Source organism: Hibiscus syriacus, unplaced genomic scaffold (genome assembly GCF_006381635.1).
Source record: "Hibiscus syriacus cultivar Baekdansim isolate YM2019G1 unplaced genomic scaffold, ASM638163v2 tig00110204_pilon, whole genome shotgun sequence".
NCBI lineage: Eukaryota > Viridiplantae > Streptophyta > Magnoliopsida > Malvales > Malvaceae > Hibiscus > Hibiscus syriacus.
In genome coordinates this window covers 878,164-1,017,482 of record NW_024062626.1, presented here as the reverse complement: position 1 = coordinate 1,017,482, position 139,319 = coordinate 878,164, and the positions used below count along the sequence as shown (strand labels likewise).

The window sequence follows — 139,319 nt, the reverse complement described above, 5'->3', positions numbered from 1 at the left end:
TTTCATATTGCTACACCAAATTATGTAATCGAATATAAAAAATAAGTTTCATTTATGGATACCAAAATTTCTGACATTGATCAAATATGTAATTAAATGCTAAAAATTACCGAATATTTGAATTGCATTAAACACAATTTTAATCTTTAAAACGAATAACTCTTGATTATCTTATTTAAATTATGTATTCCTATAATAATATTAATTAGTATTTAAATAAAAATATTGTAATAACTTTAAATAATTAATTCAGCACATCGACTATATAGTATAGTATATACCCAAACTTGTAACCATTGAATTATTAAATGCTTTGCCAATTCCTCAAAAGACCTGAACTTGTGTTGGTTCTATTCATCCTGACTAGATGGGTCGTGACAAAGCATCCTCTCTAGCTCCCGGGTTCCGGTTCCACCCCACAGACGAGGAACTCGTTCGTTACTACCTAAAACGGAAAATCTTGAAGAAGCCATCTTTTGATTTGATCTCTGTTATCGATATTTACAGATCCGAGCCTTGGGATCTCCCTGGTAATTTCCCCCTTTTGGTTTGATTCTCTTTTGTTTGGTTCTTGAATATTAGGTTAAGTTTTTATTTGTAGGCTTGGCCCGAATTTTAAGTTCTGAAGGGGAAGTTCAATTTTGTTCTTGAGGTTTGATTGTTGAAGATACTCGGTTAGAGCAATAAGCTTCTTTTAGGGCATTTTATTTTAAGTTTTTAAAATTGGGATTTTTTTAATCGCTTAATTATGCATTTAACTCCCTAATTTTGGGTTAAATTTTACGTTTTACGCATTCTCAAGGTTTTTCCTGTAATTCTTGAAATTGGTTTTGTATATATAAATTTCACCTTTATCTGGTACATATTTATGTTTGCCCTTAATATAAAACTAGATTTTTTTGCAAGTTTGTTAAGTTAAATCAAGATTTTCTTCTTAATAGATAAGTCAAAGCTGAAGAGCAGGGACTTGGAGTGGTACTTTTTCAGTGCACTGGACAAGAAACATGGAAATGGGTCAAAGACCAACAGGGCAACTGAGAGAGGCTACTGGAAGACAACTGGAAAGGACCGTGCAATTCGCTTTAGGGAAAGTGTGGTTGGCATGAAGAAAACACTTGTTTACCATAAAGGTCGGGCCCCACGAGGTGAACGGACTAACTGGGTAATGCATGAATACCGCCTTACTGATGAGGCGTTGGAGAAAGATATTCAACAGGTAAAGATTATAATCTTTGTAGTGTTTTGGCGATTTGAGATTGATGTTTATTTGGTAATTAACGTTGGGCTGTTGGGGCTGGAAGGATGCTTTTGTTTTGTGTAGGGTGTTTCAGAAGAGTGGGTCTGGGCCAAAGAATGGTGAGCAGTATGGGGCACCCTTTATTGAAGAAGAATGGGAGGATGATGAGGCAGTTATTGTGCCTGGTCAACATGATGTAGCAGTCTACGAAGAGGTTGCCAATGATGACACTTTTGTTGAAGTAAATGATATTGATCAGGTGTGTTGTGTTTTTGGCTTGTCTTGTGCTCGGAAACTTGGCGTTTGTTATATTTTATGTTGTTATGTTTTGAAGTTTGAATGAACTCTTTAGTGAATATAGGGTAAGATTTATGAAATCATTGAGACACTATAGCTTTAGTGAATATAGGGTAAGACACTCAAGCTATGGATGAGTTGGTTCACAGCTTAATGAATAATCGTAATTAGTGTTGCTTTGTTGACAGAATCTTGACATTGGCGTCTACCATGGGGAGGAATCAAGCAACCATATGGATCATTCGAGAGAATTCAGTGAAGACAATCAAAAGCCATCAGACTATATGTCTAGGAATGCATTGCTCCCTTCCGATTTCTATTATGTTGAATCAAGCAACTGTGCTGAACACTCAATTGAGTTTAAAGAAGAGCCTAATGCAACAGTGACAAATGTAAAACCAGTAAAGGATGAATATGTGCTTGAACCAATTGAAAACATCCTTTCCGCGGACTTTGTGATTGAAGAGCCATACCAGGATGCTAGTGATTTTCTTCCATCCATTGATGAACATCTCCTGGAAACTAATGATCTTTCAAACCCCATTGACCCAGACTCTGAACTTTTTGACATTGGTGAATATTTTTCATTCGATGATGCTGATGATCAATTGTTAGCCTTTGATTATGATCAAATTGTGGGAAGTGAGATTCCTGTTGCCGGCCAAGAATCTATTATTCAAATGGTATATAGTTCTCTCCTGTCTTTGGTTTTTTTGATTTGTTGTAGTACATGCAGAAAATTTGTGCAGTTTCTAATTAAATTATTTCTTGATAACAGCACACAAATGAAGGAACTGAACATGGGCTTAATGCAAGTAAACATATTGAAGAACGCGGCAATAGTGAAGGATCCTCTAAAAAGCAAGAGCTGGAGGCCACGCAAGTTGAACTTGGTAAATGATGTTTCGAATTGCCTAGCTTTTAATGCCATTGTTTACGAAACATTTGTATTCATTCGTGCTCACTTTTGGTGCCTTATTTTTGTTATAGGTACCAAGTATCCATTTATTAAACAGGCTAGTCAAATGTTGGGTAGCTTTCCTGCTCCTCCTGCATTTGCCTCTGAGTTTCCTTCAAAAGAAGCAATGCACAAGCTGAATTCTGCCTCACAAACTTCCAGTTCTGTACATGTTATGGCTGGCATGATAAGAATAACAGACATGGCTTCTTCTGGTAACCGATTGGACTGGTCGTATAACAAAAACGGGAGTGTCAACATTGTTGTTTCTTTCAACTTGCCGCAAGGTGATATCAACTCCAACAGTTTTCTGCCAGTGGCTGGCCTACTTTCCGGCAAGACAAGGGGTCGGTTCTTCTTGATGCTATTCTGTGTCCTGATTATTTCTGTAAGTTTAAAGATTGGGAGCTGCATTTGCTCAAGGTATTGGCTATGATTCACTCAACACGTCAATTGATTAAAGACTGTCGGGTAATATACCAGTTACCACTGTAGGTTGGACTAGGATGGTAGACCAGGTGATGTTTCATCATTTATTTTTTTTCTTTTTATGATGATTGCTGGATTCGAAACACATACATTTATCATCTCATTACAGTCCAAAAATTGTTCACCATATGAAGTTGCAAGGTACGTGATACAGGAAAACGATACTCTGGGTTTATAAGGTATTATGCAAAAATTGCTGGTTGCTTCATTCTCTCATCCTTTCGTTCTTATTTACTGTGTTTCGGTACAGGTAGTTGTTGGACGTAAATGTGTTCAATTTTGTCAAAGTTTTCATAAATTTGGAGTCTTTTAATGATCTTATTCTCTCTACTTGTTTGTGTGTTGGACATTGGAACTACAAGGAAAATGAAAGGTCGGACTAACATGAGGTTTTAACAATCCTCGCTACATTTTGCACTATTTTTATAGTCATTTTGCCAACATAATAATTGCATTATTAAATGCGAAAGGATTATATTTTGAAAATTAATTAAAAAAGTGTGAAAAATATAAATTAAAATGTAAGGGAATATCCGAATATGACATAATATGAAATTAATTGGCCCCATTTTTATTGAGTTGTCTTTAAATAGTTATCTCGTTTCCGTTAAAAAAATTGTGGACCAATTAAAATATACACGTCACCATTTTTTTCAGAATTTTTTCTTTAAAAATAAATGTTGACATGATGTGTTCTTATTAGTTAGTGAGATTTTTTTTAACAGAGTTAACATTTTGGGACAAATAAGATAACGATTTAAGGTTAAGCGAGTAGAATATCTCGAAAAATACTTTAAAATATAATTTGATAAAAAGGTTATAATTTAAGGGCCAATAGTGCATTTAAACCTTTTCTTTAAAAGGCGAACCTTAGTGAATGGAAGATGAATATACGACAAAACCGTCGATATTTGAATCTATGTAGGTTGATTTGATAAAAAAGTTATTATTATTTAATTTAAAAATTATTAAAGTTGAATTATTTGAGTCAGTTTAAATTAATAATTCAAATTTTAAGTTGAATTGAGTTTAAATTTCAAAAGTTTAAATAAAAAAATGAATATTAAAATTATGTCATTTATGATATTAACACAAATTGCCACAAGAAAATAAACAAACACGACATGAGTTAACAAATTGCCAGGTTATAATGTTGCAGAAAAATCAGGATGATTCAGATTTTCTCTGCAAGGCAACATAAGCCCGTTTACCGGTCAATCATCAATCGAAGATTTCTTTTTGTTTTTATTTTTATTTGACGCAATAATGTTTTTAGGAGAAAATTCTCAGGAAAAATGCATGCAAAGATACCATAGGATTTCTTGTCTTCAAAATTATACTGAGGCTATTGAAATCACAGGAACAGATGCTTTAATTTCTGGAAAAGACATCGATTTTGTAAATTTCTTATCACAGTTGGGCAAAGCAATTTGTAGTATGCAAGAGATTCCTTACATATGCATGAAAATGTCAAGATTCGGTAACGATCATAATACTAAATTGCGGTCGCAACACAATATAATAGACGCATCGTAATGTTTTTCAAAATCACTAAGATGCCGCAACTGTATCCGCAATTTAAAAACATAGTTATTTTTAAGAAATAAATCACTTCATAACATCCGTAACATCCGCAATTGCGACCGTAATTTAGTACTATGATAATAATACAATTAAATATGCTAAACAGATACGGAACCGGTGTACAGGATACGGAACAACTAGTATCCAGTAAAAAGACCTGAAAATTAATAAAAGTGCCCACACAACCAGGACGAAAAGTACAATTTGAACAAATTCAGGAATCAATCACCTCCAAAAAAAAATTAATACTCAAAATCGAAACTCGGAAGCTCACAAACACTTATCAAGAAAAGTGTCAAAACACATGTAAACAGTGTGCATGATCTAAGTGTTATTCAAATAGACCGCACCCTCTGATACCAGTTGGGTTTGGAACCTACCTAGTCATTGCTTCAGAGATACTGGAGCAACTCCAGTATGATCCTTTTGTTTCGAATGATATGCAACCTCTATGTGCCCCCGGCTATCCACTGCCAAACACCACCCGAACCTTGCCGCTGGGCAGATGAAAGCTCCATCTCCTGCTCCAGGGCAGACTTTTGTCTCCCAAGTATCTGCACTTCGTTTTCTACGGTTTGTAATGATTCCAACATCTTCTGTAGTTCTGCAATTTGAGCCTGGATATATAACCATGTGTTAGATCTCGAGTCGTCGAAATTGAAAAAATAATACTCTAAAAGCTAGAATGAAACCGAAAGATACGAAAATATGAAAATTGGCAAACCTCAAGTTTAAAGCATCTTGATCTCTCTGATATCAGCTGACCTTGGACAGATTGGAGTTCCTGCTCGACAGTGGGAAATTAAATATAGCAAAAACTTCAAATCGATTTGTTAATCATCAGAGCTATATAATTGACAATGACCTTTTTGAGTCACTTCAAGAGCATACCTTTGATAATTCAGTATGATTGCATTTTAATTCATCGATCTTCTCCCTCAGCATACAGTTTTCGGCCCTGACTTTGTCAATCGATGACTCCAATGCCGCCTTCTCTTCTTTAATTGCATCAATTTCAGTATTGATATCTTTTTGAGGAACACTCTTTTCAACTCCATTATAGTTCAGGTCTATTATTTGTGGGAATTCCAATTTTTCAGACTTCGCCAATGCATATGCAGCAGTAACAGAAGCTGCTGCTGCAGCTGCTGCCGGAGACTGGAAAATCTTCGGATGAGATAAGTCTCTTGGCTTGAGTTTCATAACAAAAACCTATCAACAAACAACCAATAAAACATCTGGGAAAAGGTAAAATGATGCATAATGAAATATAGATCAGCATGAGCACTTCAAGAAAGTGATTTCGTATATACAACAAATACCTCATTATTATATTTCCCATTGTATCCACCAAACGCAACCAAATACTTCTCCCCATCAATTACAGCCGAGCAAATACTTAGGCCCTGCGGTTTATACATAAACTTCGGTCGTATCATTTAGATTAGAAGTTGAAGCATTATAAATAACATGTAGGGTAAATTGCAAACATATGCTTCTTTGACAATGTTCACGAAAACTATAAATTAATGTTTTCTACAAAGTGTCATCCATAAACAAATTCAGGTCATTCAGATTAGAAATTGAATCACAAGACATAAAATACTGGATAAATTACAAACACGTGCCTCTTTGACAATGTTCATTAAAACGATAAATTAGATGATATTTCAGTCTGACAAAGTACCTTGAAAACAAGCCAGTTGAAGGTTATCATGAAGCTGGATTGCCAGAATTAGAAACACAATGAATTGGGTAAGATAAAAATCATAAAATTCACTTTTTAGGAGCATTGAGTGACACTAGTGGAAACACCCCATGTTAGATATGGAGATTCAACTTTTCCTCAGCTTTAAGACAGTGGCATGGACCATCACCGAAAATTATTTTAAAAGGAAAAAGAAACTAAATCCGCAGAAAAATTCAAAAAAAAATTGTCTGAGTAGAAGTTTAGAAGTCGCATATATACAGTTAAGCTAAGGCCTAGAATAGTAACCTCACTAGCAAGTGGATGCCTCTCCTTCAAAGTTGTCAAAGTGGACCAAACTAACTTAGACATATTTAAGGCAAGAGTCTCAGGGCAACCTGTATAAAAAAAGCATATTAGCACATGAAATCCCATCATAAATAAGATTGCATGAAAGAACATACGAACCATTGTTGTTATCTCCACCACCAACGATATACGACATTTCATCAATGGATATACCAGCATGACCAGCCCTAGGACTCACCAAATCACCCTGAACTTGGGGTTGGAACCACTCCAGCTGCATGGCAACACAAGTCCAATCCAATCAATTATACGATTATGTTTAATTTTTGCCAAGATTTCCATGAATTTGGAGTCCTCAAGAAATCATATACCAATACCCATGTCCAGATATGCATCAAACACAGGTATTGAACACAGATATTCCAAGAAAGATGAAGAGTCAGAGCAACACAAGGTCAAGAAATGGTAATAACACTTATATAAAAAATGTTTCAGCATTTGTCGTGCAATTTACATAGAATGTCTAGCAAGTTAGGCTGAACCCAGCTTTATGGAGAATATTGGGAGGGTCTTGGAAGAGTTCTTTGTGCCTAACAAAATACACTTCAACAAGCACACTTCAACAAGCACACATGAGAATAAACTCTCATCTATGCTATTTTTTCAGCTATGCGAAAACAACACTCTGGCGAATTCAGGAGGCCATGATAGTTATAAACTTGTTTGGTAAGCCTTTTGCACACACTATAGAATCAAGGGAAATTGAGAGCTTACAAAAGAAAGGGGGGAAATGAAAAATAATGCCATTCAACTCATACCAAAAAAAAAAAACCAAAAACAAAGAAGAATTCCAAAACTTACAGTCTGCAAGTCCAATACATGAAGATCATTGAAGAATACTGAATGCGAACAACCACCAAAAATCAAAAGGTAGCGCTCAGAGTGCACTGCAGCTGAGTGGTCAAATCTTGGAGCTGGGGGTGTCTGCCTATCAAAATACAAGGAAGTGATGCAGGCTATTTCTAAACATGAAAAGAATAAGCAGCACTTAAAGGCAGAAAAGATGTTTACGTTGACTCAACTACACTCCAAGTCATTGTCTGTAGATCAAGAACATGTACATCATTAAGCAATTTCCTGCTCCTGTCTTCTCCACCAACCACTATCAGCTTAGAACCCACCAGTGTAACAGAATGACCCCCGCGTGCTACCTGGAACATATAACACAACAAATAAATAAGTGAAATGAACTCTACCATCTCAAGGAACGCATAACTGGAAATTATAGATCAGAGGAAAGAATAAAATAAATGAGCAAGCATAGAGACAAGGAAAATTGCAAAGTATATTAAATAAAAGCTGTAAAAAGTGAGTTACCGGAATTGTTCCAAAGGTATCCATAACACCACAGACATGTGTCTCCAGATCGATGAAATGCACTACAAGAAGTGCATTAACTATGATTAGATTCCAAACAATGTACAAATTTCAACATTCACAAACCATTAAACAGAACACTAGATTCATAAACTTCTGTTGTAATTTTATCAAATGACCCTCAGAAATACAAACCTATCATTGCATCAGAAGATTTCTTTGAATGCCCGCCAAGAAGAAGAAGTTTATTTTCCCACTTAATCTGAAACAAAATAAATAAATATTTGTTTCAAGTGCTTATTTAAAATTGCATTGCATCACTGCATAAGTTCAAGGAGTTTAGTTAGGAAAAAAAAGAATTATATATATTGGGGTGGATGTAACTGAAGTCCTACCATACTGTGATCTGAAATGCCTGGAAGAACTTCCTGTAAGCCATTTTCCTCTGATTTATCATCACTAGGCTCAATCTTCAGTTTCAGACTAGACCATGTCAAACTTCTAAGATCAAATAACTGCAAAAGCAGCCAAAGAGAACATTACAAACAAATACAATAAAGTTCTTAATATGTATGAACTGAGATCAAGTAACAAAACCTGAATATCAGACAGGTATCGACCATTACGACTTCCGCCAGTGATATATAGTTTCTCATCAGCCACTACTGCAGCATGCTACAATAAAGCCAAAAATAACATGACAAGAAATCTAGCTCAATAATAATAGAAAAAATAAGAAATGGATAGCAGCCTTATTAATGATTAACAACATGATCAAACAGCCCCAATGAGAGAGAACACAAAAAATGACAATCAATAAGATCTTGTCAAAGCTTCACAATTTAAAATTTAAAATCAAAAAATACCTTGTATCGAGCTGATGGTCGTGCACCAGAAACTGGTAGTGCAACCCACTGCTCATGGGCCAAGTCTGAGGGCCAACTGTTGATATCCATGTCTGTTTTAATTTCTTCTGCTCCCATAACGGTTGTTGGTCTGTCAGTCAAGTTCTTCAACTGCAGGATATAAACAATCAAGAGATGCACAATTCATAACTCATAAGTTTTCAGAAAAAGCTAAAGTTGAATTCAGAAGCATGATAGAATTTTAAAATTCCCCATATATAAACTGGTGTGACGACAGAAAACTGCAAAGGAAGCAAAATTCTAGAGCAATTTAGAAACCCACTTCCCTTTCCCTTGCTTCAAGATCTAAACAAGACATCAATCTAAAAACTGGAAAGATACACTGTTTTTGAATGTCATACACTGTTAGTCCAGAAAAAATTAGGATATGCAAAAACTTATTAAGAACGAAACCGGTACATTTTTAAATAAAAAAGAAATGGAATTCTCAGTGAAAAAGCCAGAGGAAGCATACAACATGAACAGACAAGAGTAAGCTGCCTAAGTTAAGGGCAAGTCACTGAGAAGAGAACCAATAAATATGAACTAAAGGACATTAAAAAATACACTACCACAAAGTTACCAATTTTATATATAGCTTATACAAATAGCAAACAATATCTACTGATTAACTTACGGAAAACACTTTAGTGGGATATTATATTGGTCACACTTTACTTGATCAAAATATTCCAAAATTCTAGCTGTGAGTATCTACTACTAGGAAACACAAATATAATACACAAAACATTAAAATATGATAATTATGCTTGTCAAAGAACAATTTGACCAAAACAATTCTTAAAATTCTTCAACTGAATAGGGCTCATTGATTTAAACTTTATGAATAGGGCTCTCCTGGGGAAATGGGCATGGAAGTTTGCTATGGAAAAGGAGTCTTGGTGAAAAAATTTGGTGTGCTGCAAGTATAATATGGATAATAGATCAATTTTGATGGATAATGTGGTACCCTATAAGTCATCTTGGATTTGGAGGGGAGTTGTTAATAACTGCTGGGCGGATAATGCTTTTTGGTCACTGTTTTCAGAATCATTTTCAATTACGAGTCGAAAAGGGGAATGATTTTTTCTTTTGGTTTGAAAAGTGGATTTGCAATGTGCCACTTAGATTGAAGTTTCCGAGGCTGTTTTCTCTTTCCGTTAATAAAGAGGGAAAAATCTCCGAGTTTGGTTTTTTTAATACAGGGGTTGGTGATGGGATATTCAGTTGCGAAGGGAATTTATGGGACTGGGAATTAGAGCAGTGGGTGGTGCTTTTGTCGTTATTAAGTAATGATAGTACTCAAAATGATGCAAATGATCATTGTGTGTGAACAGGGAATGGGGAGGGCGTTTATTCGGTAAAATCATGCGTTAAATTACTGTCAGGAGGGTCTGTTGGGGATTCAATTTGGTCGAAGCTGGTTTAGATAGGTTATGCTACCCCAAGAGTGGAGGTGTTTATGTGGCAGGTTTTGCATCAAAAATTGGCTATTAAATCTGAACTTATCAAGCATGGTGTTAGTGGGATAGAGAACATTTTATGCCCTCTTTGTGGTTTGCATCAAGAGATGGTTTCTCACCTGTTTTTTTCTTGTTCTATTGCGTGGGGCTTATGGGTGAGTTTCTTAAGGTTGTGGAATCTATCCACGGACCGCGGTTCTTCCAGAGTATCCTAATGTCTTTTTATCTTCTTGGGGAAACCTAATTCCAAAGTCTATTATTTGGAATTTTATTTCAGGAGTTCTCTTGTGGTCAGTATGGAAGTGTCGAAACCAAGTGGTTTTCGAGAATGGAAGTCTTGATCTTAAACATTTGTTCTTTATGTCTAGATATAAAGTGGCTACGTGGTTTTCGGCGAAATTTCCTAATTTTTCAGTTCTCTTAGACTGCCTTGTTGGTGACCCGAAGTTGGCTGATTCAAGTAATCTGTCCATGAAGATAAATCTCTCATCGGTCTCGGGGAGTACCCCACCCCCGGGTTTCTTCAAAATTAATGTGGATGGGGCAATGAGAAGTGATTGGAAAAGCAGTGGAATCTTTAGAAATGAAGAAAACAAGCTTCTAGGTTCATTTTCGGCATCTACTGATCCAGGTCCGCCTATGTTAGTTGAGTTGAAGGCCATTCAAGCTGGATTAGCTTTGTTTGTGGAATCAGAGTGGTGTGGTAAGGGTCTGTTAATTATAGAGACTGATTCTGCAATTGCAGTGAAATGGATTAAGACTCAGGAAGTGTGTCCTACTATGTTTTCACAGTTAGTTAAGGAAATTGTCAGTGTTGTATTGGAGCATAGTGTTATGATAAGGTTTGTAAAAAGGGTTGTGAATTGGGAGGTTGACAGTTTGGCTAAGTCGGGTATAGGATAATTGTTTAGTAATTTTTGTTTGGATGATGTGTTTGTTGGGAGGGTTGAGGTTAAGTTGGTGGGTAATGTTTGTAATAGCCTATTGTTGTATGATGTGTAATTTTTTTTGAATAATATTTTAAGCACTCTTTTCCTCCTTCCAATGTCTACTGAGGTACTTTTGTATAGCGGCGTGCGGGTTTTAACGAGGCCTTGTTTGTTATAAAAAAAAAGAAATTCTTCAACTGAATTCCATCCATTAACTAACGAACTCTGCCATAGTATTTGAAATCAATCAACCTAAAGTTTCTAAGGCAAAAAAGAAAAGCATAAACTCGCTGTACTTGAACTCCAATAAAATACAAAAACAATGGCCAATTCTAAATTACGTACTCGTTTGAAATTCAGCTATAATTAGATATTTCAGTGTGGTAGCAGAGAAGAGGCAGGAAAATCAACAAATAGAAGTAATTCACATCTCTTCGCTCAAATTAATCTGATAAAACTTGTTTTACTTAAACAAGTCAACACTCTCCCATTTCCTTGGAAACAAACAAAATTCAAATTCCTTCCATTTTTCTCAGCAACCAAACAGAGTTCACCAAATTCCGCATTCTACCAAATATCTAAATCATTAATACATAAATTCAAACCAAAATCTAAAACATAAAATGCTTAAAACGAAAGAAACAAACTACAATTACCTGAATTATGCAAAATTGGAGGGAGCTGAGTTTAGAATTGTTGATTCCGGAGAACTGGATCTGAGAAGCTATTTGGGTATATGAGATCGGAGAACGGAGTGACAATGTGGGGCGAGATCAGACGATGTTGATTATTCCATAAGATGAAGAATCGAACACCAACCGTTGAGATCTAAATCTCTGAGTCCCAGGTGAAGAGTTTTCTTTTCCTACGTGTAATTTTTTGCAGACAAAAAGAAAACCGTAAACCTCGAAGTCGTCCCTTTAAAACCTTCCAATTGTTTAAAATATCTAGATATTAATTTATAGGGTAAAGTATAGTAATAGTCACTGAACGTTTTTAAAGCTTTCATTTAGGTCCTCAACTTTTAAAACTTACAATATAGTCCCGTTACACTGTTAGTACATTTGCAATATGGTCACTGAACTTTTTAAGTACTTGTATTTAGGTCCTCCAACTTTTAAAACTTGCAACACAATTATCAATTTCATTATAAACCCCAAATTCCTTTTCGATCTTGAACTTCCTTTTTTGCTCCTCTATTCTCATTTCCAGCGTAACTTTTCAGTTGGGGGTGTATGGAAAATTTTAATCTAACTTTGAATTATATAGAGGTGTTGACTTGAATAAGGCTCTATTGAGAAAAGACCCGACCAAGGGACTATCGGGACCATGAACGATTCAAGATGTAATGTTAGATACAAGTCATCTCAGGTGAAGCATAGATGTTCGATGAAATGCTTGTGAGAAAAAAAAATTGGGTTAGAAATGCAGAGTTGATAAATACTACTAAGATGAACTAAGTATCATAGTTGAAAGTCATCAACAAAACTGGAATTATTTGGTATAAATGGCATATGATAATTTCTTCGTTAAATCCTTGTGATTAAAGATTTTCCAATAGACGATCAAATATAATGAAATCTCAAACAGCGCATTCACCTCTCAGTCTCTTTCGCAACTTGAAAGGCATCATGACAGGGTCAAGTAGCTGCTCCAAATATACTACCCTGTCATGATGCCTTTCTAGTTACGTGCATGCAGAATTGTCTTCTAAAGCTATAATTCAATAAAATCCAATTCTAAAATTTCAAAAACATGTAAAAAAATCCAATTCGTTCACGATATATCAGTCCCATAATCAACATGAACTTATTAAAAAGAATACGAGCTCACATGACGCCGAAAACCATAGGTCGAATCAATACAATTCTATTAGGATCGAGTCATTCATTTCTGAACAACTTCCCAGTGAGTCACCTATCCTTAGATTTCCTTAGTCCAAGCACGCTTAACCACATAGTTCTGAAGCGAATTATAACACCCCAACCCGTATCCGACCCGGATACGAATCCGATGTGTCACATTGACCTTTTAAAACATGTACTTGTATAAAATAGTGAGTAATTTAAAACTTTTATAACATATAAATGACTAATTTACATTAAAAAAAACATTTTCATTATTACAAAACCAATCAGAGCATGTATATTTCACTTATTATTTACATATAACTATTTGAAACATTTATAAAGCTGTTCATAGCTTAAACAATAGATTCTTTTGAAAACATACCAACTAGAACTTTATATACTAAAATACATATTATTCACATCATTTCTGATCTGACCTTTAGTAAGGAGAACTGACCTGTCTTGCTCCACATTGCTCTTTACTCTTCTCGAAACCTACGTGTAAATCACTTACACGCTAAGTCAAAGACTTAGTGAGGCATATAAACATATAAGGTAAACGGTAACTAATAATCATACCTAAACAATTACTACTATCATTTCATACCACTCATAATTTTACATGTAACAAATATATGCATACATATATGTCATTATCATTCATATCTCTTATCTCATGTTCCTATGATCTCTTATGTCCATATCATATAACATATATCATAACCAATTGCATATATACATATCATGTCATGTAAACCATATATATATACTATCATAAAACACGTACACCCAAGTAACTATATTATCATCTTCATTTCTTTCTTATTTTATCACTATCATTGATTCTTTTCATCATATGGTCTTATAAGTTACCATTTGTACAATCAATATCACACATTAAATTCCACAAGGAAACAAACATATTATCATATCACGTTATTAATATTATCTATTTAATAGCCCATGATACACATGTGAGAACTAAAGATATGCGAGTACATAGAGGTTGTGCACTAATGCTGTCACCACAACTCATATAATTACACCGAAGTGCCACGTAGAATTGCACCGGAGTGCCACGTAGAATTGCACCGTAGTGCCATATAATAATGTCTATAAGGACCACATATCATTCCTTAAGAATCATATACATATACTAGGGATCAAGTATGTGTCTCACCAGACTTCACATATGTTCCAAAGAATACATATATGTCCCGAAGGACCACATATCATTCCTTAAGAATCATATACATATGCCAAGGATCAAGTATGTGTCTCACCAGACTTCACACATGTTCCAAAGAATACATATATGTCCTGAAGGACCACATAGACCCTCGACTCTTGGCATGCCAACTTCTGATCTGACATTCAGTAAGGAGAACTGACCTATCTTGTTCCTCTTTACTTCTTTTTTCGCTTTCCAAACCTACGTGTGAAACAATCACACGCTAAATCAATGACTTAGCGAGACATATAAAACATATAATATTTCATATAACATAAAGAATACATAAACATATAACATCATTATCATAATCTCTATCATTATCATTAAGAAACACATATAACATCATATGGTTCATGTAACACATTTCAAACCACTTACTTTTGATAACCATTTATAAACCCATCGTATACATATCACATTCAGTATGTTTGTTTATAAAGTTCTAGTTGGTATGTAATCAAAAGAATATATTGTATAAGCTCTGAATAGTTTTGTAAATGTTTTGAATAAGTTAAATGTTATAAAAGTTTTTAAAATTACTCACTATATTTATACGAATAAATGTTTGAAAAGTCAATGTGACACTTCGGACTCGTATCCGGGTTGGATACGGGTTGGGGGTGTTACACGAATGGTCACCATTCCTTCTTAAAACCAATTGGTGATAAGTAAATGGGTCATTTTAACCTCATATATTTGTAGTGAGTGATCATTGGGTTCCCCCAAGCCAAGGTGGATTCTTGTAGGGCACCCCCTACAGTTCACCACGGCATTGCATAGCCCCGCATCTATAGTATGTTACGGGCGGGCCTAGGGGCTTCGCAAGGCACATGTGGGCCTCGACAGGTTAGGCAGTCACGCACCGATATTGCTCCAATACACGATAGAATCCCTAAGGGTGATCGCTGGACCCCATAACCCAACAATCACCCCCAGCGACACCTGGGGGATTCGAACCTGCAACCTGCTCTGATACCAGTTGTTAGGATCGAGTCATTCATTTATGAACAACTTTCCAGTAGGTCACCCATCCTTGGATTTCCTTAGTCCAAGCACGCTTAACCACATAGTTCTGAAGCGAATGATCACATTTACTTCTTAAAACAAATTGGTGATAAGTAGGTGGGTCATTTTAACCTCATATCTTTGTAGTGGGTGATCATTGGGTTCCCCCAAGCTACTGTGGATTCTTGTGGGTCACCCCCCACAGTTCACCACGGCATTGCAGAGACCCGCATCTATAGCGTGCTGCGGGCGGGCCTAGGGGCTTCGCAAGGCACACGTGGGCCTCGACAGGTTGGGCAGTCACGCACCGAAATCGCGTCCATACACGATAGAATCCCTAAGGGTGATCGCTGGACCCCATAACCCAACAAATTCCAATAAACTAGTACCATTCGTCTCTCAGATTGAGCCTTGCGATTTCACTATGCCAATACTTACAACCAATTCCCTGATTTAAAGAAAAACCAAACAAGAATATAAAAAAAATTAACCTAGGACCCTCTTTTACTTCTATTCTGATGAACTGAATATCTTTCATAAGGAGTACTAAAAGTTTTTATTAAGAATAAAGAAAAAAAGATTAGATGGTTTTGGTTCAAAACTAACACTGAATATCTAGATCATTGACATGCAGTTTTAGAAACATAAAAATTTCAACAAAAAACACACAATGCGAGCTGAAAATGGGAAAGTGCGAAAGAGGAAAAGCTTACTTCCGGATAGCCCAAAAGATAAAATAAATACCTTCTTGCAAGTGAGGGGAGAGGCTAAGAAATAAACGCAGTCGGTGTTGTGTTCCAGCAATTCTTCCTCCATTTTTTCTTTGTAAATAAAAAGGTGAAATATAGAGCACTACTTGGGTTTTTAATTTTACATGGCAGAAAATTGAAGAACAAAAACCAAACGATAATGCATGTGAGCAAAAGAGATTGAGAGTTGAATGAGTTGTTTGAGATTTCATTATATTTGATCATAAGTTGGAAAATCTTTAACCACAAGGATCAAACGAAGAAATTATTATATGTCATTTATACAAAATAATTACAGCTTTGTTTGTGACTTTCAACAATGATACTTACTTCATATTAGTAATATTTATCAACTCTGCATTTATAACCCCATTTTTTTCTCACAAGCATTTCATCGAACATTTATGCTTCACCTGAGATTACATGTATCTAACATTACACCTTGAATCTTTGATGGTCATGATAGTCCCTTGGTCGGGTTTTCTCTCAATATACCCTTATTCAAGTCAACACCTCCACATAATTCAAAGTTGGATTAGAATTTTCAATACATCCCCAACTGAAAAATTAAGCTGGAAATGAGAAGAGAGGAGCGAAAAAGGAAATTAGATATCGAAAAAGAATTTGGGGTTTAGAATAAAATTGAGGATTGTGTTGTAAGTTTTAAAAGTTGAAGGACCTAAATGAAAATGCCTAAAAAGTTCAATGACCATATTACAAACGTACTAACTGCGGTGTAATGGCGGGGACCATATTGCAAACGGACTAAATGTTAAAGAACTGCATTGTAAGTTTTAAAAGTTGGGGGACCTAAATGAAAGCTTTAAACAAGTTCAGTGACCATTACTATACTTTAGCCTAATTTATATTCTCGCACAATATAACGATTTATTATATTTATAAATTAAAAGGTTATTATTTAAAATATATATTATATAAAATAAATTTTATATAATTAATTTATTTTAATAATAAAATTTAAAATTATTAAAATAGGATATATGACATTAACAGTATGTATATCAAATTATTTTTAAAATTAGAATATTTTTAATTTTTAAAATTTATGTTTAACTTTTTAATTATTTATTTAAAATAATTAAAATATATTTTTAAAGAACTTCAAATGTAATGTAATGTAATGTTTCAAATAGATTAAAAAATGTATAAAACAATTTGAAGGTGAACTACAGTGGTAGTCATTGTAGTTTTGGGGTGCTTTCACTTTGATCAATTAAATTTTTAGAACTTGCATTATAATCACTAAACTTTTATTGCACTTTCATTACAGTCACTAAAGTTAGCGGCCGCTAAGAAATACATACATGACACGTTAAAGTCTTCTTCCTCAATTAAAATCCTACTTTTCCACATCGACAGTCGTCTCAAAGGTCATTTTTTCGATGAACAAAACGATCGTCAATCAATTTAAATGGTGGAAAGGTTTCATCTAGCCAGAAGATTAACATAGTTTGATGTTAAGTTTATTTGACGGTCGACAATGACAAATTGAAAAAGTTTTAGATTTTAGTTTCAGTTGATATCTGAGGAGATTATAATATTTCCTGACAAGTTTGAACTGGATTAAAGAAATAGGAGAAGAAGAATAGTTTGATTATATTTTCGATTAAAGAAACCATTGAACGACACCAGAAATAATAACAAGAGGATACGATAGTCTAATCGAAACTAAAAACTACTTTTTTAAATTTCTCATCATTAAGCATTAGATTAACTAGAAATCAAATTATGTTAATATTCTAATCAAACAAAATATTCTCATTATTAGAATTGACCGCAAAAGACGACTCTTCTGTCACTGCAAAAGATGTGTGCATATTCGTAATATCGACGGTACACATTTGGTACAAAATAAATTAAGAGACTATTAATATATTTTTTTTGAAAAATTCTACAACCTATCATGTAACATTAAATCTGATAATAATAACCATTCAACCAATACTATACATGCATGTAGTGCTTACCACTAAACTAAACCGTTGTCTTCCATATTGCCTTGCACCTAATTTCTAGGCACCAAAATCATCTTCAATTCAAACTAAACTATGATTCCATATCTTATTATTGAACATTCAGTGCCTTCAAAATATGCATTAATGTCTAATCTCATCCTCAAAATTAGAGGTAGCCACGAAACCACTTGTAAGTATTGATGACAGGTGTCGCTGCATTATCAAACTACATTTTAAAAGTTTTTTTCCCTTAAAAAACTAATTAATCAAATTTTACCGTCTACAATATTAAAAAAAATCCTCGATAAAGTGGTATTTGTACATAATTTTTGTTTAGTTATTAACAATTTACATATATCTTACGGACGTAGTTATTTAAACTCAAAATCTTAAAAAAAGAACAATATTTGTTTTAACCATTGAAATCATTATCTAAGAATTATATAGAAATAAATATAGAAGTTATTTTTTTTTATAAATTTATTTTTATTACAATTTGGATGAGTGGTGAAAATCGTTTTCATTGAGCTGTAACTTCTGAAAATTAATGAAAATAAGATCAATATTAAAAAATAATATGAATATGACATCAAATACATAAATGTCAAACTGGTGTCACATTCGGATTAATAGTTCAACTGTATTAATAAATATAAATTAATTGTAAAATCTGTGATTTCGATACTAGATTAGTATCATATATGCTAATGGTATTATATATATATATATATATATATATAATATTTTAAAAGTAATTTTTATCAGTTAAAAATAATTTTAATTAAACAAACAAAAACATATTATAACAAGTTTTTCACCATTACACCACCCAATTGATTGGGGAAAATTTCACGTGCGATAATCTTAATATACGGTTAAAGAAAGATGTTACCGGTTTTGTTATTATTTTTTAATAAAACCGGTAAAAAATTACCGAAAACATTATTATTTCTATCAGTTTTGTTATTATTGGACGCTTTACCGGTTTTGTTAACATATATGGTAAAACGCTATAGGTTTTGTTATTTTTTTCTATCGGTTTTGTTATTATTAGATACTTTACCGGAAATATTAAAAAATATTAATATTTTATGTAAAAATAATAATGTTTTAGATAATTTTTTTATCAATTTTGTAAAAAAAATAATAACAAAATCGATAATATTTTTCTTTAACTATATATTAAGACTGGTACACGATAAAACTTCCCGATTGATCGACTGTTGATTAGTTTTGAATTCGAGGATGTCTATCAAACGAATGGATCAGCGGTTTCAATTGGACCGGTCCAATTGACCAATATAATTTTTTATTAGTATTTAAATATGATTTTGACAAGACAAAAATGATAATGAGACAAGTATTGATATACAGAGATATGTACCAGACGTTTGTGCAAAAATGCGTTGAAGTGCTTAGTAGCTGTAATTCATTAAACCAAAAAGAAGTATGAAATTGACTAAATTTCCGTCCCACGTTGAAGATAAAGTGCCATGATTGAAAGGTAGAGAAGTACATATTTGTAGCCAAGCAAAGTAAAAGACCACATGTCATTCTAACAAATGTATAAAGAAACAAGTAACAATCCCACTACAAGAATTTGGGTAGGTGACTTAGTGGAATTTATATATTTATTTGGATACAATATTATTTTATATTAAGATATAAACGTATAAAATCTTAAAAGAAAAGGAAAATTTTAAAATTTTAAAAATTAAATTAAATTATTAATAAAAAATATATAAAATAAATTATCAATAAAAAATACATAAAAATATATAAAATATAAAATAATTTAAATATTTCATGAAGAAATACTGACCCACCCACTCAAATCCATCCGTATCTATTGTGGCCTTTTGAGTTATAGGCATTCCAAAAGCATGACGTGTGTAAATTGCTAGCACCATGAGACATTCCTCTTTCCATATTTTTTTCCATTAAAATACTATGAGTATTTGAAGTTTTGTAAATAAGTTTAACATTTTGTAATTATGAAAAATATAATTTTTCTAATTTCTTTATAATTATGAAAATTTTAACTATTTTTATCTTATTTTCCATAATTTTAAATACTTTTACACTATCTTATTTGTAATTATTAAAAAATTATAGAGAATTAAGTTTTCTTAATCTTTGATTTTTTTGTAAATACGGCAACAATAAATTAGTTTAATGAAACGAGATATCAGACATTAGATCTTTCAAATAAGGTTAGGTTTGGATTCATACATTGTGAATTAAATAAAATAAGATTAGGAAAAACTCTCATAATAGGCATCTACAATACTTGATATAGATTAATCAATTAATAAATTATACATGTTTGATTAAATCAAAAATATTAAATTGTAGTTAAAAAATTAAGGTTAGAGCTTTATTACTATTTGTTTTTGCAATTACAAAAATTTTATATTCTCACAATTTTTTTGTAATTTTATAATATTTTTAGTACTTTTTTTAATAATTTTGTTTTGGTACTTGTGAGACCTTATATATTTGCTATTTGTTATTGACCATAGGATAAATCCAATTTGACCTTATTATTTCATCTAGGCTCTAAAAGTATTCAAAATTTTGAAAAATAAATGATTGTTTTACTTGAAATTTTATTAATTTACTTTTTATCAATATTTGTCGTTAATTTTTTTAAAAAATAGATCAGTTGGTATCACATATCACATCGCAATTTGATCAAATAATTTTTTGAAAAATTATCGAATTTAATAAATTTATATATTTTAATTTATTTTAAAATTTCAATAATTCTTTTATATTTTTTTAAATATGTAAATTTCACATAGCAAAGCAGGGTAAAAAATATTAAGAGTTCACAGATAAAATTGAGAAAGGATATAATTGATTAATTTATCAATTCAAGAATTTAATTGGTTTAATTTATTAATTTCAAATTTTAATTCGATAAAAAAAAGGAGATTTAACTGTTCCCCCCCCCCTAAAGAATCGATGGCTTTATGCACCCTTAATTCTTTCATTTATTACACTTTAAAATTGATGTCTAGAATCTAAAAATTACTTCATGAATCAATCGTGACACATTAGCATTTAATAAAATTGGACTTGAATTTAAATATTTTATATTTATTATTTATTTATAATAATCTTATCTAGAAAATAATTAAGAAATGAGGGATCAATTGCTCAAAATATATATATATATATATATATTAATGACATAATTTCCATGTGTTTATCGTTGGGATTGAGTTTTAAAAATGTTTACGCGGCCATGATAATGATTTGTTTATCAAGATTATACTTCGATCATTCATAGTAATTAGTGCATAATTGACGAGAGGTTGAAAACGATTTGAAATTACTTTATCTATTGGTTAATTATTACGTGGCACCGCCACATCCACAAGCCACAACTACGGATTTTCTGAACAAATAAAATTCACTATTTACATTACTATATTCTCTCTACGCATTTTATAAAGATAATAAATTAATTTAAAAATATTATATTATAAACTATTTAAATTTAAAATATATTTTATATTCGCAGCTCTCTGGTATGAATGCATCCCAATTGGTCCCATTACCAAATCCCAAAATCATATAAAGTTCCAAAATCCGAAGTCAAAAAGTGGGGTAGAGTAACAAGACAGTGATCCACTAACAGACACAGGATCCCACACCTCGAGCACCGCTGCGTTATTATTTTTATTATATTCTAATCTAATATTAAAATTCGGCTTTAATATTTGATAAAATATTTATTGTAATTTTTATTTTCTTAAAATATTTAAAGATTTAATATTTTATTTTTAATTAAAATTGTCATTTTTAAATTAAAATTGTTAGTTAAATTAACACGAACATTATGAGTAATTAGTTGATTTTGTGAGATGAAACATTAAATTCTTTAAGTAATATCAATAGTTCAAATATTGATCATTCCGAATAGAGAAAACTAGTTTTGGGAGAGTCACTCCTATAATGGACCATTATAAAATCCGATTTTGATTAGTCAATCAATAGTTAGATACCAATAATTAATTCAAAAAATAATAACTTACTACCCATGTTTTTTTAACGTACATCCACGCGTGTTCAAATATTAATATGATATTTTTTATATATATTTAATTATGCTAATATATCGTATCAAAATTTAAATACATGTGGATGCATATATGAACAACAAGCGTTATATCGTTAATTTATTAATGATTATTTTATAAAATTATTATTTAAATAAGAAAAAAGACGTTAAAATTTAAAATATTTAAAAAAAATAAAACTTAAAAAGTTTAAATTGACAAACGTTATACCTTGTTATTTAGTTATCAAAATTATTAATATACCAAATGAAAAATGGATGTGGGAAGATAAAATACAAAAAGATGAGCACTAAAAATGGTATCAGCGTCACCTGTGGTTGTTGTTGTAGGCAGGGAAGAAGATACTAGAATTTGAGGTAGCTTTGGGGGATTATTTAAGTGTTTTGTCCACTTTGCAGTGCCCTATAAATAGAGGACCCTGCCCTTCATCTTTTACACAATTCAATAACCAGGCTTGTTAAAGTTTTCTTCTACTGTGAGAGTGGTATTTAGTGTTGCTTTTATTTTGTTTTTGTTCATGAGCTTTAGAACAATGGGGAGTACTAGGGTTATCGGTGCTGCATTTTTGGCTTTGTTTCTAGTGGACTTGGCCTTTGCTGCTAGGTCATTTAGGGGTGTAGGAAAAGGTGGCGAAGGTGCAAATGGTTTGGGGTCCGGATATGGTTCCGGAAGGGGTTCCGGGTACGGTTCTGGTAGAGAAGGTGGTGGTGGAGGTGGCGGTGGTGGCGGTGGAGGTGGATCAGGCAATGGGTATGGGTCTGGATATGGGTCCGGATACGGGTCAGGGTATGGGTCCGGAAGCGGTGTAGGAGGTGGAGGAGGTGGTGGAAAAGGTGGCGGAGGTGGAGGTAATGGAGGCTATGGAAGCGGATATGGCTCAGGTTATGGATCTGGATACGGAAGCGGAGGAGGTAGAGGTGGTGGAGGAGGAGGTGGTGGTGGAGGGGGAGGAGGAGGTGGTGGCGGCAGCAATGGTTATGGACAAGGTTCAGGGTACGGCAGTGGGTCTGGCTATGGTTCAGGGTACGGCGGCGGAGACGATGATTACTCACCATAAACTAATTAAGAGATGAAGATTGGATTTAGGTAGAAGTAAAGATATTATAGTTAATCATTGTGATTTATAATTTTAAAATAAGTTACAAATGTAATAGCTTTTGCATGGATTTGCATGGGGGGGATTGCGTATATATAATAGCGAAAGAATTCCACGACTTGTGTAAGGCATATTATAGTATAGTCCATGTTTCATTGTGATGTACCGATGCTAATAACAATAAAGGAGACTTGTTATTCTACTCTTCTTCTTCTTCACATCAAAATAACATGTAATTCTACTGGGAATAATATACATCAAAGTTAAAAGTCGAAGGGGTCATTTTGGTCAGTATTGAGCAACAGATGCTGTTTAATGATTATTGGTTCGACTACACCCCACAGAGTGATCATCCAGGGGCAGTTTTAGGTTTATTTCAAAGCAATTAGGCTTGGGGATCCTAATCTATTGGGAAACAGACTTCCACTCTTATTGCTTACACTTCTTATTTCACCCAAAAATGGATCTCTTTCATGTACTATAAAATCTGTCGGAAAAGGAATTGCTCCCTCATGACAAGTTGGCTCTTACACTCCTCCATACAGGGCCGCACGTGAGCGTTTCCCATACAAGAAGTTGTTCTATGTACTTCTAAATCAGACTACTCTGTGCGTTCAATATATGGATCCCATTAGTCGAATATCTATATATTTTAAATATTTAAATTTAAAAAATAATAATTACCTTAAAATTTATATCTATTTATTGTTTATTATAATGGTTAGAGTTGGATCAGACCAATAGATTAAATTGAAAATAATAATATAATCTCTATTTATTGTTTATTATAATTATTAGAATCGGATCAAACCGACAGAATAAAGTAAAAAAATAATAATCTAATCAAGTAAAATTGTAGAAATGGGATCAGGGTTCAACCGGTTGAGATTTTAAAGTTTTTCTAATTATTTTTTAGTATAATTAAACCAATCAAACCGACTAAATAAAAATTATATATATATTAAATTAATCATTAATATATGATCTATTAACTAATTAGTCTATATCTAATATTATCAAAATTCATTATAATATAATATTCCCAACTCAGCTTACTCTATTAGCAAACTCCAACTGATTGTTCCTTAAAAATCTATAATTTAATCAATTTTATCACCTGTCCAATTTTTAAAACATTCTTACTTACGTTAAATTCACCCTGTAAATCAAACTTTTTTATACAAATTCTTGCATTCTCTAAAGGAACATCCAATCAATATAGGTTCAGTAAAGCGAATTGAATCCAAATAAGTTGAATGCATAATTATTATAAGATTTAGATCATGAGTATTCGATAATTAATACATAAAAATGCTGCAAAATTTGAATATAAAAATAGGTATCATCTGAAAGTTATAATTCAGCTATTCAATAAAAGTAAACAATTGCTAGCTGTTACAATTGATAGTCTATTCTAACATCATTTTTCTTTCTGTTTTTTTTAATCAAGAAAATTAGTTTGTATGTTTCGAAAAATACCTAATAAGAGCTCTGCTCGATAAAAAAAATTCCCCTTCCTGCTGCTACCTTCACGATCTTATAGCTTTGTCAACAACTCATTGCATGCCAATGAATGCAAATATGTTCAGTCAAACTATGCGAGGAAATCGTAAGCCTCGACAATAATGGTTTTGAATCTTTTGATAGCCGGAAGACTAATCCATCACCCTCTCAGTGGCGTTTGCCACCTTCTGCATTATCATCGACTCGGCTTGACGAATTGCTCTTTGTGATCCCATGATTGTGACTTTCCTGTTGCACAAGGTAAAGGGGAAAACATTACCTAGGAACTCGGTGCTTAATGGCAGATTGATAAAATTGGGATTGCTGTACCTGTCGGTTGTTCCAGACATGAAATCGCCTCTATCTGATATTTTTATCCTGGCACCGCTTACCTGCAATAAAAAAGTGCTCAAATTCAGAACATAAGCAGAATACTATGGAACCAAATGTATACATTTCTCATTTATAAACCTGACTAATTTCCATGATATTCCTTCCACCACGACCTAGAACCAGTCCTATATGCTCATCGGAAACACCAATTGTGATGGAGTTGCTATGATCCTCCTGGATATTCATGTAAAAGAATGCTGTCAAGCAAAGATCGATTAACGACAATATACACATATAGCATGAGTTGTTGATTTCAGAATATGAGTCACATCACTTGGAAAGTAAATAATAAGGGTTTAGAGAGGCATTAAAAATTGAAATGACACAAGAAATATAACTATATTGCTACTACTCTTCATTTAGCTTAAAGCACCCATGTCTGACATATTCGAACATAAATAAGGTGTGGGGATATGACACCCCCTAAGGACCCAACAAAAAACATGAAAAATATTAGAAAAAATTAACAACCCTATGTCGACTCATACTCATATCCAACACTCATACCCAAGTCCAAGAAACATATACTACAAGACAACAGTTATAGAAGTATCATAAAATTTGGCAGAAAAGAGTTAACAAATCAACTATTGTATGAGTCTGCTAAAAAACAAATGAAAGGAGCATGTTATCGTCCTCCATGAAAATGCAAAAGCAAAAAGTAATAAATTAATATACTTTGCCTAGCACAGAACAAAGCAAATTAGCATCAGTCACCAGGCAGAACATAGAAAGCAAACAGAAAGAGATGAACCTTGCGGTCCCGAAACTTCACTCCAGCCCCATTTGGTGCATAGCTCATTGAATTGTAAGTCGCTGTAGCAACAGAAGGAAGCACATATGCATATGGTATACCATGAAAACCAGAGAAGAAAACAGCAAAAATTTCAAGTTAAAAAATGCTTACCAGGACCAAGTTAAAGAAATCTTACCAGTAATAGATATAGTAAGAACTCTACAAAGGACATTTAAACACATAAGGAACTTCCATTATATTTCATTCTCATGTACAAAGTTGAAAGAGGCATCATGATTTTTTTTTTGATAGGAATAGGAGGTCTCATTAAAAACCTCCCTCATAGTTGACTCTTGATAAGTGGCAACTAATTGAAGGAGGAAAAGAGTACCTCAATTTATTAATAGACCAGAATTACATAATATACACAATACATTCTAACCCTGAATAACATAAGATAAACATAACACTCTAACCCTCGATAATAAAACATAACATTAATACAAATAGCGATGGGAAACAAAGACCCCTCAGCCTAACCCATCCTCAGCTAGTTCATCAGACTCAACAGAACGCCTACAACACTCAACCGATCCCCTGCTTAGCTAACCTGTCAGCCTCAATATTGCAACTCCTAGGAACCCATCTAAGAACGACGCCCTTAGCAGTAACAAGAACTCCAATTTCCTCCACCAAATCACTGAAAAAAGTAGGAGCAGGTTGTAGCTTTAAAATCCATTCCACTGCACATTTGCTATCACTTTCCAAAATAAGTCTACCCTTGTTAGCCCAATTGGAAGAAAAGAAAAAGACCAATCCATTCTTAATAGATTTTAGTTCAGTCACTAAAGGGAGACCCGACCCTACTGCAGAAGAAAAATTAGCTAAAGAGCAACTAAAGGAGTCTCTCAAAACACCACCAATACCACCCTGCATCCCATCTCCAGTCACTGCCCCATCAACATTAAGTTTGAACATATCCGATGGTGGAGGAGTCCAGCCAATAACCTTCTTAGTATTCGAACTAGGGAGGAGTTTATCAGCCCGCGTAGGATCCCCTACTAGAAGGTCAGTCTGAATCCGAACCCAGGGTATTTAGCTAAGAACCATTTCGCCAATCTAAATCTAGTGATAAAGAACAGAACATTAGAGTCACACTTGCCGTTTTCAAAAACAACCAAATTTCTTGCCTTCCAAATAGACCAGAAGATGACATCCGGAATAAACCTCCAAATAAGTGAATTATGCCTTAGGTTCGACCACGAGCACAGAATAGCAGAAGGGTCTTGAGGCAACACCGAAGAGATATTCCGTAACCTTAGGAATTTGCTCCACAAATCCGAGGCAACAGTGCACGATAGGAATAGGTGTGCAATAGACTCATCCTTAAAAAGACATAATGGACACAAAACCTCCGAAATCTGAATCCCTCTTTTCTTCAATTCCACTCTAACTGCTAATTTCTGATTACAGATCTGCCATAAAAAAGTTTGTACTCTAGGAGGGGCCAATCCATCCCAAACCCACTTCTTCCGCTCATAACTCTCTTCCGACCCACCTTGTAACGTCTGTCTACAAGATTTGACCGAAAACATGCCATTCCCCTTTCCTGACCATCCCATGAAGTCATCCACAGATCGTTCCAACGAAATTTTGTCGATCAATGACATTAAAGCGATCCACTGGTCCAATTCCCAATCACACAAATTTCTTCTAAGTTGAATGTTCCAAACCCAGACATCATCTTCATACTCCCCAAACTCAAAAACCATCCCCCATTTATTCGTCGACAGCATAGTTACTGAGGATACCTCTCCATATCCAGGAGTCTAAAGGTGAAGCCGTATTTGAAATTGAAAGAGATACTGCTAACGTTGTTTTTGCAGCAAATCATATTCTTCCACACACTATATTTTTCATTAGCAAATTTCCAAACCCATTTCCCAAGTAGGACCCTATTAATCAACCTTAAGTCAAGAATTCCCAGACCACCCTCTTCGATTGGTTTACTAACCGATTTCCAATTCACCCAGTTAATTCGTTTTTTATCAAGATCTTCACCCCAAAGGAAGTTATCCATCAACGAGTTCAACTTCTGAGTCACTTTTAGAGGGATCTTGAAAATAGATAGAAAAAAGATTGGCAAGGATGATAATACGGATTTAACCAAAACAAGTCTGCCCGCCAGCGACAACGATTTAGCTTTCCACCCAGCTAATCTCTTATTAAAATTCTGGACAACCGGTTCCCACATACCCTCTGAATTTTTCCTAGTTCCAATCGGTAAACCAAGATAAGACATTGGAAAAGACCCCACTCCACAGCTCGCTTTCATAGCCCAATCTTTAACCCTGTCAGCTTCCATATTAACCCCAAATAATGAACACTTAGACAAGTTTAAGTGTAACCCAGACATAACACCGAAAACCCTCAATACTCTCCTAATATTTAGAATTTGCATTGAAGAATCTCTGCAAAAAAGGATTAAATCATCTGCAAACTGTAGGTGTGACAACTGAAAGGAATTACCAACCCTTGAAACAGACCTATATCAACAGCCTTAATCAACATAAGATTTAATAATTCCCCCACTAAATTGAACATGAGAGGGGAAAGATTGCACCCTTGTCTCAACCCTTTGCTAATATTGAATTCCTCCGTAGGTGAACCGTTAACTAACACCGAAATAAAGGCAGAAGAAACACAGCATTTAATCCATGAGATCCATTTTTCCCCAAAACCCATAACCTTCATAATTCTGAATAAGATAGGCCACTCAACCGAATCATAATCCCTACGGAAATCAGCTTTAAAGACAACTCCTTTTCTCCCTAGTTTTCTCCAATATTCAATGCCTTCATTTGCCAACAGAGCACAATCTAACAATTGTCTACCCGGAATAAATGCGAACTGTGAAGGGCTTACTAAACCATTAATAACAGAGACAAGCCTTTTGGAGAGTACTTTAGAAATAATCTTGTAAAGACTGCCAACAAGACTAATAGGTCTGAAATCCTCAATTCCTTGAGGATTCACCTTCTTGGGAATTAAAGTAATAAAGGAATGATTCACTCCTTTTTCCCATTTTTTCCCTCTCTGAAAATCTTGAACAAACTGCATGATCTGGTCCTTCAATATAGTCCAGAATTTTTTAAAAAAACCCATTATAAACCCATCTGGACCAGGTGCCTTAGCACTGTCCGACTTAAAGACAGCATCCCACACTTCCTGTTCACACTTCTTGTTCAAAAAAATCAGCCTGTAACCCAGTCTTTTGTTCCTCTGTCAATTTTGCGAAATTCAGATTACATTCTTCCACCTCCAGAAATGTTTTCTCATTGTAATTGACTTTAAAAAAATCAAAGATAGCTGATCTAATCAGAGAAGGATCAGAGATATCTATCCCAGCCACTTTTAAAGACGAAATAGCATTCGTTCTATTCCTATTAAGAGCACATATGTGATAGAATCTGGTATTTCTATCCCCTTCCTTAATCCATTTAAGAAGTGATTTTTGGAACTAAATACTCTCCTCCTTCCTATGCAAACTCCACAAATCATTCCTCCAAGATAATAGTTGACCCCATTCTTGTGCAGAAATTCCCCTACCCTGAGACTTTAATTCCAAGTCATTTATCCTGTTTTCCAGCTCTGATATCTGTTCTGAAATTCCCATATTGTTACTGTTTGGCCACATTTTAATCGCTTTCTTTGTTCCCTGAAGAATACTCAGCATACCCCTTCGGGCATTCTCCCTCTTTAGATCATACACGGCATTTTGAACCACCCCATTAAACCCATCCTCCTCTAGTAAGTAGTTAAAAAACCGGAAAGGTTTGGGGCCCCAATTTTTGAGATCTTCTTCAAGTAGTATAGGATTATGATCAGATAAGGATTTTGGCAACACTTTCTGGATAACTTTTGGAAATACCTGAAAAAACGCACCACTTAATAGAAACCGATCTAATCTAATCCACGTGGGAGCTTCTCTATTATTGCACCAAGTAAATCTCCCTCCAACTAAAGGTAGATCCATAAGGTTTAAATTTAGGACAAAGTTGGAGAATAACTCCACTGAATGCCAATTCTGAGCAACTCCAATCTTCTCCTCGAGATCTAGATAAGCGTTGAAATCCCCCCCTAGGCATACAGGCAAATCAAGCTGTTGTATAAAACACATCAGCTCTCTTAAAAATTCCTCTTTATCAGCCTCAACCGACGGTCCAAACACATTAATAACAACACAATCAAAGTTGAGACTCTTAACCCTTCCTGATAACGCAATGAATCTATTGTGTTTAAAATCCCTGCTTACTTCAAACATATTTTCATTCCACAGACATATTAAGCCCCTTGCAGAACCAATAGCCGGCTGAAAACTAAAACCTTTCATGATTTTTTGAAGACTGATTATTTCCAATCATTTGACCACCGTCAGTAGAAATTTGCAATTACTTGGCAATTAGGATAAATTACATAGGTGCGACACTTCCAATTTTTGTGTTTGTTATGCCCCTTTGCTTTAAAGTTTCTGTGATCATTCTAAATGACCCAGGTCCAACAGAAAACAACGTAACAGTTGTCTTTATGTATTTATTTTATACATGTGAAGGCAAAAAGAGCATTAAAATATCAGAAAATGAGATGGAAGACTTGTGTCAGACGTGGTCTTAGTGGAAGGTGAAATCCTGAAAAAGTGATTATTACAGACAAATGCAGTGTGTTCTTTATCCCAAAAAGAAGTTTGAAGAACATCATGCTGGCAGCTAAGTTTAATGTTTAAATTCATAGCACAACCAGAAAGCTCTACTGAGATAGATGACTGCTGTCAGGATTGGGCTTAGTGCTAGATGGAAATTGTAAAAAGGATAATAACAGATGAACGGGAATAGACCTAGTTTTAATTGTTTAAAGTCACTCCACATATAAAAGCTTCTCTTTGTCACATATTAAATGGTATATAACTGTTTATGTTATCACCTTGAAAGAAGTGGGAGATAAAATAGCAATGTACTGCTCATAAGGCAGGATAATTGATGCAAATATAGAAACAATAGCCAAATAAAAAGAGAACACACCTGGATATGAAAATGGGGCATGAATAGCTTGTGAATAATGAGGGTCTTCACAGAGCTTCAAAAGAATCAAATCAATTGCTCGCAACTGCTCATCTAGAGTTCCAGTCACTGTTACTAGCCTATCATTCAAGCCATAAAAGTTATTATCCTGTGGAGATATCTTAATGCCAGCTTGGGAACCATCAATAAATGACCTACAAAGAGGGATAAACAACAATTATGATATTTCCAAGGCAGACATAATGAAAAAGGACAAATAATACTTCAATGGCAACTAACAGCAGGCCACAGACCACAGACATAAAACATGAGCCTACTTTAAACAATTATTTTGAGTATATGTTTAGTTTCTCATTTCATCCAATGCATTCAGAAAAGATTATGTTCACAACAATAATTTTCTTACAAGGAGGGGAGCATGATAAGGATATATGAGCTTTCAGCAACCAATTATAACTTCATGCGAGACTTAAGCCACAAGTAGCAGCTATAGTCCACTTGGGCAGCAATCATACTTTATAAATCAGAATAACTTCCGAGTCAAATCATGCTCACTTAGGTGGAAGTAGTGGATAAATGTAGAAAAGCACAGGTTAACACTAATTGTCCTTGCATGTGATAGTTACATTCAAGAGACTGGTCCATCTTGAAGAACATGTCTCAGCCCACACAATACCCGAGCACCAAGGTACAATGATAATATTAGATTGGTTCTTTTCCATGATCCTAATTGATATACAATCATAAACAAAGCCCAATGTACTTCAATTGTAAAAAGAAAGCAAAATATCATGCAGTTCAGATATTGATGCAAGCTAGACCTTCGTGTAAGAAAGCATTGTTCTCAAAAACCTAAAGTCCGCATCTTTAGATGTTATAACGAAACGGAAAGCCATCCCCATCTACTTAGAGAATAAGCATGTTATGAATATGCAATTCTAGAAGTAGCTTACTAAGCTGCATCAAAATTATAGCGATGGTAATCTTTACTAAACTTATTCCTATCACCAAAATTTCTCCTTTTCAATTCCAGAAGTTGTCAAATCATCCCTAACTTAGTTGGCCACGTATAACTTCCATTGTAGACATTCTCACACATGATTCAATTCCAAAATAAGCAGTTCAAACACCAGTCATGCATATTTGAGCATACTACAAATCAACTGTAATTTAAATTTTTTATGAAGTTTATCCCCACAAATAACACAGCATTATGGAAGAATGAACACATATTCTTTATAAAAACAAGCCACCTTAGTATGCTACAATTCTATGAGCATTACAAAAAACTATACTAAAAATTCCTTAGATTTCAAGCCTGCAAAAACATCATACCAGGTTAATTGCCAAAAACAAAGCAACAAAAATATGTGCAATAATCAGAGTGTCAAAGTAGAATTCTTACTTTATGGTAGCCCCTCCTTTCCCAATTATGCTGCCACAAGAGCTATTGGAAACAATTAGCCTCACTTTTGTTCTAGGTTCAGCATCATCATTATCTTTGATATTAAACTAACCAGAAAAACAAACTTCATTAATATAAAAAAGGTCAGAAAATTTAAAGAGTTAAAACTTAAAAGTCATCAAAAGAAAAATCACCTCATTCAATAATTTTGCAAGGATAAGTTCCATGGCTTTGAGTATATCATCAATTGCTCCAGATACCATAATGATCCTGTCAGATGTTCCTGGAAAAATTTCATGACTGCGTGACAACTGAATTCGAGCTCCTGATTTGGACTGAAATTCGGTAATTGTTGAACCACCCTTTCCAATTACAGAACCAGCAGAAGCATTGGATACAAGAAACCTGATATATGTAGGCTTCTCTGCATTATCTGCCGGAAGAAATATGTCAAAAAAAAAAAACATCACCGACGCATTTGTAGTTGATGAGGAACTTTGGAAGCAAACATGACATTTTCATCAATTAAAACAATCTCCTCCCTTTCAGTGCAGAAAACAAATAAGGGGATTAAAAAATCAACTGCGTATGACGTAAAACAACATGTAATTGCTAATTAAAACAATGATTGAAGTAAATGCATTAAAAACAGAATCTGTGGTAACCTGAGCGCAACAAGTACTGCTTATTAAGACATGCCACCTTGATTTCTGATAGTAATAATGTCATATCACACATGTAAAAAGTGAAAAATCTGATCTTAAGGTAATATAAAACTTCATTTTCAATATCCATTATCCACACAAGCCTTGTCAACATTTGATATACATTTGATTAGTTAATAGCAAGCAACACAGATCGGTAAAAAATCTCCTATTAGCATCATCAAAGTAACTTAAATCCCTATCATCTGTCACTTTACATTTAAAAACCAAGGGATGATCACTGAAGTATATGGTAGCTGTAAAAGGCCAGGTCTTAAACCTGGAGAATATAAGTCGGAGAAATCTACAGGTAAATGGAAGATAAGAATGCAAGCTGTGGATAACATGATATATACTAGAAGTTCTACATTTTAGTATTGGAAAGAAAAAAAAACTTGAAGGATTAGTTTGCTAAATATAGCATCTAGGAAGTCGAATCAATTACTTCAATGATATCTTCAAATATATAAGAAACAAAACATTTGATATATATGCCTTTCCATCAATGACTTCAATTCAAAAGACATATCTTCTTGGGTTTCACACCTAATCTTTAATTTTACTTTAAAAATGAAAACCAACATCATGACCAAAACAACCCTTACTTGCAGCTCCTCACACCTCGCAACACTGTTGAACTCATAGTTGGTTCAACTTTCACAGTTACTGTACAAATAAAAAGCAGATAAAAGATAATGCCAGCGGAACTCCAGTATTTCTCATCCTTCTACTCCCTTACTTTGGGCAGCATTTAACCATACTGAGAACACATTCTTTCCTCACAATACAATTCGCATTTCTCCTCAGCGCACAATGCTAGGGTTAGAGTTTAAAATTCTAATCGAATCTAATCTTTACATTAGGAAAAGAAAAAAAAAAGAAAAAAAATACATAACAAACTTTTACGCCATTACTCGAAAAACAGAAAACAAACAAACTGAAAATCTTAAACGAAGATAAAAGGAAGATCAGATCAGAAACTTACCAGAGGTTGGCGATTTAGGCGGCGGAGCAGATCTATTCATCGCCGCCTCTGGTGATGACATGTAAGACGACTCCGTCGACTCCATTTCTCTCTTCTCCTTTTCTAAACCAAAAATCAATAAAATAAAAACAAAAACAATAAAACAAGGACACCAAACTACATAAATAAGTAGGACAAGAGAAAGCAAAGCTTAAGCAAACTAATCAAAATCGTCATCTAAATTAAGGTAATTTTAAACAAAAAGATTTATATACTTCTTTTCAAAATTTGCTTTCTATTCTAGCTTTTTTTCTTAGAGTTCGCAGCTTTCGTGTTCTTCGGTCTGAGCTCAAGATTTCTCTGATATTTTCGTTATCTGTATATCGCTCGCTGGTTTAGGTTCATGGCTCGTCCGAGAGTTTTATTTAAAGTACGATTAACCAAAAAATAAGTGATTACATTATATCTCTTTTTTTATTTTGGATTAAAGTTTTTAATCAAAATAAATAATTAATATTTTATTTCATTATTATTTTTAAGAATAAATTGTTAATATCTGTTAATAAATATGTGACCCTTGAAAAAATATATTAAAAATAAAAAATCAAATAATTTTAATTAAAATAATTAGCTTTAATTAAAACAAAAAGTATTATAAAAAAACTCCTCTAACTTCTTCTCCCATTTCTTTTTCACGTTGTCGTTTCATCATCGATGAGACAATAATTATTAGTTTATTTTTTGTTTTTTTTGTCATCGTTTATTTTTCATTTCTTTTTCATGTATGAAAAAATACACACACATTCATTATTAGATTTATCATGATTAATGATGTTTCGTCTAATAATTTTAACAAAACTTCGTCTTTTAAATTTTTATATTCAAATAGTTGTGTTTATAGATTCATCTTCTATGATGTTAGTTACTCTTGCGACTTTGGTAACAACCTTTTATGTTCCATAACTAAGGTTACAACTGATGATTGTGATGGCGATATTTGAGGGAACATATCGTAGTTATCATTTAGATTCTTACCTTCGATGGTAGATATTAGATGGCTCATCAACAGTGAAGAACGATTAGGTGAAATAATTTGATGAGACAAATAAAGTACGATAATAAAAAAAAGGATTTTAGAGATTTTATGGGTAAAATAAGAGAATTTATATTTTTTTTTATAAATTAAAGATTTTGGATTCATAAAATAAAGGGATTTTATAATCAAATTATGTGTTATGCAGTCATTAGGCGATAGGTTTTTTTAACGAACTTTAATGGTTCGACCTTAAAAATGATTATAGAATAAAATATTAAGTGTCTATTTCGATAAAAAGAACTTTAAATACTTAAAATAACAGAAGTATTTTGAACACTTATTTTTTTTTATTTGAACCTTTTAAGTAAAAGGAAAATTACACAAATTGTCATTCAACTTTAGGTTAAGTATTGCTTTAACTATTGAAATTCAAATTGCTTTTATTTTAATATAGAACTTTTGTTTTAGATTCAATGTAAGCATTGAACCGTCAAAACCTTGACCAACTAAATGATGTGATAGTTTGATATTGATATGTGTTGACCTGAAACTTTAATTTGTGCATCAATATTATTACTAAACTTTAGAATGATTTAATTTTAGACACTTAACTTTGATTTTAGTATCAGCAATCATTGTCAGTCTATTATTATCTTTGTTAGATAATCACCTCTTTTATGAGTAGTTATTCGTTATAAGATTGATATCAAAATATTATGATTCCACTTTTTTATCTACTATTCATATTGTTTTTCTACAAAATACATTTAGAATCAATTAAAAATTATCTAAATGCTCTATGTCATATTGCTCCAGTTTAAGTTTTTTTTTTCAGATTTAAGGGGTTTGAGTGTTTGTTAAAAAAATTTAAATGCTAGATGTATTTTGTCGAGAAGACAAACAACATACTGAATTAGTCTCATTGGACAATCATCGAAGGAAATCAAAATATTCAAACGTCGAATCTTGATGTAACACCCCAATTTAGGGGATAAATTTAAGAAAATATAAATTGGTGGATTTAATTTGGTATTTTGAAAGAAATAAGGGATTAAATTGTAAGATTTCAAAGTTGACAGACCGTTTTAAGAAGTGCAGGAAGTTCAGTGGCTAAACTCTTGGTTTAGCCATTTTTAATTATGAGATGTTATAAACCCCCAGACTCCCGTATATTTATGGGAAATTTTCCAGTTTTCCTCTCCCGTTCTCCCTACTTCGAACTCCGATCTACTCGTCGTCCGACCTCCAAACGACGAGCCAAAACCACCATCGTGTTCGTTGTCAACCGAGGAACAAAACCCCTCAAACCTTTCGTCGTGAATCATCGCCGTTCGTCGTGAATTTCAGTCGGAAGTATCGTCGGTAATAACTCGGTTTTAGTTGGTTTTTCATCGATTCACGACGATCGGGTCATTCGTTTACGACACCTCCTGCACCATCGTGTTCCTTGTGCCATTCCGAGTCCACCGATGTTCTCCTTTTTCTCCGGCGGCGGCAGCGCGTGTGGAGGTGAAGCGGTCAAAGTTTCCGACATTTCAAAATCGAGCTCTCCGCCGTTCAAAATTGTGAACCGAGCTTTGTAAGTATCTCGAAATCGCTCAAAATAATTTTTAGAAATTTTTCTGTGAATTTTACACTGCCGGAACACTGCCCACGCGCTCCCACGCGCCGCCACTGCGCGTGGGGAAGACAAAAGTGACCGGTTTGACCGGTTTTAGTGGATAGTTGACCGGTTTGACCGGTCATAACCCGACCCGACCCGACCCGTTTACCCGACCCGTTTACCCGACCAGTTGACCCGACCCGACCCGTTGACCCGACCCGTTGACCGTTGACCCACGTTGACCACTGTTGACCAAAACTTTGACCGGCTTTGATCGAGCATTAAACGACCTTTGACTTCGACCGAGTATACCTATCCTGACATTTTTCGACGTTCCAAATCCGATTCCGCTGTCCGTTTTTCGAAATTCGAACCCGAAGACCTCGAAATTGCCGGTCAAACCCGTTGACTTTGATTTTGACCGAATATTCCAAATTTCCGAAAAGTCATATTTTATGCTTTCGACGTTCTGAATCCGAATCCGAAGTCCGTTTCGCCAAATTCGAACCCGGTAAGCCGTCTTTCACTGATTTATCACCCAATTCGATCCGTTTATCGTAATTAAGCTTCGTTTCTGATATAATTTATGTTGATATGTATCTGAGGAATTATTGGAAGTTGAATTGAAGATCAAAGGCGTTCGAATGGAATTTTTATGGTCGATCAGTATTGCACGGAAATCGAGGTAATACTTTACTACCTCTTTATGCTTTATGGAACATGTTGGTATTGATAAATGCATGAATGGAAATGTTTAGTCTCATATGTGTAATTAATGAAGATCTACACTAGGTACGAATACGGTAGAAAGTAGATAACTGAATATGGCTCAGATGACTATTATAAGAAATTGGAGGACGGTTTGAATTAAATTACAAGTTCTGGAATTAAGTAATAAAAGAATTAACCATGGATTGTAGATTATAATTTATCTCATTAAAGGTACTTATATGATAAATTAAGAGAATATTTCGATTAGGGAAAATTACGAAATTACCCTTATGTTGGAAAATGATAAGAATTGTCTCTGGAAGTGGATTAATAAATCTGAAAAGAATTATTGATCTGCTAAAACTATTGATGTGCATAAGAAATGTTAGTTTTACTTAGAAATTATGGAGAACCAGTTTTTAACCCCAAGAAGGTTTATGCAAGATACTAGAAGTGTGTTAAGGGAATTATTTCAAGATCAGAGATTGTTCAAGAAAGCAATTAATCATAGGATCTCTAAATTAGATTATTTTCGTTAAGAGCTAATATCGAACTTATCTGGCTAAGAAATTACGGAAATGCCTTAAGAGGTAGAATAGTCTGAGATGACTCTGAATGAGAAAATACTTAGAGGATTCGTACTTAACTCGAATAAGTACGGATTTAATTGTTAAGATCCCGACTTAGTGCAGGAAAATTTATGATATTCCGTTTGTAAAGTCTGAGAAGACACTTGACCTGAAAATATTCGAATAATGAGTAAATACTGGAAGAGTAATTTATCGGGGGTATTTTGCTGTCAGAATTGTTCGAAAGGACTGAAGTAAATGATAAGATTGAATTAAATAATAAGATCGGATGGAAGGAAAAGATTGAAATACCGTAGATCTATAAAATGACCAAAATACCCCTGTAATGGAAATGACCCAAGAATATCACCAAGCTCAGGAATGATTGAATATCCTCGAGTTCTGAAATGAATGGAATAAAACTGAACATCAAAATTACCAAAATAACCTTATGGCCTAAATTAAGTAAATGTCTTGGATTAATTAAGGAATCCAAGTAAGCATAGGTATTGGACTACCTTTAAAGGTAATGGAAAATAATTTAAGTGAGTAGATCAACCCTAAAGCTATGTCAATACCTGAATGGCATAGATATTACTGGAACATATGTTCGTCTTCTCAAGTTTGGCTCGATGATGAATCTTGGGAGTATTCAGTTCAGCTCAGATCTAGATCGTATTCAGTACTAAGAATTGGACGTTTGTTCAACAATCAACCACGAAGACCAAATTGAATGGGATAGAAGTACAACATGTATCTGAAATTCAGGAACGTTTGAATTACTCTGGAAAATTCCGAAGTAACTGGAATGGAGATGACTGCTAAATGAAATAGGTAACCTCAATGACTGAGGATTTAGTAAGTGATTTGGATAAGTCTGGAAACTCTGATGAGTTTACGTAGTGTACAATTACAATGGGTTATAAACAAATTAATCAAGTACGTCATCATTTTATGATATTGTGGAAGCGTGGAAATGAAATAAAGACATTGGAAGATTTATTCAGCGATGATTCTGAAATGGTCTACGGACAGGAATTTGTGGTATTAAAGAGTAAATACCCTAGAAGGAAAATGAATTGATCAGTCGACATAGATTGTTAAGGTTCTGAATCTTCGTTCTCAAGTTGTTCAATTATCCGATCAATTGACATGGATATAAAGGATTCTGAATACCCTTATGATTACATACAACTTCTGAAAACTGTCCAAATAAGATATGATCCTGATAATTCACATTCTGAATAACTGATGATTCTGTCAGTTATTGAACTTTTCCAATAGTATTTCTAACGTCCGGTATTTTATCGGTATACTGAAAATCCGTGTTTCTCTGCCTGCTAAGATTATTTAGCATCTCTGAATAATATCTGTAAACTCTGGTGTGTTCCCTAATCATATAAATATTTTATCTGATTTCCGACTTGAATTCTGTTCTGATAAATGACCTGAATTCTGTTATGATTTCTGATCTGGATTCTGTTCTGATATCTGTTCTGAATTCTGTTTTGATTTCTGATATCTTCGTTTAATGACGGAAAAATGTTTTAATTGGGGGGTATTGTTGAAGAAAGAATTTCCGCAGGTACCTCGGCTTTGTGCTCAGGGCCTTATATGTTGTGTTGGGTTGGGTGTATGGTTCTGGGGAACCTACACATTATGTTGTGATGGGATGGGGGTATATATATATATATGTTTTAAAAAGATCTGAAAAGTTACATGGTTTTTGGGAACACACTAGAAAACCTGTTCTGATCTCCTGAACCTAGACATCCGAAATATTTCCATCTGAAATGAATACTATTTGTTACTACATGCGATATCAATGGACCTCAGCTCAACATAAAGATCTGTAAATATCTGAACCAATAAGGAAAATATGTTTATCTGTATCTGCACGTTTTTCAGCATCATCTGATAGTTCTTTATTACTGAGCTTTTCGAAGCTCACTCTATTACTCACCTTTTCAGGTTAAAAGAATTGTACCAGTGCATCTATCGACTTCAGTAAGGGAGTTCTTCCGGCGTTGTTGCAGAGTATGGTACATGTGATTAGGGGGCATGTAATTGTATTTTGATTTATATACGAGTCTGGAAATATGTTTTATTTTTAAATAGTGACAAATGATTTTATAAGTTTACATGTTCTGATAAAAAGATTTAAATTTTCCGCTATTTTTACAATGGGCCGCTCCGGTGGCCCTAATGTGACTTCCCGGATCGGATCGGGTTACCCGCATCGGTCTGGGGGGTTACACTTGAGATGATTTTTTTGTCTATTTTAAGTAAGTTTCATATAAAATCAATCTAAGAAGAAGAAAAACGAACAAAGTACAAACATTTTGATATTAGTATTGTCATGAATGCGATCATTGACAAGTGACGAACAACTAGTAGAAGGGAATTTTTTATTACAGTGGTCAAATTGATATACAAACTAAAGTTTAATGATAAATTTAAAAAGTAAATTAAGATTTTACAAAAAAAATCATATCATCGTATTATTAACTATTTAATGACTCAATACATATAATAAATATTAAATAATTAAAATTTTAATAATAAAATAGATACAAAATCTGATGATATTTTATGTAATTTACTTTAAAGTAAAGTAAATTAAATTTATTTAAATATTGAAATTCGTCTATTTTTGTAAAAAAAACAAATAAGGTAAAATACATAAGTGGTCCTCGATTATTGAGCATTGTTTTGTTGAGTTCCGACTATTAAAAAGTTATAAAATTGTCCATCGATTATAGGATGTTGTTTTGTTGAGTACTTCAACTATTAAAAGTTATAAAATAGTCACCCGACTATTCATATGTTAAAAACTTGTCATTTTTCCGTTGAAAATTTGGTTGTCTTATGAGTTGAACAATAACTTGTTTATTGGGATATGATCCCATACTAGTTTGAGCTGTATTTTATGGATTGTCTATCCATTTATATTATAATGTTGAGTCAATACTTGAAAGATTATACCATCGAACTAGTGCTTGAAAGTAACGATGGTGCCAATAAACATTATTAGAATATAACTTTATCATATCTCAATCAACATGTAAACGTTCAACTCAGACGATCATCATTTTTTAACGGGAAATGATGTGTTTGAAACATATGAATAGTCGGGTGACCATTATATAACTTTTAATAGTTAGGGGACTGAATGAAACAACGTCTTATAATTGAGAGATTTTATAACTTTTAATAGTTGAGGGACTCAACAAAATATCATCCTACAATTAGAGGACCACTTGTGTACTTTACCCAAAAACAGTAATATATATTATTGACGTATGAGTCGGTGAACATGAAGAGAAAGGGCGGCCCACAAGGTTGCAACCACGTTACCCGTTTCATCTAACATGTCAATCGTCATCGATAATAACATCGTTGAGACATTAAATTCATGGCAGATTATTTTTTTAACTTTTAATTTTATCAGTTTGATAATTTTTGTTTTTAGTTATTATTATTATTATTTTTCTTTAAATCAATATAATAATATTATTTGATTCTTATTTAAATAATAATAATAATAATATTATTTTTACTTTTTATAGTGTCATCCAAATTTTAAAATTATTAAAGTTAAAATTCATATTAATATTTTAGTATGGAATCTAATAAGAATTTAAAATTTAAAATAATAAAAATGAAAAGGTTCGGAAGTCAAAATAATTAAAATAACTTAAAATGATTACGTGTTCATGTGTGCTTGTGTGAGAGAGACAGTTGATATAAGTTGACACATTATACTATTTACATATTATAAAAAATTTAAGTACTCCGTTTTCGAATCGGTAAATGAGTGAAACAGATAATTGAGACTAATAGTATCAAATAAAAGATTTTCACAAAGAAATAATTAATTATCTTCGCATCTAAAAACTTGTATCTATCTTAGGTATTATATTTAACTAATCGATCGATTAAAAAGCAAAAACTTGTAAATTTTATATTGCGTAAGTAAATATTAATTCAACCAATGAAATGATAAAAAATGCATTACTCAATCAAATACTCACTTAAGAAATGAATTAAAAACAGGTATCAATTAAAGATTTAGAACAAACTTAATGTTATTCTACACGCGATTCAATAGTTATTATACGCGGTATATGTTTTGAGTGACACTTGACCTAATATTACGCCCTTTGTCCTTTGACAAATCTTATACGTATCCTGTGATTTACTACTCCTATATACTTCAAAGTATACACGAATACATACAAGTTTTAATATAGAATAGATTTCTCTTTGTTACCTTAAGTCAATTTACAAATTCCAATGATAAATTTATATAAAAAATTATTTTGATCATGTTCGTTTGAAGTTATTTAACTTGTTAATAAAATATATCGATGAATGTGTTGAAATAGACGTAAAAAGAAAAAAAATTATTTATATTCAGAAGTGGAGGATTAGATGAAGGATGGAAGGAGACGTAAATTAAATTATAAAAGTTTGGGTAAACTCAATGGTGGTTAAGTTATTTTTATTTTGGTCATTTAAATAAAACAAATTTTCATAAAAGTCACTATAGTTAAGAAAAAATGTATTTCGATAAAAGTCCTTAACCGGCTAACGATAGTTGATATTACTTTTAGAAAGATGGTGATATGTGTAAGTACTAATATCTTATTGGTGAAAAATTCAGAGGAAAAAAAGGACTTATGGTGGTGATTGAAGATAAAGACCTTCCAAAAAGATTTTTAATATCCAACTATTAGATTAAGTGAGATATTTTATTATTATTTTGATGATATATGTATAAGTGGTTAAAGAATTAATTTTATTTTTAAGATTTTAGATTCGAAGACCACATATGCACGAGTGTATAAGGATTCAATATCAAATGATTAAGAGCCTTTTAATTATAGTACATTGTATAAATAAAACTTGTGCTATGAAATTAAAAATAAAAAAATTACAAAAGACTTAATTATTGACCGGATCTAAATCTATATTGGGTTGAAAAACATCTAACCACCGTACTAAATACAAATTTTATTATGCTTTAACAAAAAAAAAGTAAGTATACAAATGGTTGCTAGATTATAGGACAATGTTTTGTTGAGTTCTTTCATTATTTAAAAATTACAAAATGATTCTTAGACTATAGAATGATATTTTGTTGAGTTCCTCGACTATTAAAAGTTACAAAATGGTCACTCGACTATTCATAGGTTTTAAATTCGTCCTTTTCCGTTAAAAAATTGATAGTCGTCCGAGCTGTACGTTAACATGTTGACTGAGATATAATAAAATTATATTTTAATAATATTTACTAGCACCGTCATTGCTTTTAAGCACTAGCTCGACGACAAGCATTGACTCAATGACATAATGTAAATGGAGAGTCAATCCACAAAGTACAACTCAAACCATTTTGAGATCATATTTTATCATATCATAGTCAATAGTTTAACGTCCAACTCAGATAGTCGCTAACTTTTTTAACAGAGAAGGATGGGTTTAGAATATCTAAATGGTCGGGGGACTCAACGAAGCGTCGTCCTATAGCCAGTGGATCATTTTGTAACTTCTAATAGTCGGAGACTCAATAAAGCAATAACTTATAGTTGGGAGATCATTTTCGTACTTTACCCAAAAATAATATTTAAGTTAAAATTTGACAAACTATTTTTTTGTTGTTTTATGATATGAAATCATCAAATCTCGCATTTCTTCTCGGAAATACTATTTCATCCAACCAAAAGTTTTTCCTCGATATATTCAGATATGTGTGGCAAAAACCAAATCAATCATGTAATTTTATTGAAAAAATTATATGGTCCAACATCAAAATAAATAAATCCATGGGTGCCCTCTGCCTCCTAGACATTAGACAATACCATTTGCTAATATTTTGCGTTATACGCCATGGGTGCTCTGTCCCCCTAAACAATAGCATCATTGAAAAAGGCAGCCCAACATACAAGAATAATGCAAAATACTATATTTTCGCAGTGTACATAGGCCTGTAAACGGATCGGACGAACACGAACGAGGTATGTTTATGTTCGTTCGTTTAATTTTAACCGAACAAATGAACGAAAACGAACATACAAACAAAAAAATTTGTTCATGTTCGTTCGCTAAGGAATGTAGCTTGTTCGTGTTCGTTCATGTTCGTTCATTTAAATGATAAACAAACACAAATGAACAAACATAAACGAACGGATGTAAACAAACATAAATAAACAAAATAAATGAACATAAATGAAAATATAATTTTTTTCTTTCCTAACAATTTTTGGATTATATTTTATTTAATTGTTTTGAGCTTTTTTATTTGTATTTAAAATTAATTGAATTTTAAAATATTTATGGGTATTATATTAAAATTTATTAGGCTTTAATATTTTAAATGGGTCTAGAAAGATTGGGTTAAACATAAATGAAAGCACATAAATAAACATAAATGAACGAACATAAACGAACAAACATATTACCGAACGTTCACGAACGTAAATGAACAAACGAGCCCTCTATTCATGTTCGTTCGTTTAATAAATAAACGAACTTCCCGCCGAACAGTTCACTAACAGTTTAGTTCGTTTATAGGCCTAAGTGTACATGTGAGAATAAAATAATATATAATAAAATATTCATATAATGTAGAAACATTATATTTACATGGATTTTTTCCAAGAAAAAATATTTTTCTTTATTTTTGTAAGAAAATCATTGTTTGGTAAAGAACTTAAAACGTTGAAATTATATAGAGAAGGCATTGATAAATCCCAATGAATACGAAAGAAGTTGTTAATCCTTGTCTTGTCGGATAATATACAAACATAATCATTTACATAATTTATAGCTTTTTATTATTTCAGGGCTTGGATTTAGTGATACATAGTTTTAAGTGGAAAATTAATTTTCAGAACATATAATTATTTGAGTCAATAATCATGTGCATCTTCTCAATTATAAAATATATTTTATTTGATACAGAACACGAATGTTGAATATAATAATAAAATATATTATCTTTATAAATACCACAAACCTAAAATATATACCATGATTCACTATAGCAAAAAATATTATGAAAATACTATTAAGAGGACTCATATTGGACTTGAATGAACAAAGAAAATTGTCTCTCTTTCTAACTAAGCTAAGCATTTATCTATGATTATCATTTATGTAACACCCCCAACCCGTATCCGACCCGAATACGAGTCCGAGGTGTCACATTGACTTTTCAAACTTTGACTCTTATAGAAAATCCCGGGAAATTTAAAAACTTTATTTAAAACAAAAATACAGACTTTATCAGAGTGCTTATACTTAATGACTTATTACATACCAACACTTTATACATGACCAAATACATACTTTGTCAAATACTTCTGATCTGATCTTTTAGTAGTGATATTGTCTTTGCCACCTCTATTCTTTCACTTCTCGTTTCTTGGTACCTACGTGTAAATCACTTACACGCTAAGTCATAGACTTAGTGAGGCATATAAAACATATAATATAACCATATATCATTTCATATAAATAAAAGGTTACATATCACTATCAATAATCCTTTCCACTTACCATATACTCATCATATAACACATATATCACTATACCAAGAAACACACATAACATCAGATAATTCATGTATGTGCATTCATATCATTGAATCATTACATATCAATATGCATGAATCTATTGTATGATAACAATATACAATAAGGTCATGCACACATGCAACTTACCTTCTTGTATCACTTTCACTTACATTTGTCTTTCAATTTCATTGCCCATGTATATTATTGAGAATAGAGGTATGTGAGTGCATTGAGGTTGTGCACTAATGTTGTCACCACAGCTCGTATCAACTCCCTCATGGGGCACCGAACCTTAGTTCAATATTCATCCCGTAGGACTATTATCTATGTCCCGTAGGACCATTACATCCCGAAGGACTATATCCCGAAGGACTACATCCCGAAGGACTACATCCCTCGACTCTTGGCATGCCAACTACACCTATAGTTCTCATATCATATACTATGGGCATTTATTATTTACATTTCGTATCACTTGTTCTTTCTCTTCTGTCACATACCACATGTATTATATATATACATGTATTCATGTAAATCATTTCATGTAATTCAGATCACATATATCACATGTGCATAGAAGCTTATAGCTTCTTTCACCTATACATGTAGTCACATAGCTTTCTTTCATGTACCCATGCATGTCATGTCAAATAACATATATCATATGTTGCATTTTCACTTAAGCATATAAATCATATAACATCGCATTCATCTATTTCTATGTATTAATGCATATATGGTAATCACATAACAATTTAGAAGTTACTTCTTACCATAGTAACTCCATCACTGGCTCATCACAAGCCAATGTTAATTCAATAAAATAAGTACAAAATACATTGCACTCACCTTAGCTTTGCTTTGATTCGATTCTAATTCCTCAATTATCCCGAAACGGATCACTTTCTTTCTCTACATAACAATACACAGATTCATATCAATATTCCAATTGATATATTCTAAACTGTCATTTCTTAGGCTAAGGGAAAAGCCAATTTCATCTTTTAATGAAAGTATGCATCGATGCACTACTTGTGCATCGGTGCATTAAATGCATTCGATGTTTCCTTATTAATGAGATGCATCGATGCACTCCTTATGCATCGATGCATTGATTGCATTCGATGTTATTATTTTAAAAGGATGCATCGAGCATTAGCTATGCATCGATGCATCAAAGGCATTCGATATTCTTCTTTTAAAAGAGTAGCCAATGTAATTCAATAAATAAGTACAAATACATTGCACTCACCTTAGCTTTGCTTTGATTCGATTCTAATTCCTCAATTATCCCGAAACGGATCACTTCTTTCTCTACATAACAATACAGATTCATATCAATATTCCAATGATATATTCTAAACTGTCATTTCTTAGGCTAAGGAAAAGCCAATTTCATCTTTTAATGAAAGTATGCATCATCGATGCACTACTTGTGCATCGGTGCATTAAATGCATTCGATGTTTCCTTATTAATGAGATGCATCGATGCACTCCTTATGCATCGATGCATTGATTGCATCGATGTTATTTAAAGGATGCATCGAGCATTAGCTATGCATCGATGCATCAAAGGCATTCGATATTCTTCTTTTAAAAGTGCATCGATGCACTACCAATGCATCGATGCACATTCAAACAATTCTGGGTTTTAACCTTGATGAATCGATGCATTATGATATGCATCGATGCACTCTGCCCAGAATCCTCTTTTTAAACCCGAAATTCATTCATTTGGATTAAATCCTTCATGTTAATCCCCTTTTTCATTATTAACTCTAATACACATACTTAAACCAATCTATACTCATTTATTTCATCTTAAACCTCCAAATCCTATCCTTCATATGTAATTCAATAATTACATCGATTTTCAACATGTTTGAATTCCACTTTTAATACTTCGTATGTCTTAACTAGATTGATGACAAGTCAAATTCATTCTCAAAATTCACTTACTACCCCTTTTCCAGAATTTCCTTTAAAACTCATTTTTTAATCTTTCATAACTTCTTTTCTTTTGATTTAGGACAACTTAAACTATCCATAAGCTTAAGTATTACCTAATGATCAAAACCACTCTTAAAATTAACAAATAATCAGCTAACAAGGAATCTTACCTTTGCAAGCTTGACTCTTTCTTTCTCTCGTACATGAAGAAGAAGAAGAAGATAAAGAATATCTTCATCCTTATCCCCTCTAACATATTAATCCTTATCATCTCTTTTTAATTCATTTAATAGTCAAATGACCATTTTGTCCTCTACTTCATTGATAATTACTAACAACTTTTATGATTTATTTCCAGATAAATCATTGAATTAATTCTTTCTTCTACTTTAATCACCAAATTCTAAAACTTTACAATTTAGTCACTAACCCCTAGTTTAGGATGTTACAACTCTCCCCTCCTTATCAGAAAATTCGATCTCGAATTTTCATTGTACATATCAACAAAAACATATCTTTTAATGTTCTTATGTTGCTTTCACAACTTCACCCCTTCACAATTTATACTCAATGATTTGCCTTCAATGTCAAATAACCCAGTCCATGTCTGTTTTCTCTTCTTCAATTATGCATTATTTTAACCTTCTAGAATTCATATAATGTCACTCATTATATAACAGAAATCTCCATTCCCTTTTAAACCTGTAAATACTTTTCTCATTGCCTTCACTACATCACATTACATAATCAATATATACAACTGTATCCGGATCCATCTCATATTTGGTTATCATAACCTGACAATATCTTATAATTCTTTGTCCATATTACAACACAAAATCTTTTCATATTACTTTATATCTTCTTTCAATCCTAACATAAACCTTCGTCAAACTATATATATTTATTCTTCTCAATCAAAATAATTCATTCACTATTTTCATCACTTATCAAACCTTTATTCTCATTCGTCCATAATAAAATTCCTTTGGTTCAAATTCAACCATTCCATATACCTTTGTCGTATAATCGATCACTGATATTCATATTCTTAAACCATTCCTTGGTCTTTATCCATTTATCCTTTTATAATTTACATTGTCTTATACATAACTAAACCATATCATGTCCTTCATACTTTCATGCTCTTTTATATCACATAAATTTATCCTTAACTATCACTTCTTATTACATTTTCATGACTTTGATAGTCAACTTTACTTGCACAAAACCTTATTCTCAAAGGTTGTCTTTAACCCTGACTTATTATCAATTAACTCATTGTTTAATCTTTCAGGACAAACCCTACTTCTTGAGTCTGTCGAACTCTCATCTGATTTAATTCTCTGGCGGATAATACAACTAATTCATATCTGGTTTAAAGTTAAAAACCATAATCTCTAGCTTTCTGTGATGGTGCTTAACTCTATGAAGCACTAATTTTCTTAATCATTGGAGATTTATGTTCTTCAATCCTTCTATTCTTAGCTTTCTATAGAGCTTTAACGCGATTAACCATTTCTTGAAATGAGAATAATTCAAAACCAATAACAATCTTTTAATTTAAAGCGCAAGCCCTAAACAACCAATCACCTGTATCCTGTTTATCCTTCTTAATCATAATCAACTCAACAATAAATCTGATTAACTTATCAAACTTACTTTCATACACATGTATGTGTAATTCCCTTGCTTCAAGCTCATATATTCGAGCTTCATTTGTCTTATGCACTTGTCATCGATTTATTTATTTTTGAATTCTTCTACAAACGATAACCGCGTCACTTGTTTTTTTGTTTTTGTTTTTTTAAACCTCTTATGGTAATATTTTATCCACCATATTTCTAACTTGACCACATAGTACCAAAACTACTCAATTTAACTTCTCCAATTTGGAGAAATGAAAATCTTCTAACATTATATTCCTTTCCTTTAATCCAATTTCCATAACAATGGAACATTTCTCAAATTCACCCTTGAACTCGGGTGTTCTCAACTCTTTTTGACTATTTCTATACATTCATTCAACATCATGAAACATTCTCTAATATTATACAGGCATTCCTTGAGGTTTTCGCTCTTCTCCCTGCCTGGCCAGGGCAGGTGAATGCTATTACCTTCAGGTCTATCGTCTTGTGCTTCACTTGGAAGCTCTCATATATTCATGTGATCATTTCTTCTATCACATCTACATGTGCATATCATCCAATTCATATCATATAACATATCGATTTAACTCTTTACAAGACAGTATACTCCTTACATTATCAGATCATAAATTTTTTTTCACTTTGTGTTGGCATGTATACTTTTTAAAACACTTTTGACTTCGTTTTAAGCCTAGAATCGGCTAAACCGTAGCTCTGATACCATTAAATGTAACACCCTCAACCCGTATCCGACCCGAATACGAGTTCGAGGTGTCACATTGACTTTTCAAACTTTGACTCTTATAGAAAATCCCGGGAAATTTAAAAACTTTATTTAAAACAAAATACAGACTTTATCAGAGTGCTCGTACTTAATGACTTATTACATACCAACACTTTATACATGACCAAATACATACTTTGTCAAATACTTCTGATCTGATCTTTTAGTAGTGATATTGTCTTTGCCACCTCTATTCTTTCACTTCTCGTTTCTTGGTACCTACGTGTAAATCACTTACACGCTAAGTCATAGACTTAGTGAGGCATATAAAAATATATAACCATATATCATTTCATATAAATAAAAGGTATACATATGCAAACACTATCAATAATCCTTTCCACTTACCATATACTAATCATATAACACATATATCACTATACCAAGAAACACACATAACATCAGATAATTCATGTATGTGCATTCATATCATTGAATCATTACATATCAATAGGCATGAATCTATTGTATGATAACAATATACAATAAGGTCATGCACACATGCAACTTACCTTCTTGTATCACTTTCACTTACATTTGTCTTTCAATTTCATTGCCCATGTATATTATTGAGAATAGAGGTATGTGAGTGCATTGAGGTTGTGCACTAATGCTGTCACCACAGCTCGTATCAATTCCCTCATGGGGCACCGAACCTTAGTTCAGTATTCATCCCGTAGGACTATTATCTATGTCCCGTAGGACCATTACATCCCGAAGGACTACATCCCGAAGGACTACATCCCGAATGACTACATCCCGAAGGACTACATCCCGAAGGACTACATCCCGAAGGACTACATCCCGAAGGACTATTATACCCTCGACTCTTGGCATGCCAACTACACCTATAGTTCTCATATCATATACTATGGGCATTTATTTATACATTTCGTATCACTTGTTCTTTCTCTTCTATCACATACCACATGTATTATATATATACATGTATTCATGTAAATCATTTCATGTAATTCATATCACATATATCATATGTGCATATAATCTTATAGCTTCTTTCACCTATACATGTAGTCACATAGCTTTCTTTCATGTACCCATGCATGTCATGTCAAATAACATATATCATATGTTGCATTTTCACTTAAGCATATAAATCATATAACATCGCATTCATCTATTTCTATGTATTAATGCATATATGGTAATCACATAACAATTTAGAAGTTACTTCTTACCATAGTAACTCCATCACTGGCTCATCACAAGCCAATGTTAATTCAATAAAATAAGTACAAAATACATTGCACTCACCTTAGCTTTGCTTTGATTCGATTCTAATTCCTCAATTATCCCGAAACTGATCACTTTCTTTCTCTACATAACAATACACAGATTCATATCAATATTCCAATTGATATATTCTAAACTGTCATTTCTTAGGCTAAGGGAAAAGCCAATTTCCTCTTTTAATGAAAGTATGCATCGATGCACTACTTGTGCATCGGTGCATTAAATGCATTCGATGTTTCCTTATTAATGAGATGCATCGATGCACTCCTTATGCATCGATGCATTGATTGCATTCGATGTTATTATTTTAAAAGGATGCATCGATGCATTAGCTATGCATCGATGCATCAAAGGCATTCAATGTTCTTCTTTTAAAAGAGTGCATCGATGCACTACCAATGCATCGATGCACATTCAAACAATTTCTGGGTTTTAACCTTGATGAATCGATGCATTATGAATATGCATCGATGCACTCTGCCCAGAATCCTCTTTTTAAACCCGAAAATTCATTCATTTTGGATTAAATCCTTCATGTTTAATCCCCTTTTTCATTATTAACTCTAATACACATACTTAAACCAATCTATACTCATTTATTTCATCTTAAACCTCCAAATCCTATCCTTCATATGTAATTCAATAATTACATCGATTTTCAACATGTTTGAATTCCACTTTTAATACTTCGTATGTCTTAACTAGATTGATGACAAGTCAAATTCCTTCTCAAAATTCACTTACTACCCCTTTTCCAGAATTTCCTTTAAAAACTCATTTTCTTTAATCTTTCATAACTTCTTTATCTTTTGATTTTAGGACAACTTAAACTATCCATAAGCTTAAGTATTACCTAATGATCAAAACCCACTCTTAAAATTAACAAATAATCAGCTAACAAGGAATCTTACCTTTGCAAGCTTGACTCTTTCTTTCTCTCGTACATGAAGAAGAAGAAGAAGATGAAGAGAATATCTCTTTATCCTTATCCCCTCTAACATATTAATCCTTATCATATCTATTTTTAATTCATTTAATAGTCAAATGACCATTTTGTCCTCTACTTCATTTGATAATTACTAACAACTTTTATGATTTATTTCCAGATAAATCATTGAATTAATTCTTTCTTCTACTTTAATCACCAAATTCTAAAACTTTACAATTTAGTCACTAACCCCTAGTTTGGGATGTTACAATTTAACTTTAACTCTTATTTTAGTCAATTTTTTTAAATTTAATCACTAAAATTTCTAATTACTCATATTTTAATCACTTCGTCATTAAATGTTAACGATGTTATAACTTGACAAACAATATCAAAATGATATTATTTTGAAAAATCTTTAATTTACCTAAAATAATGTCTTTCGTATGCCTATAAATTTTTTTTTTCTTGTTATCTTTCTTTCTTTTTTCACATATGTCCAGATTTCGATCAACATTCATCGCGACTAACCACCATCAACTGTCGTCGATGACTATCTATAAGTCCAAAAAAATCGCATCAAACTCATTTCGTGCTTTTAAACAGTAAATCAATATTTGTTTAATTGTAAAATATATTAAACTCCATAAATCTAATAAAAAAACGTTATTAAGATATACTCCTATGAAAGCGGAAGACTAATTTGATGCTTTCAAAGTGTACTTTTGGGTTATATATTTAAAAAAAAAAGAGTTCACTTTAAAATCAATGGAAGACCATATTTTCAATTAAAAGTGTCTCAAGTTGTTTTTATGCAAGGTGGAAAAGACTCTCTTGCCCAAATTCAACTTCATTTACTGCAAAGATTTGATGTATTTTCAATTAATTAGACATTAAGTTCAAATTCAGAATAGTAAAAAATGTTTGGAGTGAAATTTTGAGATTTATTGATCATCAATAATGACGGTTGATCGGATTTTGAGTTAATGCATATCTTACTAAAAAATTATTAAAAATCCATGTCCACATAAAGTTAGAAATAAAATAATTTAGTGACAAAAAAAATCTAATATATAAAGTTTAATGATTTTTTTATTTTGATAACCAAAATAAGAATAGGTTAAAGTTAAGCGATGGAATCAGTAATTTATCCTTTATCTCTATATCATTTTTAACATATTTTACTTATTTTACTTGAATTTGGATTATATGTTAATATTTAAGTTATTATTTTTGTCTAAACAAATTATTAATTTCACAAGTTTTTAATAGTTTTGCAAACGTAGGTTTTGTTATTTTTCTAACCTATGTTTCTCTCAATATTTTTCTATTATCTTTCTCTTTCCTTTTGATTTTTGTTTAGTCGATGATTGTGTTAATCTTAATGTTGGTTGTCGATCGTATGTGATTTTTTTTCTTATTACGTCCTTTATTTTTTTTGAGTTTTTTTTTGAATAAAAATCTTGTTCTTATGACACATTTTTCTCTACTATCGCGGCACATATTTTCTTTGCTTTTGTGACATGATCCTTATGAATTTTGATACACTTTTCGCATACATTTGCGATCGTTTTGGTGCTCGTACAAACGATATTTATTTTATGATTGGTTTGTTGGCCGTCAAATATAGTCATATCACATCTTTAGTAAAAATTTGTTTGCCGATATAATCATAATTATATAGCGAAATAGCCTGTCATATTGTTTGGTTTGTTCACCACTCGTTTATCACTTCGTAAAACGTCTCATTCGATAGAGATAATAAGTTTTTTTTTAAGATTACTGGGTTCTTTTGATGTTAATTGTGGTTTTCAAGAAAAATTTTTATTTTTCTTCGTGTCTTTAGGTCTAATATTATTTTTATATAAGTTTTTTTACTATTGTCCCCATTTTTCTCACTATACTTGAGTAGATTATAACTTTGAATTATTCTTTTAATTTTATTAATGAAATTTAGCTACGATCGTTATTTTTTTTACAAACGTAACAATATAGACAATCATAAATCACAATACAAGTAATAGATTATTCCATCCACAAATTAAAATGTATATGAACAACTCAAAATTTATTTGTATTAAAATTAAAATTCAAATAACCTTATTAAAAAATGTTGACTTATTTTAATAAATTATACATCTCATTAAAAAAATAAATATTATTTATATGTGTATTAATAATATATTAACCTTTTAGAATATATATACAAATTTTTTAAATAAATGAATAAAATTTTCAAAAGAGAAAATTATGTAAAATTATGGACCAACATCCTCTTTTAAACATATATATATAATTAACCAAAGAGGCTATGTGAGAAGACGTGTCCATCACATGTATACTTGAAAAAGATTGATTAAGGACATCTCAATGTGTTTTAATACACAAATAATCTTCCGACTATAAGAGGTTATTTGTTGAGTTTTTCGACTATTAAAAATTATAAAATGGTTCATTAAAAATAAGACATTGCTTTATTGAGTATCAAATTATTAAAAGTTATAAAACAGTCCCCTGAATATTCATATATTATAAACTCGTCCTTTACTATTAAAAAATTGATGATCGTTTGAGTTAAATGTTTAACTACTAACTGAGATATGATAAAATTATTTTTTAATGATGTCTACTAACACCATCGTTACTTTTAAGCACCGACTCTATGACATAATATTTCAAGCACTAGTTCGACGATATAATATAAACATAGATTGATCCATAAAATATACCTCAAACGATTTTGAGATCAAATTTCATCATATTTTAGTCAACAGGTTAACGTCTAACTTAGAATACCGACAATTTTTTAATGAAAAAGGATGAGTTTGAAACATATGAATAATTGAGTAACCATTTTGTAACTTTTAATAGTTAGGAGACTTAACAAAATAATGTTCTATAATCAAGGGATCAATAAATAAATTTTAATAGCCGAGAGAGTATAATTTGGAGACTATTTAACGTACGTTACCCTTTCATTTATAACCATAAAGTATTACTGATTAAGTCCCACGGAAGGCATTTCATAATTCGGAGGTCTCTTACGGAAGCTGCTCTCAACCTGGTGTTGGGGGTAGCCTACTATCTTACCTCCCCTTACCCCATATATATGGGAAAAAGGGACAGCCAAAGTATTACTGATTAAATTTTATTTTTTAAAGTTACTTTTAGTAAGCGTCATATACAATTTATTGATAAATAATTATTATATTGATAAAATATAAATATAAATTATTGTGAAAAACTGATTATATTAGGAAATGTAGAAGGTGTTGTTTCTATATAAACAATGTAATAATTATATGATATTTATAAATTAATATATTTTATTTATTACAATTATAATATATGTCAATAACTTACATTGTCTAATTTTATTTGATTGATAAAAATATTAATTAATTATAAAAGAGTGATAAGTAATTTTTATTTTTTGATGTGGCCTAAAGTGATTGACTATCCAACATAAACCAAAATCCAAAAAAAAAAAAAATGATTATGTGTCCCTCCTTTGGAAATTGGCGCGTAGCACTCCTTCTCCCCGTAAATTAATTAATTAATAAATAAATATAATTAAAAACAAAAAACAAAATTCCTTCTTTCATGTAATGGAATTATAAATTTATCACAATCATTCTCTCTTCCTTCCATGTTCTATTTTAGTTATTTTCTTTTGACGATAGAACTTCTGTTTCGGTTTCCTATTTTCACGTTTGAGCAGAGGAGATCCTACACTTCAGTGCACGATAAAGAGAAATGGAAAGCTAGTTTTCTTTCTTTTTATTCCCAGCTTGTTATTGTCATAATTTACAGGTACGTCTCTTTCAGCTGAAAATTTATTTCACTTTCTGCTATTTTCAATCAAATTCCCTCGTGTTTTTGGGTTTTTTTTTAAAAAATTGGAGTTGTTATCTGGTGAAGAAATTAACTGGAGCTCTATCGTTTCCAATCGGAGGACGTAAGGATATTTTTGTGTGTGTGAAAAAAACCCTAATGAAATTCGAGAGTTGAATTAGGGTTTGCTTTTTTAATTTTTGGCATATTTGTTTCAAAGTTGTGATATTGGGTAAATTATTAGGAGGAAAATGGGTTATTTGCATTAGACAAAAATGACAGATTTTCAAGCTTTACAACAAAAACCTGAATCCCAACACGATGATGGAGCTGAATTCGAAAGGGGTTTGGAGGAATTAATGAGGGGGCATTTTGACGATTGTATGTCATTTGCATCATGTAGTGTTAGTAGAAGTCCTGATGAAGAGGATGATGAGGGTGATCGACTTGTTAGGAGGAGGGCGAGGTCTGATATTGAAGGTGATGACTTAGCTGAGTCATCTGCTGCAAGAAGGCGGCATTCTAGGATTTTGAGTAGGTGGGCTGCTAGGCAGGCTCAGGAAATGATAACTACAATGGAGAGGAGGAACAGGGAGTCTGAGCTGATTGATTTAGCTGGTTTACATACAGTTTCGATGCTTGACTCCTCTTTCTTGAGAGAGTCACAGTCGCCTACTTCTAGGCAACAAGGGGGTAATGTTGACAGATCCAGTACTCAGGCTTCTGCCATTTTGCAAATGTGGAGGGAGTTGGAGGATGAGCATTTGTTGAACAGGGAGCAAAGGAATGCTGATGGTAATAGGACCATGTCTAGTATTACTCTGTCCGAGAGTCATGAGAGTGAGAATCAAGGGAGTGTTGGGGATGTGACTGAGTGTGAGAATGAGTCTGGAACTTGGTCGAATGATCAGGGTGTGTCACAGAATGATCATGGGAATGACAATGGGTCTAGTAGGGAGCAGTCTCCTGATCTTGGGGAAGTTGAGAGAGAGAGGGTGAGACTAATTGTTCGGGGATGGATGGAGAGTGAGATTAATGATCATTCATCAAGTGTTACCCAAAGGACTGGCAGTCCCAGAGCTGAATGGCTTGGTGAAACAGAGCGTGAGAGAGTTAGAATTGTCCGGGAGTGGGTTCAAATGACAAGTCAACAGCGAGGAGTTCGTGGGGGACAGAGAGAAGATCAGGAAGATACAATTGGTGCACAAGTAGACCATATTCCTCATAGCTCTTCTACTGACCAAGATGAAGGTCAACCAGAGCATATTCGTAGGGACTTGAGGAGGTTGCGTGGAAGACAAGCTGTAATTGACTTGCTCGTGAGGAATGAAAGAGAGCGACAAAGGGAACTTCAGGGTTTGCTAGAGCACCGTGCTGTGTCTGATTTTGCTCATCGTAACCGCATTCAGGTCAGTTAGCTATCATGTAGCGTTCATTTATGCTTTTTCTTGATTTTTGCATTTCTTAAATTTGTTCATGATAAATGTTTTACAAGTTCTCCACCCCATTGATGGGTGTTAGTTCCATGCTTTGAGTCAAGGTTTTGAATTTTGAGTCCAACATATATTGTAGTTTCATGTGGGATTAACCTGTTTCAATAATAAGGTACTAAGGATGTTCTATTTTAAGTCAAGAGTCACTTTACTAGGAACTTTATGGAAACTAAGCATGTTTGATTGATTCAACACTTAGTTTGACTTAATTTCTAGTTCAGTTGCTCAAGAAGTTTGATCAATTTACTTACTAGGATCTGTGTAAATTGATTTGTTTTTCTTATAAGGTTTATGGTTCTCCCGTCACCGACTTACTTATTAACCTATAAATAAATAATTACAAATGGAGAACACTGTCAAACAGAGAAAGCATGACTCTAGCTTTCATCCCCGAATAAAAAATATTCAATATTAGTATCAGGCTCTGTTCTGCACTTTTATGCAATGCTAAGAAGCTTGAATCTCTTTAATATTGGTTAGATCCATTTGAGTGGTGTTCAATAGTTAACTGATCTTCTTATCAAAAAAAAAAAAAAATAGTTAACTGATCTTGTGTCATCATGCATCATATTGGTTTTTTTTATATTTTTAATCACTGCTCAAGAATTTCAATGATGATCTTGGTTGACTTTTGTTCTTTTTTTCTTTTAGTAAATCCTTCATAAATATGTTTTTGTTACCTAATCTTTTTATCATTCAACCCCCTTCTTTCATATATTCATGCTAGGCTGGAAACTAGAGGAGTTTTCTTTTTAGAAGAATAATACTTTCTATATCAGGTTAAGACTGAAAGTTACATCATTCTTATGTTTTTAGAAAACGTTTCAATTTTTTAGTAAAATATGTAATAAAGATATGCTGATGATGGAATTAGCTTTATACATAACTCCTGGACTATTGTATGATCAGGTGTCTTGAACTTTGGTGTTTTTTTTATAAGAAGAGGAGGCCTCGTTAAAAACCCCCTTCATGATTAATGGAGCGCCAAAAGGTTATCCTTAATCAGCGGAAGGAGGAAAAGAGTGCCTCAGAATTCATTAATAACAGATTAAAACATAATGTTTAAAAACAGCCAAGATCACCCCCCTACAATGAACAACCCGAAAAACAAAAAGATAAACTACCCAAACATAAATATCCAAACAATTAGTCAATTAAGACAACGGCACACTGTATCTGGTTTGAGGTAGGAATGTTTTTTCTTTCATGCTTACATTATGGATTTTTTCTGAGAAATTTTCACTATTATTTCTAAACTTCTTGGTGATAGTTTTAAAATGGTTGATGTTTGTTAAACAGTGATGTTGCAAGCCGAGGAATTTTGGCATATGATGTATAGAACAAGCTACATTGCATTAAGGATTTACGATCTAATTACTTCCTGTTGATGTACTATGCAGTTACAACTTACACCCCGTGTTATAATGTTTTGTTTATTTTTTTACTCTGGTTATTTGTTAATATTTAACCTTCTCCTGTCCATGGAGAATGGGAACAAGTTAGCTTGATTTTTCTTTTACTTTTAGCTCCTTTTTCTAAAAAAACATAAAAGTTTATCTTGCCTGTTAAACAATGAGAAATCTGTGGCACGTGTGTGTGTGTGTTTGTTTAAAAATAAGACACATGTTACAAGTGCAGAGTCCATCTAGTGGCATCTAGATTATAGATTGAAAAGTCCTCTGCAATGCCCTTTTCAGCTCTTTCAAGTTTTCCATTGATTTCCATAAAAGCCAATTCTTTTTCTCATTCAGGGAAGGGTTCCGCAACAGATTAGAAACAATTGTACGTGGTCAAGCAAGCGCCAGTTCTGAAACCACATCTAGCAACGTCATCAGTTATGTTAGAAATGAACTTCCCCAAACAAACACGTTACAAAATGTCCAACATGAGAACATTGAGGATACACAACCTAGGAGTTTGAGAAGTCACATTGGACAGTTGCCTAATCAAACAGAAAGTATGGTTAACAATGTGCTAGTTGTTGAAAGCATAAGTTGGCAAGAAAATGCTAACCAAGGTGGGAATTGGCGGGAACCAACAACCAATGATGAGGGAGGAAACTGGCCACAGCCGACCTATGCTCAGTTCAATGAATGGAGGGAGGGAAATGCAGAAGAAATGGATACAAATTGGCAAGAAAGTTCAGTCAGCGAGTATCACCAAGAAATTCCTGAAAATTTAAACGGAGGAAGTGATTCTCAGGAACCCCATAGAGTTTGGCATGAGGATGGCTCACAGGAAGCTGTTGAAAATTGGTCAGAAGGGACTTCTGATCCTCCAAGAGCACGCCGTGCATCCCCAGTTAGAAGGTTCAACAGATTTCATCCGCCTGAAGATGACAATGTGTACAGTATGGAACTTAGAGAACTTCTGAGCAGGTATTTGATCACATAGTTGATCTTTACACTTCTATGTGAAATGACTTTGATTGATGTATTTTATTTTGTAGAAGGAGTGTCTCTAATCTTCTTCGAAGTGGTTTCCGGGAAAGTCTAGACCAATTAATACAGTCTTATGTGGAAAGACAAGGTCATTCTCCCATTGATTGGGATCTGCGTAGAAACTTGCCAACACCAGCTTCACCACAGCATCATCAAGAGCAGCAGAGAGATGAAACAAATGATCATCAGAATGATGCTATCAACAGGCCTTCACTCATGTTACCATCTCCTCCAGTGCCTCCACCACAGCCGTTGTGGCATCAGGATTTGCATCACACTAGCTGGTCAAGGCACAGCATGCATAGATCAGACCTTGTGAGCCTTCTATCTTAGTCTTGCAGCTGCATGCATATTTTGCTCCAACTTTTCATTTTTCTGTAAGTATCTGTGTCTGACAACCATGTCCAACACATTTTCAAACATGGATTATGGATATAGGGATAAGACCCTTCAAGGGCTCTTAAGATACCTGGAAAAACTTAGAGAAAATGAGGATACTTTTTTCTGGACACATCCATGTCTATTACTCACACCCGAGTTCAAGTAACATTGTTGCATATTACCGTAACTACTGAATCTTAATTTTGCTGTTCTCTTCATTATACAACATTGATGTTAGATTTAAGTTCACTTGGAAATTGGAATGATTTTTACATATAAACCTGAGCTTTTGGATTTCTGATTGAGTTTCGTACTGAAGGTAAATTATTTGCGGAATTATCCCTTTGGAGAGACATTTTATTGGATAAGTATTTGATTGAATTATGCGTCAGGGATTTTATCTTCCTCCTTAACTTTCTTTGTTCACTTCTGTTTTCCTATCCAATTTGAAATTATAGTGATAATAATCAGTCTTATAGACAACTCTTTCTGTGACTGCTGGGTTTAATTTGCTTTTTGTTGCTTGACTCTTGGTTTTTCTTGAAGTAGGATATGTCTATAGGAATATGACCCTCCAAAGGCCCTCATAATACATGGAAAACCTTAGAAAAATTGAATATACCCAAGTCGACACATACTTATACCAACCCTTGCACTTGAGTTAAAGTAACATTGATTTGCTGCTACTTGTGTACCATTATAGGTTGCCAATTGTCCCTAGTTGAATAGAGAAGATGTTGAATATTCTCCGGAAATAGGCCCGGATATCTTATTTGAAGTCCCTGCCAATACTTTTTGTTACTCTGCATCTTTTCAGTTATTTTATGAGACTGCTTATTGTTTGCAGGAATGGGAGATGATTAATGATCTAAGAGCTGATATGGGCAGACTCCAGCAGGGCATGAGCCACATGCAGAAGATGTTGGAAGCCTGCATGGATATGCAGTTGGAATTGCAGCGATCCGTCAGACAAGAAGTCTCTGCGGCTTTGAATCGTTCAGCTGGTGAAAAAGGTTCATAAATCCTTCCAACATTTCTTACGTGGAAAGCATTGTTTCGTATTTTTTGTGGTCGTTTTGATTGTTTCTGTTTTTAATTCGTCTTGCATTTCAGGTTTGAGTGCAGAAACACCAGACGATGGTTCAAATTGGGGTCATGTGAGGAAAGGGACTTGTTGTGTTTGTTGTGATAGCCATATCGATTCACTTTTGTACAGGTTTTACCTTCTGAACTTTTCTAAATTCTTTCCATGATCAAATATCATCTATGAAGCCATAATTCGAAACTCCATTGATGCTTTAATTACACATTGCAATCGCCTTTTTTCACATTAAAGAACTGGTTGCAGATGCGGACACATGTGCACTTGTTCAAAATGCGCAAATGAGTTGGTTCGTGGCGGAGGAAAATGCCCTTTGTGTCGAGCACCTATTGTCGAGGTAATCCGTGCATATTCAATAATGTAAAGAGATGAAATAACAAAATAGGAATTGAACAGTGTGTGTTAAAGGTCCAAAAAGAGCCATTGCCAGATAAAAAAGGCCCCAATTTGCAGAATGTTAAGTTGTTGCTGGTGTTTTTCTGATTATTTAGAACACTACACAGTGTATAATTGGAACAGCAGTTGGCATTATTGATTCATCATTCATGCATAAATAAAATATCGTCCATCAATTCTTTTCTTTCCATTTTATGTTACTCGGATTATTTGGTTCTCTACTTCATTTTTGCAAATTAAGCAGATATCCAAAACTGCCTTATTTTTGTTGCAGATATCCATTTTAACTCTGAATTTTGTTTATATTTTATTTGTATATATAAATGTTTAATTCAAATATTTTTATTTTTTTATTTTTCAAAATTATACAATTTTTTAATATTTAATTATTATATTTTTAATTAAAATTTTAAATATCGACAACTTGATATATTTTTAATATTAATATAAATATATTTAATCTTTATAATTTAAATTACATAATATATATTTTAAGAGATTTTAGAAGGAAAAAAAAACCCAAGTAAATCTTTAAAAGAAATTCATATGGCATTGAACCTTGTTAACGATTCACGTTATTGATTAATTTTAAACTTTAAGTACGTTGATGTAGCAAACAAGTCTCTTATATGATGACATGGGAGGCAATCACTCGTCCATAATTATTATATTACTTAAATTCTTATATTGTGAATAATATATATTCAAGTGCAATTGAATTCACATTATCTTAAATAATATAATAGTATTCATATTAATTGAATCAAAACTTATTTGAACATTTAATTTTATATAAATGACTTTTTTAATCTCTTAATGATTGATTTAATTATTCAAACCCTACTAAAATACTAACATTAACTATTTTATTATTCTCTGTCACATTATCAAAATTTCAATATATATATAGTTAATATCAACATCTCAATAATAATAAAGTGATTAATTATTTAAATTATTTAACTAAGCAATAAAACATAAAATAATTAACATTAATTTAGAGACATCATTATTATTTCATCATATTTAAATCAATTTGACAAAATAATAACCACCGATAAATTTGAGGAACAAAAAGATCATAAGATTAGGCAAAATGAAGATATAATATGCAAGTTTTCTATTTTCTTACATTTACTTTAGAATGGAAATTCAATCTCTTAAATTACCAACTATACAGATGATTAAAAGCCTTTTCTTGTGCTCTTGATTCATGATGAAATGAGATCCCGGCATAAAACAAACCACCAAAATTCCAGCTTGGTTTAAAATGGAAATTAAATTACTCAAACCGTTTGATAAAACCAATAAACTCAATTAATTAAGAAAAAACACCCATTAATTCTCATGCTCAAAACTTCAACCTCAAATATTTATCCTCAGACTCGAATACGAGCTGAGAGTCTTCACTACTTATTATCAAATCCCAGGCTTCGTCTGGCAAACCACCCCACCTATTAATCGCATCTAACTCAATAACTTGAATTATTCGAGCTTAAACTAAAATTCAAATGTTTTTCGAACCGAACCCCAGTAATTCCTGGGTACGAACCCCTACATGAGATCAATTTTAGAACATAATTTCAGGATGGCAAATAATTTCTTCAAGGATCCGATTATAAAATTTTCGTTTAAAAAGCAATCAATGAAATAAACAAATAGTAATGCCTGGGTACGAACTAAACTACATCTGACAAAAATTGCCTATGAAAGATCCAAAAGTTGGTAAAAAAGAAAAGAGACGCATCGATGAATTGAATGTTCTTGTATGGTGAAAAGGAATTACCATAATCGTCACCCTCTTAACCAGAACCCGGAACTTGAATCCTCTATGCCTCAGGAGATAACCCTCTTAGCACCAGGAAGCTATTTTTGTTTCCTCTCTGCTTCTTGAAAGCAATTTACTTGATAAAAAGGAATCAGAAGAATAAACTGTCTCCAACAATGCTGTTAGATTTAACTCCCCTCTCATCTGAGATACTTTTTTCGGCTTCCTGGTTTGAGAAGGAAAACGGGTTCAGTATCTGTGTTAGGAGTCCGGTGATTCTATGTTAGACTTTGAATATGGTCATCTGAATTAGCTTCTACGTATCCTATAATCCAAGTGGTCTTTGCCTATACCCATTCCTCATCCTTTCCAGTAGTTTCTCTTTAGTTTTCCTCTTTTTCTCCATCTTCAACCGGTATCTTTCTTCCCTCTCCCTCTCGTAAATTCCTTGCCAATGTACTTCTCCCGTCAACGGCCACAACCACATCTTCCTTGGATTGTCATCATCGTCTGCAGCCTCAGCTAGATCTTCATCCATGGTCTTTAATAATGTGAAATTAAAATATCTAACCCACATAAATTCTTTCCGTTGTTCAACTGGATGTTGCTCTTCGAGCAAACCAGAGCGGGGCTCAATGTAGACCATCCTCCGCCCACTATGGTAAGCCCAAACATTGACCAAGTGTTCCAATACCCGACAGTAACATTGTTTTTTCTGCCCATTATTAAATAAACCAAGAAGAGCATCGTTAGATTAGACTCTCAATGAAACCTACAAATATTATAGGAACAAGGATTTGAACAGTGGTCCTGGATTCTTGGTGCAGTCATGTTTATCATAGTTACGGGCATAATGAATTTGTTGACCGTGAATATCAGTGGCAAAGAGAGCCGAAAATGTAGAGTTATGGCCATAACATCATGTTGTGGCTTCTATTTAAATCACTTATAGGAACAAAAGAGCTTACCTCAAGATACGTCGAACCAAGCAAGCACATATTGGGCTCACTAGAATTGGAATGCAAGGCATCAAGAGAATCAACAAACATCCTGCAGTTGAATTTATACAAGTTTTCAGTCATCATCAACTGTACTGTTCTCTGCAAGGATTTTGCAAGAGGATATAAGATGCAATACAATGAGTAGAAAACTCGTAAATTACCGTGAAAACATAATGAACTCCAAAAAGGACTTGGTTGGCATCACCCAGCTATGCAAGGAAGACCAGTGACCTTCGTCTTGGGGCATGGGAGGAAGAGCTTTCATATCTGATGGTATGTTATACATCTTGCGGAAGGCATTTTCAAAAGCAGTTCTACAGGCATTTAAAGCATTGAAGCTACTCATATAGTTTTCATATTATAATAAAAGTCATCTAAAATGCACGTAAATCTATTACAAGTTAAATCACAAAGCAGCAGTTGCATGTTGAGGTAACTCAGCCACTAACCTATGTGGACCTCATCCCCTCATCGAAAGTTTGGGGTTTCCATCTATGAATTATATGGACTTAAGTACTCCCATTTTATTAGCCAACTTTGGGAGTGTGGTTCGCCTAAGGTATCAGAGGTATCCACCTTATCCCTCAAATGCAATCATGCAGCCCACAAGGTGACAATAGAATAACAGTGCCCGCCTTGGGTTAGAATAAGCAGCACAAAGCCATAGCCCATGTAGGCAGCAGGACTGCGGAGCATGCCTGGATTTTTATGATCCTAATTGCATGGTCTGAGACTTGAATCCCTTCCTTGTGAGGTTTATTTGGAACTAAGCTCTCACATCCTAAAAATTAGCTTTTGGGGTGCGGTTCTCCTAAAAAGCTTATATCAATGGTCACCTCCAAGCCCATGAAACCTGACCGCCAGGTTCATAAGCAACAACTGTTGAGATTTGAATAAAACAGGCATGAAGTCCAGCCAATGATCACTGTGTATCTTTTCACTCACTGAAACTGATCTTGGCCCATTTTCAGGGAAAGAAAAACTGAACCCTAATCATGACCCCACCTATTTTGATTTTGGAAAAACAGCTTTTACGGCGAAAACTATAAAATGATGTTTTGCTTGGTGCCATATGTATAAGAATAATCAAAACGGTATCATGATGGCTGCAGCAGAGAGAATTTGGAAAAACTTTATGAGAAGTGCATCTTAACAGAGAAGAAATTAGGGGGAAAGCAACTTAACATAGAAGAGATAACCTCTATGATAGGGGCAGTGAAATAAAATAGAAGCAAGACCACTGGAATGGAAAGCAAATAAACTGAAATATTAATGATGGTCATTCTTCCACAGCTCTGGATTTCCTCCTTGAATATACATGTAAGGGAGGAGTTGTATCACTCTAATATCGACAACATGAAAAGATGGCAAGCAAAAGACCCTCACTCAACTTGTAAATTAAAGTGCAAATTCTGGCATCAGCAAGGTGTTACAGTGAATCTGTCCATCTATTATGCTTAACAATCATATATCCAACTGATATTAGGTGAAACAAACCTGCAGTGTCCAGAATTTAATATATCACACATCGACCAAAATGTAAGTGCATCACTGTTTCCTTCACCTCCACCATCAACATCAAGGCGCACCCAAAAGTACATTACATCTCCCTTACTTCTTTGTATAGTTTCTTCCAAAACTTTTTCAGCTTTTGTGGACAATGAAACCTATTTCAAGAAAAAGACTGTGAAGTCAATAATTGTATACTCTAAAAACTGATACTCATACACTTGAAGCAATAGGTACCAGAACGGAAGCAAAAATGGATCTCTTTAGTTTTAGGATCTTTTTCAAAAAAATTTCCCTTTGAACAGACTATGATGGTTTAAAGGTAATCGGTGGAATGGAAAGATGATAGCATACGAGAGTAAACCACTATTCGCTAAGTTATTTGGGAGTAGATGAGAGTAAAGTAAGGGAATTTTAAGCCATTATCATTTCAACTTAAGATAATTATTTCAATAAATATTGAGGGGTAAAATGGAAATCATTAAGCAGAATAATGTCCTCTAAAATCCTCCAGACTAGGGGGAATTAGAAAATGAGATCAATGGAGATTGGTTCACATTCCAACCTCCACTATTCGCTAAGTTTTTGGGAGTAGATGAGAGTAAAGTAAGGGAATTTTAAGCCATTATCATTTCAACTTAAGATAATTATTTCAATAAATATTGAGGGGTAAAATGGAAATCATTAAGCAGAATAATGTCCTCTAAAATCCTCCAGACTAGGGGGAATTAGAAAATGAGATCAATGGAGATTGGTTCACATTCCAACCTTCCGACAATACCCCGCATTACCTCTACCCTAAAACACACACACAAACTCACATCTAAAAAGGATAGAATTACCATTAATTCTCTTCGTCATGGTCTGTTCAAAAACCCCCACCCAAAAACAAAAAGAGTAAGAAAAGTGGACTGGTTCATAAAACTCCAGCTCATATTTTTTTTTGATAAAAATTGGAGGTCTCATTAAAAACTCCTTTCGTATTCGTCCACATACTAACAAGTATGTTAAAAAACATTGGAATGAAGAAAAGAGTACCTCATATTTCATTAAATAAAACACCCAGCACATTTGAAAACACGGAATACCCTCATGCAGGGATAGACACCATTAACTCCAGCTCATATTCAACACATCGAACGCAATATTAAACATCAATATAAGGAATACCTTCCTACCAGCAGCATGCCATGATTGAAAACCAATCCAAGGTCTCTTGTGAATGCTATCCACCCTATTTGCAATAGAGAACATTCCTCCAACTTCACATAATATATCCCTGTAGTAAGTGTCATTCAAAAGCGGAAGTCGGCCAACTGCATCCACATCATCTGATATCAACCTCCTTGTTCTTCTAGACTGGCATATAAAATGAATAGTTACAAAATGTAGAAAGTATTTCACATCATTTTTCAGTAGGCAGACAAAATAAAAAGGAAAGTTCCTCTAATAAAAGGAGAGAGGAGAAAAAGGAGCAGTAATGCTAATACATGAAATCAGCTATGCCTAAAAAGGTAGCCTACATTAAGGAAGAAGGATGGAGGTGAGGTTAGCAATGATGGTGGGTAAGTTAATATCCGTACAAAAAGTTCCCTCACATAGTAAAGTTGCAAGAAGACTAAAGTTACCCGATAATTACATAAAAGATCAAAGCATTTTCATCAAGAACCATATGAATATATTATTTATACAAAACATTTCTGCAGAGTGATTTCTCTTCATCAAATCACATCCAGCAGTTAAATAATAATTTCTCAATAAGAGGAACACTTATGAGAAGGTGATGAAGCATAAGAAATGTTAACTAAAAGATGAAATGTCAAATATGGATCAGGAGAAACTCACAAGACTTAGCCCACGGTACAACGATCCATGGTGCAAGAATGGCCAGGCCCCAGCTCCACTATAGATCTCATAAATGCATACATGTTGACCTGTCCTTTCTAGCTCTCCCTCATCTCTTTCGTTTGCTTCAAACCTCAGTTTTTCAGATTTCCGAGCATTTCGATATATCTCGTCCCACACACCAAGATCTCTCTCTGTTCTTTCATTAATCTATAGATTTAAGGGGAAAAGAAATATTTTTCACGTCACAATTATTCATGAGAATGTTTAGTAATGTTAGGGGAAAAGGCAGGGTGGGGAGAGTGCAAAACAAGGGGCTGTAATAGTTAAGTATATTATACCTCCTCCATTTCAACTCTTTCGTAATCTTCCAAATTCTCTATTTCCGTCACGAGATCCAGGTCTTGTTCAGTAAGGGCATCCTGATCCTGAATCTCAGCCCTATTCTTAGACTTGTCAATAATGTTTTTGGTGAATTCCTCCTCAAGGGCATGAACAACACTAGAATCTATGGAAATATCAATATTGCTGTGTTCTATTTCCTTCCTGAAAAGGTTCCACTCCCAGGATCCCTGCTTAAGTTCAGAAACAGAACCTGGCAGCAAAACATCTGATGGGAAATAAAGTAAATTCACCAGAAGGCTTGCATAACCAGTTATGCATTCCGATGCCAGAATGTTTTTAGCAAGCAGTCTTCCAGAAGAAGCAACAGTTTCAGCAAATCTAGAAAGTCTTCCATTCGATATCAGAAGTGAGAAAGTCCTCAATAGAGCATCAGGGTTATGTTTTTCGAAAAAAGCGCAATGCGTTCCATCAGCCACCTGCAATAAAAAAAGCAGCTTAAAATGTAATATGAATTGAAAGTCCCTCCATCTCTCTCTCTCTCTCACACACACACACAAACAAATCAGGAAGTAGGAACTAAGAGGAAAAAATTTAAATGGACCTACATATTTTTTTAAAATTGGAAAATTAGGTGCAATGACTGGGATTCCAAATGCCATGGCTCGGATAATTAATGGAGGGAAACCCTGTTCTTCTTGTGAGGAACCGTATAGAACAATATCAGCCATTAATAAAACTCCATTGGCATCACCATCCAAGCCATAATGCCTAACAGAGTCTTGAGTAAGTCCTAACCGTGATGCAACTTGCTGCACAGAAGCACAAGGTATGACATCAATATTGAACATAGTACTGAGGCAGCAAACTAGCCTCAATGAAGTGTGCTGAATACACATCATATATATAGAATAGAGGACAAAAGGAAAATTACATGACAGCTTCTTATGATATTCTGTCCAGACTCCAGATTTAGCAATCTTATTAATATTTCTAAACCTCTATCCTTCTAACAGTATATAAAAAATTGAAAGAGAAAAAAAGTTGGCCATACTAAAATTTGTAAAAGTGCGAGTCAAAAAGTGTAAAAGTATGAAAGACAAATTACAACTGAATGACTTAAGTTAGATATCCAAACTAAATAGCAAAATCTGGTATTCTCCTTTATTCCATGCAAAATCTGGTATCACTTTAATCGCACAAGTTTAGGCAATAAAGATTTCTTTCAATTCAAAATGGGAGCATCAATATGCACAACGGAAAGGTATAAAGAACTTGTGAATATATAATATTATATATACGATGCACATATCAATAGTTGGCTACCTGTAAAGCACCATTATATCCATCAGTAGAGTTACCACTCAAGAAAATAAATTTAAATGGCCCTTTCTCCTAGCCGTATCTTGGAGAGGTCCGATTTTTATTGCAACAGCATAGTCCCAGATCATCATAGAAGAAGAAAAACAACTAGAAACCAATATCATAAAAACCCATTGTCTTTTCTTAACTGATGCTTTGCATGGGTCTTACAGTAACTTTCAGCACCCCACACATCAACTGGCGATCCAGGAATTACATGGAAATTTCCAGTGTCTACCAAGCTATATAACATCTGATACGAGAAGGAATAGAAATTGAGAAACCACATAAATGCCTGCTAGAATGCCATAAAAAAAGTCTGTGGAGGCAGAATATCAGATTTACCGGTAGTGTAAAATCAGGGAACAGAATAACATTGGCCCTGGTAAAAGTAGTTTTCCAATTAGAAAAAAGATGCTCCAACCCCATCTCCTTATAGACAGGAAGTCGTTTTGCCAGAGTATCTTCTTGAATTATCCATATAAGTGGTACTGTATCAAAAGGCTCCTGCATAAGGCTGCATGCAGATATAGCTCACTAATGCATCTCAAACTAAAACATTAGAGGTGTCTGTAGTGTTCAGAAAGTTTCTGCATTCGTTAGATATAGTAAGCTAGATATAAAAATATACCTTGATATGGCCTCTTTTGCTTCAAGAGAATCAGCAATAACACCTTCAAACCTGTAGAAAATGCAATAAAACATATAAAATCAATGCCAAGTAAACAAAAAAAATTAGTAATCACAACAAACTGCAAATCCAGATAAAAACCAATACAAACACAATTGAGAGAAAAACAAAGCCGAAAGTGAATTCAAAATACAGGAATTAGATAACATACAGAGACCAATCAATATGAGAAAATTGATCTGGACCTAAAACTGAAAATTTAGCACTTAGGTTCTCCCATATTGCCCGTGCTTCGCCACTTCCTATTGCATAAATCTGTCAATTTGACATTGTAAGGATCCATAACATCTTCTGAAATAATCAGTAGGGAAACATAAAACTTTCATGCCTAAGCTGTTAGAAAGCAGAAATGTGTGTACATACTACTAAAACTTCCATCGTACAACGGAAGTTAGAGAAGATGTGTGTATCATAAAATCAGTTGCATGAGCATATTCGAAAAATAGCAGCACTAATGGAAATATTTTTTTAAATAAATTCACCTCAAATACATAGCCAAGCCTCTGAAGACTCTTTACCACAGTCACCAGCATCAACGATTGTGGGTTTTTCTTCATGTTCCCCAAAATCTGTCAATTATGAAAGATGCACAATGTAAATGCAAAACTCAAACCACTCGAAATAGAGAAATAACATAAAGAAGCTGTGTATTTTATACAATGTGTGGGCTGAATGATGCTAAATGACTTAAACCAATGTTGTGTCAAGGACTTAAGGCGCGCTGTAGACGCTAGAACTCTCATATTTCCTTGGGCACAAGGCAGAAGTAAAAAAATGCTCGCATAAGTCATATAAAGCACAATATGTCAATATGTATACATAATAAGCTTAAGATATATGGTTATGAATTTTTTTTATAAGAATTTCAGGCCTCATTAAAAACCCGCTTCTTGATTAATGGATCTTTTAGGAAAGCTCCTTAATCAGCGGAAGGTGGAAAAGAGTGCCTTAGGATTTTATTAATCAAAGACAAAGTACATAAAATACAGCCATAAGACAAACTAACAAAACCTAAAAAATTATAGAACGTAGAAAGCAAACCCCAATGCGACCAGACCTCCCTTAAACAACACCAAAACTGACTCAGCCCCAACAACCTCAATAGACCACCAACCTACTGAAAAACCTCTAAGGCAACCTTCATCATCATCCAATCCCTGTTTAGCTAAAGTATCAGCCTCACAATTGCAGCTCCTCGGGATATGTCTAATAATAATCTCCCTCTCCAAGATTAGGGAAGCAATTTTCTGAACCAACGAACTAAAAAAAACGGAGATGATGTCGGCAGCAAAATCCAATCCACTACTGATTTACAATCACTCTCTATAATTAACCTTCCCTTCCTCGCCCAATCCGACGAGAGAAAAAAGTCAATGCCTTTCTCAATGGCTTTCAGCTCAGCAAGTGCTATATATGGTTATGATAATAAACTCTAAAAGTGTGGTCTGGTTTATCTGCAAAACACGCAATTTTTTGGTTCGCCAATTTGCATGATTTCTTCATGGTTCCATGTTTTCCGTTTAATACTCAAATATTGGTAGAGTTCAATACTATCCTCCATACTAGTAAAGGTACATCTAATGGAAAAGGTGAAAAAATTATAAATTAAAGAGAACTTCAATTAAATGGGCGTTTCTATGTCCATCGCCTACAAAAAAGTGTGTGTAGGCACAAAAGGCGTGTGTTTGATCAAATACAGATCCAAGGTGCCTTTTTTTTTATTAATGCTAAGGCAAAGGAGTAGGCATGGCTAGATGCATGCCTTCACAACACTGCTTAAAACATCTCCATTCTAACCAATCAATTGATAGGCATATAATATCAGTATAACTTTCAACATCTTTTCATTCAAATACTTAAGTTTCCATGAAATAGAAGATTCTCTTTGAAGGTATGGTCTACTGAAGAATCAAAACTTTGGCAATATTCTCGTAACTGCTTTCTAACAAATCAGTCAAGTAAAACCGGTTTATCTTTACTGGCCTTCCTTTGCAGGAAGGAGCAAACAGTCAGGAACTTATATTTTCTTAAAATTATCACCTCTACGAAAATCAGTGTTGTCAAGTCGTGCACCAGCACCTTACGCACTAGACAACAAAAGCACCTCAAACCCTTTGAGGCGAGGCCTATTTGCTCAGGCAAGCGTTAGGCAACAGAAAGAAAAATAAATAAGAACTTTTGTAAAGCGATAAGAATAAAAAATAATCTACCTTCTTGATATACATGAACCCGGAAATTGGATCTTACCTTGAGTTTCTAAGAGGGATGTCCCAGATCTTATACTAAAGAAGATTCCTTTTATCTTTTTCATTTTTCTATGGATATTACCTTCTCTCTAAAAATTAGGCGTTTTCAAAAAATTTATTTCTTTATCCTTTGCATATCTCTTAGATGGCGAGTCAGGTGTGAAGATCTGTTGGGAAAAATTGCATTACAGTGATCATTTTCAATATTTCAAAGTGTCTTCATCACCAAGGTCTCTGGTTATTATTCGATAAATATGGCGAGGTGGTTGATTCTTTCATCCCTAAAAAAAAGCAAGGGAGGAAGTAGGTTTGGCTTTGTTCGCTTCACCAGATTGAAGGACGCGAGGAAGGCTATCAACTGTGTTGATAGATCTTGGATTCAAGGTATTAAAGTTAGATTTCATGGCGAGATTTCAACCTCGTGAAGAATTCTAGAGAAAGAAGTTTTCGGGTCCAAAACCAGCTGAGGTTAAGAGTAAAGTGGAGGATGATTCTCACTCAGAGGATCCCATTGTCGGTGTTGTTGACGAGGAGAAGCTCTTAACTCTCAGAAATAGCTTGGTAGGTTGGTGCAGAATTTTTTTCAAAATGAAAGAGTTGGATGCTCTTATGCACAAGGAAGGCATATTAGGTTCGAAAATTATGAGGTTAAGTGGTTTAGCAATTTTAATCATTTTTGAAGATGAAGAGAGTAGGGATTATGCTCTTAATAATCAGATTGGGGCGTTGAAAAATTGTTTTGACAAAGTAGAAGTGTGGTCGGAAAATTTTCAGTGCAGCAGCCGTCGGGCATGGCTATCGTGCAAAGGGATCCCACTGTTTGTGTGGAGTCATTCCACCTTCATAAACATTGCAAACAAATGGGGAGAACTCATCTCCATTGAGGAAGGGACCTTAAATCCTGGCTCGTTTGATAGGGCATTGTTTCAGATAACTACGAACTGCCAAGCTCGAGTGGAAGATTACTTAGATTTGAAAGTTGGGGACCGGATCTATACATTATATGTTTTTGAGTTTGAACCTTGTTTCAGCCCAGAATCTGTCTGGGTAGATTCGTCCTTGATGGAAAAGGCGGTTGCCTACCCGTTATCCACGGTGGGGGAACTTGTTGGTGACTCGCTAGTTAAGCCTTCCGAGATGGAGGATTGTGCTGAGGAAGCAGGAAGAAGCGTGAACTCATCGGAGGAGAAGATATCCGAGCGGTGTTCTGAGGAAGAAGATAGTTTATTATGTTGTATGGGGAACAGGACTAGGGGCAGCAACTTGTCGGGTGAGGATGAGGAGGAAAGGAACATAGAGGAGGAATTAATTATGGGACTGAGGAATATTGTTGCTGATCAGGGGATGATACAAACGAAATTGAGGAAGTAGTGGAACACGAGGAAGTGCTGGACCACGCGGAGAGAGAGATAGAAAATGACAAAAGGAAAAGTTGTGAGACTGCACATGCTTATGAGGGAATGAAGGATTATTTAATAGATTTCCCCATGTTGGATGGTCGGGTAGAGTCAAAGGTGGGGGAGGATGTGATTAATGTGAGCCTTTCAAATAATTGTGCATTCCAAAGATCCAAGGGTGAGGCCAGGCAGAAACGGAGAGCAAAGGAGGCGAGAAACAATAATTACAGCTCTCTCCAAATATTTCAAGATAATTATTCGGCTCCCCAATGGACATCTAGAGACTGTCGCAGTAGGATTAATCAGAGTAAGGTGCAACGAGAGGAAGATTTGTCTGAACTTGAAGGCTCACGAGTGTTTCTGATTTCGGAACATTATATCTGTGGAAGGATTGAAAGATACAATATGTAGTGAATAGTTTTCGGGGACTCGAATATGATTTTTGAGTTTGGAGTTGGAGGTTCGGATGGTCTCCGATGTCAAGTCGAGTAATTAGTAGCTGATTGGCAGATAGAGTTTTTTCGAAGTTTTTTTGAAGTTTGTTTTGATCATCTATTATCGTGTGTAAGCTCATGGCTGTAGTGTTTGAATTTGGCTTATATGGTTTGTGTCAGCTGATATATTTGGCTTCTATTATAGTTGTATTGTGTTGTATTTCGGGCCAAATTTTGGCTTTATGTTTGGTGAGTCATTTAGAGCTGTTGGAAGATGTGTATTTGGCAGCAAGGTATGGGCAGGGAATGGGATTGCTCGGTGGGGGATGGGCAACAGCCCCGATTTGTGTGTTCGTGGAGCAGCAGGGCATGGGTGATGGGGAATCGAGCTGCACGTGGGATGTAGGGCTGCTGGGCGTTGTGTGTTGGGGCGCAGCAATATGGTATGGGCATCAACCACCTTCACGTGGGTGGCATGAGCACTAGCATGGGCAAGATTAAAAATGTTCACTGGGTGTTGTTGGGTGTGTTTCGGGTTATTGTAAGGGGATTGTTTGTTTTAAACTTTTTGTAATCTTTTCTTATTAATAAATTTTGAGGCATTATTTTCCTCCTTCCACTGATTAAGGAACACCGATTGGTGTTCCGTTAATCATGAGGGGGGTTTTAACGAGGCCTCCATTTCCTATCAAATAAATAAATAAACATGAACCATAAGGAAATCATGTATACTGGACTAATAAAAAAGTTTTTGGATGTTCCTTGAATCATCTAGACCACAATTTAGAGTTTATATCCACAAAACTAGCTTCATTTCTAATTTGAAATATACCTAATTGATTGTTTAGCAAGACATTTTTTAAGAATTTGGTAAACCAATGAAAATGAAAATTCATTGAAAATTTCATAACACTAAAATTTTCTTCGGCCAAGCCACTACCTACATTTAGAAATCTAAAATAAAAGAATATAAAACTTTAATAAGCTAATCCAAAATCATAAACTACCAACAGAGAGAGAAACAAATAAATAAATATAAGCATCTGATTACAAACTGAATTATGAACTTTAAGTGAACTTAACATACAAATGAAATATAAACATCTGAAATACTAATTCCGAACCAAATATGAAATTGCAATCAATTAATCCAATTGTAAAAAGAAAATTGAAAAAAATGCGACTTACAACGGCAAGTCTTGGGCCGCGAATTCCGAGCTTATTTGTCGATCTCATCGGATCAAGTCCACCGCCTTCGGCGCGCAGCCTCGAGCTCCCTGCGGGCATAAACTTCAACGAGCTCCCAAACCTCATCCCTTCTCTGATAGACCTCCTCCAACTCCTCTCTCCTCCTTGCCTAAACAACATCACCGTGATCGAACTCTGCATCACCATTGATGCCACAGCAAAAGCGAACACGGAGAAAAATATCAAAAAATAAAACAAATAAATGCCTCGAAAAGGGATGTGCAATAATCCTTTCCGGTTAAACCGGGCGCGGTTTCGAACTGAAGGCCGTTCGACAAGAGAATATTGTTTGGTTCGGTCCCGACTGTGACCGGGATTTCTTTTGAGAGGAAACCGATCGCGGATCGAGTAGAGTCCTTGATCGTTGTTATTGTTGCTGTCACTGTTGTTGATGGCGTTATTTTTTCCATTTTCGTTGTCATCGCCGTCTAGTCTCGGAGGAGACGAGTTTCGGCCCATAGGAAGTGAATCCTTCTTTACTTTCCTTTTTCAAGAATGGAGAAATCGAGTTGTTAGAAGTATTTTTAGGGATATATGATTTTTTTTTTCTTTTTTCTTTTTTCCAGGAAGAAACGGTAGTAGAAGTTCACGCTCCAATAATAAAACGCGTCAGACTATTTGTTTTTTCTCTTGATATCGAAAGGTTCAAATATATTATCCCTATTATATTCGAGTACTTAAATAATGTTTCTTAAAAAAAATATTTAAATTTGTTAAATATTTTAATTTAATAAAAATTATTTCAAAATAACATTTTTAAAATCAACAATGAATTCAGATAATTTATTTCGTTACACGTAATAGTAAATTAGATTCAAATAATTGATATATATATATATATGAATATACTGTAAAAATAAAATATATTAAAATAATTCATATTTGAGAGTTAATATCCGTATATTTTCGCGGTTAATTGTGAATTTAACTATAATTTGAATTCATAATATTCTAATTTTTCAAATGAAAATTTATTTTTATAAACATTTGAATTCATATTATCAATTGTTATCAATAGACTTTGTTAAACAAATTTAAATTGATACGATGATTTCTCTAGTTATTAAAAGTTTCAAAAATATATATTTAATATTAATTTTATGTATTTTATAATTAGTTTTAAATAAAAATAAAATAAATTTGAATTAAAACTTCATTATTAAAAAATGATAAAATATTATTCCATTTTGTCTATATCTATGTTCGAGTATTGTTGAGCTAGACTTATTCAATCGTTTAAAGTTGAGCTCGATTCGTGAGCTTAAAATTGGCAAGCTCGAGACGAACTCAAAATTAAAAATTGAAGTTCGACTCGAGTTCGAAAAACTTAAACTCAAAATATTCTCAGACTTAGCACGAATGAAACTTGAACTCCCACATGAACAAGTATATGAAAATTTTATATTATATTTTAAAAAAACATATAAGTGTTATTATTATTATTAATTTAATTTAAAAATTAAAAATATAATGTATCAATTTTTGAGTTGTTTGTGAACTTTTTGAATTAAATATTAAATAATTCGTTCGGTTCGTTTAGAACTCCAATAGAGTTCAAGTTCGAGCCAAGTCTATTTAAATCGAGTGTTGACCGAACTTTGACTGAATTAAACTCAAATAATTTATGATATGACTTGTCTCATTTACAATCTTAATTTGACCTATAATTTTTTCAAACGTGAAATACTTTATTGATTCAATTTTTTACATGACTTTTTTTTGGTAAATAAAGAAAAGTGTAGATGCTCGTTTTGTCTGGGGTTCTCGTTCTAGTTGTTATTTTGTTTTTTTTATTCTCTAGTTTTTTTATCGAGTCTTGTATATCTATTAGTTTATTATTGGTATGTGTGTTTAATTACGTATTGACCGTTTTTTTTATTTATATGAGTAGTTATGTTTGTGGTCCTGTAAATATATATATATATATTTATATATATATGCATTATGGGTATATGAATTAATATGCATGATAAATGGACTTACTAAGTCTTTTATTGTTACAGGCCCGAATTGCCAACATATTACAACAATACCCAAACTAATGAAGAGCTCAACAACCCAATTGTAGAGACCCTAAGCCGTTAGGGTTTTCTATCCCAGCTTCCAGCGCCGCAATATGAAGGCCGTTGGATCTGTCATCAGGATCCAACGGCTCACAACGTCCCAAGCATCCCGAGCCAGCGTGCACAGATGCTCCCAGAACTCCAAGACAGTGCGCGAACCAACCGAGTGCTACCCACGTGAAGTCCCTCGGGGCTGTTCCCCATCACCCGTGCCTAGGCAGCTGAAGCCCCGTGACCAGTTCGCACCCGTGACTTGCAAGCACACCAAGCAAGGAGCAGAACGAAAGGCACAGAAAACAGAAAGAAAAATCAACTAGATATAGCAGTGAAAATGAAATCGATGAGGGGGAGATATCATCAACTATCAAGGGAAAATCCACCACTAGAGTCTAAAACCCATTACCAAATCGAGAACCAAAAAAGGATCCCTCAACAGAAAAGCATTCTAATCATCCGTCAGTGATCAAGGGAACCAAAAATAAAACGTGAAATACCTAGAGAGTCATCTAAACAGCCAGAGAGCAAAACGAAAGTAAAATAAACTTACCCTCTCGATCCAGTAGCTTCGTCGCCTTGTCTAGGAATCCATACCTCGTATGTGAGAATGTAAAACCCTCTGTCTCCAATTGATTTCGAGTCGTGCATGTCAGTTTTAGGCCTGTGGCTTCAGGGATTTGAGGGATCTGGTGTTGGGTACGAGCGAAGTGGAATAGAATAGGGGTCTCGAAGTAGTTTGGGGTTAAGTTTTCAGGATGGGGATGGGTTTTAGGTGGTTATCTGTTTAGGTTAGTCACCGGGGCTTCTTCGTCGGAGCCGTTGCTACAGCGGGGGCCGGGGTTTCGCTTAAGCTAAGGTCGAGAGAGAGGGGGAGAGGAAAGAGAGCGGTGGGGGCTCTTCTTGTCTAGGCTGAAGAGAAATGAAATTAGGGTAAAAAATTTACCCTAATATCCCATATATTAAAACGCCAAAACGACGTCGTTTAGATCCCCCCCAAAACGGCAGCGTTCTGATAGCTGAGGGAATCTGTGTTTTGAGATTTTTAGGGAGTAACTGTGTGCGTGGCCATCCCAACTTTGTTTCTTTTCGATTGGTCCTTAAGCTGAATTTTATTGTCATTTTAATTTTGTCCCCTGACTTTCAGTGTATTTCATTTTAGTCCAGTTACATGTTAGGGCTATTTCGTTTTGTTTTTACATTGGATGTGTAATTTTGAAAGCTTTCAATTTGGTCCTATGTAGCACTTTGGTTGTATTGTGTTTGGAGTACCAAGAAATGAAATATTTATGAAAACAGTCTGCTATTTATTGTTTTTATATTTTAGTCCCTTTAATATTTCATGTATGTTTGTTAGGTTAATTTAGAATTATTTTAAGTGTACGCAAGTGGGTATTATTTTGAGCATGTAATCTGTATGAACGTATTTAGGCGTATTTCTTTATAAAGCATGTTGGCCTCATTTACTTTAATCACATGTTTAATTAATTTTTGCATTAACATCACTTTGTATGATTGCATGATAGCCTCACGTGTATAACTCAACTTGATTACATAATCGAATTAAGGGTAATACCCTTTTAATTTAAAACTGTCAGAATAGTTTTTCTTAACTCACAGGGAAGTTTTTCTTGACGGTTTTAAATTACAAGTGTATCCCGTCACTGTCACAAAAAATGGATTCTTCACTTTTAAATTTGGGAGTGAAAGATAAAGAAATGTTCGGCTATTTAAATTTGTTGAGAAAAGGTCATTAGAACTGACCTAAAGATCTGGTCTCAATATATTAAATAATCGAACGTTCTTTATCTTTCTAATGGCTTGGTAATTTTAATTTAACTTATTTTGTTGTTTTTGAATGCTATAAAAGTATCATCATTGTTGTTTTAAAGGAATCATTAATCAAATTAAACTCGAACTTGTGAAATTCGTTGTAAAGACATTAATTAATCGACTAGGTACCGATTTAGGGCGTTGTGGGGATGCTAATCCTTCCCTACACGTAACCGACTCCCGAACCCGAATTTTGGTAATGTTGACCGCAAATTTGTCGTTTTAATTAAAATTAATTTTTATTTAAAATGACAACGTTTTTTGGGTGCCCAATCACACCCTAATCAAAGATTGGTGGCGACTCCTCTAACCATATGTTTTTATCGTAAATGGATTTCCAAATTTTTTGAAACGAGAGGTTTTTTTAAATCGCATTATTTTTAATTAAAAATTAACCATAAAGAAAATAATTAAAAGTGACGCGGTTTTCCAAAATCTCGCACGCCCACACTGGTTTAAAAATCGTTTCGACAGCTTGGCGACTCCGCTGGGGACTTTTTTAGAGAGTCAGGCCGATCGTCGATTAATTAATTGTCTTTGCAAACGAAATTTTTAAGTTCGCTTTAATTTGGTCTTTGATCCCTTGTTTGTTTGAATTGTTTTATTTACATCTTAATTTGTAATTTGGTTAATGAATAAATAGTTGTACTAATGTGTGTTCTACATGTTTCAGTTTTCTGACCTTCATTTTAGTCTATTGTTTTTCTTGGATCGAGGCAAAGGATTATGAGTTTCCCCACTATTGCTGTAAACCTTTAATATTTAGAGCCTTCTAACTGTGCTCTGTCCCGTTAGGTAGGGGTGAAAGCTACGCTTACGTGAGAAAAAATATTTTTCTCCGCATAGGCTTTAGCTAGTAACCTCTGGGGTACATGTCTTATGTCTACGAGAAAACATTGAGTTTCCTCGCATGGATATAGGGAAACGTATCCTCTCGAATTGAACTTGATTTGTTTTAAGCCTATAATGGGTGAGAATCGAGGGTTTGGCAACCCAAAGGGGCACCAGCAAAGGATAATTCGAGGACCCTTTTTAGTGATACCAAAACTCCGCCCATCTTGTGCTGAATCTATGTCCATAGACACAAAGGGGAAACTCATTCTAACCGTTCCCTCGGATTTATTTTTGCAATAAGTATGAGAACTAGAAAAGCATGCGGTTAGGTTTCATATTTTCATACAAAGCATATGAATTAGATACCATGCGGTTAGGATTTTTTTTATGAACAACAAAGCATATGGGTAGATATCATTGCTGGATAGGATATATTAAAGCATGATTGGGTAGTCAGCATGTGAGGGTAGGTTTTATTTGATGTTTACGGTGCCCATTATCTTGTTGTTTATCTTATGTGCACTAACCCGTTTTTGTTTTATGTCTATTTTATTGTGATTTTATTGCATTTGCATCCTCATGTCATCGAGGGGTGTTAATTCGCAAGTGATTGACTAACAAGAAGGCTGACCATATTGAGGCAAGAAATTCTCCACCATGTAGTCAAAACCGGGAGATCCAGAGATGTTCAAACGATCCATGAAGAATGACACCCGATGAATAAAGAAATCCGAAGCTGATTGAAGAAAAGGTGTAAAGGCCAAGATGTTGACTCAGAAGATATATATAGTCATACCAAGGACGAGAAGATCATTCATAAAGACGAGAAGACCATTCATAAAGACATGAAGACCACTTCGCATTGAAGATAAGAATGAAGATTTCAATATTCAATTTAAGGAAATCCGACATCATCAAAGGTGATGGAATACACCGACGATTTTGGAGGTGCAATACCAGATCCCATGCAGAGTACGGCTCGAGGAAATGAAGAATCACAATTGTATTTTGACTACATGGTGTACTTACTGAATTCTTGTTGTCTAAGTGAACGGTTGTTCTATAAGTGGTCACTTTTGGGATTAACACCTCGTGCATTTGCATTTGCATTTTGCATTGCATGTAGTTATTTAAGCATTTTATATACATTAACTATGAAAATACGGAAATAACTTATGAAATGTTTTTGTTCAGTAATAACAAGATCATTCATTCATACTGTTTCTCATCATCATGAACAAACAAATGGAAGCGATGGAGCAAGTTAATGAGAAATCACAAGATCCGTTGCAAGAACAATTGGTCGGGTTACAACAAAATACAAGGAATGAAGCATCGGGCTATCTACAAGGTGCATCAAATCAAATGATCCAGGTACTGGCAACCAAGGCTGTTGGTCGAGAGGAAATCGCTGATAAAGGACACCAGTCTCATCAGAGTAATGCATCAAGAGTGATACTTTGCCTCAGAGCATCTAACTCAAACCAAGGAAAGAGCCTCGTCAATTATGGGCAGTTCGAGAACAAATTCAAGTGGTTGAATGAAGCCGTGGAAAATATGAAGGTTGTCAATGCCACTCACAAGGAGTTAGAAGCCAGAGAACTTAGTTTGGTCCCTGATTTGGTCATCCCACATGAATTTAGGGTGCCTAACTTTGAAAAATATGATGGCACTAGTTGCCCCCTAATTCATCTGAAAGATGTTTTGCAGAAAGATGGAAGGGTACTTAAATGATGACAATTTGCTGATTCATTTCTTCCATGATAGTCTTGCTGGTCCAGCTGTAGTATGGTATAGCCGTTTGAACAGAGAGCAGATCAAGACATGGGTCAACTTAGCTGATGCTTTTCTGGGGCAATATCGTTATATTGAAGGCTTAGCCCCAAGGCGTCAAGACCTTCAAAGAATAAAAATGAAAGATACTGAGAGCTTCAAGGATTATGCTCTGAGATGGAGAGGGGTAGCAGCACAGGTTCAACCTCATATGTTAAAAGAATAAATATCATACATGTTCTGCATTTCTCTTCCGACTCTTTTCTTTGAATCAATACTGGAAAATTCAACAAATAACTTTGAAGACCTCGTGATAGATGGGGAATTACTTGAAAATACAATCATCAAAAGAAAATTGAAAGATGTTCTCAAGAGCCCAATCGATCAAAAGGCAAAAATTGATGTTGTAACTAAATGTCGAGTTCAAAGCTCCTACAATCGCAAAAGAAAAGGGGCAGCAAGTTGCTCGAGTCGTCAAAAGAAAGTCCCAATATCTAAAAATACATTGAAAGTGTTCCAAACTTCTATCTCGGATTTGTATCCCCATTTGGTTAAAGGTCAATATCTCACACCAAGGCCAGTGAAAGTACAACCAGACCCTTCTGCTCATAGCTACGATCAAGATAGCGTTTGTGATTTTCACTTGGGGGCATTATACGGAGAATTGTAGGATTTTGTTCAAGGAGATAGAGAGGCTTGTTGAAAATGGGACATTGACACAAGAATTGGTGGAACAATGGATGACGAGCTCGAGTGGGGTGCCAGAGCACAATGTGTAGTACCTGATTGAATCAAGTACCACTACATCAGAAAAATAATGGGGCATCCTAATTATGCAAAAATCATTTTGTTCATCAAGAAACTTTTTGTCATTTGCAACATCTTGTTTGAACATGTTTTTGTCGTTTTTCTCAATTTTTTGAAAGGATTTTTAAATGAACTTACGTCATTTTCCAAAGGAAATGAGCAATGAATCAAGTTTTAATCTTGTAGTTCTTTGAATATCAAATGAGTTAAAGGTTGTTTTACTACTTCATTAATTATATGCTTTTGACAAAAGGCAAGATTAGACCTTCCATGTCCCATCTAAAGCTGAAAGAACCATTGTTGGGTTCCTTACCCAAAATGACGATGATCGTTCCTGCAAGAAAGACAAGATAGAGCGCAACATATCAAAGGCATGCTAGGACCACAAAGAAGAAGAAGAAATAAATAAAATCATTGAAATAATTCTATCATACATTAATTATATTGTTTTCACGTAAATAAGGTTAATCTTGAATATACGTCTCTCTGGGGATACCTCTTTTACGAAGACTTTCATGTATGAGATGATGAACGGCTTTGTTTCATTTATCCCATCAAATATATGTATATATACCCCTTGTTGTCCCCTTTCGAGCCTATAGTATTTTCTTTCGGATTCAACCTAAACCAAGGATCACCCTCCACACTGGGGGGCAAAGCTGAATAACATCTGCTCGCGCAAATAAAGATTATCAGTCCGAATTTCGCTACAGAAGCAAGTCGTGATACCATGAGGCAGACCAAATACAAAGCGCTCTAAGATCAAATTGAGTTGACATCATGAAGAGAAAGAAGAGAAATGTAGAAAGAGAAAAAGAAAAGAAAAGAAAAAAGAAAAGAAAAGAAAAAAATTAGAAGTGAGAAAAATGAAAAAAAGAGAATGAAAGAAAATCGATCAAACACCTCAAGACGAGTGGTTCAAACATTTCGATTTTATTCACCCGAAGATCGTGAAACATTGAAGGAAAAGAAGAAGAATAGAAGATGCACGAGCAGATTCAAATCAGTCAGAGCAAGGTCGAAGACAACAAAATGAATTGATCCTTGGTTCGGTGACCCTAAACACTTTTTTTGGGCCTATTTATCCTTTTTTTCATAGCCGTGAGCCCTAGCCTACGTTACGTGCCTGAAAAGTCCCTTATAATCATACATGAATTTCTAAGTGGAGAGGCTATCTTCAGATTTCATTCCGCCCCTCAGGGTTAATTTTATTTGTAAATAGTTTTCTTAAAAATAAAATCTTTAATGCATGATAAAAAACAATAAAAGGAGGATTCAAGACATAAAATTTTAAATGACGTCTTGAAACTAAAGGAGAATTCGAGTTGAAAACCTGAAAAGGTTGCTCGAACATAAAAATCGTCAACCACTGTACAAAAGGGTGATCCTATATATCTCTTGATAAAGTACCCCATAGTCCAAAGACACTCACGAAGATTGAGAACTAGTGAACATTCCCAAAAGAGAAGCAAAATATTTGCCTTATCATATCAATAAAATGCCAGAATCAAGGGTGCAAAAAGCTAACCAAACACATTTCCTTCCCAAGTTAGCCTAATCCTTTTGTCAGCAATAATCTTTACTCTTTTCAAATGTATATAATTTTTGAAGGATTAAAAGAGAATTTGACTTATTTGATATTCATTGAACTCTTGTTTCACAATTTGTTTTGATTGTGAGTTTGAAGAAAATGACAACATTTTTTAAATTTATTCATAAATTTTTCACATTCCCTAAAAATAAGAAAAGGGATAAAAACATTTTCAAACAAGACAAGTTTCAAACGAGAAAAGTCCTTGTAGTGGGTGAGGCTCATTATGCCTCTATTGGAAGAAAGAGAAGAAGAGGTGTCAGAACATGAAGCATTCTGCGTTTGAAGCAGATGGTCTAAAGAGATCAGAATGAATGAAGAATAAGAGCTTTTAGCATTTCCAGATGACGTTGTCAGTAACCCACCAAGAAGGAGATGACCTCATTGTTCAGAAGGGGTACATATTACGACTTGTATAAAATGCAAGACATTTGGTTAAAAATTGATCACTTCTTAAGTGTTTATGGCAACATGAAGAAAAACCCTTAAATTATTTGACAACATTACTGTGTAGTGACACCAGAATGAGAACATTCAAGTTGTGATATATTGGGGCACGACTGAACCCACATCATGTTGAGATGGTAAGATTCAGACCAAGGAGGCATGAAGAATGAGACTTACAATTTGAGGTGATGAGGTATTTTGAAGGCCCGTGCCAGTTAAGACACTGATGGGGAATGACTGAACCCACATCATATTGAGAGGACAATATATAGATCAAGAAGGCATTAAGAGTAAGCCTTACAATCTGAGATGTTGGGGCATTTTGAAGGCCCGTACTAGTATAAGATGATGTTGCGACACTAGTGAAGGCTTGTTTCAGCTAGAGGTATTAATGTGGGTCATGTTTGGAAGCCTATGAAGACTTGTTGAATGATCATTGAATTGGACAAAATAGTTCCAATGGGATAGAAATGTATGAAGAGTGAAAATGATGAAACAGTGACAGTGGAGTTTACTGTACATGATCATTTGGACCATCATCAATTCTTTACTCTTATGATTTCATATGCATCAATGTGAGCAATATGGTATCCCACTTTATTTTTCACTGAGTTTTGGTATCCTTGTAATACCATGCGAAAACTCTGAGTGCTACGCAAAGAGCTTCTCCAGTTGAAAGATATGGGCAGAAGCCACAGGAAATATGAATATGGTCAAATGTTTTACAAACCAGTGATTATGGTGATGAATCAGTGTTGCGATCATGTGTTGTTGTATTACCCAAGATGAAGATTGTCTTTTACAACCCCGAGGTTGGAAATGAGAAATGATGAAGATTACTTTCCACAGAAGTTGCGATATAATTTCAACAACAAGGAACTAATGGAACCAACTAAGGTTGAATGATGGGCTGTTGTTAAACCTCTCAACCTGATATGGTATAAATGAGCCTTGTTTGATATTTGATTAAATGGGGTGACATGAAAAATTGGGATAAATCCTCCTTGTGATGTGTTTCAAGAGGCAAATCAAAATAGATGCGGACCTCCATGTAATCTTTACGGAGTTTGGCGTAGTCATATGCACACTCTCCGAAAATGGGGCAACACAGTCATAATTTTACCATAGTGAGAAGTTGAGAGAGAAAATGTTTTATCCGAAATGAAGAAAGAAAACAAAGACGACAAAAAGATAGAAGAAGATCAGAGGGCTCGTAAAAAAAACAAGTTGGAAATTACGAGTTACTACACGGATATCTAGAGCAAACCATGGAAAGGAATGATCAAATGGAACAAGATCGAGCTCACTACTCTGGAGCCAAGTGAAGATTGATTCAACATTTATGCATTCATGAATACATCATTTGCATAAAAGAAAATGCATTACACTGATACATTGAATTACATTTGTGTTTCATGCATAAATACATGATTTTGACAAATCTTCTAGCGAAAAGAGAATATGCAGAATGTTAGAATCCCGATGATTGAAAGGAAGATTTCAAACCTCAAATGTAAGAAGTTATGTTTAAAGAGACATACCCTGAAGAATAGAGAGATCTAGTCTACAGAAGAAGCATTGCTTTGAAGTGAAGACCATCAGATGTAGAAGAAAAACAAGGATTTTTATGTATGAAGAAAGGAATCAATCGATTAAAGTGACTTGCACATAGTATATTGGGACAAGTCAATCTTAAGCCTTCATTGAAGAGTAGTGAAGCAAACAATGTTGAGCCTTCATGAAAAAATAGTGAAGCATAATTACACCAAAAGATGTCCGAGTTCCATCGAGGTCAAAGGAGATGATGTTCCTTCGAAGAAGAAAATATTTCCCAATGATAATTGAATATTGAAGATATTGAAGCATCAAGATGAGGATGACTAGTTTTGAAATCCTAGAAAGAAGGGTGACGATAATTGGGACAAAGTAGATTCACGTATCTAATGGCTTCAAACATGTTTTTGCGATAGAGATAGATTTTAGAGAATTTCTGGAACTCTGAATTTTTTAGTATGATATTTTCAAGCATACATTAATGATTGATAATGTTTGATTTTTAGGTTCGACCTTTGAAGCAAATCAAACTAAGGCATTCGCAAAATAATAGTGAAGCAAAAGAAGATTTTTGAGTTCTATACTCCCTGAAGAAAGAGGGAGCGAACCCGTTTGAAGATTTTCGAGTTATATACTCCCTGAAGAAAGAGGGAACGAACCCATTTTTAGAAGATTGTTCGAGTTCTATACTCTCTGAAGAAAGAGGGAGCGAACCCGTTTGAAGATTTTCGAGTTTTATACTCCCTGAAGAAAGAGGGAGCGAACCCGTTTGAAGAATATGTTCGAGTTCTATACTCCCTGAAGAAAGAGGGAGCGAACCTGTAAGAAGAATATTTTCGAGTTCTATACTTCCTGAAGAAAGAGTGAGTGAACCCGTAAGAAGAAGATTTTCGAGTTCTATACTTCCTGAAGAAAGAGGTAGCGAACCCGTAAGAAGAAGATTCTCAAGTTCTATACTCCCTGAAGAAAGAGGGAGCGAACCTATTTCAAGAAGATGTTCGAGTTCTATACTCCTTGAAGAAAGAGGGAGCGAACCTGTAAGAAAAAGATTTTCGAGTTCTATACTTCCTGAAGAAAGAGGGAGCGAACCCGTAAGAAGAAGATCTTAGAGTTCTATACTTCCTGAAGAAAGAGGTAGCGAACCCGTAAGAAGAAGATTCTCGAGTTGTATACTTCCTGAAGAAAGAGAGAGCGAACCCATAAGAAGAAGATTTTTGAGTTCTATACTTCCTGAAGAAAGAGGTAGCGAACCCGTTTGAAGAAGATGTTCAAGTTCTATACTTCTTGAAGAAAGAGGGAGCGAAGCGAACCCGTAAGAAGAAGATTCTCGAGTTCTATACTTCCTGAAGAAAGAGGGAGCGAACCCGTAAGAAGAAGATTTTTTGAGTTCTATACTTCCTGAAGAAAGAAGGAGCGAACCCGTAACAAGAAGATTTTCGAGTTCTATACTCCCTGAAGAAAGAGGGAGCGAACCCGTAAGAAGAAGATTCTCGAGTTCTATACTTCCTGAAGAAAGAGGGAGTGAACCCGTAAGAAGAAGATTTTTTGAGTTCTATACTTCCTGAAGAAAGAGGGAGCGAACCCATAAGAAGAAGATTTTCGAGTTCTATACTCCCTGAAGAATAGGGAACGGATACGATTGTTGAAGATTGTTCGAGTCTTATACTCTCTGAAAGAATAGGGAGCAGACACAATTACTGAAGATTGTTTGAGTCTCATACTCTCTTAAAGAATAGGGAGCAGACACAATTATTGAAGATTGTTCGAGTCTCATACCCTCTGAAGAAATAGGGAGCAGACACAATTGTTGAAGATTGTTCAAGTCTTATACTCTCTGAAGAAATAGGGAGCAGACACGATTGTTGAAGATTGTTCGAGTCTCATACTCTCTGAAGAAATAGGGAGCAGACACGATTGTTGAAGATTGTTTGAGTCTCATACTCTCTGAAGAAATAGAGAGTAAACAAGATTATTGAAGATTATTTGAGTTCTATACTACCTGAAAGAAATAGGGAGTGAACCTGTTTGTAGAAGATTCTTTTCAAATCTCACTCACCCTGAAGTTTCAGTGAAACGAATCAATTTTGGAATTTTTCATAGTCGGACAAATTTGACCATCTATTGATCTTTGCTCTATTCTCGTTACACGACAATGAGCAAAGAGGGGCAGCTGTAGATGCTCATTTTGTTCGGGGTTCTCGTTCTAGTTGTTATTTTGTTTTTTTTATTCTCTAGTTTTTTTATCGAGTCTTGTATATCTATTAGTTTATTATTGGTATGTGTTTAATTACGTATTGACCTTTTTTTATTTATATGAGTAGTTATGTTTGTGGTCCTGTATATATATATATATATATATATATATATATATATATATATATATGTATGTATTATGGGTATATGAATTAATATGCATGATAAATGGACTTACTAAGTGTTTTATTGTTACAGGCCCGAATTGCCAACATATTACAACAATACCCAAACTAATGAAGAGCTCAACAACCCAATTGTAGAGACCCTAAGCCATTAGGGTTTCCTATCCCAGCTTCCAGCGCCGCAATATGAAGGTCGTTGGATCTGTCATTAGGATCCAACGGCTCACAACGTCCCAAGCATCCTGAGCCAGCGTGCGCAGATGCTCCCAGAACTCCAAGACAGTGCGCGACCAACCGAGTGCTACCCACGTGAAGTCCCTCGGGGCTGTTCCCCAGCACCCGTGCCTAGGCAGCTGAAGCCCCGTGACCAGCTCGCACCCGTGACCTGCAAGCACACCAAGCAAGGAGCAGAACGAAAGGCACAGAAAACAAAAAGAAAAATCAACTAGATATAGTAGTGAAAATGAAATCGAGGAGGGGAGATATCATCAACCATCAAGGGAAAATCCACCACTAGAGTCTAAAACCCATTAGCAAATCGAGAACCAAAAAATGATCCCTCAACAGAAAAGCATTCCAATCATCCGTTAGTGATCAAGGGAACAAAAAATAAAACGTGAAATACCCAGAGAGTCATCTAAACAGCCAGAGAGCAAAATGAAAGTAAAAGAAACTTACCCTCTCGATCCAGTAGCTTCGTCACCTTGTCTAGGAATCCATACCTCGTCTGTGAGAATGTAAAACCCTCTGTCTCCAGTTGATTTCGAGTCGTGCATGTCAGTTTTAGGCCTGTGGCTTTAGGGATTTGAGGGATATGATGTTGGGTACGAGCGAAGTGGAACAAAATAGGGGTCTCGAAGTAGTTTGAGGTTAAGTTTTTAGGCTGGGGATGGGTTTTAGGTGGTTATCTGTTTAGGTTAGTCACCGGGGCTTCTTCGTCGGAGCCGTTGCTACGGCGGGGGCCGGGGTTTCGCTTAAGCTAAGGTCAAGAGAGAAGGGGGGAGAAAGGAGAGCGGTGGGGGTTCTTCTTGTCTAGGCTGAAGAGAAAAGAAATTAGGGTAAAAAATTTACCCTAATATCCCATATATTAAAACGCCAAAACGACGTCGTTTAGACCCCCCCAAAACGGCAGCGTTCTGATAGCTGAGGGAATCCGTGTTTTGAGATTTTTAGGGAGTAATTGTGTGCGTGGCCATCCCAACTTTGTTTCTTTTCGATTGGTCTTTAAGCCGAATTTTATTGTCATTTTAATTTTGTCCCCTGACTTTCAGTGTATTTCATTTTAGTCCAGTTACATGTTAGGGCTATTTCGTTTTGTTTTTACATTGGATGTGTACTTTTGAAAGCTTTCAATTTGGTCCTATGTAGCACTTTGGTTGTATTGTGTTTGGAGTACCAAGAAATGAAATATTTATGAAAACAGTCTGTTATTTATTGTTTTTATATTTTAGTCCCTTTAATATTTCATGTATGTTTGTTAGGTTAATTTAGAATTATTTTAAGTGTATGCAAGTGGGTATTATTTTGAGCATGTAATCTGTATGAACGTATTTAGGCGTATTTCTTTATAAAGCATGTTGGCCTCATTTACTTTAATCGCATGTTTAATTAATTTTTGCATTAACGTCACTTTGTATGATTGCATGATAGCCTCACGTGTATAACTCAACTTGATTACATAATCGAATTAAGGGTAATACACTTTTAATTTAAAACTATCAGAATAGCTTTTCTTAACTCACAGGGAAGTTTTTCTTGACGGTTTTAAATTACAAGTGTATCCCGTCACTGTCACAAAAAATGGATTCTTCACTTTTAAATTTGGGAGTGAAAGATAAAGAAATGTTCGGCTATTTAAATTTTTTGAGAAATGGTCATTAGAACTGACCTAAAGATCTGGTCTCAATATATTAAATAATCGAACGTTCTTTATCTTTCTAATGGCTTGGTAATTTTAATTTAACTTATTTTGTTGTTTTTGAATGCTATAAAAGTAGCATCATTGTTGTTTTAAAGGGATCATTAATCAAATTAAACTCGAACTTGTAAAATTCATTGTAAAGACATTAATTAATCGACTAGGTACCGATTTAGGGCGTTGTGGGGGTGCTAATCCTTCCCTACACGTAACCGACTCCCAAACCCGGATTTTGGTAATGTTGACCGCAAATTTGTCGTTTTAATTAAAATTAATTTTTATTTAAAATGACAACGTTTTTTGGGTGCCCAATCACACCCTAATCAAAGATTGATGGCAACTCCTCGAACCATATGTTTTTATCGTAAATGGATTTCCAAATTTTTCGAAACAAGAGGTTTTTTTAAATCGCATTATTTTTAATTAAAAATTAACCATAAAAAATAATTAAAAGTGACACGGTTTTCCAAAATCTCGCCCGCCCACACGGGTTTAAAAATCGTTTCGACAAAAAGAGCATGGAAAGCTTAGCAGGGTTCTATTCCAGAACCATTACAATCTGCTTGTAAAAAAAGGTAAAACCACTAAAGGAGGCTCAAAGAATTCATGTGCAGCAGTATCCTCAAGGGCGATCAACTTTGCGAGCTTGTCCGCAACTTTATTAACATCACGATGGACATGGTGAATTTGCACACTCCAAGCTCTATTCAGAAGTTTCACAATTCTATACTATAGAGAAGAAACCTGTTTTCTTTTTCTGGTTAAGGATCATGGCAGCCTCAACACTGTCAACTTCCAATACAAGTCTTCGCTCGCCAAGATTTCAGGCATGACGTAGACCCTTATGAACACCCTACAGTTCAGCTTCAAGGACCGAACATGTTCCGATTGACCTTGAGAAACCAAAGCGCCGCTCACCTCTCCAAGAGCGGATGACTCCTCCGCATGAAGCCAATCCAACCATACCATCCCGAGCACCATCAGTATTTAATTTACACCAGTTTTGAGGGGGAGGAGACCACCTTGTAGTATTATGATTCCCTTGAGAAGTGCTCCTGGAGGAAACCATAGCTGAGCCAAGGGCAAGGGAAGCTTCTCTTTGTAGACGTTTGCTCCTATCCATAATGGATTCTCTATCGAAATTTTCGGGATCAAAGATTCTTTTATTACGCTTGATCCAAATCGACCAAACAATGGCACCAAATAGTAAATCCCAATTTGAATCATCTTGGGCATAAGGCTGAGATAAATTGATTCTAATCCAATCCTTAAGATCTCTAGTCATGAAATCCGCAAGCTTATCACTCCTAATCAAGCCAGTCCAAATCGTGAAAACCGAGGCACACCGCCTGAACAAATGGTCCAGAGTCTCATCTTCCGTTCCACAAACTCCACAACGCTTATCGGACCTCATGTGTCGCCTGGAACGTTCAACGTTGGTGATTATTCTCTCACAAGCTAACAACCATAGGAAAACTTTAATCCGCTGAAGACCCCGATATTTAGCAATCACCTTCCAAACACGATGAGGAGCAGGAGGCATAGTAGCTTTCAACCCAAACAATCTTCTCTAGCAGTAGCAGCAGGAGGCATAGTAGCTTTCAACCGGAGCAAAACATCATCAGGCTGCAAGTTATCTTGCAACAACCAATTCCAGTCACCGTTTCCATCCACCATTGAAGAGACACTAATGTTTGGAGGAGCACCATGTACCGAAGGATCTGTAATGTGATTGATCAATGTCCCCACATCGCTTAGCCACTCATCATTCCAGAAATTAGCCCGCTGGCCATTGCCAATATTCCACACTAAATTTTGCCGCACTTCACTCCAAACCATAAAAATGCCTTTACAAAGGAGAGAACAGTTCCTTCGAGCAAGCGAAAGAGGAATATCCACTTATGTTTGGAACGTAATATTTTAGCCCATAATTGGTCTTTATTAAGCATTGTTTTGAAAACCGGACCGGCCGGTTCAACCGGGAACCGTTGCCTAGTCCGATTCAATCTAGACCGGCTGAACCGCTATTAGTGAACTGGCTAGAACTGTTGAACCGTTCAAACCGGACCGGCTGAAAACAAAAAAAAAACCGGGAAAGACCGGAAAAACCCACCAATTTTGTTTTAAAAAAAAATTAAACCAAACGACGTCGTTTGTTAAACGAACCAAGTCAAACTCGAGTATTGCTGAGCTCGACTCGAACTTGAAAAATTTAAAAGTAAGCTCAACTCGATTCAAACTCACGAGCTAAAAATTATAAAGTTTAACTCGAACTCGAAATATAATATTGAAACTTAAACTCGAAAATGCTTGAACTAAAAAAAAAATAGAAGCTCGATTGAAGCCTAAAATTCGAGCTTGATTGAAGTGAAATAATAGTTCACTCAATGCTTACCAAAAGGCTCCATGATTTTGAATGTTAAATTACCTCTATTATTTATAGAAGTTAGTTGAGATGATCTTCTATGTTTCTTAGCCATGTGGGATTGTTTTTTTAAAAAAATTAAACAAAACAATATCATTTTGTTATGATTTTTTTAGCCTCAAATTTATTTTTTAATTATAGTTATATAATTATATTTATTATTTAATATGTTTTACCTTAAATATTATGTTGTAGTTAATTTGAATCATTTTGTTTCACTTAATTTTATGGTTTTTAACTTATATATGTTATAACTTGCTTTGAATATGAATTGTGATATATAAAATTATTTTTTATTAAATACTTTTGGTATTTTTATTTAATTTTTTAAATAATTATGACGTCGTCCGGTTCTTTCGACCGATCGGACCGGTTCGACCGGTTGAACCAATAAACCGATAGCATGACCGGTTCGCTAACCGATCCGATTCTGAAAACCATGTTATTAAGTACAAGATTATAAGCTACCTTCATAAAAAAAAAAAGCAGCATTTTGATGCTCAGGATTTTTAAAGCCGAGGCCTCCATGCAATGTGGGTCTACAAACCGATTTCCAATTAACGATGTTGACTCCTCCCCCCGACCCCAAACATACAATACAAAAAAAATATCACGTGACATATAATACCTATTAAATTGAGTAAAACTTTAAAATAATCGTAAGAGATCTTAAAATATTCAAAATTAAAAAAAAATACATTTTTTAACTAAAATATTAGAAATTTAAAAACAGTTTTTTCACACATGCAATACACAAAATTATTTAGTTTTTTTTCTTACAATAATCAATATTGGATTTATTAATCAATTAACTCGAATAGAATATATAGAAGCTAAGTATGGGGTGGCCCTCCTAACCCAATTTATTTCATACGCAAATATCAGGATTCAAACCCTCAATATTACTTAAAGAATCTACTGCATCATCTTACGAAACTACTTGATTGTTGGTAATTAATTTTTAGTTTGATTGACAAAAATCTGAGAGTGCACTGTAAATTATTTTATGTTTTTATATCAAAATGATTTTTTAAAATTAGAAGGAAAATAACATAAGCAATTAAGAAAGTAATTGCCAGCATCATGCAACACAGCTCTTCACGTATCGTCCCGAAGGACGATAACCTCATCAATCAGAGGCGTCTGAAATGTATGAAGATCGAAAGGATGAGACCAAGCTAATCGAGCCATACTATCCGTCAGTATATTACTCTCACGAGGGGCAAAGCAAAGGAGAACTTCATATTCCAATTTCGGCCAAGTTCTTAATGTGTTGAACCATCGACGAAACACCTCTCGACTCCGATCCAACGCCAATTACATACAAAGCATCCTTGCTATCTGTTTCATCAATAATCGAGCACAAACCTAGGTTCCATGCAAGAGATAATCTTTCAAAATCTCCCAATAGTTCCATATCTAGAACCGAACATTTCCCGATGACTATAGTAAAACCCATGATCCATTTCCCTTCATGATCTCGGCCAAGTCCTCCACATGCAGCAAGGTCGGTGTCAGTTCGGCGTGCACCATGCAAGTTCACTTTAAACCACCCATCGGGTGGATATTGCCAATGAATGTTGCGATGAACAGTGTCCTCAAGCCCAGCTATCCATGCTTATTGAGCGGCCAATGTATACATTGCTTCAGTTTTTAGTCGTTTGCTTTGTAGAATCACGTTATCATCAGCCATAAGAGGGTCCAATTGGCTGAAATAATAGGGAAATAGTACCCAACGTGATGTTCTCTCAATGTGATCATCATTGGTCCTCCAATATCAGAATATTCGGTGCCTTCGGTGCCCCATTATCTCGATCCAGCTCGATAAGGTCAGATTTTTCTTTTAAATAAATCAAATTTGAATTAGATTTTATATAAGGGTGAGGTCGAGTTGGATCAAATTCAAATAAAAGATGAAAATCTTCGACCCACCAAAAACTCGACCCATGTTATCCCTCACCAAATTCATACCTGCCCAAAGTCGTGAACAACCCTTTCGGTTAATGGTTATTAGAGCAATATCTTGAACTTTCTATTTGTCAAATTGATTTTGATTATTTATGGAGTATAATATATACAAACATACGAAATTGTTTTAAAATTTATATATAATTTTTTAAAAAAATGTTTTTTAAGTAGTATTAAAAACATTATATTAATGCAATTGGTTATATTAAAGTATAATAATATTTTATTAATATATTACTTTCATATTTATTAAAATATGTTATATCATGAGATACCATTTACTCGGGAAAGTACAATTAATGATACGCCGGCTGACAGAATTAGGAGATATGAATGTCGAAGAAATAATTAAATTAAAATTTTGGTGATGATTTCAAATTAATTAAGAAATTTTAATATTTTATAATAATTTATAAAATCATTGGCAAATAAGTATAATTTTAACAAAATTATTGACAGATGAAGATAATTTAATTAAACTCAACAACAGTTATAATTTAATTATTGGTAAACTACATATTTAATCACCCATCTATTCTCACAATTTGATTTTTGTCATCTAACTATTTTTCTCAAAATCATGCATAACATTACATTTTGGTTCCGTTTTGGTCATCTATCGTTAAAAAATTAACAGTGATACTAATGTGTCACCATAAGGCAATGTCATTTCATCACTAGAAAAAAACTGTCACATCATCATTTCTGTTTACTTTCTAATGATAGGTGATCAAAACAAAAATTAAATGACCTTTAAAAAAAATGATTAAATGACCAAAATAAAACCGCATAAATAAGTGGATAACGAAATGAGTAGTTTACACACTTATAAATGGCACGTTGGGACATCAGAAAATAAATCACACGGTGAGGTATCCATGGCCCATGGAGCCGCTGCCCAATAAAATTAACCACCTTATCCAATCTCAGTTTGTGCCGACCCATAAACCAAATCATTATTCATAAAATATTAAAACATGTTGGATTTATTTTTATATTAATATTTTATAATTAAAAATATAAAATCGTTTTTACGATTAATTAGTATTTGGGGTTAAAACTACATTTTATCATGTTCAAGTTACGAAGGTATAACACGAATCAAGAGATGGCGAATTTTTTTATACATTTGAAAGAAAGAAAGAAAGAAAGGATGTAAAATACTTAAATTTAAATGACATTTTGCATTAAGGTCCAGTAGTTCACATTGAATATCACTTTAACTTTACTTAAATATTTATACATTTAAAAATATCAAATTTTTTCATTAGTAAATGGTCTCTAATTTATCAATTGTAATCATTATATATACATATATTTAATTTTAAAACTTTAATCATAATTTAAATAGTATAGAAATAATACGATTAAACTTTGAGGACATTAAATAATTAAATTGAATAATATAAATCAAATATACAACCTTGTAAATTACATAAACTAGTAGTAGAATTTAATTTAACAATTTTAAATGTTGTCAACCACGTTTAAAATTTAAACTTTAAAAATTTAAAGTACTAAAAATATTAAATTCACGTACAACGATTCAATGTATAACTTTCTTACCGGACTAATAAAGGATAGATTACTTATTTAATTATTCAATTATTTTTTTGATTTTTTTTTCATCGTCTAACTATTTTTTTAAATTATACTAACTAATATTTTTGTTCTATTTAATCACTCATTGTTAAAAAAATAAACATAACTGTTAATGTGATATTTTTTTATTTTTTTCAACGATGATGTGGTATTATCTTATAGTGACACGTCGGCATCATTGTTATTTTTTTATGGTGAGTAACCAAAACGTAACTTTTGGTATGATTTTTGAAGAAAAACAAATATAGTTATATGACTAAAACAGAACCACGAGAATAATTAAATAACTAAATATGTGGTTTGCCTCTAATAAAATAGGATAAACTACATTTTTTATCACTTTCTTTTAAATTTTGTACACTTTTCCTCACTTAATTAAAAAAACATAATATTTTATCATTTTATTTTGTTTAATTAAGACGTGGTAACTATATAAATAGCCACTATTGTTTGAATAAATTTTTATTTTCTCTATCGAAATTCCAAAAGTAACAAATTGATCATAAAAACGAGAAGATGATCCATGCTCTAGTTACCAGTCATCTTCACCGTTTAAAAAAACTTCAGAATACCTTAAATTCAAAGGCCTACCTAAACCGTTGTACTCCCATGGCAAGTTAGTGTTTTACAGTAATATATCATTTTGGTCTTTGATCATTTTAGCAGATCTTAACCAGGGAAACATAGGGATCTAAAGATACAAATTCAAATATCATGGTATTGAATTAATGAATCCCTTTCAGTTAATACATGTTGCATATACAAATTTCATTTCAAGAATAAAAACTCCAAACCCTCATGAGCAAGCACTTCAAATGTCAAATTCTTGGCATACCTATGAAATGACACCAAATCTCTGCACAGATGTTTTTTATCTCTATAGAGAGTCAATCTAATCCAAAATCAAATGCATATCTACCATTCCAAAAGATCCAACTGCAGCAAAAACTATGATACATGGCATCTAAACACGTATGAAGGGATAAATAATTTGTAAAATGAAACACTGCAAGGAAATGATGAGCAAAGGAGAATATTTTCTGACTATACAAAGAACATCAAAGGAAACTAATTGCAACATGTTAAAATAAACTTTAATCACAAGATTTTACTCGAACAAAATATATCATATATGTAAAAAGCCATTAAAATCAAGTTTCTCCCCGTGTTATTCCACTCTTCAACCCTACCAATAACTAACATGTGGAGGGAATAGGAAAGGAAGCTGATAAGCCTCATTATTAGGACTATGGGGAGGGGGATGAAGCATTGGGTAAATTGTTCATTATCCACTTCATATCCTTTCTTCTTTGTTCCTGAAGTTCCTTCACCATCTTCTCTACCTCCAACATTTCTCGTTACTTTTAAAACACAAAAAGGAATCATCAATTAGTTAAATGATCCCAACAATAACTAATAAAGAAAACTCATTGTTTTCCTCATAACCAAATTACAAGATAAAAAAATGAAGAAGAAAAGAAAGACCCTGAAAACCAGGAAAAGCAAAACTGATGGAACAAAGATGATGTTTTACTCGCCTGTGAATGTAACTGGACTGTACAATCACAAGAAAGCAGGCAAAGAAACTAAGCGGGGATCTTCATTTCGTTTTTTATAACCAATTTTTTACTTTTGAGATTTCAGTGAGGAATAACGGTAGTTAATCCTCAATGACCGCAGAATTAAATAAAAATAAAAATAATCAAATATTATATTTTAAAATTCAATGACAAAGAATATATAAAATTTAAATGAAAGTGATCAATCATGTAATTTACCCAATAAAATAATAGGATTCAATTTATGTGAATTGAACGGATTTCGGTTCAAATAATAAATAGATATGATGGATTTCCTTAGACGAATATTTAGACGAATATTCATTATTCAATATTCCTAGTAACATTTCAAAACTTGTTAGAGCCAATACCAGCAGTCATTCCAATCCTTAGATAAATAGTAAAATTTTAGAACAATCATGATATAACTTTTAGGGTAAATTATATAAATAGTACCCAATTTTTTAGGGCGTTTGCAGTTTAGTCACTCAACTTTTGAGACTTACAATACAATCATCGAACTCTTAGTTCGTTTTTAGCAATATCTATGTCGTTACCTCTTATTAGTTTTTGCTGATGTGGCATCTAACCCTCGTCAACCCCCTCCTTCCTCTTTTACTCTTTAAACTAAAATCCCTTCACCACCCTTCTTCTTCTTCTTCTTTTACTCTTTAAACTGAAACCTCTTCACTTTTTTCTTCTTTTTATCTACCTTTCCCGTTGATGTTATTGTTTTGTATCAAAGAGTTGTGACAACCATGACAGGCATTAAATGTCAAATAGTCATGACAGCCGTGAAATGTAACGGCCATGTTGAGGTGTTGTTGTCAAGAGTACAAGATGGCCAAGGATTGAAAATCCACCACAAGTGCAATAAAAAATATGGAGATAGTTTATGTATCCTTTGCACCCGATTTCGAACTTCACATGCAAGCACCTTAACCTATACTTACTGATGTCATGGAGACTAGCGCAACTATCATTGTTACTTATATGGGGGATCAAAGGGTTGCTATTAATGATAGGGATTCGCACCTCTTTATTGACTTTTTAACCCAAATACCATTTAATACAAAATATTTTCCATTTTAATACATATATATGATTTATTTTAGATTAATTTTTTATTTACTATATATATAAAAATGTATATTGTAATAAGTGTAAAATAATGTATTTTACAATAATACAGTTTAGACATTTTTTAATTTATTTTAGAATAATCATGGTTTAATTTTTATGACTCCTCTTTATTGACTTTTATAGGAAGTGTTTTCAATTGATATGACATTATATGTGTTTTTGTAGATAACACCACATCAATAGAAGATGGTTGATGCAATATATATATATAATTTTTATTTAGGTAGAGGGGAAATAAATTTTATTCGTAATAAGTATTGAATTCAAAATCTAAAAGAGAGAGTATGTGTTATAATATTTAAATATATCAACCTAAGTTGTACACCTAATTATGGTGGATGAGTCTATCAACATAGATTTCTACATATACAATGAATCGAACTCAAAACTTACTTAAGTGATATCAAATTATTTATCATTTAAACCAAACCCAATAATAAATTTACTTTATTTCATATGCTATGCCGTACACTCGTATTTTTGTTGAAACCTAAATTTGAAGTTAGAAAGGTTAGGTAACATTTAGTTACAGTCTACTTCACTTGAAACGGCATCCTTCAAAAAAATAAAAGGCAAAAGCTCTGCCAAATTCAGCTTTTACAGTTTTCAGTCCTTTCTTGGACCTGACATTATAAATCAGGACCTACTTTCACACTTTTCATTCATTCCTTGGGTCAATTACTCCTTTTGTTAATTTTTTTAACCGAATTACATAGCATTTCTAAAATTTATCCAATCCAACATAATAATAACCATAAAAAGGGTTAATTTTACATTTTGGCCCATATAGTTTTAGTTTTGATATGTAATCTAGCTCTAACTTTTTTTAGTTCAATTTATCCCCTCACTTTGATTTTGAACTACAATTTATCTCCTGCATTTCTGTGTACAATTTGACCACTGACTTTAGTTTTGATACGCAATTTAATCTTGGACACAATACAAATTTAAAATAAAAAATATTTTTATTTATCCTAATCTAACTGTAAAAATAATATAACATTCTTCATTTTTTTTATTTTCATTCAAATTTATGTTTTATGTCATACTCACAATTCAATCCTTTAAATTTCGAGAAAAAATATTAGATATAATAATGATGATGATGTTAATAAAGTTTATTTAAATCATTATATTATATTTTAGTTGAGAAGTTCAATCTATTATGGTAAAATTTCTTAGATAATATGTTGGAAAAAACATTAGTTCATTTAGAGTGGGGGGAATTATTTGTTGAGATAAAGTGTTTGTTTCATTGTCTTAGGGAAGATGCTTAAATTACTCAACATTTTTGGAAAGACGCTCGGAAGACACAACATCTTCTTTATACAACATACATTTAAATCATTAAATTTAGTAGAGTAATAATACATAGAACGTCGAGTAATTCATGCATCTTTCAAAAAACATCGAGTGGCTCAAGCGTCTTCCCAGAAACACTGTAACAAACACTTTATCTTAATTTTTCTGATACTCTAAATGAGTCAAATTTTGTTCTAATACACTATCTAAGAATTTTATCGATTTACTATACATTTGGATAATTGAATTTTGGTTAGCAAATGAAACTAATTGAAATAATTTTAATAAAATGATTTGTAATTCGATTTAATAATTATCTCTGATTTAAAATTTTAAAAGTTTATAAATAATTTAAGTGTTATCTCTAGAAATAAATATCCAATTAAAGATTATTTGATTTTTAATTTAAGCATAAAATAAAAATAGTTTAATATTTTTAATTAATCTCATATAAGTACAAAATAATATATGTTCAAAAATAATTTTTTAATTATTTAATAATGAATACTCACACTCTTATCATTAATAATACTCAAACTCAAAAAATAATAATAAATATTTTATCACGAAAATAATTACTTTATTCAAACTAAAATGAAATCAATCGACGAATGATAGATACTGTATCGATGACCAACGGGATAACACTCACTTTATTAAACTAATTTAAAAAGAAAATAAACTCAAAACAAATCAAAGCTCAGGCCAGAGTCTCACACCTTTTCTTTCTCTTTCTATTTCTCCTCCCCTGTCGCGATGAATCTCTCCTTATCCTTCACTAATCCAATCTTAAATCGCCACGTATATTCCGCCGCATTTTCTCCTCCTCCTCCTCCTACTCCACCTCTTTCTCTTCCTATTCCCCCTCCCCGTTTTCTATTTCTCTCTCCTCGCACCCCCACCACGTCCCGATTCTATATTCTCTACCGCGTGCCCCAACGCGCCACCGCACTCTCAGCCACTGCTACAACTGCATCTATCTTCCGTGACATCGCCGCTTCCGCCGCTGTCTTCGCTGGCGCTTATGCTCTCGTCTTCACCTTCGATATTCTCACCCAAAAAGAAATCATTCAACAGGTTTTTTGCTTCCTCTTTTTCGGTTAGAATAGGTGTTCCATTTTATCAATTTTTTAAATTCGTTTTCGTCTTTTTGTTAATTATTTTAACAGAGTTTAAGTAGAAAATTGGTGCATATATCATCTGGAATACTTTTTGCCATTTCATGGCCAATTTTCAGGTAAACTTTTTTTTTTTTAATTTTTTTCTTCTATACTTTGATTTTTTCTGGTGGAAAAAAAGCTCTATTTTATCAATTAAATTGATTGATTGATGATTTTATATATTTTGAAAAAAGCAATTCTGTTGAAGCTCGGTTCTTTGCATCACTGGTCCCACTTGTGAATTGCATAAGGCTCGTAATTCATGGTCTCTCTTTGGCTGATGATGAAAGCCTGATCAAATCTGTTACCCGAGAAGGAAATCCCAAGTAATTTTTCTCTCACTTTGAAATTATTGTTGACTCAACTTGAATTACCCAGGAAATTGAAATTATCTTTTTCTAGTTGTTTACCGTTTACGTTATATTTGGTAACTATGAAAATTAAACGGAAAACAAATAATTGAGGAAAAGTTATTTGTTTTTCCGATATGTACAAGAAAACAACAACACTCAATGTTTGTCCCAAAGTATTAAATCTTCACCCCGTACTCGATTTCATATACCAAAATCCTATTTTAGTAATTTCGTATGCTTATTTGGGTGAAATTGTAGTTTTGACCTTTGTACTATACTCAAATCTAAGATCTAATCTCTATAATTTAATTTTACACAATTTGATCATTTTTTTATAATACCATTCATTAACCAAAATAATTAAGACTTTTTTTCTTCCTTAAAAACACTCTTCCAACTTAGATATCATTCATAAGTACATATATTTATATTTGTGTTTATGATATTTCTGTGTCGTATTTGTATCTCAATTTTTAGAGTTTTGTATCTGATATTTTATATAAGTTATTTATTTGTTTTATATAAATTTTAACGTATTCATGTCTGCCTGTCATGTTCATGTTATTTTACATGTTTTACATAAATTATCATAATGATTTAAATTTAAAAAAAATGTTTTCTCACTCTATAATGTTGTGTAATTTTATATAAATTTTCATATTTTAATAATTTATATGTAATTTTAACACAATCAAATACATGTGTCTTGTGCATATTATTTATCTTAGTTTCATGTCTTAATTTTTAATACTATTTTTTAATATATATATATATATATATATCCTTCATGTTCATACTAACTTTTTATATGCTAATAAATAATATATTTTTTATGCATCAATAATCTATTTTTAATAATTTTTATGTTAATGTTTATATCATATTTATCTTATTATTATGATATACAATTTGTATTATAATAAAATTTAATAATTATATAATTATGTATTAATTGAATATAATATTTACGATCTTACCTTAATTTTTCGAAACATAACAAAAATATATCCTTTTAAATTATAATTTAATCAAGCAAATCAATGAATAAATACAAACAATCATGCAAACAAACACATTTAATACTTTGTATTTAGTCATCCAATTTATTAACTATATTTAGTAAATAATTTTGGGTAACATATGAAATAATTTTAATCGTGCAAATTCAATTTAATATAATTTAATGTTTGAACGGGTTAATGATTTTTGGAATGGTTGATTTTTAAATGCAGGGAATTGCTTAGAGGGCCCTTATATTATGTAGTGATGCTGATGTTATGTGCAGTTTTGTTTTGGCGTGAATCTCCAGTGGGTGTCATCTCCTTGGGTATGATGTGCGGCGGTGATGGTATAAAATTTCTCTCCCTTCCAGGAAAAAAACATAAACATTTCAAAATTTATATGATATAGATTTTAAATTTATTATTTTTTACATATAAAATAATATTTGGTTAAAATCTTTTTTAGAAATGAACAAAACATACCCTCTACATATGTAACTGTCCAAACTCAGATTATTTATGAGAAATAACATTATGAATATTGAAAATTTATTGGAAGGTGTGCATTTTATAGGTGTTGCAGATATAATGGGAAGAAAATTTGGGTCTTCCAAAATTCCATATAATCAAATGAAGAGTTGGGTTGGCAGCATTTCCATGTTTGTTTCCGGTTTCCTCATTTCTATCGGGTGAGCTCCTTCAATTCCCTACAAATTAATACAGAATCGATTAATTTAATCTTCACGTGTCTGATTTCGGTAAATGGAACTTGATGTGATAAAAGTTTTGTGCTGGTAAATGAATGTAGGATGGTGTACTACTACTCAGCTCTTGGTTACTTCCAGTTGGATTGGGGAGATACGATGTATAGGGTTGCTTTAGTATCTCTAGTGGCAACTGTGGTTGAATCTCTTCCAATTTCTAACTTAATTGACGATAATATTTCTGTTCCTCTTGCTTCCATCCTTGCTGCCTATTTTACTTCTATACACTAATTTCTTCTTTACCTATTGTTACATTCATTTTATTTCTTTCCATTTTCAATTAATGCAAGTTTAGATACGACAAACATTTGACTTAATCCATATAAAATATTATAATTTTTTAGTATAATCATCGGTATCCGTTCTATTAATCAATTAATCCGGATTGAGTACTGTATAAACAATAATATAATTTTTAATAATAAAATAATATTTTTTTTCATATAATCATCCATGTTTAAGTTATTAATTGATTTATTAAGATCAAATATAAAAATATTATTTTAATATAATTTATTCTATTTATAATATTAATATTTAAAATTTTAATCTTACATGATATTGTGTGTGTGTCACCTTTTCCTGGACCTCAATCAATGGAAATACGATATTTCATAAGAAATTTAATATATTAGTTTTTTTTATAAAATGAATAAATATTCTTTAAATGGTACGAATATGCAGTCATTAAATGACAAATTTTCTTTCCCTTTCTCTTTATTATCATTTTTTTCGTCTCTTATTAATTGATTTTTATTGCTATCCAAAAACGTTCGATATAGTGACAAAATTGTTCCACGGATTTTATAAGCTAAATTTTAATTAAAGACAAAATATTTGATCTGATTTATTAGGAAAGAAAACATGTTTTGAACGCCACGTCAACCGGTTAATGGCGATAAATCAATCTTAATATTAATTATTTTCTTCTCTCTAATTCCGAAAAACAAAACTCTCATTTATTAAAAAAAGAGAAAAGAAACGCGACCTCTTAATGTTCATAGATTTTGCAGAGGGCTTAAATTAAAGTAAAAAGATAAAAATAAAAAGGATTTTGCGGCCGACGTGGTAAAAATATTATATATAAACAGATTTATAAAATATTAAACATCAAATGAATATATGTAATACATATCCATTAATTCATGTTCAACACTGGAAACAGTAAATTTTATAATACGATCAATGGATTGATTTGGTTTTCCTTGAACCATAAAGTAATCAATTGATATCAAAATTCAAAAGGGTGGATGGGCAACAAATTGATTTGGTGTTTCAAGTGGGTAGAGGGCCGAAGTGGGTCACATGGTGGAAGCCTCCCTCGGGTTGTTTTGCTCTAAACACGGATGATTGGATGAAGGGAAACCAGTCCTGTGTAGCTGTAGGCGGACTTATTTGTTCAATGGTTTGCACAAGCAGTCACTGCTCTTCTTATGCATCACCGTAAGCGCTTTAATCGGAGACGGGATGGAGCAAGATTCATGCACCAAATCCAAAGATTAGGGAGTTGTAGCTAGTAACGTTGGTTGGCTCGCGAGTTTCAGCGTGAATCATCTCGGAGTCCATCCTAACAGGTATATATCGAGGACTTGGTAGAGCAATCGCACTTTGAACTCGTTGAAATTTTAATTTCTCATATATTTTGGATATTCCATTCGTCTCACTAAATGAGTCTATTTTGATTTTTAAAATTAGTTAATTCAAAATATCTTAATAGAAAAGTCAACAAACAACACTTATATTTTTTTGTCTTTATATGTCCCACTATTTTATGTCTATCAAAATAAATCTATCAATCGCTTTTTAGGGATAATTTGTCATTTCTTTTGATTAAATATATCTTTTAAAACTATGTGCATAGTCATATGACACAAATTATGGGATGGAGAGAGTATTTTTTTTTTTGTATTTTCTATTGATAATTTATTTTCATTTTCTTAAACTTTATAGATCCATTTTCTCTAATATCAGATCTCACATTCGTCCCTACATGATGATTCTGATTTTTTTATCATAGCAAAACTTCCACCAAAATTGAAGAAGGGCATTTTTATAAATGTGAACGGGGACCCCTCTCTCATGCAACTAGGGATGAGTATGGTCAGGTTGGGTTGGGATTCAACCCGATAAACACACGCACACGGACACACGCAGATATAATTGAACTTAAATAATACTCTAATTGAAAAAAAATAATACAAAAACTATTATTACAATTATCCATATATAACTACATTATTCTTTAGGTTGGATCGAATATGATATTTTTCACCGTAAACTTGAACTTAACCTGAACCCATAATCTAAAAAACTCAACATGATTAGAACACAAACCTTTTTTTATTATATAAAAGTTATGGTCGTCTATTGGTTTCGATAACAACAATCACAATAATAATAATAAATAAATATAACTTACTTACTCGCAACCAAAAAGGAGAAAGAAAATTTGTCGAGAAAGTTAAAAGAAATAAAGCAGTATAGAACTATTAAAAATATATGTTTAAAGACGATTTTATTCCTAAGGAAAAAAAATGGAAAATCAAATAAGTTCTCATAGATTTTTCGTATTCAATTAATCCTTGACCATTAAAAAAATCAACTAGATACATCTATTAAAGTTAAATGTTATTTTCTATCGACTTAACTATCAATTATTATAATGGTGATACATATCATCCATGTAGAGGACTTGGTTAATTATTCTAAAAATGTATATTTAAATAGTTAAATATTTTTATATCTATATAATATAAAATTTGAGAAGTATGTACTTTTCAAATCTCACATTATTTAAATATATGATTTTTCATATGTTCAAGTATAATTTTTTAAATATGTCTCTATTAAGTGATTGAACATAAAAATAAATACCCTGTATTCATTTCAACAGATTTATATATAAAAAAGAGAACATAAAACTAATACATGCACTACACATGTTTATCTTTTTAGCGAAATTCATATATATATTATAATTTTTTTTACTCTCTCTTTTCTATTTTCTTTCATTTTAGTCAATTAAAAAAGTTCTAATTGACAATATAATTTTTAATACTGGTGAATTAATAAAAGCCGTAGGCATAATGTTGTGGTAGAATAATTTAGGCCTTAAGCCTATATAGGCCGAACAAAGACCTACTCGGATATAAGTACATCTAGACGGACATTTGCCACCAAAATATGATCAATCACAATACGTGGCACATCTAGAGGAACTTTTATTTATTTCAATATATATATATATATATTAAACGTAATTTAAAAAAATAAAAATTAAATTTATCAATGTAAATTAAATATTAAAAACTTATAAAAGTGATTTATTTATTTAAAATGGAATTATTTATTTGATTCCTCAAAAGTCTGGGTGTTTAAATCTAATAATATCCTGAAGTCAATGTAATGTTAAGAGGTGCACCTAAAGTTAGACAAAAGTCAGCTAAGTACCTAATTTCAATTAAATGCATTTTAAATAAATTTTGTTAAATGGAAATATAAATAAATTTTATTACATATGATGATATTGGACATCAAAGAATACTATTACATGATGATGCTAATATAATTTTATTTATGTATTATATAATATAGTCTGTGAAAAAGATGTTAAGATTTTGGCACATAATTATATTGGACATTGTTTTATGACGATATTGGACATTGAAGTATACTTTTATATGAAAATATAATAAATTTCATATAATTTCTTACTATTAATCTAAATGGCCTATTTTCACTCATATAATAATTTTAAATTTATATAAAACTAAAATATTTTACAAATGTAAAATTCAGGATGATTCATCAATGGCCCCGCACATTGCATAACTGTTCCATGGAGGTTGCCCTATAAAATTCCTTTAGAAACCTCGTGAAGACAATAAGATGAGAGATAGGATGATTAATATAATATGGTCTCATTCGTTTGGAACTCGGATCTGCACTCGAGTGCCGGAAGACTTGAAATTATTATTATGATTGTTGTTTTTGCGGCTGCCTTTTGACCTACTTGATGCGTGTACCAATACAATATATTATATGTTTACAATTTATCTTATGAAAATTTTGATAAATTTATATACGCATAACATATTTATGTTTTTTTCGTTTATATCATATTTTACATAATTATTTATAACAGTATATTTAAATTTATTTATTAATTGGAGACCAGCCCAAAAGAAAATTATGATGTCAAAACTGAATTAAACATTTTTGAGTGGTTAAAAATAATTTTATTATTGTAATTAAATTTTATAATTTCTGAAGGGATTAAACCATAGATCTATCATTTGAGGTTTGAAATACATGGAATTTTTATAAAATATAAAAGGAATAAAACACAAATTGACCATTTTTGGTGGCCAAGGCCCGTATTCAAATTATATTCTAATGCCTAATATATTTTACATAATTTATTAGAATGATTTTACATTTTCATATTTGTGCTAATTGATCATTTTTATTAATTAATTTTTAAAATTTAGTTAAATACATTTTTTTTGAAAAAATAACTTATTTTTTAAATAATTAAATAATTAAATTCTCAATAAATCATTTTTTTCAAAAATTTCAGTCAATTTTCAAGGTTGTTTTCATTGTACCATCACGTGGCTTAATCGCTCGGTGAAGCCTCAACGTGTCAAATATATCAACTGAATTTACACGTGGCGTTCATGTAGAGCAAGTGAATATCACGCGTACTCAATGCCACCCCATAAACACATCAAATTATGTTTCCCATAAAAAATTTAAAACGCAATTTATTGAACAAATAAGCAAAGTTTTTCAATCTCATTATTATTAATATTTTAATGATAGTTTGTAAATTTGTGCTATAATTTTTGTAGTGTAACGGTATTTTTTGGCTCTGCCTTTAATAATATACGTATAATATCAAGAAATAAAACCTAAAAAAAGAAAAGGAAAAAAATAAAAAACGAAGGAAAGCAAAATGGTGATGATTTTTCCTTAGAGAGAAAAAAAAAACAACGGTGGGTTATATGGTGGTTACTGGAGACGGTGAGAACGGCGGTAGTGGAGGAAGCTGCTGCATAAAGTGGTGGCAGCATAACCGTAATCACAACAATCACGTCCACCACCACCACCACAATCATAGTAACAATGGTAGTGGGAATGGTAACAGTAGGAGGGCGGCGGCGGCGGGGTTCTTCTTTTGTTTGTTTTGTTTTGTAATACATGGGTTGATCGCTGTTTTATACGGGTGGCTGGTTTTAACGCCGCCGTCTAGTTTACACCAACGAAAGGGTTTGCCTTGGCTTGGTTGTCAAGAAGATAATGAAGGGTCGTGGGCTATTGGTGTTTTCATCGGTCAATCCCCATTCTCTCTCAAACCCATTGAAACTGTGAGTCTTTTTCTTCTTTTTGGGGAGGGTGGTTGTTATTTTCCATCATTGCATGTAGTTATCATGTAAAAAAAGTGTTTTTAAATAAGAAAAAAAAAGGGTTTTCTCATTTAAGTAGAATTTTCTTTTCCCTTTTGGCTATGAATACAGGAAAATTTCTGGGTTTTGTTTTGTTTGTTTGTGAATAAATTTGGGTTCCTCTAAAAGAGAGAGGAAGAAAATCATATGTGGCCTTTTCTCGTATGAATGCACAGTAAAAGATGAGAGAATTTCATGTTGATTTCTTTTAAGTATTTGTGATTTCTTTTTGTTATTTTTTGTGGGCTTTCCTCTATCAAGCCAGTTAAAGATTGAACTTTTGTACTGATTTCTGTTAAATTTTACTGGAATGTAAAAAAAACCTATATTTTTGTTGTGTACGTAATTGTTACTTTTCATCACTGTATCTAGTAATTATATAAAAATGTCATTTTAAAAAATTGGGTTTTTTTTTTCATTCAAGTAGATGCAAATTTTCTTATTTTTGGGTTTTGTGCGATCTTTCGGAAGTTTTTTTGAGTTTCTCCTATGCTTATACAGTTAAAGATTGAATTTTTATTGCTTTGTATTTATTACTTTTCATCATTGTATGCAGTATTTATGTAAAACTGTCATTTAAAAAATGGTTTTCCTTTCAGTAGATTTTTTTTGGCTTTCAATACCAGCAAAATTTCTTATTTCTGGGTTTTACTTGGATTTTGTGATACTTTGAGGGGTTCTCTAATGGATGTAGAGTTAAATATTGGATTTTTATGCTGTTTTCTTTTAAATTTTTATGTTTTTTAATGGTTTAATAATTGGCTCAAAAATTTTAGGCTGAGATATGGAAAAATGAGAGTGCAGCATGGCCAGTGGCAAACCCAGTTATAACCTGTGCTTCAGCTTCTGATTCTGGTTTCGCTAGTAATTTTGTAGCTGATCCTTTTCTTTATGTTCAGGTAACTATTGCTTATTATCTTTTTAAATATTTTTATTATTTTATTGCCACTCCTTTCTTTATTCATATGTTTCTGCTACTTGATTCTGTTTCTTTAACCAATGTAGGAGAATTTTTTTGGGCCCAATAAACAGTAGTAAGTTGAGAATTTTATAAATTCTGCTACAAGATGCCATACATCTAACTTCAACCGTGTTTGACTTTTCTGTTATTGTTTATTTCAGTCAGCAGAAGAAAATTTCTTTTGTTATATCTTCAGGCCTTTGACCAAATATATCTTTTGTTTGAGATTAGTGTTGATGTTGTCATACATGTTACTTAGGGTCGAATTTAGCCGATGGATTGGACCATGTATTTACTGTTTGTATAGTATTTGTTTCCGGATTTATTGTCTTCAACTTTATGTTGTTGAAGTAGGATGAACTATGTAAGACATGGGATACCTGAATTGTACATCTCTCTTCACAATGAAGTGTGCAGGGAAATCCACTTGATTTGTGAGTATATAGATTTTGTTTTGGCTAGATACGCCAATGCAATAGAAAAGTCTGCCAAGAGGGAGGAATTGTAGGATTTCATGCTACTGCTGTTTTAGTTAATAATTGCTGCTTTCTATTGGGATTTCGGTTAGCAGTCCAGTGTTGGGCATAAACTTGGGTCTGAATCTTGCACTTGAGTCCAAGTTACATTATTAGGTACTACAGAAATGGGTAGTGAAGCTGCTCAAGGTAACAATGAAGAGTTGAAATGGAAGTCCCATTTTATCTGCTCTGCTATTGTTTTATAATTATTCCAAGCTTATGCAACGACTTACAAAGTAGCTAGAATATACTTTTGAGTCAACACTTACTATATTACTCCTTTTGTTTTGCTTGAGCTAGAAAATCATAATAGAGATTGACCTAAGAAGACTTGAGCTTTATTCTCAAGCATCTTTAAATATTTTATCTCAGAGATAATGCGAATGAGTATGAGGCCTAAATCAAGAACAGGGGTGGAGGATTTTTTATTAAGTGTTAATGATTTTCGCCTTGACTTGTGTGACGGTTAGTTTTGTTCGATTCATATGACGAAGTTCTTGACCTAGAAGTCTGTTAGTCTATGTGATTATCTGCATTGGCAAAATCTTAAATTCTATGGAAGTGCTTGCTACCCCCTCTTCTTCCATCTTATTGCTATGAATTGTCAGCGATTGTAAAGGAAGAGTTGATTGCCCGCAAAGTTCCTCTCTTATGATTCTTTGGATTCCTTCACTTAGATGGAATAAGGAATTCGACTTCCATTAACTATTGTTATATTTAGTGTAAAATGAACTAAGCTTTTCTCTTATGTACTGACGAATTGCAGAAAGTACCTGGATATGATGCAAATCGTGTCCTTTAAAGCATTGTTGTTAAAAGTTTATCTTATATGTTAGTTTTTGTTTGTTTCTGAAATTTATCCTCATGTTCGCTTGATCCAGGGAGACAACTTTTATCTATTTTATGAAACGAAGAACTCATACACCATGCAAGGGGATATTGGGGTGGCAAAAAGTATTGACAAGGGAGCAACATGGCAACAACTGGGCATAGCCTTGGATGAGGAATGGCACCTCTCATTCCCATATGTCTTTAACTATCTTGGCCAAGTAAGACTATCGGTTTCTTCTGTTAGTTTTTCTTTTTCCATCTATATTAGGTTAGATATACATGCAATTGTTGCATGGTATCAACAACTTTTAAGCACCTTATGATTTTATAATGTCGGCAAACAAGATGGTTCATAACTGCTGCAATATAATATGACATGGCCAAAGTAGTGTTGAACATGAATGTATAGGTTGGTGAAATCACTAGTGTGCTGAATTAGTTGACACAAACCCGTACCTGGCACATATTCAGATATGGGTATGAGGGTATGATCCTCCACACTTTTTTTTAAAAAAAAGAAAAATTGATTATGCCCATGTTGTATACATACATCCGAAACTCACCCTCAAGTCCGAATAACATAGGAATTTTGAACTCCAATCTTTCTAGTTTCTAGGATTGACCGGTTCAAATGTTACTTTTTCTTATTGTGATCAAGTACCATCATATTCATGATGGTTATGTAACCTACTCGTAGGTTATCTCGTTTATTGATGAAATTGTTTGTTGTTTTGCTCGTGGCTACAGGTATACATGATGCCCGAAAGCAGTGAGAAAGGAGAACTTCGTCTGTATCGAGTAACCAATTTTCCCTTAGAGTGGGAACTGGATAGGATCATCATGAAGAAGCCCCTTGTTGATTCATTTATTATCGATCATGATGGAGAGTACTGGCTTTTCGGATCAGAACACCGCTACTTCGGAGAAGCAAACGGACAGTTGGAAATTTGGTATAGCAGTTCACCCCTTGGTCCTTGGGAACCACACAAGAAGAACCCTATTTATAATACGTATAGTAGTTTTGGGGCTCGTAATGGGGGCCGACCATTTAGATATAATGGAAATCTTTATCGGATTGGTCAGGACTGCGGTGAAACATATGGACGACGTGTGCGGATATTCCAGGTTGAAGTTCTTTCTAGGTTTGATTACAAGGAAGTTGAAGTTCCGTTTCCCTTTGAAGAGTCCAGTAAGGGCCGAAATGCTTGGAATGGTGCCCGGTATCACCATCTTGATGTACAGCAGCTAAGGTCTGGTGAATGGGTTGGGGTTATGGATGGAGACCGAGTACCTTCAGGAGACTCGGTCCATCGTCTTTTTCTTGGCTGTGCTTCAGTTGCAGCTGTTGCTGGCCTCATTCTGTTATTAGGTGTCCTACTAGGAGCAGTGAACTGCATTGTTCCCCTTAACTGGTGTTCAGATTACTCAGGAAAGAGGAGCGATACTCTTATTGCTTGGGAAAGAGCAAATGATTTTTCTTCGAAAGTGAGGCGTGTTTTCAGCCGATTAAATCGAACACCCTTCTTATCTGCGAAGCTGGATAAAACCAAACACCTGTACTGGAAGATTAGTTTTGGCTCTGGTGTTTGCTTTAGGAGTTGTGATTTCTTGCTTAGGTGTTACGTTCATTTACGGAGGCAATGGTGCAGAAGAACCGTACTCATGGAAGGGTCAGCTTTCTCAGTTTACATTATTAACAATGACTTATGATGCTCGTCTCTGGAATTTGAAAATGTTTGTGAAGCATTATTCGAGGTGTGCTTCGGTAAAAGAAATTGTTGTGGTCTGGAACAAAGGGATACCCCCTAAGTTGAGTGATCTCGACTCAGCAGTGCCTGTTCGGATCAGAGTCGAGGATCAGAACTCCCTCAATAACCGATTCAAGATTGATCCATCGATTAAGACGCGTGCGGTGCTTGAGCTTGATGATGATATAATGATGCCTTGTGATGATATAGAGCGTGGATTTATGTTGTGGCGCCAACATCCTGATAGGATTGTAGGATTCTACCCCTCGGTTTGTCGACGGGAGCCAATTGAAGTACAGCGGCGAGAAGTACGCGAGAAAAAATAAAGGGTATAATATGATTCTTACAGGGGCTGCTTTCATCGATAGTCAAGTAGCCTTCGAACGGTATTGGAGCAAGCAAGCCAAGGTGGGGAGAGAAGTGGTCGACACGAAATTTAACTGCGAGGACTTGCTAATGAACTTCTTGTATGCGAATGCAAGCTCGTCTAAAACTGTTGAATATGTGAGACCTGCTTGGGCAATAGATACATCAAAACTCTCCACTGCAGCAATCAGCCGAGACACAAACACACATTACAAAATAAGAAGCCAATGCCTTAGGAAATTTACTGATATGTATGGTAGTATGAGTGGTCGGCGATGGGAATTCGGTTCCCGGAAGGATCATTGGGATGTATAGCGGGAAAGCAACAGCAATAACTTTAAGAGCGGCTCGGCCTGTGGTTCCAACTTGACGGGTAAATTCACATCTCCTCTCAAATTGAGTTGTTGATATTAGGTTGCACATTGATGTTCATGTTTTCTTGTTACATAGAAAAGGTTTTAGAATGTTGAATACAGGATTGTTTACTCCCCTTTACTCTTCTTAATTAGAAACAATATTATCTGGTAATGGAATGTTTAGACTTGTTCAAGGATTTAGTCATTGGTTGAGAAAATAATGACAAAATGAAAAACAAAAACGGAGATGACATGGACATACAAAACATGCATTCCTTTTCCCTATTCAATAGGTCCAACAACAAATGTACCATTGGATTTTGTCAAAACAAACATTTAATCATAAAATATCTTGTAATTTATTTAACAATTACTATCACATAAGGTTGAATTTACATATAAATTTAACTAAATTTGAATTCTATATTCGATGACTGTTTTTTTTAATTGTTTTAGTTAACAATTATGTAAAGGTGTTGAAATACGAAAGTACGATATCAATTCAATAGATTTAATAGTATATAAAAAATATTATATTTAATATATTTACGTTAACCTTTGCCTAATATAAAATATTCAAGTTATGCGTATAATTTTTTATTTTTATGTCATGTTGACATATTTTTAATTATTATTTTTATGTCATTTGTATCCTAAAATATATATAAAAAAATCTTATAATTCAATCTGAACTTTAATTCTACGGAAAACGTAACCTACAAATTATTTGAAATCGGACGTGCATGTGCATGCATGTTTAGGGTTTAGACAGATATTGATGGACCGTAGGCTATTGATTTATCAAACAGAAAATTTATCCTTCTCGACATAATCAAAGACTATGACATTCGTGTCTTGTCTATGTCATTGTCAATGTTATTTTATTTCTTTATGTGATGGAACGGCCTATTTACCTATATATACTCTATTAAATAATTATTCTTTTGATATTCAAAATCGATTAATTTTCAGAGTAGTTGTAAAACACATTTTTTCTTATATGATAAGAATTGATGTTTAACTGAAATGAAGAAAACTAAAAACTAATAATAAATTATATGAATTTTGTTCAAAAATAAATAAATATATACAGTATATATTGAAGATATATCATATAATTATTATACAAGTACAAATATTTGTCAGTCGGTCAGACACCAACGACGAACTGTATATTAGCCTTATGTAAAATATTATTTCTCTTTACTCAAATTGGGTAGCAACCGGCTCAGGCAATATAGCAAGTTACAAAGTTTTCCTACGTGGCCTTAGAAACGGTGGCTGTATCCTCATTTTGCGCTTTGTTGATCCGACGGTCGTATTCAGTTTGAATCTAATGGATCCCACTATAAAAGATCTAATTGTAGGCGTCCCCCTAATCTAATCCAATAAAAGAATTTCTTTTTTTTATTCCTCTTTGACTGGGACCAAAAATAGCAAAAAATCTGTTCGTCTGACACCCAATAATTTATTTTTGTATTTTTATTATCGTTTTTTTTAAATTGCTTCTTTTATTATTATTATTTTGGGATTCAGGGAACCAATAATAATAATGATGATGATGAGAAAACTAATTGTTCTTCTAATGGTGAAGCTTCCAACAATGTTCTGAAATCTAAAAGCTTTTCGTTTAGAGCTCCTCAGGAAAATTTCAGTATTGATGATTTTGAACTGGGCAAGATCTATGGTGTTGGTTCTTATTCAAAGGTAAGCTTTTTGATTTCTTTGTTCTCTTTTTGGATTTCTGGGTTTGTTTTGTTTTTGTTATTTATTTATATGTGCATGCTCTAGCTTTATGAATTCGATAGGCAGTGATGATTCGTTGATTTGTGATGAATTGTATATTTTTTTGATAACTTTTAGCTATCTTCATGATTTGTGTGTATTTTCATAGTGATATAATTTGTTTGAGCTTTGAAGTTTGAACGGAAAGACATAAATTTGCCTTAGTTTCCTGGAAATTTGATGCAAAGGACAGAATGTTAAACATTGTCTTTTGATTTCTTTGTTCTTTTTGGATTTCTGGGTTTGTTTGTTTTGTTATTATTTATATGTGCATGCTCTAGCTTTATGAATTCGATAGGCAGTGATGATTCGTTGATTTGTGATGAATTGTATATTTTTTTGATAACTTTTAGCTATCTTCATGATTTGTGTGTATTTTCATAGTGATATAATTTGTTTGAGCTTTGAAGTTTGAACGGAAAGACATAAATTTGCCTTAGTTTCCTGGAAATTTGATGCAAAGGACAGAATGTTAAACATTGTTTTTTCTTCCTGTTTCCGTTTCCTAGAAGATGAAAACGTTATTCTGTTTGAAGATGTTTGGTATTAAGGCTATGTTTGACATCCATGTTGCTTTGGAGTACATGTGTTCGACACTTGGGTCCCACATAGGTATGAATACGTCCTTCCTCCAAATATATAGGAAAACTCAAAAAATATACATATCCTTGCCGCGCACATACCCCTACCCGATACTCTTACCGAGTCCGAGTTTCTTGGTATAGGGTTGGATGGACACTCTCATAGTCGTCTAATGGTGTTCTACAAACTACCAATTGGAATTTAGTTTCTATCCATGCTTCTATATCGTTAATGGTTGGACTTCATGTAAGCAGAGTTTGGGATTTGAAGCTGTGCCTCTGAAGCTCTCAGTCCGATATTTTCCTTATATTGCTGGATCAAGCTATTCCGTTCATTTTTGTGTTGTTCATCTCTTGAGCCCTTTTGTTATTTTATTTTTCCTCCCTCTCAAGAGCTAAATGACTTACAAACATCTTTATGATCATATAAGTGATTGTTCCTTTTGTTAGGAACTTCTATGATATCGTGAGATTGTGAGGCTAAATTAAAGTACATGTTTCCGTTTTTGGAATATTTTTGGTTTTGTCCTAGAGATGGTCTGGTTGGTTAATGAATTGCCATTATGATAAAGACGAGAACCAATGATTTCAATAGCGAAATGTACTTCTATGTTCCATGCTACTCCTTTACAATCATCGCTACGTTCCTATGGAAACTAAAATCTGCACAAAGATCTCCCATCAATGTGGCACCTCGATATCTGCTCTTCCTCACCTGGTGCTGTAGTATGTTCATTAAAGTGGAAAACAACTGCTTGATATGCTAGTTGGTGAAGTATATATCTGCTGGTTGACATTGCAGATAAATAAGTATCATTTCTTTTGCTTGAGAGTTCTAGATGACTGATAAAACAGACCTGCTTATTAATCATTATCACCTTTTCTTTTTAGTCATTTTTTCGATGTTTGAAGGTAAACATCCATTGAATTATTTATTTTCTGTATGTTTATTTTCCATGTTCTTCACAATCACCGTTTTTCTCATGTTAGCTTCTTATTCACTTTGGTTTGTTTTGAATATGATTATATTGTTGTCATTAGGTTGTGAGGGCAAAGAAGAAAGATACCGGCATGGTATATGCGTTGAAGATCATGGACAAAAAGTTCATCACCAAAGAAAACAAAACAGCTTATGTAAAGCTGGAACGGATTGTGATCGATCAACTGGACCATCCTGGCATTGTGCAGCAACATTTTACATTTCAAGATTCTCTCTCTCTGTGTAGGTATTCTTGGCTGTATCAATTGGCAGTGTTATGTGCATGCTTGTGCAGTTAGTTTTTGCAACGACTTTTCTCCCTTGATTTGCTTCCATTGGCTTTATCTTTCCAGTTCATTCAGTTTTTGTTTTCGTTTGACATTGCTTTCTTTGATTATATTGTGAAGACATGGCGCTTGAATCCTGTGAAGGTGGAGAGCTTTTTGACCAAATAACAAGAGTAAGTTATTCTTAGCTTGTGATCGATTCACACGTATGGGTTCATTGTGGCAACAGTTTTCTCGTAGAATATGATTAGTTGTTCGAGATTGAATCGGTTGCTCCTTGAATTATTATTGAATGTATCTTTCATTGTTTATTTGCTTAGATTTTCCTGTCAAATTCATTATAAATCTGGAATAGTCATGTATACTTGTTCATGGATGATCTTAAATTTTAATCGAATATCAGTGTTTAAGATTGTTAAAATTCATTAAATAATGTTGCAAATGCCTTCCAGCCCCTAGTTTTAAAGTACGAATGCTGGAACGTTCTTGAGCTCGAACTTGATTGTTGTGATTTTGCAATTTGAACCTATCTCTTTCGGTTTATTCATGTTCAGTATCCACCATCTGGTTACATTTCATGCAGAAAGGTCGCTTATCGGAGGATGAAGCTCGTTTTTATGCTGCAGAGCTTGTAGATGCTCTTGAATACATACATGGCATGGGATTGATACACAGAGATATTAAGGTATTTTCCGGACGTGTGTGTTTTGTTACATCAACATTTGAAAAAAATGCTGAATGCTTAATTTATGGCAGCCAGAGAATTTGCTACTAACCAAAGAAGGTCATCTTAAGGTTGCGGACTTTGGTAGTGTAAAGCCAATGGAAGATAGCCAAATTACAGTCCTTCCTAATGCAGCCTCGGGTAAATTCATCATTATATCATATAAAAAAAACACCCCTTCCTTTGCATTCTTGAATTAAAAGCTAACATTGTTTCCGGTACTTGTCCAGATGATAAGGCATGCACATTTGTGGGGACGGCTGCATATGTTCCTCCTGAAGTCCTTAACTCTTCTCCAGCAACTTTCGGGTTAGTGACCTTCAATCACTTAACAAATTAGCCCCGCAATCTAGATTAAAACCATCAAACAAAACTGATTCTTAAGCTCGTTGCAGCTAGTTAAAGCTTTAACTCTTTAGCGTTTTGCTTCCTCCTTACTCCCTGTTCAACTAGTTAGTCTTTTTTTAATATTATTATCTTGCTAAATTGTTGTTTATAGGATAACTAGTTTGTTCTTTCTAACATATTCAAACAGAAATGACATCTGGGCACTTGGCTGCACCTTGTACCAAATGCTTTCAGGGACTTCTCCTTTTAAAGATACGAGCGAATGGCTTATATTTCAAAGAATTATAGCCAGAGATATAAGATTTCCAAACTACTTTTCCGAAGAAGCCAAAGACCTTATTGATCACTTAATGGTAAGTTGTAACTTTATGCATGTTGGAATTTGGTTTCTGCTATGCATTCATAACCTTGTATTTAAGACTTTGCAGTTCTTTGTCCAGTTATCTATTTATGTTATTAGATGAATATCGGATTTTTTCCGTCACGTTTTTACGTGAAAATAACAAATAAAAGCCTTATCATTATAAATTCTTCTGTGTCCTGTGTGATCTTGATTTACAAGAAAAAAATTGTAGCCTTAGAATTGTAATGCGAATTTGATGCAGGATACCGATCCCAGTAGACGAGCAGGTGTTGGTCCCGAAGGTTATGCTGCACTCAAGAGGCATCCTTTCTTTAGGGGAGTTGACTGGAGCAATGTAAGAGCAGGAACCCCTCCAAAGCTTGCATTACAGAGAGGGGTATGACAACATACATGCTTCAATCATTGTTTACCATGGAATCCAACTTCCCTCTGTATTCTGTCTTTCGAGACTTTTAAAATATTATCATTTTCTATTTTTTTCAGGCTCATTCAAGTGACGGTGATGGTGATTCTTCACAGAATCCGAACCCCATCCGATATGGTTCCGGTAGACAAAATGATGGGTCATCATCAATTGAATCATCTGGCCATATAAATAGAATGGCCTCCATCGACTCCTTTGATTCGAAATGGTATTTTTTATATCTTGCTGTTTTCTCTGCATTTGTTCTTAGATTTTGTTGAATGGACATGATTTTTCCGATTGTAATCCGAGTATTATTGTTTTTTTCATTGCCTTTTCCATCTGCTGGATTGTGGCTGACTGAAATGAACTTGTTTAATTACGTAAATTGTGTTAATAGGCAACAATTTCTGGAACTGGGAGAATCTGTACTTATGATCTCAATGGTGAAGAAAATACAGAAGTTATCGAGCAAGAAGGTGCAGCTTATCCTCACCAACAAGCCGAAATTGATTTATGTAAATCCCGCAAAAATGGTCGTAAAAGGGAATATTATTTGGTCCGACAATTCTAGTGACCTTAGTGTCCAGGTCACAAGTGCGTCACAGTTCAAGATTTGCACGGTAAGTCTCTGCAAGTGTTGCAGTAGGATAGAAATGAATTCCTCTAATTCAACATTCTCCATAGTCTTTTGTGTTCCTTTTTCTTCTTATTCGCCGGTGACGGTGACAATGAAAACTGCAAACTTACATATTAATCTGTTCATGCTTTGATTCGTTCTTCTATGGTTGTTCTAGTCGAAAAAGGTCTTGTCATTCGAAGATGCGAAACAAAGAGCATGGCAGTGGAAAAAAGCTATCGAGAGCCTCCAAAACCAGTGAAGTGATTTATTCATGGTCAAGAAGCACATTTATCAGACATTCTGATATTATCAAGTAACTTGAGAACCTTTAAATACAACCGGCATCTCGAAGCAACCATTTATGTCATGAAAGCGGCTCAAGAGTGTTTCTATTCAGCAGTTTTCTGGTGCAGGCACGTCTTTCTGTTCGTATAAAGCTTTCATCCACTCTCTTGTGGAATTTGGTACGTAATGAACGTTTTCTTACATGTTTCAACCTTTGTTCTGAAATGAACTAACAATCTGAAATATGGTCTTTTAGTGGGGAAGAAAAGGGGATTTTTCTGTTAATGTACATGTTTTAATGTATTGAAAGTATACGTTTCAAAGCCATTAATGAAAAATTATTTTCATGAAATAGTTCTTTGAGAACTAATTCCCCATAATTTTGGCAAAATTACTCATTCATTCTTAAATTATTATAATCATTATTTAGTTAAAACCCGAGTTGTTGTTGTATTAGGTGTATGCAAGCATTATACTAATGAGATTCCAGGTTCGAGTCGCATCATACATAAAAACCATGTGTTTATTCTACTCTAGGTCCGGATATATTCCGATCGTTGGTTCATCCATTTGTGCATTATATTGATTGATCCGATTGAAACTATACGTCTTACATGGATTGAAATTGTTCTTAAACAGAGTACATAAGTTCAACTGGTAAGACATAGTTGCAGAGAAGTAGCTAACAAAATAAGTTATAATATGCAGAGAAATAATTGCATTCCTCACCGTATTAATCTTGTGCAACGTCGTTGAGAAATTTTCTTTTGATATTCCTGAGCATGGAGATAACATTCTTCATATCAGTCCTATCTTCTGGTAATTCGGCTGAACAATCCAAGGCTAGTTTTATAATCGATGATATACAGTTTGCTTTAACAACAAAGTATTCATCATCTTCCTGCACTAAACTGGAATCTCCTGCCCCCATTATTCCATTACATAATGACATTTCCACCCAACGCTTCAAACTCATTTCTTCAACGAAAACTTCGTCTGTCGGCTTCTTTCTAGTGAATGTCTCCATCAGTAGAACACCATAGCTATAGACATCACTTTTCACCGAGATTATTCCTGCCGATCCGTACTCTGTGTTTTAAACATATTATGCCATTTGAGCTTTCGTTAATAATCAATGAAAAGAACTGAAATTTGGAACAAAGGGAAAGAAATGGAGTATCACCTGGTGCCATGTAGCCAATAGTAGCCAGTGTCATCGTTTGTTTGATGGAATCTTCTCCTCCTAATAATTTGGCAATTCCAAAATCTCCGACGTGCGCAACCATGTCTCTGTCTAGTAAGACATTACTCGGTTTCAGATCGCAGTGGATTATCGGAACTGAATATTCCGAGTGGAGGTATTCTAATGCCGATGCAACGTCTATCATTATGTTGATTCGTTGCAGGATATCCAAGGAATGGTTAGCAGAATATAACCATTTCTCCAGGCTTCCGTTCGGCATGAATTCAAGCACCAGGGCTTTGAAATCAGGATTAGAACAGCAAGTAATGACCTTGACAAGATTACGATGGATGATTTTACTCATCACTTGGCATTCGACATCAAAACTCTTGAATGCTCCCTCTGTTTGCAAATCAAACACTTTCACTGCAACCTGTTTCCCGTCTGAAAGTTGTCCTCTATATACAGTGCCAAAACTTCCTGAACCAAGTATGTTTGCTTCACTAAATCCTTCCGTCCCTTTTGATAACTGATCATACGAAATTCTTTTCCATTCCTTGAGAGGAATTGCATCTTCTCCGATTGCCAAATCCGTACTCTTCTTCTTCTTCTTCCTCTTCTTTAATTGTATGCAAACAACTATGAAGGCAGCAAGTATGATGATTGAGGCAAATGTTGGCAAAACATACCTCAACACTTGTAAGGGAGTCTTTCTGTGATGTCGATGGACACAACGCGAGACTCGAAATCTAGGTGAACCACATAGTGCAAAATTTTTCGCAAACGACTGATCGGTGAACTTTGAAAATGGCCCTTCACTCGGTATCTCCCCTTCCAATCTATTTACAGACACATTAAAATACTCGAGGTCACGAAGTTTTTCGAGAGATTCGGGAATGACTCCGGAGAGATCGTTGTCGGATAAGTCCAACCTTTTCAAACTCAGCAAGTCACCTAACGACTCAGGAATAGGACCCTGCAATCTGTTATGAGAAAGAACTAGAGCTTGTACATCATGAAGACTTCCGATAGCAGGAGGTATATCGCTCGAGAAAAAGTTTCCGGACAAATCCAAACGATTAACAACCTTCAAATTTCCGATGTCGGATGGAAGCAAACCGTTGAAATTGTTGAACGACAAGTCTACTTCCAAGATATCTTTCAAGCTCCAAAAACTTGAAGGTATTGAAGAATGAAACTTGTTGTAGGACAAGGAGATTTTTCGCAAAGAAGTCAACTCACTCAAACATGCGGGTAAAGGTCCATCCAACTCATTATCATCTAATGTTAATTCGTACAGTCTGTTCAAACCACAAAGATCATGCGGGATGGAGCCTTGCAACTTGTTTCCATCAAGACTCAAAAGCTGGAGGTTCTTTAACCTTGCTATTGACGCTGGAATGGATCCAATAAATTTATTGGAATTCAGCTGTAACATAATGACATTGTTTAAGTCACCGATTTCCATGGGAATGGTGCCTCCGATGTTGCAGTCGGCGACTGAGAAAGATTGGAGCGATGCCGGGAGGTTGGAAATGGAAGTAGGAAGAACTCCACTCAATGGGTTGACTGACAGGTCTAAAGTTATTAGGGATGTGCAATTGAGCAAGGAGGGGAAAAAGCTCCACTCACCATTGGTGGTCAATTTGTTTTTCCAGAGGAGTAAGTCCTGTAGGAACCTTAAATTGCCAAGGTTTTTTGGAATGTGACCAGAGAAGGAGTTTGCGCCCAGTGCAATGTGTGTGAGTTTGGAAACATTGCAGATAGATTCTGGGATATTTCCGCTGAGATTATTGCCCCATAGGTGAAGCTCCTCAAGATTCGAATCCGAGCTCATCTCTGGTAATTTGCCTATAACAAAAACGCAAGTTTGCATCATTTCATAGACATAATTAATTGCTTTGCTTTGCTGTTTTAAACATAGAAGGTGGGATCAACCCTATTAAGCTCATAATTACTCACCAGATAATTGATTCCATTGGAGATAAATTTCTCTCAAAGAAGAAATGTTGAAAAGAGAAGGTGGAATCACCCCAGTTAAGCTCATATTTGCTAATGAAAATATCTCTAATGACCCAAGATTTCCAATCTCCTCTGGAATTTCACCTGCCCAAAATTTTAGAGACCATAAATATTATTATTAAATTACTATATAAAAAACAAAACTCTATATATATATAAATATACCTTTATTTAGAGATATAATCCTGTTACACAACATAAAACTCTTTATTTTAGTGACCATCTATAAAAATGTCAAACCCATATTCTCATATGTAATAGGATAAGAGGGAAGTAGGTAGTAGGCTACCTCCAACGCCAGATTGAGAGCAACTTCCGTGAAAGACCTCCACAACATAAAACTCTTTATTTTAGTGACCATCTATAAAAATGTCAAACCCATATTCTCATATGTAATAGGGTAAGGGAGAGGTAGGTAGTAGGCTACCCCCAACGCTAGGTTGAGAGCATCGTCCGTGAAAGACATCCGGCAGTTAGAATTATGAATTGCCCACGGTGGGGCTCGATCCCACAACCACAAGGTTAAAAGCCTTGAGTTTTGCATTCATTTCTCTTCCCCTCTCTCTAAATAGGACTGTGATTAGATTTAGAATTTATAATAAAATAAAATAGAATATAGAATTAATTTATTAAAAATATTACAATAAAATTCATAATTGAAACTTTTGTAATAATATTTGAATATAATTTGATTATTTTATTTTTAATTTTTAATTTGAAATCAAATTCAAATTATTTAGAACTCATATTTTTATGATTTAGATTTATGTTTACATTCCAACTTTTTCCAAAATCAAATTTAATTTTTTTATTCATATTTGTTATGCGCAAATTATGACTTCAAGTCCATTTTACCACCTCTACTGTCTATAGTCTAATCCAACAACCTATTTTCATTGTGTATATGATAAACTATATTTATATTTTATATTTATATTTAAATCATTTATTATTTAATTTAAATTGAATTAGATAAAAAAAATGAAATATAAATTACTTTGTTTGAACTTAACAAAATTTGAGTGGATTGACGTCAACACATTAACTACGAAAACTTTGAATCGACATGAAACATAAAGATGGCAAAATGAGTCTGAACCCAAGCCTCAAAACTCAATCTTGAATCCATTTAAGCCTAATTTGATTAGAAAAATCAAAAGTCTAAAGAAAATTCGAACTCGGAATAATTTAAATTTTTAAAAGAAAAATTAAGACCTATTCGAACCCGAATCCAAATTTAATATCTAACTTTTTTAGCCCTTCCTAACATATTCTTGTTGTATTTCATTCATATTACTTAAACTTCCTATTATTAGAACATGTTTGGATTAAATAATCAAATTTATAATTTTGATTTAAGAAATATTTATATATTATCAACCAACTTCTAAAACCACAGCTATTAATAAAAACAACTTAACAAATTATAAAATCTAAAAACTACAATAAATAGGGTTTTAATAAAAGGATAAAAATAATATTTTATAAGGAAAAAAACATTAGATAACTAATAAAAATAACAAATTTACCATATTTATAGTTTGTTAAAATTTATTTTAACAACAACAGGAATAATGATAATTTAGTAAAAAAAACCAAATGTAGAACATTTACCTTGTAATTTGTTAGGGCCTAAATATATCTCTATGAGACTGCTTAAATTTCCAATACTTCTTGGAATGTGTCCGGTAAGCGTCGTGTTTATAGCTGAAAATATCTGCAAATTCACCAGATTTCCAATTTCCCAAGGGATCTCGCCTGTTCAAATCAATTTGCAAGACATGCATCAACTTGCCTAAAACCATTTTGTTAATATACCATACTTTTAAATTATTATTTATTAAAAATAAAAATATTTCTTAATAAATAAATATTTTATCCAATTTGAAAACAGTTATATAATATCAATATATCAAATATTCACTTCTTCGTAATGAGGTAAAAAACAAATATATAATTTGGCCAATAAACTAATGACAATAAAATGATAAAATGTGTATAAACGTACCTCCCAAATGATTTCCATCCAAGGTTAGCTCCTGGAGCGCGGTTAAATTACCGATACTCGTGGGAATGCCGCCACTCAATTGATTCAAATCCAATGCTAGAGCTACAAGATTCCTGCATTCGTTCACACTCGTTGGAATTTGACCTGAAAACTTATTTGCGCGCAGGTCAAGTATCTGCAGATTGGGAAGATGGTGACATATATCATCTGGGATTTGGCCGGACAAACTGTTTTCTGTTAAGGAGATATACTGCAACCGGGACATGCTGTAAATGGAATACGGTATAGACCCAGAAAGCTTGTTAAATCCCAAACGAAGTCTTCGCAGATTCACAAGACTACCAATCTCGCGAGGAATGTCACCCTGGATGGAATTAAATGTCAATTCCAGAATCTCCATGCTTGATATGTTACCTATCGAGCGAGGGATCGCGCCGCTCAAGCTGTTGTTCCGCAGTTTCAGGTGAATCATTTGATTTACTCTTCCGAATGACGACGGGATTTCGCCGGTAAGGGAATTGAAGCTCAAGTCCATGATTTTGAGACGACTCAGTTGTCCCAACTCACTGGGTAAATCTCCGTGGAATCCGTTGCCACTCAGATTAAGAGAGGCTAAGAAAGAGAGGTTTCCTAACGCCGGAGAGATAGTTCCGGTAAGATTCATGTAGGAAAGATCCAAAACTTGAACTCTACCGTGCTTGGCAGCGCAAGAGACGCCGATCCAGTCGCAGATTGAGCGAGTGGCAGTCCAGCTATTGGCTAAGATGTTGTGAGGATCAACGGTTTGGCGTTTAAATTGGAGAAGAAGATGTTGATCAGTGGTGAGGTTTCTCTCAATCATGGCGTGGCTAACCATGAAACAGTGGATGAACGTTAAAGCTAGTGGAAGAAAATGGGATTTCGCCATGTTTATGGCTTGGGGAATTGATGAAAAGGAAGAATGTTTAAAGCGTGGATTAAATAGGATTCAGTCCCACTGGGAAACTCCTCCGTCTTGGTCTTAGAAACAAACAGATTTCCAGCTTTTGAGTTTGGACCACATAAACCGATTTACAAGTGCTTCTATCTTTTACCGATGTGGTATTTCTTTCTCCTGCATATATCCTCATATCACCAAGCATTTGAATTAATCAATGTGGAATTATTTCACTTTAATTAACATTGAAATAATATTTTTAAATTGTTTAATACGATTATAATATAATATATATTTAGATTTTTTATTATTATTTATGATGTATATATATTCTAAATATAATTATTCAAATTTAATTTTTTTAAAGGAAAACATTACTTTTTTCTCAATAAATTTTAAAAATATATTAATATTTAATAGGCGAATTTTGTTTCAGTATACAGTTATGAAAGATACACTCATAATTAATGATTCATAAAAATATCAAGTATTTTTAATTTATTTAAATTACATATCAAATATATATATTTATTTTATTTTTCATTTTTCTAAAATTTCAATTAAACTAACTGGTACTTCTGCCATACCTATCTATATAGATAGACATGAACACAAAACCCTTAAAATAAAAGAAAATAAAAGATTTGGGGAGTTAATAGATAAAGATATGTTGGTCTACCACTGAACTAAACCGTGACTAGTGAAGTCCAAAACCTCCCACAGAATGCGACTACACATATCCATTGTTCACATCTTATGGCCATCAAATAAGATAGTTATTTTTATTCAAATAAATTTGATTTGATTTTTCAAAAAAAAAAAAACGGTTTACTTTAAAATTAAATTAATAAAAAATTCTTTAAATCTAGTAATAAAAATATATGAATAAGTTATATAAGAAAGGACATAAGACGTAAGATTTTATGTTGAAAATGAATTTTTAAAATTTTAAGAGACGAACTTATGAAATTTTAATAAGATAAAAATATATTATCAATTAAAATATATATTATAATTTAAAATTTTTAAAATGATGATTGCACCTATATGCTTTTCCTCGTTCCATTCCAAGTTTATACTACGTGTATAGATGAAAAAGTAGTGCGTCAAGTTTGACTTGACTTTGATATAAAACCAACTTGAAGCAAAAGTAGAGTAGGAGATGAGACCAACTTATAGAGGGATCGATAAATAAATTTCAAATGAGCATATTTTAACCTTTTAATAATATCTATTTTTTAAATATTCAATTTAAATTTTATCTAAGTTTATTCAGGTGTTATGTTTTGAGAGAAAATCTGTTTATTATCATCATTTTCAATTTAATTAAATAACATGGGTTTGAAATCTAAATCAATCAAACTTAATGTTAATATATATTTAAAATAAGTTAAATAAATCCTATCCAAATTCCAAATAAACCCACAATCATATTTATATTATAATATAGCAGCCTGAAGAGGAAAAGAGATACAGTTGATATTGCAGCCCACTCTTTCCACATTGCATATATAGGATTAGTATAAACTTTATTTAGTGGGGCATGATTTGATAGATTACATATCATTGGTCCAAATACTTTAGTCACTTCCAATATGAGACTCATTTAATTGTTTCTCTTTTCTTTTCGGAATTATTGTCAATCCACAATTTCCTTAGTGTGAACATTTCTATCTTCGTGTAATTACAATTAGAGACGGTTTATATTAAGGGTTTAGAGATATTCAAGACATGAAAGATGAGTTTTTTTATACAACATTTCTTTTAGTTGCAGTGAAATAATTCTCTTACTTTAATGGAAGTTATGTAAAAATTAGAGTTATTGAGGATTTGGTAATAGTTCTTCTTTATATAAAGATCGAAATTGTTGAAGATTTTAAAATTATTTTTTAATGAAATTTGGATTAGAGGTGAAACTTGTTATATTTTGGCTCAAATTATAATTAATAATTAAGTTAGATTTGGATGTAATTCCAGTGGTTATATATTACCTGACATTTAAGTTTATTTATTCAGTAAATACTTATTTTAGGAGAGAAGTCTTATGGAATACCATTTCTTAGTAATTAAGTATTTGACATTATAAATACAGAGTAAGTGACCTTTAGAATTATGAGAAAAAATATTTTAGATAGAGACATAATTATTTTTATGATCTATGCAATTTTTGAGGTTTATATTGCAAATATGAGTTTTGCGGGGATATATGTTAGAAGATTGATGTAAGATACTCTGAGTTTTGGTATAGATATCAAATTTTAAGATACATGTAATATCATATATTTGTACCTTTTGTGATCTATATGTTTATAGTGGATTATTGTTCTTCTCATATGTGAAGGTAAACAAGGTCGAACTACCTTAAATATCACCTCTTGCATGTCTTATTTTTATTAATATCGTTTAAATTATTTTTCCGCTTATGAATTCCTAACACATTTTCTTCCTAAAATATTATAGATTCATTCATATCACAAAATCTTGCCTATGTTGATATGTTAGACATGCATATTTAATGAAGCAATTGAGTAATTATAATTGAGAAAACATAAATATAACAACCTGTAACGCTTTGGCGAAACTTAGCCAGGTCAAGCAAACCCGAGCGCTTTGAACCATCATCCATGGCGCGAGTTCGAAAGAACGATGAAATTGCAGCAAACCATGCTTCAAAGAACGCGATGATTGATTCATGCCAGCTGCATGGGCCATGCACGTGCAAACCCTTTTTGGGCTGTTGTCCTTGTGGACAACAAAACCAACTTGATTTCGTGTAGGTTTAAATTATTTAAATGTTTTCTTATTAAGAAAAAGAAAAGGGTTAAATTAAATAATTTCTAAAAATAATAATCAAATGTTTAGATTTTATAATTTTATTAGACTATAAAATATTTTTAATCTTTACATTAGATTTGGATTAACCGCAGTAAAAAAATAAATAAAAGTGGATGAGAGAAAGATCAAGGAAATAAAATGATTGCATATTATTTTACTTTGTACAATTAAATTATATAAGTAATTTTAAAGAAATATATTTGGTTAAATGGCAGAAATGGAATGAATTGATTAATCAAGGATGAAATTTCAGACAATCCACACTTAAGTTACGTGAATGTAAAAGTTGAATTTAGATAGTAAAAATATTCAGAACTTCAATCTTTATTAAATCTATATAGGAATAGGACCTATTAGAAATATTAAAAATTATTTAAATATAAGCCAAAGAATCAACATTTATTTGCGTAGAGTACATATAAAATTAATACTGATATACAGTGAATGATATATTTTAATTTCATAAGTATGTTAAAATTATAATCCAATGTCTTTTTTTTATTTGTATAATATTTTTTTTTATTTTTTACTACACATTAAAATTCACATGTCAATCATTAATCCGTTTTTACTATTTGAAATAATTATATATTTGTATAAATTTACTCAATAAAAACAATTTTTATCATATATAATTTCAATATAAAAATCGGTGAATGACGCATATCAGTCCATATTAATCAAGACGAAACTTTAAAATCAAGAGGACAAAAAAAAAATAAATACAAAAATATTTAACATAATTTTTGTTTTATCTGTGAAAAACTTATTTCACTCACGGTAGAAAATTCAAAAATATTTTATTTGATTATTTAGCTTTAATAAAAGATTGGGCCCAGGCCCAAGAACTTGTCCAAAACATAACAAATCTAACTTACCCAAAGACTTGTGAGCTCGGCAAGGCGGCTATTCGTGATATTTTATAGTTAAATTAAAAATTATTATTCATGTTATCGATAAGGAAATTTAAGAATATGTATAAAAAGGGAAAAAAAGGTTAACGATGATTAAACAATATACAGGCTTTAATACCTCTTTTTACCACTGCATTATGGTTAAATTATAAGTTCGATACGTGTATAATTTTTCAATTTGAAGTCTATATTATTACTTTTTATATCTTATTATTTTAGGACCGATGCAATATCTTTTCGACACTATTACACAAAACACATTATGGATTTACTCTATTTTAAATAATAAGATTAATATAAAAAAAGTCATCGGTCCATTCCTTCTCAACAATTTTTCTTACGATCGAGACCTTCAACTATAAATTTGAATAATTAAGAGGTGCGCTACCACAAGGAGAATAACATATTAAAGATTCAACATGATCTAACAATGATCGGTGAAAAAGGACAAATGTAAAAGCCGAATCTTCTTCAAGATATGTTGATTTTCTTTTAGGAAAATAGCGCTAAATATGAGTTAAAGAGGTTGAAAGGAACCCCCAAAAAAAATCTTTTCAAAGGTATCCATAGCCTCCTTTTCCGTTTTTTTTATTGGCTTGCATGGGTTTTTTTCTTCTTTCGAACCAAAAGAAAATGGGGAAGAGGTATAAACGTTTACCTAGTGATTGGTCTCCTCGTCGGAGTGTTGGCCGTCGTCGTTGGGGTTGGGGAGGTTTTGAGTCGGGCTCCCTTAGTGTTTAGGAGGCTTGCATGTCTCATTTAGGGGCTTGGTTTAGGAATAGGGCCTAGCAAAGAGTATTCTGAGGGTTGATGGGAGGAGAGCGGCGGCGTGGAGCCGCTGGAGAGTTAGAATGCGAAGCGTCTCGAGGAAAGAAGGCCGTTTAGGGTCTCGGTTAGGCGGTTTTGGCCCCAAATCGGGGTTGTTAGGTTGTTTCGTGGGTTATTTGGGGATGTTTGGTTCCATTAAAGCTTGGTTTTGGGGGGCGACCACCGCGGGTGGTGGTCGGAGGAGGTTTGAGGTCACCATTTCGGTGGCTTGCATCAAGAGCCTTGGGGCTTTGTGGGTCACGGCCGAGTCATGGAAGGAGAAGGGGGGAGAGTTCAGTGGGTAAAAAGGAGGGGAGGAGTGTTTTGGCTAGGTTTAGGATTTTGGTCAAGAACGGCTAAAAATATATATAGCCTATATTTTGGGTAACTAACCTTACAGTCCCTCTAAGTTATACTTTTGTCACATTGTAGTCACTAGGCTGCCTTCTATTTCTCGTTTTTCTGATTTTGATATTATTTTTTACTTTGTTTCAATTTAGTCATTACACTGCCATGCTATTTATTTGAAATCAGTCACTTCTTTTTACATTTATTCATTTAGCCACTGTTTGGGTTCTGCTTTTTAATTTTATTATGATTTGGATATGACAATTACAATTTATGCATTTTAGTCACTAGTTAATTATGTTTGGCTACTGTGTTTTTATCTTTATTACATTCTGGTCTTGAATTTTAAAATATGAATATTAAACGTTAATACGACCTCGCGATGACTCGTCCTGGGGTATGATTCGTGTTATTCATGGTCAGGGTAAAATTTTAATTTTAACCACTAACCCGCTAATTTTCTAACTTTTAACATCTAACTTATATAAAATATATTTGATTTATTCAATGATCTAGCAATGACCCTCCCTGAGGTATGATTCGTGTTATTTATGGTCCGGGTAACAATTAAAAATATTAGCCCCTAACTCGTATCTTTATTTGATTGCCTTAATTTTTGTTAATTAATTTTTTCTATTTAAATTTTGTTATTTTATGTCGCCCCTTAAATTAGTAATCTTTGCATTTTGTTATTTTATTTTCAGTTGTATTTTCTTGCTGTTTGGACTTTATATTATGTTTATATTTCGATTTAGTCACTAGTTTTGCCTATTAATTTTGACTTTGTATTTTATGATTATTTTAATTTAGTCATTTTGTGTTTATTAATTGCCTTTAATTTTGGCTTACCAATTTTAATTTAATTTAGTCCTTATTAGTCTATTTAAGCCTTTAGATTAAGTCCTTAGATTTAGACTTATCACATTTTGGTCCTAATTAGGTTACCATATCTTAAGATTTATTCTTGAAATTTAGATTCCATCTGATTTAGTCCCCATAGCTTTTAATTTAGATTTGAATCAAATAACTGATTAAAATTAATTCGGATTAATATTAGAGCTTTACTTTAGGTCTAATTTCAAATTTAGATGAATTCTTAATTTGGTCATTGCTTTGCTCAGGTTCCATTTTAATTATTCGAATTACATAATTGATTATAATTAATTAAGATTAATATTAGAGCCTTCACTTTAGGTCTAATTTCAAATTTAATCCTTAAATTTAGGTGAATTATTAACTTGGTCATCGCTTTTGCCCGAAGTTCCATTTTAGTTATTTGAATTGTATAATTGATTAAAATTAATTAGGATTAATATTAGAGTCATCACTTTAAGTTTAATTTCAAATTTAGTCCTTAAATTTATGTGAATTCTTAATTTGGTCCTTTTTTTTGCTCGTGGTTCCATTTTAATTATTCGAATTGCATAAGTGATTAAAATTAATTATGATTAATATTAGAGTATTCACTTTAGGCCTAAATTTAGGGAATTTTTTATTTAGTCCTCGCTTTTGCTTGATGTTCCATTTTAATTATTCGAACCACATAATTGATTAAAAATAATTAAGATTAATATTAGAGCCTCTATTTTAAGCTTAATTTCAAACTTAGTCCTTGAAATTAGGGGAATTTTTAATTTGGTCCTCATTTTTTCTCAAAGTTCAATTTTAATTATTCGAATCACATAATTGGTTAAAATTAATTAGGATTAATATTAGAGCCTCCATTTTAGCCTTAATTTCAAACTAATTCCTTTAATTTAGGAGAATTTTTTATATGGTCATCTCTTTTGCTCGAGGTTCCATTTTAACTATTCGAATCAATAAGTCATTAAAAATGATTTAAGTTAATATTAGAGCCTACATTTTTAGGTTTAATCCTCTAAGTTATTTAAATCTCGTAATTTGACACTTTAAGCTAGAGATAAGCCTGAATTAATTCATTTAGTATAATTAAGCTTCATAATCGATTGTTTGATTGCATTTTATTTTCAAAATAAGGTAATGTTCATTTATTAGGGGTTAATAGTCTATCTCCGGCTTTTGCTTGGGGGTGACTACTATTGATTCTCGAAGTAAATCAATATCCTTTTCAAAACCTCACACCATGATTTCTAAACTATTAAATCAATGTTCATTTACAATGATTGGTAATAAAGCTTATTCTTTTGCTTGCAGGTGGTCGTTATTAGTCTTGGTAAATCGACATTCTTTTTAAATACACATACATAGAGGATATTAAATTAATTAAAATTTCAAACTCAAAACTTCTAATTTTAAAATATAGGGTAATCGACTAAGTATCAATTTTGGGCGTGCTAATATTTCCCTATGCGTAATTGACTTCTGAATCCAATTTATGATTTCGCATACAAGAACTTGGTATTTTTGATAAAATAAAATTATTTTATTAAATTTATCTAATTCTAGGTGTTTCGATCTTAACTTAAAAATAATTGGTGATGACTCCATTCTTTTCATAAAAAAAATTATTTCCCAAAACGTTGGATATATATTCTCGCGCCGAAAATCGATTACGACACATACTAAACTTAAGAGTATTTAGTCACTCCTAATCCAAAACGACGTATGGTAACTCCAACCATATGACAATTTTTTTTAAAAAAAATCATCACAATACAGCTTCTACAAGGTTCACCATTCAAAACTAATCGACGTAAAATGGTAAAGATGGACCAGCTTTCGCCATCTCTAGCCTACCCTCTTTGAATACTAATGGGAGGAAAAAGAGGGATTAAATTTTATAATTAAAAAGTGGGATCCAACAAGGTCTATTTAGACACGTTCTCTTCAAACCTCAAACCTCAAACCTCAAATCTCAAACGACATAAAAGTATGACGAACGTTAGAAAAAGGGCGTTTTAACCAAAAACCATCTTGACATGAATTATATACATGTCAGGGACCGTTCCGTCAAATTTTATCGGTTTAACACTTTTTCTGACACTTTGCTGAATTTTATCCGAGTTGGCGTCACGTCATGATTCACGCCTCATCCGAGCTGGTGCCATGTAAGGGAAAAACGCGGATCATCATCCACGCTTTTCTAGGGAATCTGACACGCGCCAGTAAGGCACGAGTAACAACCCACGTCTGAATTCTTCGGCCTTTAAACTCTCCCTTCGCCTATAAATAACATCTCTTCAACTGTAAACATCACCACATTAACTCTTCCTATATTTGCTTCACCAGTTTCTTTGATATTTTGTTGTAAGGTAATTTTTTTAATGTGTTATATTTATTTTATATACGATTATTTGAAAAAGAAAATTATTGTACTAATTATTTTTTATTATTTTTTTTAGTTGTAAAATTAGAAAGTGTGATCATATATTGAGACATTTTTACCGATACTGTAACAATATAAAACTATATTATTTAAATTATTGTGAATATTTTTAACTTTTTTATTATGTTATATTTTAATTCATATAATATTTATTTAGTGGTAAATAGAAGCTCGGAGGTATTATTCGGTGGCAACAGTAATGTCTGACCTCAAATAATTGTGAATATGGTTTAAATGAGTTTCAAATCTAACACGTCGAACTCTTCTAAAAGCATTAAATAAATAGGCGAAGCCAGTGCCAGACGGTCCCCTCTTCCACAGAGATAATACCGTAGAATTCGGATACCCTTACAAAATTTTATGTTATAAAATAAACTTATAAAATTTTAAGAATTAAATTTATAAAATTTAAAAAAAATAAATATAAAAAATTTAAATACCTATCGTTCTTTTTCGGTCCATCCCGATCGGAATCATAATAAAGATGAAAAGAAAAGGAGTGGTAAAATTATTGGAAGCTTGCGTTTTTGATTTGTCCTTTGCATCGTGTGTATTGAGGTGAAGCTGGAAATGAGCCATTGGTCAACAATCAAACATTAATAATTTGTTCAGCTGTAATGTTTAGTGGGATTTATTCGATGATATAAATACCGCAAAAACAGCTCTCCACAAGCTTCTAATTATTACAAGGTATGAGGGTTCCGAGCAGTTTGGAAATGGGGTTTATAGATCTGTTTGTGGTGGCACTGATGCCGGTTCTAGAAATACTGCTGGTTACTGGCGTTGGATTTTTTCCTGGCATAGACAAAATCAGCCTCTTGGGGCCTTACGCATCCAACTACATGAACAATGTACATTCACACATTTTCCAATAATACCTTTGCTTCTATTTAGGGTTTAGGGTTTAAATTTATATTTAATTTAAGGGTTTGTGTGGTATAGAGCAATGTTCAATCCATTACAAACATATTTTTGTTTGACCTAGACATGTATTTCTATAAATTTTAAAATTTTATACTTCAAATCTTTTATTCAATGCATAATGTAATATATAGGCTTTGATTTGTTGTAATTTACATGTATGGAAGTTTGATTTAATATCAAGAAAATACTGATAATGTCAGAATTCGTCAGTTAAATAATCCATGCAGGAAAATGATTTGGAAAAATGTATGTGTTGAAAAAATAATTTGGTATTTAAGTCATTTGTTATGGTGTACTTGAAACTCGTTGTGTGGATATGACGAATCTCATACAATTTTCGTCCAGTCCATATGACGAGTTCTCTTTTTTAATATATTTTATGGAAATAGTCATATGAACATAACAAATTTTATACGTATTAAAACAAATGACCTATGTCAAACTAATTCTTCAACGTTTGTATTTTAAAAAAAACATTTCCGCACATAATATTTCTAAATTTTTTGATAATACTATCGACAAGACACAATTTTAGGTTTATTTAATTCATTGTATGCACATAAGTACTCATATCGAACATAAAAACAACTGGAATTTTGTTTTGGTATAATGACAAATCTTGCCCGTAAAGTTTATATATTTTCAATTTGATTTTATTTTTGAGTTAAATTTATCTTTTAACATTTATATTCTTAGTCAAATTACTCTGACTTTAACGAAAATGATGATTAAGCCATTAAATTTTTTACAATGTTAAAATGATAACTCATATGATCATTCATGTGAACTTTATTATTGACATGACATAATATCATATTAACGTATAGAATTTTAAATTATTAAAAATAATTAATTTATTGGAAAATAGTAAGCTACGAAACCAAGTATCGCATCAATATTAATATACTTGTGAATTACTACGTAAATTATTAAATTAATATTGTGAAAATTTAATAATCTAATGATCATTTATGTGAAAACTAAAATAAATTGGCTGAAAATAAAAAGAATGATTAAAGTTCAAATTCAATTACAAGAAGAAACATTAAATTGATGTTGATAGTTATGTTTATTATTATATCTTTTATTTTTAGACATATACAATTAAATCAATATATATATATATATATATATATATATATATAATATAACAAAATTATACTTTCTCATTCATAATTGCACCGTATCAAATTCCATATCTCATCAGGATGTACATATAATTTGTCTTTGATTGTTCAAATGGCTACTAAACAAAGCTAAGATGGTTTACAATTTCACATCTTTTTTCTGATGTACAGATTGTATTCTATGTATTCAATCCTTGCCTTTTGATCAGCAACTTGGCCCAGGCAATCACTTACAAAAGTTTGGTTACCTTGTAATAAATTCAATCCTATCCTTTATTCAGTTTCAGATGATTTATAGTTTCTTTTAGCTAATTTGTTCAACATGTTTCTTGTTTGTTTGAAGATGGTTCATGCCCCTCAACGTTCTTCTAACATTTCTCATCGGCTCAGCTCTTGGTTGGATTCTCATAAAAATCACTAAAACTCCTAAGCACCTTCGAGGAACCCTCATCGGTTGTTGTTCCACAGGTTCTCTTCCTCTTGAATATTTCGTTTTAATTTCTTCTCTTCAACGTGTTTCTCATATGTTTTTATGTGTAGGAAACTTGGGAAACTTTCCTCTCATCGTTATTCCGGCCCTATGCGAGGAGTCGAATAGTGCATTTTCGAAAATATCTACTTGCTCTACCAATGCACAGGCTTATGCTTCACTATCTATGGCAGTACGTATGATATTGGATTCGAATCTTTTCGATCTTCGACTTTGCGTTTTTATGGGATTCTTTAATCTTCATTGTCCCCCTTGAACTCTGCCTCTGCAGACTTGGTCATATACTTATCTTTTGATGAGTTCTTATGCTGTTACCGATACGGAGCAGAGCTCTGTCCAGTCTTACGAACCGGCTTCGGACAGTTGCACGGAGCCGTTACTAATGCTGAGTTATGGCGACGGTTCGGGGAAACTCAAACTACCCCTCACTGATATGCAGGGAATGGAAAAGGTTTATCCTATTTCTACTTTCATACATGAAGCTCGAATAGCCATTGCGAATAACATATAAACTTTTTTCTTGTAGATTTCATTAATGGAGAAGATTGTCCATTGTGTTAAGATGTTCGTGCAATCGGCTATCGGAGCGGTACGCATTATGTTTATTAACAGAATCTGCACCAGTAGCTTAGCATGTGAACATCTCATCAATCGTGCCATTGTTATCCTTTTCTCTCTTCAGATAGTCGGGTTAATCATCGGAGTAGTCTCTCCGCTCAGGAAAGTACTAATAGGCGACAATGCCCCTCTTCGAGTAGTCGATAGTTCTGCAGCTCTGATAGGGCATGTTCTAGTCCACATCGCTTACTGATCCTAATGCATGGAACTTCATATATCTTAATACTAAAAATGATTTGCAATTCCATCTGATTTACAGGCAGGAAGCCATTCCAGTGACGACCTTGATAATGGGAGCAAACCTTTTAGAAGGCAGTTCCGATGTTCTAAATTCCGATTACAGCACGATCCATCCAAAAAATCTCTTATATCAACGGTGTTGATTTTTGCAGGCCTGAAAAGCTCGAAAATGAATGTATCGGCGATTCTAGGGGTAATTGCAGTTCGGAACGTTTGCTTGCGCTGTTGGGGATCGGCATTGTGAAAGCAGCGGAGAAGTTCTGGATGGTGGGATCAGATTCTTTATACCGATTTGTTATGTTTCAGTACGCTGTTCCCCCTGCGCTGAAGGTCGGTAAGATCAGCATCGATTACATAGACATGTTTTCTTGTGTGCGTGTTGATTTGTGGGTGTAATGTAATGAAGGGATGGTGTAGGTACAATGGCGCAACTATTCAAAAGTGGTCAAGGAGAAACATCAATCATTTTGCTCTGGACTATGCTGTAGCTTCCATCTCTCTAACACTTTGGTCCACATTGTTCACGTCCCTTGTAACTTGATTTGTTGTCTTTATAATGCAACTTAATATGGAGAAAGTTTAATTCCTATATTTCGTATAAACATCGATTCCAATTTTTAGTGAGCCCAGCCCCGAAAGCAATAACACTAGGGAAGGTATTGATCAATCTATTTGACTAACCAAACTATATTTACACACATTACATAATCTTTTAATTTCAAAAAATAAAAATAAAAAATTACGTAACCTTTTTTAATTATTTATAACGTACATATATCTTGAAGACGTAATTATTCAAACCGATACTACTTAATTTATGGTTCGCTTTAATTCGTGAAACAGGTACGAGATCACAATTCATTTATTTTATCGCTTATGATTCGTTGGAGTAGACTTGTTTGAAACGGATTTACGATTCATGATGATATTTTGTTT

The 139,319-nt window shown here is 33.3% G+C and overlaps 10 protein-coding genes and 1 pseudogene across 16 annotated transcripts; 7 read left to right on the top strand and 4 right to left on the bottom strand.

Moving 5' to 3' along the window:
- Positions 1-312: 312 nt before the first annotated feature.
- Positions 313-3,197, top strand: LOC120219047 (NAC domain-containing protein 78-like). Its single transcript, XM_039215898.1, has 6 exons — positions 313-530; positions 942-1,216; positions 1,302-1,496; positions 1,723-2,217; positions 2,313-2,427; positions 2,525-3,197. Exons 1-6 carry the CDS (start codon positions 368-370, stop codon positions 2,926-2,928), a joined length of 1,647 nt encoding a protein of 548 aa, XP_039071829.1. The 5' UTR covers positions 313-367; the 3' UTR covers positions 2,929-3,197.
- A 1,491-nt stretch (positions 3,198-4,688) lies between these two features.
- LOC120219133 (acyl-CoA-binding domain-containing protein 4-like) lies at positions 4,689-12,112 on the bottom strand. 4 transcript variants are annotated; one of them, XM_039216003.1, is made up of 14 exons: positions 11,892-12,112; positions 8,805-8,954; positions 8,536-8,613; positions 8,334-8,453; positions 8,134-8,200; positions 7,939-8,000; positions 7,633-7,772; positions 7,423-7,549; positions 6,721-6,835; positions 6,562-6,650; positions 5,888-5,971; positions 5,457-5,777; positions 5,290-5,349; positions 4,689-5,182 (listed from the first exon to the last, which is right to left on the bottom strand). In XM_039216003.1, exons 2-14 carry the CDS (start codon positions 8,919-8,921, stop codon positions 5,015-5,017), a joined length of 1,548 nt encoding a protein of 515 aa, XP_039071934.1. In that variant the 5' UTR covers positions 8,922-8,954; positions 11,892-12,112; the 3' UTR covers positions 4,689-5,014. The 4 variants fall into 4 exon arrangements, with proteins under 4 accessions (XP_039071934.1, XP_039071933.1, XP_039071936.1 ...); XM_039216002.1 differs by having other exon boundaries at positions 8,805-8,948; XM_039216005.1 differs by having other exon boundaries at positions 8,805-8,911.
- A 10,344-nt stretch (positions 12,113-22,456) lies between these two features.
- Positions 22,457-23,433, top strand: LOC120219056 (glycine-rich cell wall structural protein 2-like). Its single transcript, XM_039215904.1, has one exon. The coding sequence runs from the start codon at positions 22,655-22,657 to the stop codon at positions 23,192-23,194; it is 540 nt and encodes a 179-aa protein (XP_039071835.1). The 5' UTR covers positions 22,457-22,654; the 3' UTR covers positions 23,195-23,433.
- Positions 23,434-24,621: 1,188 nt separating this feature from the next.
- Positions 24,622-36,950, bottom strand: LOC120219132 (protein BTR1-like). Of its 3 annotated transcripts, none has more exons than XM_039216001.1 (9): positions 36,946-36,950; positions 34,038-34,139; positions 32,543-32,781; positions 32,349-32,455; positions 30,944-31,137; positions 25,884-25,945; positions 25,208-25,303; positions 25,067-25,128; positions 24,622-24,985 (listed from the first exon to the last, which is right to left on the bottom strand). In XM_039216001.1, exons 2-9 carry the CDS (start codon positions 34,120-34,122, stop codon positions 24,889-24,891), a joined length of 942 nt encoding a protein of 313 aa, XP_039071932.1. In that variant the 5' UTR covers positions 34,123-34,139; positions 36,946-36,950; the 3' UTR covers positions 24,622-24,888. The 3 variants fall into 3 exon arrangements, with proteins under 3 accessions (XP_039071932.1, XP_039071928.1, XP_039071929.1); XM_039215997.1 differs by having other exon boundaries at positions 24,623-24,985; positions 25,884-25,954; XM_039215998.1 differs by lacking the exon at positions 36,946-36,950 and adding an exon at positions 34,322-34,340 and having other exon boundaries at positions 24,623-24,985; positions 25,884-25,954; positions 34,038-34,134.
- Positions 36,951-55,737: 18,787 nt separating this feature from the next.
- LOC120219183 lies at positions 55,738-61,903 on the top strand. The gene is made up of 8 exons (XM_039216043.1): positions 55,738-55,893; positions 56,159-57,323; positions 58,523-58,593; positions 59,159-59,785; positions 59,857-60,163; positions 61,077-61,242; positions 61,343-61,445; positions 61,578-61,903. The coding sequence occupies exons 2-8, from the start codon at positions 56,190-56,192 to the stop codon at positions 61,693-61,695; spliced, it is 2,526 nt and encodes an 841-aa protein (XP_039071974.1). The 5' UTR covers positions 55,738-55,893; positions 56,159-56,189; the 3' UTR covers positions 61,696-61,903.
- Positions 61,904-63,454: 1,551 nt separating this feature from the next.
- Positions 63,455-76,079, bottom strand: LOC120219131. The gene is made up of 12 exons (XM_039215996.1): positions 75,511-76,079; positions 70,728-70,814; positions 70,397-70,500; positions 70,186-70,236; positions 69,900-70,071; positions 68,192-69,004; positions 67,851-68,060; positions 67,176-67,364; positions 65,994-66,163; positions 64,658-64,810; positions 64,464-64,545; positions 63,455-64,210 (listed from the first exon to the last, which is right to left on the bottom strand). The coding sequence occupies exons 1-12, from the start codon at positions 76,027-76,029 to the stop codon at positions 63,821-63,823; spliced, it is 2,940 nt and encodes a 979-aa protein (XP_039071927.1). The 5' UTR covers positions 76,030-76,079; the 3' UTR covers positions 63,455-63,820.
- Positions 76,080-101,466: 25,387 nt separating this feature from the next.
- Positions 101,467-104,309, top strand: LOC120219130 (phytol kinase 1, chloroplastic-like). The gene is made up of 6 exons (XM_039215995.1): positions 101,467-101,838; positions 101,931-101,998; positions 102,116-102,247; positions 103,507-103,622; positions 103,850-103,964; positions 104,084-104,309. The coding sequence occupies exons 1-6, from the start codon at positions 101,518-101,520 to the stop codon at positions 104,268-104,270; spliced, it is 939 nt and encodes a 312-aa protein (XP_039071926.1). The 5' UTR covers positions 101,467-101,517; the 3' UTR covers positions 104,271-104,309.
- A 4,736-nt stretch (positions 104,310-109,045) lies between these two features.
- On the top strand, positions 109,046-114,230 carry LOC120219182 (glucosamine inositolphosphorylceramide transferase 1-like). The gene is given in 6 exon segments (XM_039216042.1): positions 109,046-109,408; positions 110,263-110,385; positions 111,847-112,014; positions 112,544-113,314; positions 113,316-113,807; positions 113,809-114,230. Coding segments are annotated over 6 exon segments (2,334 nt in total). The 3' UTR covers positions 114,226-114,230.
- Positions 114,231-115,790: 1,560 nt separating this feature from the next.
- Positions 115,791-120,996, top strand: LOC120219181 (3-phosphoinositide-dependent protein kinase 2-like; the record flags this gene model as incomplete). Its single annotated transcript, XM_039216041.1, has 11 exons — positions 115,791-115,973; positions 117,674-117,854; positions 118,019-118,071; positions 118,482-118,583; positions 118,655-118,763; positions 118,853-118,931; positions 119,158-119,323; positions 119,576-119,710; positions 119,818-119,966; positions 120,138-120,360; positions 120,535-120,996. Coding segments are annotated over 11 exons (1,464 nt in total), but the record flags the coding sequence as incomplete, so codon positions are not given.
- Positions 120,997-121,287: 291 nt separating this feature from the next.
- Positions 121,288-126,894, bottom strand: LOC120219128 (receptor kinase-like protein Xa21). Of its 2 annotated transcripts, none has more exons than XM_039215994.1 (5): positions 125,863-126,894; positions 125,464-125,612; positions 123,790-123,933; positions 121,828-123,678; positions 121,288-121,733 (listed from the first exon to the last, which is right to left on the bottom strand). In XM_039215994.1, the coding sequence occupies exons 1-5, from the start codon at positions 126,762-126,764 to the stop codon at positions 121,378-121,380; spliced, it is 3,402 nt and encodes a 1,133-aa protein (XP_039071925.1). In that variant the 5' UTR covers positions 126,765-126,894; the 3' UTR covers positions 121,288-121,377. The 2 variants fall into 2 exon arrangements, with proteins under 2 accessions (XP_039071925.1, XP_039071924.1); XM_039215993.1 differs by having other exon boundaries at positions 121,289-121,733; positions 125,464-125,607; positions 125,858-126,893.
- Positions 126,895-135,699: 8,805 nt separating this feature from the next.
- Positions 135,700-138,924, top strand: LOC120219180 (annotated as a pseudogene).
- Positions 138,925-139,319: the final 395 nt, after the last annotated feature.

Excerpts from the sequence above, each read along its gene's own strand:
- LOC120219047 (XM_039215898.1), top strand. The coding sequence starts at position 368 with ATGGGTCGTGACAAAGCATCCTCTCTAGCTCCCGGGTTCCGGTTCCAC. Across the intron at positions 531-941 it reads CGAGCCTTGGGATCTCCCTG|ATAAGTCAAAGCTGAAGAGC; the intron begins GTAATTTCCCCC and ends TCTTCTTAATAG. Across the intron at positions 2,428-2,524 it reads GGCCACGCAAGTTGAACTTG|GTACCAAGTATCCATTTATT; the intron begins GTAAATGATGTT and ends TTTTTGTTATAG.
- LOC120219133 (XM_039216003.1), bottom strand. The coding sequence starts at position 8,921 with ATGGGAGCAGAAGAAATTAAAACAGACATGGATATCAACAGTTGGCCC. Across the intron at positions 8,454-8,535 it reads GATACCTGTCTGATATTCAG|TTATTTGATCTTAGAAGTTT; the intron begins GTTTTGTTACTT and ends CTGCTTTTGCAG. Across the intron at positions 8,201-8,333 it reads GCATTTCAGATCACAGTATG|ATTAAGTGGGAAAATAAACT; the intron begins GTAGGACTTCAG and ends ATTTTGTTTCAG.
- LOC120219056 (XM_039215904.1), top strand. The coding sequence starts at position 22,655 with ATGAGCTTTAGAACAATGGGGAGTACTAGGGTTATCGGTGCTGCATTT.
- LOC120219132 (XM_039215997.1), bottom strand. The coding sequence starts at position 34,122 with ATGGAGTCGACGGAGTCGTCTTACATGTCATCACCAGAGGCGGCGATG. Across the intron at positions 31,138-32,348 it reads AAAGGAGGGGCTACCATAAA|GTCATTTATTGATGGTTCCC; the intron begins GTAAGAATTCTA and ends CCCTCTTTGTAG. Across the intron at positions 25,304-25,883 it reads TGAAGTTTCGGGACCGCAAG|GAGGATCATAGCAACTCCAT; the intron begins GTTCATCTCTTT and ends ATGAATATCCAG.
- LOC120219183 (XM_039216043.1), top strand. The coding sequence starts at position 56,190 with ATGACAGATTTTCAAGCTTTACAACAAAAACCTGAATCCCAACACGAT. Across the intron at positions 57,324-58,522 it reads CTCATCGTAACCGCATTCAG|ATAAACTACCCAAACATAAA; the intron begins GTCAGTTAGCTA and ends AAAAACAAAAAG. Across the intron at positions 60,164-61,076 it reads GCATGCATAGATCAGACCTT|GAATGGGAGATGATTAATGA; the intron begins GTGAGCCTTCTA and ends TATTGTTTGCAG.
- LOC120219131 (XM_039215996.1), bottom strand. The coding sequence starts at position 76,029 with ATGGGCCGAAACTCGTCTCCTCCGAGACTAGACGGCGATGACAACGAA. Across the intron at positions 70,815-75,510 it reads GCGGCCCAAGACTTGCCGTT|ATTTTGGGGAACATGAAGAA; the intron begins GTAAGTCGCATT and ends CATAATTGACAG. Across the intron at positions 64,811-65,993 it reads TTAAATTCTGGACACTGCAG|AACTGCTTTTGAAAATGCCT; the intron begins GTTTGTTTCACC and ends AAATGCCTGTAG.
- LOC120219130 (XM_039215995.1), top strand. The coding sequence starts at position 101,518 with ATGAATCTCTCCTTATCCTTCACTAATCCAATCTTAAATCGCCACGTA. Across the intron at positions 101,839-101,930 it reads AAAAAGAAATCATTCAACAG|AGTTTAAGTAGAAAATTGGT; the intron begins GTTTTTTGCTTC and ends TTATTTTAACAG. Across the intron at positions 103,965-104,083 it reads GGTTTCCTCATTTCTATCGG|GATGGTGTACTACTACTCAG; the intron begins GTGAGCTCCTTC and ends AAATGAATGTAG.
- LOC120219128 (XM_039215994.1), bottom strand. The coding sequence starts at position 126,764 with ATGGCGAAATCCCATTTTCTTCCACTAGCTTTAACGTTCATCCACTGT. Across the intron at positions 123,934-125,463 it reads AGGCCCTAACAAATTACAAG|GTGAAATTCCAGAGGAGATT; the intron begins GTAAATGTTCTA and ends AATTTTGGGCAG. Across the intron at positions 123,679-123,789 it reads CCAATGGAATCAATTATCTG|GCAAATTACCAGAGATGAGC; the intron begins GTGAGTAATTAT and ends TTTTTGTTATAG.